Source organism: Vigna umbellata, chromosome 4 (assembly GCF_029865625.1).
Source record: "Vigna umbellata cultivar VRB3 chromosome 4, Vumbellata_1.0, whole genome shotgun sequence".
Classification (NCBI taxonomy): Eukaryota; Viridiplantae; Streptophyta; class Magnoliopsida; order Fabales; family Fabaceae; genus Vigna; species Vigna umbellata.
In genome coordinates, this window is record NC_142168.1 from 19,587,898 (window position 1) to 19,732,076 (window position 144,179).

Consider the following 144,179-nt stretch of genomic DNA (forward strand, 5'->3'; position numbering starts at 1 on the left):
TTGAAGCATCATCAAGTTGATCTGACTGGTGAAAAAAAATTGGGTGCACCAAGTCAAATGAAATAGGAAAAGCCGCATTAACCTTTATTAGTCTAAAGAAAACAGAAAATGGTTGGGTGTTCAAGGATGTTCATACACCTATTGTAGATGTTGATGAAACTCCTTCTACCTCACTCCACACACTAAGTTTGAAAGATTTGTTGTGGATCAATTTCAAAGGCTTTCAATAATAATTTCAAAAGTTGAAAAATTTGTGATCACGATTCACAAGAAAGTAGATAAAGACAATGCTCTCAGAACTCCCTCAGCAAGTAAGTTTGATGATGAAGACGACACAACAAAATAGGAGTCTACGGAGACATCTGACTTAGATTAGGAAGAAGAGTATATTTTAGTTTATTTTTCTGAAATTAATGTAATATTTGAATATATTTTAGTATATTTTTCTATGTTTGAACTCTGTTTGAAATTTTAGTATATACTTTTCGTGGTTAGATGTTCATTTATTTTCCTATGTTTAGTGTTATTATGCTTTTCTTTTGCTTTTGTTTTCATTTGTGAACATATGTTCTATAAAAATGGATTTCTATTTAAAATCCTTGAAGTTGTTTTACATCGAATTCTTACAAAATTCGACATTTTAAAAGAAAAAAAGAAGAATAAAGGAAGTAACTTTTTGGCTTTTGGATGACAAATATTATGTGGAATCTCCAAAAGCAAACGACATATTATTGATGGTTTAAAAGAAAAAAAGAATTAAAAAGGAGTAACTAATGCCTTATCCCATAAGACGTACATGTTGAACAGTGTCCAATTTCGACGTGAATCTGTTCGTTTGTAACAACAACATTAATAAAGTTTAACCAAATACACTTTTCCATGCACAGATAACGTCAAAGACTTTCCAAATTGGACGTGAATAAATTGTCAGGGAAGATTCCTATGTCCTTGGGCAGCCTTGTTAACTTGGAAGTCTTGGTTTTACGAACCAATAACCTAATGGGTGAATTACCTTCAACTTTGAAGAACTGCAACAATTTAACTAAGGTGGATGTGAGTGAAAATATGTTGTCTGGTCCAATACCATCATGGATTGGAGAAAGTATGCAACAATTGATAATCTTGAACATGCGAGGGAATCACTTCTGTGGACATTTTCCTATTCAACTCTGTTATCTTGTGTGGTACTAAGGTGAATGATGGTTTGCAAGTTACTAATATTTAGTTGGAAAATAAAGCTTATCTATTAGTTTAGCTTAGGAGTTTGCTAACAGCAAAATGACTTGGGCTACACTTATGTGTATCTGCTTTCTTAAGTCTTAGTATTAGGAATATATATTTTTTAAATCGTCGTCAATTTAGAATAATATTAAGGATACATATGATATTGTTCTAGAAAAAAAAAATTTGGACACTGAGTAAGGATGATTGTATTAATCTTTGGAATTATCATTGGGTTTCTGACGCTTGCATATCTAAATTGGATTGAATCTCTTATTTTGATAGAGTAATGTTATCCTCTATTGTTTGCTTGGCTTGGATAAGTACTCAATGAAATTTTCATATGTTCATTGTCAATTTATGTGACTTTTCTTCTTTGATGCACTAGTGTAGTAAGGGGAAACGACACGATTGTTATAGGTAGTGGTTCCGCAACCGAGACATATATAGGCGAGGCAAAAAGGGGTAGGCTTTTTGCCTCGGTTACGAACCGAGGCAAAAAAGAGTAGGATTTTGCCTCGATTCATACAAAACCAAAGCAATAGCGTGGCTTGGATAGGATTTTTGTTTTTCAGACTTTAGGCCTCAGTTCGTATAGAAAAGGGTTGAATGTCGGCAACGTTAAATATAGCGACGATGAAGAACAACCAATAACGGCGGTAACCGCGAACAACAAGCACGGTGAGGAGACGAAATGGCAATGTCGAGGCGGCGGAGAGGACTAAACGATGAAACAACGATGGCGGTGCAACGACGATGGAGACGCAAAGGAAACTTAACCACAACGAGACAATAGCGGTGCAGCTGCTATGCAAACGTGAAGGAGACGACACCACAGCAAGATGATGGTGGCGATGCAGCGGTGAAGCGGCGGAGCAGCGGCGGTGCAGAGGAGATGGAGACGACACCACGACGAGACAATAGCGGTGTCGACGTGAAGGAGACGACACCACAACGAGACGACGATGGCGATGTAGGTAGACCAACGACGATGCGGCGAGGAACTTCTTTGGAGGCGTAAAAGGGAAGAGGAATAATACTGCGCGATAAAATGCGATCGCGTTTAGTGTTTTGAATTTGAACTTACGCAGAGACTATTACCTCGGTTAAGTAAAAGAACCAAGGCATATACTCCTCAAAAAATATTGAAAAAAAAATTCAAAATGCCAAATTTGAAATTATTTCACACTATACGCATCGGTTCGCGATTAAACTGATGCAGAAAGGACCTATGGATCAATTCTACTAAGAACAGAGGCATTATGTCCTATTTCGAAAAGTCTGTCACATGTAAAGACTGATTTGGAGGGGGAGGCAGAGTTTTCTACCTCGATTGGTTAGAGAACCGAGGAAGTATACCCCTTTAGGCATAGGTTCCTAGGCAACCGAGACATATAGTTTCGCTAAAATTGCGAAAATGCCTTCGCGTTTTGATACGCTTCAGTTTTTATATAACTGAAGCGTATATGGCGCTTTAAAAGACACTTTTTTTACTAGTGATGATTAATGAGAATGAGGATGTGCAAAATTAGATTTTGGATGATATTGATGTCTTTTCTCAAAAAGCTGCTAAAACTTTTTATTCTTTTGGTTTTGGATGAACGTTGTTTCACCAGCTAAATCGTTAAATCTTTGGTTCTTTGGAAGTTGTTGTATGGTCATTTACCAATCGATATGGAGGTACAAAAAATGGGTGTTGTTTTGTGCTCTATGTATTCTTTGTGTGAGAAAAATGTTGAATATTTTTCTCATTTGTTCTTTCATTCTTCTATTGCTATGCAGTTATGATAATGGTTGAATGGTGTTTTTCATAATTTACAATTTTCCTCTTTAAATTTGGTTGTTTAGTTTATAAAATCTCCTTCCAGTTCTTTGCTTAAAATGATGAAAGTACCTATTATTATTACATTTATCTGGAAGATTTGAAAGATGAGAAACCATAATAAATTTTAGATTCAAATTCTTTATAGTTTTGATGTTTTTGAAATTAAGAAATCGGTGTACATAGGTTGAAATAAATCTAAGAAACATGAGTAATACTATGTCTAATTTTTAATTTTTTTAAATATATATATATATATATATATATATATATATATATATTTAACTTTCATTTTGTATATTAATTAATTTTAAACTTATAAAAAATCAAATTATTTTTCTTTCTCTTTTTTGTTAAAAGGACGTGTAACATCCCAAAAATACAGTAATAAACCATATAATCGAATAATTACATTTAATAATATTTCAGTTCAGTCTTACGCTAAGAAAACGTACGTGCATGGCCGAACGACCTTACAGAGAGTTACAATATATATATATAATCGAAACATAAGTACAAGTTTGACCGAACGGTTTACAAAAGCCAATTACCGAACGGTCACACATACGAAGGTGATAAAGAGGCGAACGACCACCTCACTACAAAACTACTCTACTGACCGAACGTCCTACTGTTCGGTCTTAACTTCGACTTCTACCAAGTTTTCCCCTTCCAGCGCTTCTTCAAGTAGCTCGTCTCCTCCTGCTCACATCCACACGGATGATCATTGCAACGACCAGGACAGACGTACAAAACAGACACGACAGGAAAAGCAGGGTAAGCTTATGTAATTTAATTCAAGTACAAACGTACATTTCTAATATTCAACACATCAATTACATTTCTACGTACGTTCCATTCAAGGCCTACTACTAGACTGACTGTACGGATGGTATGAAATCTGTGTAGCTACGACGTTCGTGCACCCGGGTGATGTAGTAACTGGAATACTCTCATCAGCTGCCACCCGAGGTTAGTCCTATCTGTCCAAAGTACCCTTAAGGACTAGGACCTCCTGCCGTTCCCACACATGACCTACCATCCTCTATGTGAGCACGAGTATTCACGGAACATCAGAATGAATCGACAACTTAGCATTACCACAGTCATACTTTACCACTTCCAATATTCACTCATGAGTCGTTCCTCCCCGGAACGCTCGTTCGAAATTCACAACATATCATCCATCTCATATACTCTTCATGTTTTATTATCCATCATTTAAATTTCATCTTTATCACCAATTCTAATAACATCAAGTACCGATCGTTCAATCCTCACTCAGAACGAGGATGAACACTAGGAACGAGACCGAGAAGTCTCTCATTCCAGAATAGAATAAGACCGAGAGGTTTACTGTTAGAATTAGGAATAAAACGAGTACAATTTTATAATATAGGACAAATGTTACTTACAACATGAATCAGTTAAATGAACTGACTATCGAGATCTCAAACCAACACTCAAAGAATATCAAGTACGGAGGCTTTAAGCTGGAGAAAATGAATGTAGACAAGTCAAGACGTCAAAGAACCATACTTAGAATAATTCATGTGCATAAACCCAATGCCAGTCAATGACCGAACACGGTGAAAGGGAATTCTACAGAAGTTGGACGGAACGTTATTTCATCATGATTGATTAATTATAAAAGAGTAAAAGCGCTTGGTATAAGACCGAGCACCACTCATTTCGAGAGCTTGGTGTGAGACCGAGCGCTACTAAAATTTATAATAGAAAGATTTATAATTGAGATATTGTCGGAATTGTGTTTAAGAATAACTACTATATACAAATACATATATTTACAAGGTTTAAGTTTATCACCGAATACTCAGATGCAACTACGCTTGGCCGAAAGCTCAAGCACAGTACTATTATACAAAGACGTTCGTCCTCAACTAGAATTCTTTCCAAATGAAAGAATTCAATTTCAAACAGATTTAATAGAAACACCGAACGGTCAAGGACCGTTCAATGACGAACGTACACTATCATAGGGGAATTCATATTCAGATCTCATTTATATTCAACTCGTTTCTCAATACATAATTTCATAACTTTATAAAATTCATATCATACTAAAAAATCATATTTCACATCAACAACCATATCAGTATTCATACTTTATACATACATTCAACCACTCAGCAACATACATTCATTATCAACGAACGTGCAAACAACATACAATTAAATTAGATAAGCTTCTCTTACCTCTAGTGTGAACGATCGTCCTAGGGCAGAAGCACAGTTCACCACTACCGGTTCTTCTACTCGCAAGGTTCGACAATTTTCAACTAACCCAAGAAAATTAAAACATTCTCAAAACTACTCATTTGAATAATGGCGATCATCACAGAAGAACAAAAATGGATTTGCATGCCTAGGAAAATGAACGATTGGGTGAAGAGAAAGGCTTACCAACTCCGCTTCTCAAACCGAACAGTTTAACTAGAAGCTCTTGACGCCAGAAGCACTTCTACGGTGTCTGAATGATGATCGGAAAAGAGAAAGGTTGAGTTTTCTTAGAGAGAAGATAGAGTTTCTAGTGAGAAGGAGGAGAAAATGAAAAGTTCAGAGTTTGGGAAGAAGGGTGCATGCAGAAGAGAGTGGGACAGAAGTTTCGGAAAACAATCATTTTCTTTCCACATCCAAACGAGCGTCCGCTCTTCTGCCGATACCTGCCTTCCACTATCTGATTTCAGAATCCAAGTTGTCTGACACCTGGCGCCCGTTCAAAGGAATTTTAGGTGCGTTTTTAATGATTCTGACAGAAAGGATTTGGGTGCGTTTTTCCGAGATCTGACAGGACGTATACAAATTACGTTCAAACATAACCTAAATAAATATCCAGAACTGTGATAAGTTTTCTGTTCCTTGTTAACAAAAAAGAGAAAGGCAGCTAAATATTATAAGAAAATCAATAAATAATAATTAATTTAAAAAATAAAAAATATTTAGTTTAAATATTAATTTAGAAAATACAAATTATTAACATCTATAATAATTTTTATTATGAATAAAAAATTATAATTAATTAATTTATGAATTAGAGTCTAAATTAATTCCTAACATTAATTATACAAAATTTAGTTATTAAAGAGTTAATTTTTAAATTAATTTGATTTTAAAATAAGAAAAATGCTTAATTTTTTTTAAAAGTTAGAAAAAGAATCCAGCTAATAAAAAGTATGAAGTATTGGCAAAATAAAACATATAAAGAAAAAAAAACAATTTTAAATTGAAAGCCACCGAAGGGTAGTTAAGGAAATAAAAATATATAACGTAGTGTTTGGGTTCTTATTGCAGGAGAATCAACGGGTCTCTCCATGAGCCATATAAATCCTATCATTTGGTTTTGTAATGAATAGATCACAACCTTGTCTTTTACTGTTATTATTTTATATGAGCAACAATGCCTAATTATTATCTGAAACTGATTTATGTACTTGTGCTGCTCTTGTTACCTGCTGCAGATCCATTCTCGGATTCAACGGTACTGCATAAATAAAGTGCATTGATAGGGAGAGACATGCACTCCTCAACTTCAAACTTGGCCATGTAGATGCCTATAACATGCTGTCTACATGGAGGGATGATGAGAAGAGTCGAGATTGTTGCAAATGGAAAGGCATTCAGTGTGACCATCAAACAGGTCATGTAACCATCCTTCGTCTCCGTGGTTCGGATACACAATATTTGAGAGGCGCAGTCAATATCACTTCACAGTTTCCCTTGCAAAATATTCAACATTTGGATCTCAGCTACAATGATTTTATAGAAAGTTACATCCCACAACTCATGGGCTCACTTACAAACTTAAGATATCTCAATCTCTCCTATGCTGATTGTGGTGGTATCATTCCTACCCAACTTGGAAGCCTTACACATTTATTGTCTCTCGATTTAAGTCACAATTATTATCTCCGTGGAGATATCCCTTATGAACTTGGAAGCCTTACATATTTAAGGTATCTCGATCTCAGTTATAATAATCTTGATTGGAAACTCCCTAGTCAACTTGGAAATATGTCACAGTTGAGACACCTTGGTCTCAGTGGTAATTCATTTTCTGGAGCACTCCCTTTGCAGGTTGGGAATCTTCCTTACTTGCAAACTCTTAGACTTGGTGGTGATTTTGATGTCAAACCTAAGGATGCAGTGTGGCTGTCTAATCTCTCTTCCCTAACAAATCTTGCCATCGATGGTTTACATAACCCTGACTGGTTACATATGATTTATTATCCAAAGCTAGGAAAGTTGAGACTAATTCATTGTTCTCTTTCAGATTCCCATATTCAATCTCTGTTTAATTCACGTTCCAACTGTTGAAACTGGTTGCATATGATTTTGGGGCTTATTAGGGCCAATACTACTTTGGCATCCTTGGAGAAATAACTACATGAGATTTGTGAACAGACTGATAAATTATATATATGAACGGCTATAGGGAATGGAACAAAGTAGTCCTCGTACGTCAAAGGCAAGAAGGTATGTGTTAGATGTTAAGACGTGTGTTTATGTTATTTGGGCTCAGCCTATTCTATATTAAGGGCATTAGCCCATATCCTACAATATAAATAAATTACCCTATGTGTATGCAAAACATACAAGAGATATTTTCTCCCAATCTTCTCTATTTCTCACATGGTATCTAGAGCATAGGAATAGTTCCAGCCAACTCCACGGTCTTCGGCACCCATCGCCGCCGCTGTCGCTGCCGCCATGTCGTCGCCGCCGCCGCCACCGTCGCCGGAGTTCCAGAATCGATCGACGACCACACCATCGGAATCGTCTCGGCCGGGCGACCACCGTGGCACAAAGATCACGGCGAACGGACCACCCACGCGCCTCCGCAACAGTCACCGCTGCTACCGCTTCCCGCCGCGCATGCCGACGCGTCGCCGGAGAGTTCCGTCGCCGATCAGAACTGTCGTGATCGCCTCCTCGCCCTCTTTCTGGATCTGTGGTCGTGTCAATCGGAGCACTTTGGATTTTTAGGGTTTCTCCCTCTCCATGGCGTCTTCTTCGTCTACAAACACCTCTATTGGTGGCTCATCTTCTGATCCCTCAATATACACCAATTATGTGAATGTACACTTGTCCATTGACAAGTTAGATGACACAAATTATGCAACATGGGCGTCCGACATCAAACTTTGGTTGAAGAGTCAGGGGTACTTAGATCACCTTACTCAAAATGTGACTACTGCTACCATAGATGACACTTCCCGCTGGATGAAGATTGATGCTCAGTTATGCATTGTTATAAAGTCCACCATTCGCTCCTCACTGAAACAAATGTTTCGATCATATGAAACATGTTCATAAGTATGGGCACAAGCGAAGTTGTTATACACAAATGACACTCAACGTCTTTATGGTGTTTGTCGGGACCTATTAACTGTTATCGGTCCACGCAATCCTGGTCCCATGGCAGAATATTCGGGTAAAATTCATGCCCTTCTTCATGATTTTAATAATATATTACCTCCTGCTTCCACTCCTGCTGAAGAATTGGAACAACAATCAAAGTTCTTCATGTTGTTGGCATTATACGGACTCTCTGATGATGTCTCACATGTCCGTGATCAGATTTTGGGTTCTCCTGTCATACCCAACTTACTTCTACTTGTTCTGCTTTTTTGCGTATACCGAGGAAACCCGTCACTGAGACATTTTCTCATACAGATGATTCCTCTGTTATGGCTGCCCAACGTGATGATCGAAGTCGGTCTCGCAAGCTAAGTAAAGGACGTCCAAAATGTGACCACTATGGCAAGTTAGGCCACAAAATTGATAGATGTTATGCGCTTCATGGTCGTCCTCCTCGACCAGTAGCAACGCCTAATTCTGATCCACCTCCCCCATCACCTTTTGCAGACCATCCTACTCCATCTAATACCGTAGAATAACCTGCAATCTTTAACGAATTTCTCAAATGGTATGAGGATCGTCAGCACTCTAGTTCCACTACATCTGCATCTGTTGCACGTACAGGTACAACTTTTGTTGGTCTGACTCACTCTCACTCCCTCGGACCTTGGGTCCTTGACTTAGGCGCCATCGATCATATCACTGGTAACAAGTCCTTGTTTTCTTGCTTGTCATGTCCGAATAATTTACCCTCGGTAACAATGGCTGATGGGTCTAGAGTTTCATCTCATGGTGTTGGTACTGTTAATATTTTTCCATCCATATACATTGATCATGTACTTTATGTCCCTAGGTCTCCCTTCAACTTATTGTTCATTAGTCGTCTAACTCGTACTCTTAATTGTGTTATTTCATTTACTAAAGATTTTGTTTGTTTGCAGGACCGGAGTTCGAAACACATGATTCGCACAGGATGTGAGTCTCATGGCCTTTATCATCTCCGCCCTTCTCCACATGTTGGCGTAATCATGGAGTCACCATCCCTTCTCCATGCTCAACTAGGTCATCCTAGTCTTGCCAAACTACAACAACTTGTCCTAAGGTTGTCAAAATTATCAAGTTTGTCGTGTGAGTCTTGTCAGTTAGGGTAGCATACCCGTAGTTCCTTTCCTCCTAGTGTCTCACAACGGGTGTCGTCCCCTTTTTCATTAGTTCATTCTAACATTTGGGGACCTAGTCGTGTTAAGTCTACTTTAGGTTTTCAGTATTTTGTTACCTTTATTGATGACTATTCCAGATGTACTTGGTTGTTTTTAATTATGGATCGTTCTGAGTTGTTTTCTATTTTTCAATCTTTTTTCAATGAAATAAAAACACAGTTTGGGGTTTCTATTCGAAATTTACGCAGTGATAATGGTCGTGAATACCTTTCTCAACAGTTTAAACATTTTATGGCTTCTCATGGCATTCTTCACCAAACCTCATGTGCTTATACCCCCCTCAACAAAATGGGGTGGTTGAGCGCAAGAATAGACACCTTATTGAAACAACTCGTACCCTTCTAATTCATCGTCAAGTACCCTCACATTTTTGGGGTGATGCAGTTCTCACGGCATGTTATCTTATCAACCGCATGCCATCTCCCGTCCTAGATCACAAAATCCCTCATTCTATCTTATTTCCTCAAGACCCTCTACATCCATTACCTCTTAGAGTTTTTGGGTCTACATGTTTTGTTCATGATTTTAGTCCTGGTCTTGATAAGTTATCTCCTAGGTCTCACAAATGTGTCTTCTTAGGATTTCCACGGTCACAAAAGGGCTATAAGTGTTTTTCCCCTTCCCTCAATCGTCATTTTATCTCTACTGATGTCACTTTTGATGAATCTTCTTTTTACTTTTCACATCTATCTTCTAGTTTTGTACCTCTACCTGCTACTTTTGATATTCCTATTATCTGTGATCCTCCTGGTGATGATCCACCCATTTTGTCTCCTCCTTCTTTAGACTCTCATTCACCACAGGATCGTCCTTCACCACCACCCCTTCAGGTTTATAGTCGCCGCAATTGTCTCCCTCATGACTCACTTCCAGTGCCGCCTCCTGTGTCTCCTCCGGCTCCAGCAAATGAGTCTGACTTGCCTATTGCCCTCCGTAAAGGTATACGCTCTACCCGTAACCCTTCCCCCCATTATACTGTTCTTAGTTACCACAGATTATCTTCATCTTTTTACACTTGTCTCTCATCCATTTCTTTTGTGTCAATTCCCAAGTCTGTGGGTGATGCCTTAACTCATCCTGGCTGGCGTCAAGCTATGCTGGATGAATTAAGGGCTTTACAGAAAAGTGGAACTTGGGAGCTTGTCCAATTACCATCTGGAAAGTCTGTTATTGGTTACAGGTGGGTGTATGCTATCAAGGTTGGCCCTGATGGCACAATTGATAGTCTGAAAGCTCGACTGGTTGCCAAAGACTACACACAGATTTTTGGTTTGGATTATGGTGATACTTTTTCTCCAGTTGCAAAAATGACCTCTGTTCGCCTATTCATTGCCATGGTCGCTCTTCGACAATGGCCTCTTTACCAACTTGATGTCAAAAATGTTTTCCTAAATGGTGATTTGCATGAAGAAATTTATATGGAGCAACCGCCTGGCTTTGTTGCTCAGGGGGAGTCATCTGGATTGGTATGTCGTCTTCGCAAATCCTTATATGGCCTAAACCAGTCTCCTCGGGCCTGGTTTGGTAAATTCAGTTGTGTTGTTCAACAATTTGGTATGTCTCGTAATGAAGCGGATCATTCAGTGTTCTATTGCCACTCAAGTGCTGGATGTATTTACTTAATAGTGTATGTCGATGATATTGTTCTCACAGGAAGTGACTATCTCGGCATCTCTCAGATGAAACAACACCTTTGTCACCATTTTCAAACCAAAGATCTTGGCAAACTCCGGTACTTTTTGGGTATTGAAGTAGCACAATCCAATGATGGTATTGTCATATCTCAGAGGAAGTATGTGTTAGATATCTTGGAGGAAACAGGGTTAATGAACTGTAAATCTGTTGAGACACCTATGGACCCTAACATCAAACTCCTACCAAATCAGGGGGAGCCTTTCTCAGATCCTGCACGGTACAGAAGATTAGTTGGTAAATTAAACTATCTTACTGTTAAGCGTCCTGACATTTCCTTCGCAGTTAGTGTGGTGAGTCAATTTCTAAACTCCCCATGTGAAGACCATTGGGATGCAGTTGTTCGCATACTGAAGTATATTAAAGGATCACCTGGAAAAGATTTGCTATATGGCCCTAACAACGATACAAAAATTGTTTGCTATTCAGATGCTGATTGGGCTGGTTCCCCTTTTGATAGGAGGTCTACTTCTGGATATTGTGTCTCTATTGGTGGCAACCTGATATCTTGGAAAAGTAAGAAGCAAAGTGTTGTGGCAAGGTCCAGCGCAAAAGCAGAATATAGAGCTATGGCATCTGCTACTTGCGAGCTTGTGTGGCTTAAACAGTTACTTAGTGAATTGAAATTTGGAGATGTCACTCACATAACACTTATATGTGATAATCAAGTTGCTCTTCATATTAGCTCTAACCCTGTCTTCCATGAGAGAACCAAGCACATTGAAGTTGATTGTCATTTTATTAGAGAAAAAATCATATCCGGAGATATTAAGACTGAGTTCGTTAACTCAAGCAACCAGTTGGCAGACATATTCACCAAGTCCTTACGAGGACCTAGAATTGACTATCTTTGTAACAAGCTTGGAACATATGATTTATATGCTCCAGCTTGAGGGGGAGTGTTAAATGTTAAGTTGTGTGTTTATGTTAATTGGGCTTAGCCCATTCTGTATTTAGGGTTTAACCCTTATCTTACATTATAAATAAACTACCCTATGTGTATGCTAAACACATAAGGGAGATTTCTCCTAATCTTCTCTACTATTTCACAACATTGATACCTTAAAGTATGTCTACATTGAATATAATGTCGGGTAAAAACATGTTTTAGCCACATCTAAATTTTTCATATGTACCTTTAAGGTAATGTTAAATTAACAGCTTTATATATGTACCTTTAAGGTAATGTTAAATTAACAGCTTTATATAGGTGTTCTATTTCCACTGCTTTTCCCACTATCTCAAATGGAAAATATGATAATAGAATTGCTGTCTGAAAAAAGACATGTACAAACAAGTTAAACAAACGACTTAAGATTTAAGAATTGCAACTTTATTGAAATTAATGGCAAATTAATTCATCATGACCTTCAGGCCTTCTACAGTGCTGTCTGTGGAAGGCCAACCAATGTCTGCAGTTGAAAAAGGCCAACCACCTTTAGAAATGTGGTGATACCAAGAACTTGGATTACTAGAGCTGTTTTCTGTAATCTTCGCACACACGTTCAATGTAATTAATTATTATGATTGTCGGAAATAATCCTCAGTCTAAGTTTAAAAATAAAAAAATAAAACACCATATAACAAAATATCCAAAAATCTATTGTCTAGAGATTTTGGGTTATTGGATTGGACTAAGTCATATATATATATATATATATATATATATATATATATATATATATATATATATATTACAACAACATTTAATCAGTGTACTATACACCTATGAGCATTTTATGAAATTATTTGCTCTCTTAAGCATTGAACCATATTCATCCTCGAGATTAGTGGCTAAGATTGCTTGAACAGACAAAACAAGATCCCAAAATTGTGAACCATTATATCCCTGACATTCATGAACTACCTTCATTAGAATTTGCAGATCAGTATTTAATCACAAATAAAAGTTTTAATATGCGAAATGGCCAAATTAACAAAACAACAGGTCATAGTCAAGCTCTAATAGGAAGTTTGAAAGTGCATATAAAGCAAGAGAAAGGTAGAACAAACGAACGAGATTCATAAACGTCAAAACAGTGAAAGGTTTAATATACAAAATCTTTGCATCCAACCATATTTTCTATCCACATTTGTAAAACTAATTTCGCAAAATTCCAATAGGAATTCGGTTCCCTAATTTCTAGAGTTTTCAAAATAGTGTAACGGGATGGAAAATGGAGTTCAAAGGAGAGGCGAAGTAATTAGGGAATCCAGAAGAAGAGAACTTACCGGTGAGGGACCAATGACGAAGGATACTGTCGCACAATCCCTAACGAATCGTGAAAAAGGAGTGCAAGTCGAGAACTGTGATCGAGAGGAGACGGTGGTGAATTGTGAACACGGGCAATATGGAAACTAGACAACTGGGTTAGAGAAGCTGTGAGGACTGTTGTTGTAAACATAACTGTATAACTGACTGTTGCTGTGTGCCATGCACACTCTATATACTTCACTGTTTTTTGATTCTTTCAATACAGTTAACATTCCTACTCTTTCTCTCTGTGTGCTATCTCTGCTGTTATACAAACTTCTTCTCTGCATACTGTCACGTTAACAGTGGTATCCAGAGCACGGTTCGAAACCTGGTGGATCAACTCAAGACGATCAAGAAGATGACTGGCGTAATACACAGTAACTTTCCTGTGTTCGATGGTAAAGGATTTGATGACTGGTGTGTCAAAATGGATGCCATTTTTGGCTATCAAGAGGTTGACGAGATTATCAAGAAAGGTTTCAAAGAACCAGTAAAGGGTGATCTCGAAGAAACAAAGCGATACAAAGAAAATAAGCGATTGGATTGCAAGGCCCGGATGCTCCTACATCAATGTGTATCGGCTGCCATTTTTCAGAAAATTTCGAAAGCGGCTACGGCAAAAGAAGTATGGGAGATCTTGCAGGAGGGCTACGGAAACTCAGGCAAGGTGAAGAAGATTCGGTTGCAATCCTTGCAGCGACAATACGAACTTTTGTGTATGGGCGAGCAAGAAACTGTAATAGACTACATCGGAAGGATTCAAGTCATTGTAAATGCGATGAGATCTTGCGACAAAATTGTGAAAGACAAGAAAATAGTCGAGAAAATTCTCAGAACGTTGACACCCCAGTTCGACCATATCGTTGTAGCGATAGAAGAATGCAAAGATCCTACGACGATGAAGGTAGAGGAATTACAAAATTCACTGGAGGCACATGAACAAAGACTAATCGAAAGAAGAAATGCAGAGAAAGAAGTGAATCAAGGTACGAACCAAGCTCTACAGGTTAGAAGCAACTACAAGACCAGAGGACGTGGAAATGGAAGAGGTAGAGGTCGTGCCCGGGGAGGTCGAACTGGAGGCAGAAACTCCAGTGTGTCTGACCAGAATGATGAAGATGAATGTAGTGAAAACAAGAACGGCAGCAAGAGAGGAAGAAAATACTCCAGAGGGAGAGGAAGAAGTAACATTGATAAAAGAAACATACAATGTTATACGTGCAATAAGTATGGACATTATTCATCTGAATGCTGGCATAATGAAGATGTCAAGAAAGGCAAAGGAAAAGAGGAGGCTAATCTGGTGCAAGATGCAGAGGAGTCTGATTCAGAGCAAGTGCTATTAATGAGTACAGTCACAGAAAACGAAAGAGAATACAAGAACAACAGATGTAACGAGTGCAAGAACAGTGTCTCTGCATGCGACAGGTGTTGTAAGGCCAAACACGTGTTGTTAGCTGACGAAACACATCATGCAGAAGATGAATCCTGTTGGTACTTAGACACAGGCTGTTCCAATCATATGACAGGGAAGAAAGAGTTGCTATTAGATCTGAATCCAAGTATTAAAAGCAGCGTGCGTTTTGCCGATGATAGCGTGATCATGGCTGAAGGAGCTGGAAGAATTATGATCAAACGCACAGATGGACGTCCTGCCTACATGAATAATGTACTGTATGTGCCAAACATGAAGAGTAATCTGCTGAGTCTGGGGCAGCTTCTTGAAAAAGGTTATACAATGACTATGTGCCAGAAACACATAAATGTATTTGACGAAAGACAACGAATTGTTCTTCGAGCCCCACTTGCTAAGAACAGAACATTTAAGGTAAATCTTAATACCCTTGCTGTTCAATGCTTGACTGCTGTTGATTCCAGGGAAGAAGCTTGGCTGTGGCATTATCGGTTCGGGCATCTGAATTTTAGAAGCCTGAAATTATTGAAGAGCAAAGATCTTGTAAAAGGAGTTCCTGAGATACAGATTCCTGACAAAGTTTGTGAAGGATGTGTTGTTGGGAAGCAGACCAGAAACAAATTCAAACAAACCATGTACAAGAGAGCAAAGCAACCACTTGCTGTGGTCTACTCGGATGTTTGTGGTCCATTTGATGTGGAGACAATAGGAGGTAATAAATACTTCTTGATTTTCGTAGATGAGTGGACTAGGAAGATGTGGGTGTACTTGATCAAAGAAAAGAAAACTGTATACCAATGCTTTGTAAAATTTTGTGCTATGGTGGAGAGGGAATCTGGCTTGCAGGTTAAAATTTTCAGAACAGACGGTGGAGGAGAATTCAACTCACTTGAAATGAATGAGTTTTGCACCAACAAAGGTATCGTGCATGAAGTGGTAGCTCCGTACACACCCCAACACAATGGTATTGCTGAGAGAAGAAATCGGATGTTGCTTGACATGACCAGGTGCATGCTTAAAGCAAAGAAGCTGCCACACTGCTTGTGGGGAGAAGCAGTCTCTACAGCAGTTTATCTTCTGAATAGGAGTCCAACCAGATCATTGACTGAATGCACCCCAGAAGAAGCTTGGTCTGGAGTTAAACCTACAGTTAAGAATCTGCGTGTTTTTGGATCTATATGTTACAAACATATACCAGATGAAAGAAGGAAGAAATTAGATAATAAAAGTGAGTTACTTGTTCTTGTCGGGTATCACTCAACTGGTGCCTATAGAATGTATGATCCAAGAAAGAATCAGATAATTGTGAGCAGAGATGTTATAGTGGACGAAGAAAACATCTTTGATTTCAATACGACAAAAACCGAGCCAGACTTTGTTCAAGGCATTTTAGAAGACAATCATGTTGAAGAAGAACAAGTTACTGGAGGCATTGAAAGCAATAACAGACGATCACAGAGAGTTAGATTTCCCTCAACAAGGCTGTCAGGGCATGAAGTGTTTGCAGACAGTGATGTATTGGACTCTGGAGACTTGACTCATCTTGCGTTTTTGGCAGATGCAGAGCCTATTACTTGGAGGCAAGCCATTGACATGAAGGATTGGAAGGAAGCTATGATTGAAGAATTGAGATCCATTGAAAGAAACAGAACCTGGGATATGGTTGAACTACCTCAGCATAAACGGGCAATTGAGGTAAAATGGATTTTCAAGACTAAGTACAAACCAAGTGGTGAGATAGCAAAGCTAAAGGCCAGACTTGTAGCGAAGGGTTTTCTACAGCAACAAGGAATAGATTATACAGATGTCTATTCCCCAGTTGCAAGACTTGAGACAGTAAGACTCGTGATAGCAGTTGCTAGCTGGAATAACTGGAAAATTCAGCAGTTAGATGTGAAATCTGCCTTTCTAAATGGCCCGTTGGAAGAGGAAGTCTACGTGATGCAGCCACCTGGTTTTGAGAAACAAGGTGAGGAACAAAAGGTGTATAAATTGAATAAGGCTTTGTACGGACTCAAGCAGGCACCACGAGCCTGGAACAATCACATCAATGCACTATTGATCAAGCTGGGATTTAAAAAGAGCTCTGTTGAATTTGGTGTGTATGTGAGAAGTGCTGGATTACAGAGCAAACTACTGGTGTGTTTGTACGTGGATGATCTCCTCGTAACTGGAGATTCTGAAGAAGAAATAGAGAGGTTCAAGAAGAAAATGGAGGAAGAATATGAAATGTCTGATCTAGGCAATCTGAGTTACTTCCTCGGACTGGAATTTATGGAAACAACAAATGGAGTTATTTTGCATCAAACAAGGTACATAAATGAAATTCTGAATCGTTTCAACATGACTAACTGTAACTGTGTTCCAACCCCAGTCATTGCAAATTTAAAACTTGGAGAGCAACCTGAAGAGGAATGTGTAGATGCTTCTCTTTATAAACAAATCGTGGGCTCCTTGAGATACATCTGTAATAGCAGGCCTGACATCAGTTATGGTGTTGGCTTACTAAGTAGATTCATGCATGAGCCTAGGACATCACACTTGACAGCAGCAAAACACGTTCTGAGATACTTAAAGGGAACAACAAATCTTGGTCTTCTGTTTCCCAAAGCATCCAGCAGCACAGAAGGCACATTAGAGGTATGGTGTGATTCAGATTGGAGTGGAGACACAGTGGATAGAAGAAGTACGTTTGGTTACTTCATTCAATATGGTGGAGCACCTATTTCTTGGTGTTCTAAAAAGCAAAGTGTAGTGGCACTTTCAACCTGTGAAGCAGAATATATTTCATCTGCAGAGACAGCGTGCCAGTGTATTTGGTTAGAAGCACTTCTTGAAGACTTGAAACTGAAGTGTAAAAGACCCATACAGCTGATGGTTGACAATAAATCTGCAATAAGTCTGTCAAAGAATCCCGTGTTTCATGGGAGAAGCAAACATATCGATACTAAGTTTCATTTTCTAAGGGATTTAGTGAGCCAAGGCAGAGTTGAGTTACTGCACTGTCCAACTGATATACAAAAGGCTGACATTTTCACTAAAGCACTCAGACAGTCCAGGTTTGAGAAGCTGAGAGATTTGCTAGGTGTAATTTCGTTTAACTAGTTATGTTTAGGGGGGTATGTTGTTGTAAACATAACTGTATAACTGACTGTTGCTGTGTGCCATGCACACTCTATATACTTCACTGTTTTTTGATTCTTTCAATACAGTTAACATTCCTACTCTTTCTCTCTGTGTGCTATCTCTGCTGTTATACAAACTTCTTCTCTGCATACTGTCACGTTAACAAGGACAGCGAATAACAAAACGGAAAATGGAGAAGAAAGAGGAAAGTAAGGTAATAAGAAGGATTCGAAGATTTATTAAAAAAAAAATTGAAAACTTAACTGCGATTTTGAGGAAAACTGCGGGGAAGTACCTGAGGTTTTCGAAACCCCTGAAATTTAACCCCTAGTATAATATATTATTTTTGTAGTGCCATAGCTATCTTTCTCAACATCGTACTAATTATTGAATCCTTAATAGATCATAAAAATTATAAAGTTTCTTTTAGTTTGTTGCTAATTTAATTCTAAGTTTGTAAACTTTATTTGTTTTCATGTACTCAAATAAAATATTTTATAACTTTCTTTTGTTTGACGCAATAATCACATTTTATTTAAAACAATGATAAAGTGCATAATTGAGAGAGTATATTAAGATAAATTAAATCCATTTCCAATATAAAAGTAGTAACATTATTATTCAATTTCACAAATATAAAATATTTGTTAAATTTTAATTATATTTTTTGTTTCGGTTAAGTTGGGACGAGGATGTCGCCTAAGTGATGTTTCGGTGTGTCGAACGTTCGTCTTGTTCCTTGCTTTGCGCGACCGATTAGTGTATGGGGTGACTTGCAAAATACACTCTGTCAAGTCAGAATCTTTCACTGTAGGTCTTTATTAAAAGTGAGTTTACCTCGATATTAATCCTTTGTCATAAGAATCTGACCAATTAATTTATCTCTTAATGTTAATTAATGCAAACCTTAACCACTCTTCAGTAGTCGTTGTAGCATTAATTGTGCCTTAACTCTGCCCAACTGTTGTTGGGACCGAGCGACCGTGAGACGCTTTCTTGGGCATTAACCGCTCGGTGCTTTCCATCTAGTTTGTCACCGTATTCGATCGGTCGACTATAAGCTCATAGTAACATAGGGCCCCCCAAGCCCTAGCAAAATCTTAGAGATTGCTTAGGGTTTCCAGTCTTCGCTGATCGGCTTAGGATTCTTCAGTTTTCCCAGGTCATGACAGTTCATCAAACGTCACGTCCCATCAAGATCTGTAAAATGGTGGGAAGAACGAAAGTCGAAGAGTCACGACAGTAAAAAAGGGCGGGAAAAGGTAGAAAACATAACGTCATGACATTTCAACAGTTAGATCTTTTCCCTTTGGACGTCCCAGATGTGTTTGATGAACCGCCTTTACCATCTATTAATAGTGGCAGGGTCATCCCATATTTTAACTTTCACCCTCGAGCTCTCTGCCTACCGAACGTTCTTCCTAATTTTTCCCTCTTAAACGCTCCCAACCCTTTGCTACCAGGTAAACATGTCTTCTCCAAGTGCCTCTGAGTCTGCCGGGAGAGAAGGTGAGGGTATGCTGACGACGCTGTTGTTTCTCCTTCCTCTGTTAACTCCTCCGGTTTCGACAATGGATAAATCCTCCCGTCGGAAACCCGCCTACTTGAAGACAGTGAATGCGATGAGGTGGGGATAAAGTTGGATTACACCGGCTCGTAGGATGGAAGGAACGAAGTCGGGCTCGACGTCGCTGGTTACGATTGAAGTCCTCACGGGGTGAAGCTTTATGCTACCTCTGTCATTACTAGCCACGCGTTAAAGGACCTAGTCAATAGGGTTAGCTTCGTGAAGGCGGTCGGCGATGTAGATTTCTTTAGGCTCGCGCTCTACCAGTTGAACGAGCGGGCGTGCCACAGTCGGGAAGGGTATGCCTCAGATTTTTTTCTATGCCTATTCCACTTTGTTCCGCGACCAAAAAGTCTTATTGCCCTTTTCAAACTTTCAAATGGGCGTTCTGAGGGAACTCAACGTGGCTCCCACCCAATTCCATTCGAACGATTGGACTTTTATGCAAGCCTTCTCGGTCGTCTGCGCTGCTTTCGCCCTTCGTCCCACCCCTTCATTTCTCTACTTTTTATGAGTCATGTCGCACCCCAACCAACCTCGGGTTTCCCTCATTTCGATCAAGGAGAGACAACTTTTTACGTTGTTCAACACTTCATACAAAGATTTCAAGGGAAACTTCATCAAGGTTGTTCCTTTGGTGGCTAGTCATGGCAATTTCTACTTTCTAGACAGTCAGCCAAAGTTTCCCTTCTATTGGACCGAACGTCCGAAGAAGGTGGTTTTATGGCCCAAGTCTGCAATGTCACCGAACGAGCTAAAGTTAATTAGCCAGCTAAATCAACTACCCCTCAAGGCCTCCTCTCGAGCAGTCATTTGTAACTTATCTAAACTTCTTTTTGTTGTGTAGATTATATGACCGTGATGGACCCAGCCAAGAGCAGTACCTTCACCCAAATGTTTGGCCATCGAGAGAGGATTTGAAGAAGTCTAGTGAGGGGTGTTCCACTCGTGCTCGCATTACTCCTTCCCTCTCTAAGCCTGCAACGCAAACTCAACCAGTAGAAGCCCAACCTGCGCAGGCTGAACCTGCCGACCTGTGGTCCATACCACAACTTGCACCCGACCGGTTGTTGCTGCTAAGAAGATCGCGGCCATCCATATCTCCTCTGATCTTACTCGGAAGAAGAAGAAGAATAATAAGAGGAAGGCTGCTTGGGAGCCTTCTGTGTCCTCCAAACACAACAAAAGGACACTTCTTGATGGTCCTCCCCTCTCCGAGCCGCTTGACCCCAGCCTGTGGGTGGCCGAGTGGATCAACTTTGACCTTTTCTATGAGGAAAAGGATTATGTGAATAGGATGACCAAATAAAAGGCTTCACACATGGCCTTCGAGCTTGTCGCTCGGTCAACAATGTGCATGGCCTACGTTGCTGAAAAGAAGATCGCTGCCTCCATCGAGCTTCAATACCTCCAAGAGAAGTTTGATGAGGCCACTATGTCCAACAAAGAGCTCACCCTTCGAATAGCCGAGGTGGAGAAAATGGTAGTGGATGACAAGGCTAAGGCGACTTTGCTTGCCAAGTCTCGCGCCTCCATGTGTCAGGTACAACGGTATAATGACGACCTGAAGTTGGACCTCCTACGTGCCATTGAAAAGAACAAAGAGCTGACCACCGAAAGGGACAACCTTTTGGCCGAGCTGGATTCTCTGTGTTACAAGCTGCACAAGATAGAAGAGGAGAACAAGTTCCTAGGCGAGGAGGTGATAAATGAGCATGTCCTTGGTTTCGAGAAGGAACTCGCCTAGTGTCACTTACTCTACTAGGTGCCCTTGGATGATTCCCGCCTCGATGCCATGAAGATCATAGTCAATGGGGAGCTTGTGCCCATGTTTTTCCCTAAGACCCCAACCTCGGTCGTTCAAGCTGTTGAGCAACCTCCAATCGTTGAAGTAATTGAAGAAATCGACTGGGCAGATGCTTAGATAGGATAGTTCAATTTTTTGCTTTTTGTATCAGGGCTCGGTTTTATGCCCTTAGCTTTCTGTAATGAACTACCTTTACTGAATACACAAGCTTTTGTCACTTCTCGCTTATTCTTATTTTTTTGCTTTTTCGGTAGCTTGAGGAAAAATGTCCCTCACCGAGCGTGTACTCGAGAATTTGACTTAGCATTTTCATGTGTTAGACTATACGAGTTCACTTAGAACGTTCCTCACCGAGCATTTAGACTCTAGGAGTTCACTTAGAAAGTTCTCTAGGTCTTGATATATTAAGGTAAGAATTACAAAAACGTTCCTCACTGAGCGTTTGACTCTAGGAGTTCACTTAGAACTTTCCCTAGGTCTTTATATATTAAGTTGAGAGTAATGAAAATTTTCATCACCTACCGTCTGACTCTAGGAATTCACTTAAAACGTTCCCTATGTCTTTATATATTAAGGTGAGAGTTATGAAAATGTTCCTCACTGAGCGTTTGACTCTAGGAGTTCACTTAGAATGCTCCCTAGGTCTTTATATATTAAGGTGAGAGTTACGAAAATGTTCCTCACCGAGCATTTGACTCTAGGAGTTCACTTAAGACGTTCCCTAGGTCTTGAAATTAAAACTTACACGAAACTTGGATGGAAATACCAATATTATTAATAGTTGAACTGCGAATTACATCATAAGCTTTCAACTGAAATAAAACTTGAGGTGCGATGCGTTCCAAGTGTTGGGAATGGCTTTTCCCATTGGGTGTTCCAGATGGTAAGCTTCGTTCTTTAGGTTTTCTACCACCATGAAAGGTCCTTCCACTAGTAAAAAATGTGGTTGTTAACTCGCTATATAGGCTTCGGTTACGTGAGAACTGAAGCGTATAACATTATACACATCAGTTAATCTAAGACCCGAGGCAGAATAGCGATATTGCACCGGTTAATCTAAGACCCGAGGCCTATATCACTGCTACACCTACTACGTGCCTTCAACTTTACCTGCTACGCCAGACTTAAGGCATCGGTTCATCAGGAACTGAAATCGTTGATGTTGTCCAACACTTTATACCTCGGGCTAGCCTTTTAACTAGTGCCAAAGCAAGAGCTTTTACTGCCGCTGCCACTCTGCACTTAACCTATTTGCGTCAAAAAGCTTCTCCTTCCTCCTGCTCTCCATTCTTGCTCTGTGTCGCAGATTCCTTCACCACTTCCACGGCTCGCCGCACTACCCTTGTGCTGCTAATGCTCACCTCCGTCACTACTGCCTCCGACACTCCTGCCTCCGTCGGAAATAGGGTTTCATCCACCGCTCCAGATCGCGAAGCCCTAAATCAGAGAATCCCAATTGGTCGTTATTCAACCTCGCGAGTTCGTCTCCTCCGCCTCGGTCACCATCGCGCGTTTCTCCCCCAATGGCGAGTGGGTCGCCTTCGCCTCGGCCACCATCGCGCGTTTCTCCCCCAACAGGGAGTGGGTCACCTCCGCCGATGCCTCCGGTACCGTCAGGATCTGGGGCACGCGAAACGACTTCGTTTTGAAGGAGTTCAGAGTCCTCTCCACGAAATGACCTTCAGTCTCGACGGCCTCCGAAGCTTCTCTTTTGTTGATGATGTCTTTTGTTGATGTTGTATACTGTGCAATGAAGGTGCGATGAAGCTTCTCTGTGTGTTGTGTATTGCTTTGTGGTGTATGTAGGAACTTCTGATATGTTATTATTCTTATTATGCTGTGAACCCCCAAATGAAGCTTGAGTTTTGACCCTCCACTCCTGAAACAGGCTTATTGGTTGGCTAACTGTGAACAGATGATGCCTAAGCCAAAGGAGGAGTAAGAAGTGAGGAAAGTGGTGATTAGGAAGGAAAGCTTGAAGGTAGCAGTGGTCAACAAGCAATGTCAAGGAGCTGAGGATGGCTGAGGATGGCTGTTTACCAGCTTTGGGAACATTAGCAAGATCATTCCATAGTGAATCAACATCCTAAAGGTTGAAAAAATTAAAAAAAAAATACGTTATTGCCTCGGTTACCTAAAAACTGAGGCATAATCCTATTCTTTTTTACTCAGTCCATAACCGAGGCATAAAACCTACCATTTTTTACCTCATCTGTATATGCCTCGGTTGTGGAACTTGTGCCTATAAGCAAAAGTAACTGGTTCCATTTCCTCTTACTACCCTAGTGTTCCAAATTTCTAGCCAGCTTCCATCCGTTTGGCTTCGCCAGGCGTCTCCTATTTTTCTCCACACTAGATCTTCCTCAGCAAACTGCCTTGATTTTATCTTGGTGTTGTAATGAAGAGCGACAAGCCTTTCTTGAGCTTCCGCCAGGACAACGACAATTTCTCTTCTTTCTGCTAACGTATCCAACTCTGCCCTTAAGTCGTCATTATTCACTTGCAAATCTTCTATTCACCTTCTGAGCATTGGTTCCCCCACTTCTATCGGCAACATGGCATTAGTTCCATAAGTGAGGTTGAAACGTGTTTCTCCGGAGGTATCATGCGGTGTGCAACGATATCCCCAAAGAACCACCTATAACTCATCGACCCAAGCTCCTTTGGCGCTTCTCAATCGTTTCTTCAACTCAAACACTATGAATTTGTTGGCAACCTCCACCTGCTCGTTCGCTAAGGGTGTTCCACTAAACTTGTGACATGCTTGATTCCAAATTTGGACTAGAAATCAACAAGTCGTTTGTCAATGAATTGTCGCCCGTTATCAATTACAATCGTGCGTGATAAACCAAAGCGACAAATGAGCATCCACACAAATCCTCTTATTTCAGGGACACTATCACCTTCATTTCATCTACCACTGAACCTCGCACCTACAAGGAAGCATCTAAAACACCTCAATGGACTCAAGCTATGCTGGATGAACTTCACGCCTTAGCTAACAACACCAATAAGTTGAAAGCCTATAGTGATTTTGACTGGGCCACCTGTCCCGAATCTAGAAAATATATCACTGGTTACTCCATCTACTTCGGCAATTCCATCATTTCTTGGAAATCCAAAAAGCAGCAGACCGTTTCCAAAAGCTCTTCTGAAGCTAAATACCAAGCTCTATCCACTATCACCTATGAACTACAATTGTTGACCTACGTTCTTCATGACCTTCATATTCTCACAATTCAACCCTGCTATAGTCTATTGTGAGAATCGCTCCGCTATCCAGATCGCCTTTAATAAAGTCTTCCATGAACGCACCAAACACATTGAAATAGACTGCAACATTATTAGGGACAAGCTCAACAGATGCCTCCTCAAGCTACTCCCCATTTCCACTACTGAATAAGCAGCCAAAATCTTGACTAAACCCCTTGCTTTTAGTGTTTTTAAGTATCTTCATTCCAAGCTGGGAATGACTAACATCTACTCCGAACTTGAGGGGGATGATAATGTTAGTTATTGGATTAATATTCACTTTTCAATTAATGTTAGTTATTGGATTAATACTCCCAATTTATCCTTTTTATTTTCCCCCTTTTATTTTGACTGTACAATTAATATTCACTTTTCAATAATATACTTCCTTTCTGGATTCTTCTTTCATACGCGTTAACTCTTTCTCTGTATTTTTGTTTCATTATGCCTAGGGTTGGATTGCAAGTTCTTCTCCTTAATGTATGACTTTCACTCTTCTTTCATCAATGATTTGTATTGCAAATATCTTGAATGTTTTTTGCCCTGCACATTCCATCTACTATCTTGATAAGATTAAAATTGTTCTTGATAGGGAGGCACAACCACGATAGACTTTGACAATATTAAGGAGTTTTCACATATTAGCACCTGAACTTCTCAAAGTTTGTAAACCTAGTGCATTTAAGTGGCAGAGAAAAAATGAATAACAAATATGTGAAAAAGGGGAAAATGAAAAGACGCAATGTATTTAAGTGGAGAGAAAAGAAAATACGAATAGTAATTATCATAAAAGAGGGAAACTGAACATGAGGTGGTGGGAAAATTTTCTAAAATTTACTAGGGTTGTTTTAAAAACAATATCTAATACTTACCAGGGGTTTCTAAAACCCCTATTATGTTAATGTCTTACTAGAGGTTCTATAACATCTGTTGAAAAACTTCCACTAAATTCAAATATTTTTGTAGTGTGTTATTATGTTGTTCATAATAGTATTGATATTATTATACTTAAAAAAATACTATGAAAGAATAAGTTGTAGGGCACTCTTGGTGCGGAAATGTTATGGAATGGATAATTTCATTATTGTATACATATAGATGAATGGATTAAAATAATAAGATATTTTAATGCTCTAATAATTATTAACACTTATATAGAGTAGAATGAATTACGTGGTGACTAGAAAGAAATTCTGGTTTAAAGGCTTTTCTTTGGTCTAAAGATACAAATGAGATTAACCTTGTGTGTGACAAGACATTAGTATAGTAAAGAGAAACGATAGCGGTTATTTTCGCTTATACGCAGCGGTTTCGCAACCGAGGCATATGTAGACAAGACAAAAAGAGGTAGGCTTTTTACCTCAGTTCTGAACCAAGACAAAAGGGTGTGTGTTTTGACTTTGTAAAACAGTAGTCACCATAAATACATGTATCTAGTAAATCCAATATTAATACATGTATGAAGAGAATTGAGGATAAAATGTTTGTATTATATGTTTCATTTCATAATAACTACTTGAATTGTCTACCTATATTTTGAAATTTGTTTCGTTTGCTATGCATATTTCTTTTATGAATTAGCTAACTTGTTAGTATGCTTGTGTCCTTTTGTTGTTTTTTCCTTTTGCAATAAATAACATTATTTTGTGTGAATACATTAAGAATTAGGAATTGGTTAACAGAAGATGGTGCAACTCTCTGATCTTTAAATCAACATTTGAATTCTAGTCTATATGTAAAGATATTAAACTTGCAAGTATAGTCATTAAGGGTGTACACATCTCTTAGAACACAATATAACACAAGATATTGTAGGTTTAATTCTACTTAGACATTTCTAATACCGTGAGCTATTTATTGTAGGTTTAATTCCACTCAGACATTTATAATATAATACAGTGTGCTACGGTTTCATTTTTTAGAGAAAGTGTTTCAGGGTTCTCCATTAAACTCCTCACACATTACATTATGCTCTTTCTTTTATTTATAGCGAACGGCCGGAATTAATAGATGCCAACCACTCACCTAAATATTTTAAAAAGAAATTATTCTTTAATAATAAATATATTAAAATTATAATAGAATTTTTTTAATAAAATTAAAATGTATCTAACACATTAAAATAAGTAATTATTTATTTATTTTAAAAGTCAACAAACTTTTAAAATAATTTTTAGGAATATATATCATGGATTAAATTGACTAATAATATAATTTGAATTTTACACATAATTTAGAATTTGGAGATTGATATGAAAATTTTAAATTTAAGAAAACAATAACTATATTTAAAAACTAAAATAATAATTTATTATATATTAAATGATAGAGTTAAAATATATTATTATTTTTGTGTAAATCAGTTTAAAAACAAATTAAATAAATAAAATAATTTTCTAAAGAGAAATGTTTTTATATGATATTATAAAAAAAATTATTCTATATATATTATCTGTTAAAATAATATTATTATAAAAAATAAAAATTAAATATGTGTTTCTAAATTTTATTTTATTACTGATCAAATAGTTATAAATCATGAAAAGATAAAATTAAAAATGAAAAAAATAATATAAAAAATATATACTCTAAATATAAGTTATTTTTGAATAATTTATTAAATGAAAAATTAATTATAAGTTATAAAAGAATAAAATAAAAAAAATAGAATAAAAAAACAGGTTTAAAAATAAAATAAATAAATAAAAAGATAAAATAAATTCTATGTACATATAATAACAAAATAAATATAAAAAAAATAAATAGATAAAAAATTAAAATAATTTCTATAGACATAACAACAAAATAAATATAAATAAAAAATTAAAAATATTAAATGAATAAAAGATTAACTTTTAAACACTTAGTAATACAATAAAATAAATAATAAAAGCAATTTATTAATATCTTCTTATAATACTCATAAAAAATTGTGTAAACCTGTTCCAAGAGACGTGTCCTCCACTTTATAAGTAGTCGTTCTACACATGTTTCATGTTCTTGGTAAAGCTAGACGTTCTCAAATTCTCTTGCAAATATTCAAGGTTGCAATCATGATACTAAGTCCTTTTCTTCATCTCTTGTTTTCATACCAAACGTTTTCATGTATATGCTCAGCTTTAACTTCCTCCAATAACTTTCTCAACACTTTTCATGCATGTTTCCAGTCAAGTCAACTATCATTTCCTATTGTACTGAAACTGTTTCCAAGCTTCCTTCACGTTTCCTTGTATCATTTTATCAATCAAAATAACTGTTCATGCGGGAAATAATGAGACATTTGAGTTATCAAGATTCTTATATAAAATATTTTAAAAAATCATCTTTTTTAAACATTAAATCTTAAGATTCTGAATTACAAGTAATTTCTTAAGTTTCTGTATGAGTTTGTTTAGTGCCAAATATTTCTTATGTTTTTTCATGAAAAATCCAAAAAGTGAATCTCAGAGTCATTGTTTGTTTTAATAACCAGTTCAAATACGTATAATATATCTAAGTGAATATAAATCCTATGATTGTGGGTTATTTGGGGGTCGGAAGTATTCAAAGATTCCAAGCAAATAGTCCAATTATTGGTGTGAAAACTCCTTTTCTATTTACTGGCATGGAGCCCAACACAAACTACCGGAAGCACTATACTCTGCCAAAACGCTTATATATATTCAATCGTTTTGGTTTACACACTTCACAATTAAGAGTAGACCGATCAAATTCAAGGTCCTTGTTTCACTCTTAGCTATTTAGTATCACCAAAAAAGTAATGACTACTTGTTTTCCTAAACTCTGTTGTGTACTTCTCCTCCTCTTGCTGCCTGCTGCAGAATCCATTCTCGGATTCAACAATACCGCAGAAATAAAGTGCATTGAGAGCGAGAGACAGGCACTCCTCAACTTCAAACATGACCTCGTAGATGCTCATGACATGCTGTCTACATGGAGGGGTGATGAGAAGAGTAAAGATTGTTGCAAATGGAAAGGCATTCAATGTGACCATCAAACAGGTCATGTAACCATCCTTCGTCTCCGTGGTTCGGATACACAATATTTGAGAGGTGCACTCAATATCACTTCACTGTTTCCCTTGCAAAATATTCAACATTTGGATCTCAGCAACAATGATTTTATAGAGAGTCACATCCCAGAACTCATGGGCTCACTTACCAACTTAAGATATCTCAATCTCTCCTATTCTTATTTTGGTGGTAATATTCCTACCCAACTTGGAAGCCTTACACATTTATTGTCTCTGGATTTAAGTGAGAATTATCTTCTCCGTGGAGATATCCCTTATCAACTTGGAAGCCTTACAAATTTAAGGTATCTTGATCTCAGTTATAATAATCATGATGGGAAAATCCCTTGTCAACTTGGAAATATGTCACAGTTGAGATACCTTGGTCTCACTGGTAATTCATTTTCTGGAGCACTCCCTTTCCAGGTTGGGAATCTTCCTTACTTGCAAACTGTTGGACTTGGTGGTGATTTTGATGTCAAACCTAAGGATGCAGACTGGCTGTCTAATCTCTCTTCTCTAACACATCTTGCCATCGATGGTTTACATAACCCTGACTGGTTGCATATGATTCATTATCCAAAGCTAGGAGAGTTGAGACTAGTTCATTGTTCTCTTTCAGATACCCATATTCAATCTCTGTTTTATTCACGTTCCAACTTTTCCAATTCTCTTACCATCCTTGACCTTTCTTCTAATATGCTCACATCCTCAACATTTCAATTATTGTCTAACTTTAGCCTTAATCTTCAAGAGCTTTATCTTTCTCATAATAACATTGTTTTCTCATCTCCAGTCCACTCAACCTTTCCTTCTCTTGTGATCCTTGACCTTTCCTATAATAAGATGTCATCATCGGTCTTTCAAGGTATCTTCAACTCCAGTTCGAAACTTCAAAATCTTTATTTGCGAAATTGTAGTCTTAGGGATGATAGTTTTCTGATGTCAGCTATTTCAATTACGAATTCTTCGTCTTCTCTTGCCTGGCTTGTGATAAAATAGCAGAGTATGAAATTGACCTAAACCTGTTATATTAACATCACAGTAACACATTCAGATCAAAAACAGCGGAAGAAAAAATGAAAGAATAATGTGCGTACCTCCTGCCATTGCAATTTTGTAAATCTAAACACAAGACAGTTTTGTTTTCTAAACCTTGACTCACTCAAACTCGATGGTGTGTTTTTCTGAATAGAGGAGTAGGCTTAGTGATCAAAACTGAGAGTAACCCATTCCCTTATATAAAGTCTGGCCATCACAGGTTTCAAAATAAATGGGCTTTACGTTTAAAAATTAATAACTGCTCTATAACCTCTATGCAGTTAAAAGCATAAAAATAATGGCTTAATGGACCACTTTATGTTCCTTAAAAATAGGAACTGAAAATGCTATAATATTTATTTTATATTTAAAATAATGCTAACAGCTTGATCTCTCCTCAAATCTGTTGAAATCATCATCCGTATTTTACTGGCTCTTCAACTCCACTACCAATCTTCGTACACTTGAACTTTATGATAACATGTTGGAAGGTCCCATTCCAGATGGATTTGGGAAAGTAATGAACTCTCTTGAAGTTCTTGACCTCTCTGATAACAAACTGCGAGGCGAGATTCCATCTTTCTTTGGGAACATGTGCACATTGCAGAGTTTATACCTCTCAAACAACAAGTTGAGTGGGGAAATTTCCCATTTCTTTCGGAATTCATCATGGTGCAACAGACACGTGTTTCAGAATTTGTATTTATCTTATAACAACATTACAGGCACGTTACCTATGAGCATTGCATTGCTATCTGAGTTGGAGGGCTTGCTTTTGGATGGAAATTGCTTGGAGGGTGATGTCACTGAATCCCATCTTTCAAACTTTTCCAAATTAAGGTACTTATATTTGTCAGACAACTCCCTATCTCTAAAAATAGTCCCTAACTGGGTTCCTCCTTTTCAAATAATAAGCTTGGGACTAAGATCTTGCAAGTTGGGTCCTAGATTTCCCAGTTGGCTCCATACTCAACGCTCCTTAGAATTTCTGGATATTTCTAATAATAGGCTTAATTGTTCAGTACCAAAATGGTTTTGGAACAACATGCATAATGTGGGATATTTGAATATGTCTCAGAATAATTTCACTGGTGCAATTCCTAATAATATATCATTGAAGCTTTTCAATAGACCGTCCATATTTCTGAATTCAAATAATTTTGAAGGAAAAATTCCGCAATTTTTACTTCAAGCTTCAGACCTAAGGCTTTCTGATAATAAATTTTCAGATTTGTTTTCATTCATATGTGACCAACGCACAGATGGAATGGCCACCTTGGATTTATCAAACAATCAATTGAAGGGACAACTCCCAGACTGTTGGAAATCTGTACATCAGTTATTCTTTCTTGATTTAAGCAACAATAAATTGACAGGGAAGATTCCTGTGTCCATGGGCAGCCTTGTTAAATTGGAAGTCTTGGTTTTACGAAACAATAACCTGAGAGGTGAATTAGCTTCCACTTTGAAGAATTGCAGCAATTTAATTATGTTGGATGTGGCCGAAAATATGTTTTCTGGCCCAATACCATCATGGATAGGGGAAAATATGCAACAATTGATAATATTGAGCATGCGAGGGAATCACTTCTCTGGACATTTTCCAATTCAACTCTGTTATTTGAAGCGCATTCAATTCTTAGATCTTTCGAGAAATATGTTATCAAAAGGAATTCCATCATGCTTAAAGAATTTGACTGCAATGACTGAAAAGAACATCAACACAAGTGACACTCTACATCGTATACATTCGATCAATCTCACTTATTATGAAATATATGGCGTTAATGGTGGAGAAAATTACACCCTTAACATAAGCTTGATGTGGAAAGGTGTGGAACAGGGGTTCAAAAATCCAGAGTTACAGCTTAAGAGCATTGATATTTCAAGTAATAATTTAAGTGGTGAAATACCGAAGGAGATTGGATATTTGGTTGGGCTAAATTCTCTGAATTTATCCAGAAATAATCTGAGAGGAGAAATTCCTTGTGAGATTGGTAGTTTAAGATCACTAGAGTCCTTCGATTTATCAAGAAATCATTTCAGTGGGAAAATTCCTTCTTCTCTTTCTGAAATTGACGGTCTGGGGAAACTAGACTTGTCACACAACTCTCTTTCAGGAAGAATTCCATTGGGAAGACACTTTGAAACCTTTGATGGGTCTAGTTTTGAAGGAAACATCGATCTTTGTGGTGAACAATTGAGAAAAAGTTGTCCTGGAGATGAAGATCAAACCATAGTAAATCTTTCAAGAGCTGAAGCAATGAATGATGATGAAGATAGCTGTTTCGCTGAGGCATTATACATGAGCATGGGGATCGGATACTTCACTGGATTTTGGAGCTTAGTAGGGCCAATGCTACTTTGGCGTTCTTGGAGAAATGCTTATATGAGATTCCTAAATAAATTGACAGACAGTATATATGATCAGTTGTATTGAATGTGACGAGAAAAAGGTATGCGTGTATCTTCTCCTTTTCAAATTCACGATGTCTTGGTTGAATGTAGTATGTTATAGGCAAAAAAATATGGGTTCTTGAGCCAGAACATTTAATACGTACTCTCTTTACTCCGTTATCCCCCATTTAACCTAATATTTAAGAATTAATACTTCATTTTAAATCATATATTTATATTATATTTATGTTTAATATTTTAAAATCTTTTAAGATACATTATTGATATTTATTAATGAAATATTTAATATATTAAGCATAATATTTTTTATTAAAAATATTTTTTATTCTTTGTTTTATTCTTTCCATGCATCAAATGATTCCACAAATAAAAATCAAATACTTTTCTTTCCAAAATTATTTGATAAAACCTTAATTAGTTAAAAAAAACAATAATAAAAATACCTATATTACCTAAAAATAAGCTTAAAAAATGTTAATAACAATTATCAAACTACTCTAGACTTGAATTTTTCATCTTTCCATGAAAGACAAAATTACTAAATAAGAAAAACTGTGGTTATAATAACACAAAAACAAATGACTTCCCAATCCTAACGAAACATCGAAAGAGAATTTCACTTGTAACACCAAAACTCAAGATGGAACAACATGATATTTTTTATCAAAGTAAAATATAAGTAGTATTTAGAAACAATTTAAATTTTATTACAAAGAAAAAACATAAATTCCCTATATAATAATATTTAATCAAATGTAATTATGGTGAGCCACAATGAATTATATAGGTGACCAATTCCCTGTTTAAATTAAATCACTTGGATAGTTTTTAATATGCTAATGAAAAACAAGCTTAGATATTAACTAAAGTTTAAAATTTAGTACTTAATTTATTTAATTATATAACAACCTAGAAAATATCTTAATAGCAATGGTGGATTTTATAAAAAGAGAACACTAAAATATTTTAATAATAAAAGGTTTAAATTATAAATAGATTTCTAATAACGGAAGTTTATTATATAAAAATTACCATTTACTTATAAAGATTTTCTAGAATTTTCTTTGTCTTTTCATCTTTTGAATTCGTCTCTAATATGTTTAACGAGATCTCTGTTGGATTCACAACAGAGAGGTTTACGGATGGAAACTCATCCAAGGAGCTAACATTAGCTATGACTAAGAGAATAGAAGGAGAAGAAATATTTCAAAGAGCTCTTTTGTGGAAGATAGTGTATTTGTCTTTCCTTTCTCTTAGCATTGTAAAAATATAAATAAGTCTTTTTTTATGCCTTGTATTTAGGACGATCTTACATTTTGTTTAGGCTTGTATTTTTTGTCATTTTTGTTGAATAGCCTATGATTTAATTGATTATGTAAATGGCCTAATCGATTAAAACAAACAATATCCTACAAAGAGTGCAATTCTATGATTTAATCGATTATGTAAGTACCATAATCGATTAAAACAGACAACTTTATGCAAACCTGTTGTTTTGGCTTTCAAAAGTGACTCTTGAGTGACTAGGGAAGCTAAGTGGTTCTTTGGCTACCTTGACCTCAAGTGATCTTAAAACATTGCTTCTGGACCTAGAAATCCTCTAAAGGTGCATACATTTGAAACTAACTAAAGATTATTGAATTCTTTACTCCAAAAGGTACATTAGTCACTCTTTAAGAACCATCTAGAGTTTTTTTGTTCTAGATTCATTTTCTTTTTCTTTCTTCTCTCTTAAGACTTGAGTTCACTACCCCCTTCTATAAATAGGAGTGGTTTTGCAACTCTTCTTTTTTAAGTTTACTAGGATAATTGTCTTCTTGATTACTCCTAACCTTTTTCTAGACTGTTAGCTCAACCTCTATAAGACTTGAAAATTTATATAACTCTAGGTATAATTAAAATATTTTTTATTGATAAATAAGTTTTGTTTATAGAAGTATCATATGGTTTAATTAGTAAGAAAGTATGGTGGGAAAATGTCTCGTGTATATTTTTTATGTGTAAAATAATTAATGATGTGAGTAAAAATATGAAAATGTAAAATAAGAATAACTTAAATATATATTACATGGATGGATATATATATATATATTACATGGATGGATTGGCACAGCATGAGCGACCTGGTGTGTAAGTAGGATATTTTAGTCTTTTCAGTTATTGATATATGGTGTAGATAATAATCACGAGATGCAAGAAGTAAAACCCAACCAAAACAAAGGGAGTGCTTTAAACACCATCCTTTTCGTGAATAGAGTGTGGTTAGCAGTTTCATTATTCCACAATTTTATACTGATTTTGAAATCATATTCCCAAAAGTCTAATTATTAAAACTTCTGGAATTTATGGAATTATATCTGCTCTTTATTGTCTGTAAGTCTTTTGTTAGGCCTTCAAAAGTTTCAGACTGTTTAATTCTTATATATATGAACAGACTTCCATAAGTTCCAGAATTGTAAAAGAGATATTCTAAAAATTTCACTTCATTTTCCCCAATTCTGGAATAATCAAACAGAAAATAAGAACTTTATGGATAAAATTTCAAAATATTATGTAGATAGTTATTCTTTCGTGTGAATAATTACTAAAAAAAGTTCATTAAATAAAACTGATTCAGCGATTATTTACACGAATTTAGAAATTATTTTAGAAATTCAAGATTATTAATTTTTAAATTATATTTTTTTGCATTAAAAGTTTCTAAATTAATTATTAAACTGTTTTTCAAAATTAAAGACCAAAATTCAATTATTTTAAATTTAAACTTTAATTTTAATTATTTTAGTGACTAATTCTTTAAATTTAGCGACTATTAATCCAATATCTGACAACAATTTTTCTTGTAAATTGATAACAATTTGATTAATGAGATTGATATTTTTGTGTGATCTACAAATCTAATAGAATAAAATCATTATCCATGGTATTCTTATATAACTGATATTTATAATAATAAGACAAGGAGTAGTGTTCATTGTAAAATAAAATAACGATATATTTATTTAATTGAGATATTATATATCACTTAAATAATTTGAAATTGAACTTAAAATATTATTTGCATCATATATTATAATTATAACTTTTTTAACATATAAAATATATTAGTACTTGCAAATAATAACAAAATATATATTGATTTATTATAAACATGATTGTGGTTGTCTTATACATTTTCTAATTTCTTTTTGTTGGTTAGAAAGTTAAGCAACTGACAAGAGAGTTTTAAAAGTAAAACAAGCAAACGGACTTCGATATTTTAGCCTTTGCAGAAATTTAAAATTGAAACCCTTTGATGGTAGTGAAGGAAAAACTGAAAAAAAAAAAGTAAAATATGATTTAAAATTGTGCAAAAAAAGATGTTTTTGGGATCATGAACACAAAAACAAAAAGTCATCACATAGATTACTGAGTTAGATAAGTTGGATGATGGGAGAAACTTTGATGATATGAGACTACAATGCATGAAGCTATTTAACGACTATTAATTCAATCTCTGAAAACATTTTTTCTTGTAAATTGATAACAATTTGATTAATAACTTAGGTTAATATTTTGGGTGATCTACAAACTTGATCTAATAGAATAAAATCATTATTAATGGTATTCTTATATAAATGGTATGTATAGTAATAAGACAAGCAGTAGTGTTTATTGTAAAACAAAACAATGATATATTTATTTGTATTGGATATAGTGTATATCAAACGGTTAACATCACAAGCCGTTCGGTCATCACCACAACAATGGTCAACCATGTCATCATCAATCGCATCAACTAAAGTCAACCGCGTTAAATAATGTTGGACCATAATTGGGCCAACACTTAAGGTACTATTGGGCCAGTAGTCCAACAGAAGATAAAATAATCAAAGGAGAATAAAAGAATTAAGATATCTGATTGAAGATATAAAGATGTTGATAAGCGGTTAAGATATTGATAAATCCGTTTATGAGTAACTAACCGGATTTCCAGGTAAGGTTGTTTTTATTTGATCTATGAAACACTTATAAATACACTCACAGGGCCAAAGGCCAGGTAGGTTCAACTGAGACTTCACTACGTTCTACTTACGTCCGATTAGGACTTAAATACAAAATTGTGATAAACAGTTTATAAAACCGCTCCTAACTTGAGCGTCGGAGTGCCTTTTGCAGGTACCTCCCCCATCAAGAGCACAACTGAACGACATCCAGAGTCCAAGCCAGCGGAGTACTCGATTCTAGCGTCGGAAAGCAACAAAGCCACGTCAGAAAAGGTTAGTCTCTCGGTCCTATAAATTCCTACCAAAACATTTTGGCGCCCACCGTGGGGCCGAGTGGCATCCCGCTAAAACCGCAAGTAACCAGACAAGAACGTAGTCTCAACGTCATCATGTCGACCAGGCCCCTACATATTGATCCCGATTGAAGAAACTCCCACCATCAGCGTCAGCAAGCTTCTACGACTTTACAGATAAATATTTTGATATAACCATCTTAAATTTATTTTATATTATATGATTTAATTTATACTTCTAAACCATTTGAAATATTGGTGATTATCCATCGCTAACAACATAAAAGTAGTTTCAGCACCTGCGTGCATTCCGCTTTGTTCAAAAATACATATAATTTGATAATTATACTTCCTTGCCGAATGATTTAATTTAAATATCTTAATTCAATATTATAATATTGTTCAAGATTTATTCAGGATCCAATGACGCATATACCACTTAACCAAAATTGGCATTAAGTGTTCAACCATTCAAATATTATGCCATTTGGCCTCACAATTATTCAGCCATTCGACCTCACAATTATTCAGCCATTCGGCCTCACAGGTATTCGGCCCTTCGGCCTCAACTACTCGGCCTTATAAGGCCTTAGATACTTTAGCCAACTATGGTATCAAGACTTTGACTATTCAACCATTCGGCTATTCGGCCTCACAGTGCAGATGACAGGATCATGCCCACAAATTACTTGGCAAATCGGGAACTTATCGTTCGGGCCACCTTACAAAACCCAAGGACGTTATCCGAAAAACTCTTAGTCCAAACCAAGCGGTGATAAAAGTTCTTAACGAACTGTCACTCTCGTAAACAAAACCCAGGGACGTTATCCGAAAAACTCCTGGTCCAAACTGAGCAATGATAAAAGTTCTCAACGAACTGTCACTCTCGTAAACAAAACCCAGAGATGTTATCCAAAAAACTCCTGGTCCAAACCGAGCGGTGAAAAAAGTTCTCAACGAACTGTCACTCTAGTAAACAAAACCCAGGGACATTATCCAAAAACCTCCTGGTCCAAATCGAGCGGTGATAAAAGTTCTTAACGAACTGTCGCTCTCATAAATAAAACCCAGGGAGTGCTCTGCAAGAACCTCCGGCGAGACCCACTCACTACCGCCACCATAGACAGGGTCGCCATAGCCTCCTGAGTTTATTCCTAGGGTCGGTGACGACTCGTTTGGGCTATATTTGAGTAGATCTGAGTTTTAAGTTCTGCTTGTTTTTCTCGATGTGACCTACTCGCCGTCGTTGCTACAGAGGAGTTGCTGGAGCCTCCTAAGTTTTTTCCTAGGCTTGGTGACGACCTGTTTTGCCTATATTTGAGTATATCTGAGTTTGAAGGTTTTGTTCCTTTTCTTGGGTACGGGATGTCTGAAGTAAAAAGTATTCCTTTGGGAGTACCTAATGACCTACCAAATATAGGAAGTACATGTTGGTTGGATGGTCAGAAATACTTACAATGGAGTCAATTTATTCGAAGGATTCTCAACGGTCGTTCAAAACTTGATCACATAGATGAAGGAGGACCAGGACCAGACGACACTCGTTTTTCAATTTGGGACAATGAAGATTCATTAATTATGACTTGGATGTGGCAATCCGTGATTCCTGAGATAAGGAAAAATTATATGTTTCATTCTTCTGCAAAAGAAATATGGAATGATTTACAGAGTACCTTTTCCTTAAAAAAGGATCTTATTGCTTAGTATGACATCAAGAACGGGATATTTAATACAAAACAAGGCTCCCTTTCCGTATCAGAATATCACGGAATCCTGAATGGTCTTTGGATGGAACTCGATCAGATCGAAACAATAAAAATGTGTAAAATAGATGTTGTCGCTCTTGCTGAATTCATTGAAAGGGAAAATCTTTAAATTTCTCCAGGACCTAAATCATGAGTACGACCCAATCCGGGTTCAAATTTTTGGAAGAGAAAAATTATCATCTCTGTTAGAAGTTTTTTTTATGGTAAGAGGAGAAGAAACTTGGAGAACTATCATGCTTAATGGAGGGATCTCCAACACAGGCTTTGCCATGACAACTGGAAAAGGAGTCCACAAAGGCACAAATGCTAGGGGAAAGACGTTTGAAAAAGGTACTCATGGGGACTATTGCTCATATTGTAAAAGATTTGGACATACCAAGGAAATATGCTTCAAACTCCATGGAAGAAAGAATGTTCTCGAGCGCATGGGAAACAACAAAGGGTCTACTCAAAGATGGGTAAATCATACTACCTTAGAACGGGAAGCCACCAATCCATCTAGTCCTTCACACACACCACCAGATCTTGATATGAAAGCTTATAAGGAGAAACTCGAATACTCTGAAGCAATGGTTGAATCAACGAGTAAGCCCTCTAGATCATGTACTTAGTCCATAAAAGGTAAGATTTGTCTTAATATTGTTGGTCATGTGTCTCAAGGGGCATTTGGATCCTTGATTTGGGTGCAACTGATCATATGACACCTTTTAGTGGGTCTTTCGACTCATATGAAAAAAGCAATAAAGAGCAACTTATTACAGTTGCGAATGGTCAGGGTAATACCTATATGCGGCTCTGGGAGTATAATTTTTGACTCATCTATTATATTAAAGGATGTTTTACATGTTCCTCAATTAGCTAATAGTCTTATCTCTATGCAAAAACTCACAAAGGATATAAATTGTTCAGTAACATTTTTCCAACTTATTGTGTTTTTGAGGACCTTACCACAGGGAAGACGATTTTAACTTGTAAGGAGAAAAGTGGGTTGTATTTTTTAGAGTTTGATGACCAAAGCAACACACAAATCATGAGTCAACAAGCTACATCTGAGACGTAGGCAAAATCCCAAATATGGTTACATCATCAAAGGCTTGAGCATCCTTCATTTAGTCTTATCAAGTCCTTGTCTCCCCATTTGTTTACCAAGGAGTCTATTGAGTCTTTTAATTGTGATTTTTGTCAATTGTCAAAACATCATCGTGCATCTTATCCTATTAGTAATAAAAAGAGTATTTCTCCATTTGATTCAATTCACTCTGATGTTTGGGGTCCTGTCATAGATTTTATTTCCGGAGCCAAATGGTTCGTTACCTTTATTAACAATTGTACTCGTGTCACGTGGACATACCTTATAATAAAAACCAAAGTTTTTCAAATTTTTGTTAATTTTTTTCATCTTGTCCAAAATCAATTTGGAAAAAATATCAAAAAGAATTAGGTCAGATAATGGTACTAAATATGTGAATCATGAATTTCTGAATTTTTTGTCTCATAATGGTATTGTTCATGAACTAACATGTGTTAACACCCCTCAACAAAATGGGGTTGCTGAAAGAAAGAATCGTCATCTTCTTGAAGTAACTAGAGCTCTTATTTATCAAATGTCTACTCCAAAAAATTACTAGGGAGAAGTTGTGTTAACTGCCACATATCTCATCAACAGGTTACCCACTCGTATCTTAAATGACATTAGTCCTATAGAGTCTATATTGCCTTTTGTTCCTTCTTCTTCCCTAACAACAAGTCTACCTAATCGAGTCTTTGGATGTGTTGTTTTTGTTCACTCTCATCATCCTCACCGTGGTAAATTAGATCCTAGAGTTAAAGTTGTCTTTATTGGATATCCTTCTAATAAAAAAAGGTACAAATGTTATCATCCTCAGAGTCGTCACATTTTTATCACCATGGATGTCACCTTTCATGAAACACAATCCTATTATGTCAGTCCACCACTTCAGGGGGAGAAAGCACTTGAAGTGGATGAACTCTCCTTATTGACATTACCATGTCTGTCTTTTTAGGATGTCCAAGACATGAGCAATGAAGCTACCATTGTCCACAGTGAGGAAGAAGACGAAGAAGACAGATTTTTTGGCAAAAAATATGAAAGAGGAAAACAACCCACTTCGACTCTCGAGCAAGAAAAATTGTCTAATTCGGAGGTGAGGATCCCTAAAGATATCAATGAGGAGGAGGTAAGTATTATTGAGGATTTAGCCATTGCATTAAGAAAGCAAAGAAGATCATGTGCTAAATATCCTATTTCTCAGTATGTTTGCACTAACAATCTCTTTGATAAGCACAAAAGTTTTATTGCTGCCATTGACGCCACAGAAATTCCTACCTCAATCCAAGAGGCCATGAAACTTGAACATTGGAATCAAGCCATGAAAGAAGAGATGAATGCATTAGAAAGAAATTCAACTTAGGAGATTGTTGATAAGCCAAGAGACAAGAGGGCAGTAGGGTGTAGATGGAAAATCACAGTGAAACATAAGGCAGATGGGACAATAGAAAGATATAAAACTAGATTGGTGGCAAAAGGATATACCCAAACATATGGGATTGTGTATGAGGAAACATTTGCCCCAGTGGCAAAGATGAATATAGTTCGAGTTATTCTCGCTTTGGTTGCCCATTTTGGATGGGACTTACACCAGCTGGATGTGAAGAATGTCTTTCTTCATGGAAATCTAGATAAGGAAGTTGATACGGCTGTCGCGGCCCATCAAATTTGATTGTAAAAATGAACGCAGTATAGTACTAGGATTTGACTCCTAGGTCGTCTCTCAAGGACCAATTGTGTGGTTCAGTCTCGGGTCAACATGTAGGGAGGTTTTGTGATTTTGTTTTTGGTTGCGGAAAATTAAAATGAACTGGAATTTAAATAACACCAAATTAAATACGGTGAAGTAAAATGCAGTACAGTAAAAACCCAATGGTAAAAGACATCAAAATAAAATAAACGCGGGAACATTAAACGTACAGAAAACGTAAACATTAAACACAAAAGTAAAAACATCAGTAAAAACAAAACTGTAAAAATTAAAACAGTAAAAACGAAATTAAAACAGTAAAACGAAATTAAAACAGTAAAAATGAAATTGCTACAATAAAAACGAAATTACAGCAACATAAAACAGTGAAAATAAATCTAGTAAAAACGAAAATACAGAAAAACATAAAATACAGAAAACAGTAAAAACAGTAAAACATTAAAACAAAAATATGAAATTACAGCAGTAAACAATAACAGTAAAAACAGTGAATACAGAAATTCAAAATCAGTAAAACAGTAAAAGCAAAATACAGAAAACAATAAATACAGTAAACAGTAAATTTAGAAAACAGTAAAAACAGAATCAAAATTACTGGAGTAAAATAAAGAGAATAAAATTACAATGAATGATCAACATGCAAAAATAAAGAGGAGCAGAAATTAAATTGCAGAAAACAACAACTGAAATTAAATTACACCAGTAAAAAGAGACAGTAAAATCTGGAAAGATAGAAACAGAATTTGAAACCAAACTTTGCTTTGAATTTAAATTGTGCATGAAATTATTACAACAAAGAAGAAGAAAACTAAATTGAAAATTAAACATTACAGCAAAGAAGATGAGTGCATCAACCGTAAACCTCCATTTTCTGTACTGTGATTCTTCCTTCTCTGTTCCAGCCGTCCAGCCCCTACTGTCCAGCATTCTCTGCTAGAGCTCTCACGGCACACTTCTTACTTATACTCCAAAACCAATTCATTTTCCATTTGGAAGCATGCCAACAAAATGAGTGAGAGGGACCCTCCATGAAGTGATGTCCATTTTCTCTCCCCCTCTAGACCGTCCACTTCCATTCTCCAAGTGCTTTTGACTTCTTCAAACACTTACTCTTGGACGTGTGAAGTTGCACCACTTTCAAAAGAAGACAAATAAAACATTTGCTCTCCATTTCCAAATAAACAAGTAGTAACTGACTATTGCTTTACTTTTCAGCAAAACTAATCAACTTCCTTCCTTTTCTTCATGTGAGTGTGCCGTGGGCTCCTTTCTTCCATCCAACCGTGTTTGTCTCTTTGTGGAGCTTCTTTGAATCAATTTCTTCCATCAATTGCTGACCAACTTGCTCCTTGGACGTGAGAAAAGAAGAAGTTGGGGGCCCCTCCATTTTCCACCTCAACTTCTCTTCTTCTTCAATTTGTTGCTGCACACTTCTTCCTCCTTCACGGAAATGGTGTTCAACCGTGGGCTCCCACTCAAGCTGCTGTACCGTAAGCTCTTCTCTTCCTTGCTGCTGCACCTTGCATGAGCCGTGAGATCCTCTCCACCTGCTGGACCAATTTGCTGCCTTCATCACCATGCATCTCTCCATCCAAGCCGTGACAAGCACTCTTGTACTTGAACTCCTCTTGCTTGCTGGACCGTAAGTTGTGCTGCTGCCCATGTGAAGTGTTGGTGCTGGACCAAGGTGTTGGCAATCCTTAAAGCTTGCTGGACCGTGATGCTCTTGATGTTGTCTTCCTACCAAACGTAAGCACACTGCTGTCCAGCACTCTTCTTGAAGCCGTGAGTCCTTCATCATGCATGTACATTCTAGATGTCATCCTTTCTACCATGGCAGCTGCTGTGTTGTTCTCTCATGGGCTGCACCTAGTGCCTTGTGAAGCACATCTAAAGGAAGAAAGAAAATTAATTCCCATAGTGCAGTAAGGAGAGAAACCGTGAGCCAAAGCCATGTCTCCTTGTGGTAGTCCCCATTTTTCTATTTTGGTGTCTTTATTCAATCAATTACTCACCTTAAGCACTTCATGGACGTACCAAGATAAAAGCAAAGGGGGCCCTCCATCATGACCACTTCCTTCTCCAAAGAAATAATATGCTTTCTAGCCACCATACTCCAAAGCAATTTGAATTGTGCTCTCCACATTGATGTGCAGCCGTGAATCATTGTCATTTATTCCACCTTGTGCTTCTTAAAAATTCAACAAATCAAGCATTTGTTCAACCCTTCTTACGTGAAGCATGCTGGACCACTTTCACAATTTGGTGCTCTTCCATGTCAACATAGCAGCCCCCACATCTACTCTTGCACGTTCCCATATCCATGATGCCAATTCCAATTTCAACATTCAATTGTAGCATGGATAAGGCTCTGGACAGCCACGGGAATCACCTCCAAACTGTGATATGAAGTGTTGAATCCTTGGTTAAGAGTGTTGGGAGGTCTTAGCACCATCCAATGATCAATTCCAGCCACCACAAGTACCAAGCAAACAATGCAAACAGATTAGAAGTCACTCAAAAGTAAGCACTGGACTGACATAGGGGAGTAAAAAAAATACTGGGAACAGAACAGAACGAATTTGAACAAAATAAAAACTATACGTGAAAATAGACATCCAGACGAAACTATGAAAAAAAATTGCATGGAAAACAGATAAGAATTGAACTCGAACGAAAACACACAAGTTGACACAACATTCACGTAGCACTGTACGAAAATTGAAATGGCTGAGATGCATATTGTCATTTCTCATTTAACCTTCAAATGTCCCAAATTATATTTCCAAAATTTTCCTTGCAATTACTAATGCAAATAATAATTAGCTCAGATAATTCAATATTAATTAAAATAAGAATTTCCGATCAAATTAAGCACAATTAGCAAAAACGGAAAAATACTGGACAATTAAGCAAAATTCCTCGATTAATTCTAGCACAATAAACTAAGTGAAGTGAAGAAAATATTGACTCATCAGAAGTGTACATGGAGATTCCCCAAGGTTTTGAAGTGAAAAATGAAAGAACAAGGTAGGCCTCCTGAAGAAAGCATTGTATGGTCTTAAGCAATCTCCTAGAGCATGGTTTGGAAGATTTACAGAAGCAATGGGATACAGACAAATCCAAGGAGATCATACTCTATTCATAAAACATTCTTCTACAGGTAAACTCACTCTATATATTTCTTGTATATGTGGATGATATGATTATTGCAGGAGATGATGAAACACAAAAATTAGCATTAAAAGATAAATTGGCAGCTCAATTTGAAATGAAAGACCTAGGAAAACTCAAATATTTTCTTGGAATAGAGGTTGCCTACTCCAAGAACGAAATTTTCATCTCCCAAAGGAAATATGTACTTGATCTCCTCAAAGAAACAGGAAAGTTGGGATGTAGAACTTCAACAGTTCCTATAGAACAAAATCACAGAATTAGAAGTGAAGAAAGTGTTCCTGTAGAAAAGCCCCAATATCAGAGATTGGTGGGAAAATTGATTTATCTATCACACACAAGACCAGACATTGCTTATGCTGTGAGTGTAGTGAGCCAATTTATGCATGATCCAAGAGAGAGAGACACATGTAAGCAGTTGACAAAATTCTCCAATACCTAAAGTCAAGTCCAGGAAAGAGGCTATTATTCAAAAGGGAAGACACATTGACTATGAAGATATATACTGATGCTGACTATGTAGGTTCTATTACTGACAAAAAATCTACTTCTGGGTATTGTGTATTTCTTGGAGATAGTCTGGTAACATGGAGAAGCAAAAAGCCAGATAGAGTATCCCGTTCTAGTGTAGAAGCTGAATTTCGAGCCCTTGCTCAAGGAATGTATGAAGGACTCTGGATAAAAATCATTTTGGAGGATCTTAAAGTTAAAGTGGAGAACTCGGTGCAACTACGCTGTGACAATAAGTCTGTTATGAGCGTAGCCCATAATCCAGTACATCATGACAGAACCAAGCACATTGAAATTGACAGACTTTTCATCAAAGATAATCTTGACAGAGGCTTTGTGATTACAACTCATGTTCCTACAGAACTTCAATTAGCAGATATTTTTACAAAAGGGGTTCCTCTAGGTAGATTTCAAGATTTTGTAGGCAAGTTGGGAATGATTGATATTCATTTACCAACTTAAAGGGGAGTGTTGTAATTTGAGATAATATCTTTAGAATATTCCTAATTAGAGGAAATAGATACATAATCTTTTATTTTAGTTTATTTTCCTAGTTTTCTTATTTCTCTTTTTAGGATAATTATATTATTACAAATAGAGGGTATGAGAATGTATTTTTCATTATTATAATAAAATAAGTCTTATTTTCATAATGATTTTTAACTTCTAAAATCTATAATTTTAACCTTTATAAATATAATATATTTTTTTAAAACCTATATTAACGTAGAACGAAATTTAAGCAATCACATAAAATTTGAAAATAAAACAAGTAGAAACACTTCAAACTCTAGTCTACAAGTAAAGATATTAAAGTTGCATTTATAGTCTTTAACACCGATGACACAAGATGTTGTATTGTAAGTTTAATTCTACTTAGACATTTCTAATACCGTCTGCTAATTATTGTAGGTTTAATTCCACTTAGACATTTATAATATAAAACAGTGTGGTAATTATTTTCCACATGGCCATCTACTACCGTTTCTTTTTTTAGAGACAGTGTTTCAGAGGCTGTCCAATAAACTCCTCACACACTGCATGATGGTCTTTTTCATTGCTAGTGGGTACCTTCAATAAAACATGTTTAATAAAGGGATGAGAAAATATGAATTATTGAGTATGTGAACGGTGGGAATGAATAGATGCCAACCACCACCACTTTACTCTCCCAAATTCCTTATATAACCAATCCTTCGTGCTTCTGCCTTTCAAACTACACACAACTAAGAATTAGCTTAGAGGATCTCTGTTTTACTCTTATTTCATACCACAACATATATATGATGACTCGTTTTCTTGAACGATTTTATGCACTTTTCCTGCTTTTGCTGCCTGCTGCAGGACCCGTCCTCGGATTCAACAATAGCTCTGAAATAAAGTGCATTGAGAGGGAGAGACAAGCACTCCTCAGCTTCAAACATGGCCTCGTAGATGTCCGTGGCATGCTGTCTACATGGAGGGATGATGAGAAGAGTCGAGATTGTTGCAAATGGAAAGGCATTCAATGTGACCATCAAACAGGTCATGTAACCATCCTTCGTCTCCGTGGTTCCTTTCCACAATATTTGAGAGATGCAGTCAATATCAGTTCACTGTTTGCCTTGCAAACTATTCAACATTTGGATCTCAGCAACAATTATTTTATAGAGAGTCACATCCCCCAACTCATCGGCTCACTTACCAACTTAAGATATCTCAATCTCTCTAATTCTTATTTTAGTGGCAGCATTCCTACCCAACTTGGAAGCCTTACACATTTAAGGTATCTTGATCTCAGTTCTAATAATCTTGATGGGAAACTCCCTCGTCAACTTGGAAATATATCACAGTTGAGATACCTTGGTCTCAGTGGTAATTCATTTTCTGGAGCATTCCCTTTCCAGGTTGGGAATCTTCCTTACTTGCAATATCTTAGACTTCCTGGTGATTTTGATGTCAAACCTAAGGATGCACACTGGCTGTCTAATCTCTCTTCCCTAACACATCTTGCCATCGATGGTTTACATAACCCTGACTGGTTGCATATTATTCATTATCCAAAGCTAAGAGAGTTGAGACTAGTTGAATGTTCTCTTTCAGATACCCATATTCAATCTCTGTTTTATTCACGTTCCAACTTTTCCACTTCCCTTACCATCCTTGACCTTTCTTCTAATATGCTCACATCCTCAACATTTCAATTATTATCTAACTTTAGCCTTAATCTTCAACAGCTTTATCTTTCTCATAATAACATTGTTTTCTCATCTCCAGTCCACTCAACCTTTCCTTCTCTTGTGATCCTTGATCTTTCCAATAATAACATGACATCATCGGTCTTTCAAGGTATTTTCAACTTCAGTTCAAAACTTCAAAATCTTTATTTGCAAAGTTGTAGTCTTAGGGATGATAGTTTTCTCATGTCAGCTATTCCAATTACGAATTCTTCGTCTTCTCTTGTCTCGCTTGATCTCTCCTCAAATCTGTTGAAATCATCATCCATATTTTACTGGCTCTTCAACTCCACCACCAATCTTCGTACACTTAAACTTTATGATAACATGTTGGAAGGTCCCATTCCAGATGGATTTGGGAAAGTAATGAACTCTATTGAAGTTCTTGACCTCTCTGATAACAAACTGCGAGGCGAGATTCCATCTTTCTTTGGGAACATGTGCACATTGCAGAGTTTATACCTCTCAAACAACAAGTTGAGTGGGGAAATTTCCCATTTCTTTCGGAATTCATCATGGTGCAACAGACACGTGTTTCAGAATTTGTATTTATCTTATAACAACATTACAGGCACGTTACCTATGAGCATTGCATTGCTATCTGAGTTGGAGGGCTTGTTTTTGGATGGAAATTGCTTGGAGGGTGATGTCACTGAATCCCATCTTTCAAACTTTTCCAAATTAAGGTTCTTATCTTTGTCAGACAACTCCCTATCTCTAAAAATAGTCCCTAACTGGGTTCCTCCTTTTCAAATAATAAGCTTGGGACTAAGATCTTGCAAGTTGGGTCCTAGATTTCCTAGTTGGCTCCATACTCAACGCTCTTTACTTTATCTGGATATTTCAGAGAATAGGCTTAATGGTTCAGTACCAAAATGGTTTTGGAACAACCTTCAAGATGTGGAATATTTGAATATGTCTCAGAATAATTTCACTGGTGCAATTCCTAATATGTCAATGAAGCTTTCCAGTACACCATTGATAATTCTGAATTCGAATCACTTTGAAGGCAAAATTCCATCGTTTTTACTACAAGCTTCAGAGTTGAGGCTTTCTGACAATAAATTTTCAGATCTATTTTCATTCAGATGTGACCAAAGCAGCTCTGAATTGACTTTTTTAGATTTATCAAATAACCAATTAAAGGGACAACTCTCAGACTGTTGGAAATCTATAGATCGATTGGTGTGGCTTGATTTAAGCAACAATAAATTGTCAGGGAAGATTCCTGTGTCCATGGGCAACCTCGTTAAATTGGAAGTCTTGGTCTTACGGAACAATAACCTAACGGGTGAATTACCTTCAACTTTGAAGAACTGCAACAATTTAATTACATTGGATGTGGGTGAAAATATGTTGCTTGGTCCAATACCATCATGGATCGGAGAAAGTATGCAGCAATTACAAATTTTGAGCATGCGAAAGAATCACTTTTCTGGAAATCTTCCTAGTCAACTCTGTTATTTGGAGGATATTCGATACTTGGATCTTTCGAGGAATATGTTATCAAAAGGAATTCCATCATGCTTAAACAATTTGACTGCAATAATTGCAAACATAAACGTCTGGAGTAAAAATTTTATAAGTTTGGTTGATATGAATGGTATAACTTATGCAAGTTTTCCTTCCGGCGACTATACCCTTAACATAAGCCTAATTTGGAAAGGTGTGGAACAGGGGTTCAAGAATCCAGAGTTAAAGCTTATGAGCATTGATCTTTCAAGTAATAAGTTGACAGGTGATATACCAAAAGAGGTTGGATATTTACTTGGGTTAGTTTCTTTGAATTTATCAAGAAATAATCTGAGTGGAGAAATTCCTTCAGAGATAGGAAATTTAAGTTCACTAGAGTCGCTTGACTTATCAAGAAATCATATCAGTGGGGGAATTCCTTTCTCACTTTCTCAAATTGATTTTCTTGGCAAGTTAGATTTGTCACACAACTCTCTCTCTGGAAGAATACCATCAGGAAGACACTTTGGAACTTTTGATGTCTCTAGTTTTGAAGGGAATGTTGGCCTTTGTGGTGAACAACTTAACAGAACTTGTCCTGAAGATGGAAATCAGACAACGATAAAGGCTCAAGAACATGGAACAGTCAATGATGATGAAGATAATGGTTTCTATGAAGCACTGTATATGAGCATGGGGATTGGATATTTCACTGGATTTTGGGGCTTATTAGGGCCAATGCTACTTTGGCCTTCTTGGAGAAATACTTACATGAGGTTCCTAAACAGATTGACAGATGGTATATATCAATAATATGCATGCCAACCAAGTGTTGTTGGTGGTCTGATTGCAAGAAAAAGGTATGTTAGTTATATATATAAAAAGGAAAATGATACTTGAACAACCATTTTTGACAACATTTAGACACGCGCACACGTGTCTAAATTTGAGTGGTCCAGTTGAAAAAATTAAATGAAAATGGACCACTCAAATTTAGACACGTGTGGGCGTGTCTAAATGTTGTCAAAAATGGTTGTTCAAGTGTCATTTTCCATATAAAAAATGGAACACGTATTTTGAATAGAAAGCTCTAATTAAATGTATTCCAAAGTAGTTTGTTTTATTTGAGCCTAACTTACCAAATTCAGTAATCATCACTCTTTACAATAACACTTAAGGCTTTAACTAGTGTGTAACTTAGAGAGACGAAAAAAGAAAAAAAATAGTTTTCATGATTGAACTGTGTTTAATTTTGTTCAATAATCCAATGATAAAATAGTTATTTGTATCACATCACGTAACATATTTATTAGATAACTTTTTTACGTTAAAAGAAGAATAACCATTTTTTTTAACTAAGCTTTTTTAAAATGACTAAATTTTATTTGGTTGCTAGAAAGCATTATTAAAATATTAATTTATTATCATATTAAATGATTTAATAAAAATAATATAATATTTTTGGGAAAAAAAAATTCATTTTAACTTATAAAAATTAAATTCTCATATTTTGATGAGAAAATTTTATTGTAGAATGAATATCATATAGTGATAGTTTTTTTTTTGTAACATATTTATTCTTATTTTACAACATATACCGTGAAGAACATACTAAACTTTTTAATCTTCTATAATAAATATATATATATATATATATATATATATATATTAATAAAAATACATGAGTTATATATGTGTTTTTTAATTATGAATAATTAATTTTATTTTAAAAAATAATTAAATTTAAATAAATAGTCATTTTAAAAGATAAAATTATAAAATAATTATTTAAATTTAAATTAATAATAGTTTAAAGAGAAAATATAATATGATGATTATTTCAATTTAATAAAACTGTTAATGAAAAGTGAAATTGAACAAAAGTTGTGAACATTTATATAACTATATAAATATATTTGTTTCTTTTACTCTCAGTATTTTATTTTTCTTTTTGCATTTATATGTTGTGCGATTGGTACAAACATAATTTTGAGCAGATATTAGGAAAACACAACAAAGACCATGGTTACGATACAACATATTTATCTTATTTTTCAATAATTTATACGTATTTTTTATAGTGTGACTATTATCGTTATTATTATTATAAAAGATGACGAGGCACATCATAAGAATGCTCATTTTCTTTTTTAACGAGAAAATTACGTTATTGAAACTTTTGTCATATAAAAACTAGTTATATTTATGGGAAATAGAGATGTTTACGTTGTTTCGTTAATTCAACAATGCTTTTGCTAGTTCCCACATCTAACAACTCTAAACCATACGATTGAAGACACCCATTTTTTTCTAGTTAACGGCCTTATCTGTCAGTTTTGCTATTTGTTTAAAAGTTGTTTCTGCCATTTAAATGGGATAGAAATGCAATCACATCCAATTTGGAAAGTTGTTTCTGACAATTTCACATCTGTGAACTTTGAACTCCACTTGTTTGACTATTCTTTTTGTTGTGATTGTTATAAGAATTAGAAATACTCCTAATTGAGATGTTGTTTACTTGAATTTAAAGAATATAATTTAAATTAAGGGAAAGTATTTTAAAAGGACTTTTTTTTTTCATACTGAGGTCTTTGACAAGAGGATGGTGTTATAAATTCAGAAGATATATACTACTTTCATTCCTAAGAGAATTATCCAAGAATTATAGAGTCATTAAAGTTACCATAATAAGTTGATAGATTCCTCAATAAATAACAATTGAAAACAAAATCTAAACCAATATTGACACTTTATATAAGAACTTCCAATAATGAACTAAATAAAGCATAAACTATCTATCTACTACACAAATTGAAAGAATATTTTGGAACAGCTTTTAAAAAGAACACTTTGGGGTAGATTTATTTTTTCATTCGTCTTATATGTTTCAGTTTTGAAGAGAATAAACTTTATAAAAATGTGATGACAATTTTGAAAATTTTATTAACTTATAAATTCAGTTATATTAAAATCAAAGTCATATATTATTAAAGAACTTAACCTAAAAGATATGCAAAATTTTCAAATTTTATTATTTTTTTAAATTATTTTATATGAGGGACGAGATTTTACCTCCATTCATGTAAGAACCAAAATCATGCATTCTTTTTAATATTAATTAAAGAAATAATTCATTCTTATTGAATTTTTTAATTTTAGTTTATATAGATGTGTTAGATATTAGAAATTAAACATATTTACACAAACAATATAATATGTATATTTACTCCTGACATTTTCGAACCATTAACTGTGTTCATTCTTAACAGTAGTATTTTCTTACAAAATTCTCTTACCTTTTAAAAACTTTTTTTCATAATAACACAACAATAATAATATAATAGTTTCTATTGAAATTATTATGAAAAAAATAATAATTTAAGTTCATATATAATTATATTGTTTTAAGAAAACAATTATAAACTCAGATCAAAATATTAAAAAATTAAAATGAAATAAATTAAATTTAGATTTATTAAACACGGATATATGCACTAGTATTTCAACAAATCAAGGAATTGAAGGATAAAACAAAATACTAGGGATATCGAGTCCTAAATTAAGGAAATTAAATGTATATGTACTTGATTACGGGATTAATTAAGTAGAGAACGATTATAAATACATGGAATAAAAACATAAAAAGCGAAATACTTCTTACAGTTAAGGTATCTTAAAAGATAAAATACTTACATTTGTGTGTTATGTAGTAAGATATTTATTAAATATCTTAGATATTATATTACATAAAATATCTTAAGATATTTATAAAGCCACTAACCACATTTTTAGGTAAGGTGGTTATTTTTATTTTGCCTATAAATACAGAAACAGGGAAAAGATCAGGTACGTTCCCTCTACGTTCTCTTTATGCTCTAGAGATCCTAGACAGTATCATAATCACTCTCTTGAGAGCTGAGGCTCCATAATTCACATCTGACTTGAGCGTCGGAGTATCTTTGCAGGTACCTCCCCCTCCTTTGGCGAGTATGAACAACAACAATCGGAGAAGAGCAAGCATCCAGCAAGCGTCCCAGACAGCCAGGAGCAATAAAGACACACCGGACAAATGTACACTGAAACATTTTGGCGCCCACTGTGGGGCCGAGTGCAATCCCAAAGAAGCCACAAGAGGAGCCTCGGCCTCGAATCTCTTTGTCGGATAAACCTACTCCATCAGAAGCCGCCGCATCACCGCCAGGAATCTCCTCCGCGAGCCACTGACGCCACCGCGAGCACCTCTGCGAAGTCGCGCCGGTGAGCACATCAGCGAAATCACACCCCTTCGCGGGTCAGACCCAGCGCAGAGACAACCCCCAAATCGGGTCCGTCCATCAGCCTCCGTCGCACCATCAGACACAGCTATCACAGGGGAACTGTTAATTCATCCCCATCGCCCCCCCAGGTACGATCATGCTGACCCTACGGCAGTGGTGGAGACCACCAAACTCCTGTCCGCGATCCTTCTCAACAAGCCGCTATGTTATGCGGTGAACAGGCCGCTGCAATCATAGTCCAGTATGCCCAGGGAGCCCAGTTTACCTAGACCACCACTACCGTCACTCACGCTCTGATCAAGGTCATGGTTCATCCACCAGACTTTAGTTCCTGCCTCCTTAGAATTTAAGGATACAGAGGTACACCAGAAATCCCCAATTTCCTAAATTTCCACAAACCCCAATCCCCAAAATCGGAGAACAGCAGGAACCCTAAGCCCAAAGCTCAATGGCGCCGCCGCTTTTTCAAATCACTGCGTTGTTGCCCTCGCCATCTTCATGCATTCAAAATTGCGAATCGAAACCCCCAGGATCAGAATCGAGACTGAAAACCGAAAACCCTAAACTCCCAAACTCAGAGACAAGTCCTTTCGGCGCCTCCATGTCCGCCGCATTGTCAGACCCATTCTCCACGTCTTCCGCAACACTCGCACCATCCACGCCTCGTTCGGTTATGCCTCCACATCATCCAACTAACTTGGCTTCAACCCTATTTTTAAGGATCAGATACTGAACCATCCGATCCGTCCGACACATAGACTCAACAATCCTCCAAGATCGCCCACTTGGTCAACCATTGGTGATAGACAGCAGACGGTCGTCCTCGACCGATCGCCCACTTTGTCGATCACTGACACGACAACACCTCGATCGATCGTCCACTCAGTCGACCACTGATGGTCGACAACATACGTTCGTCCTTAACCGATCGTACGCTCATTTAGAGGAACGACAGCGAGGCCATCAGTGACCATAAGCGCTGCAGCACTCGACCGAAATTCTCGCCGTTCGCCCTCACAAATATTTTGGTCATCCGACTTCACCGTTCGACCTCCTTGGTGATCAACCATTCGCCGCGCTCCAAGGTCGTCCGCCTTGGTCGACCGACAAGACCGAGTGTCGACCGTAACCGATCGACAAAACCTACCTCATTGTCGTTCGACAATGTCCAGGTCGACCACCAAAAATGAGCCACACTTCAAGGTCGTCCGCCTTGGTCGACCGACAAGACCGAGTGTCGACCGTAACCGATCGACAAAACCTACCTCATTGTCGTTCGACAATGTCCAGGTCGACCACCAAAAATGAGCCACACTTCAAGGTCGTCCACCTTGGTCGACAGCAAGACCGAGTGTCGACCGTGACCGATCGACAAAACCTACCTCATTGTCGTTCGACAATGTCCAGGTCGACCACCAAGAATGAGCCGCACATCAAGGTCGTCCACCTTGGTCGACAGCAAGACAGAGTGTCGACCGTGACCGATCGACAAAACCGTCCTCATCACCGTTCGACAATGTCCAGCTCGACAACCTATGTGTCGAGCGTTCAAACATCCTGACGTTCGGTCCCTAGCGCTTGGCCTCACATGCCACTAGGCCGCTCGACAACCTATATGTCGAGCGTTCAAACGGTCCTCGCGTTCGGCCTCACATGTCACTCGGCCATCCTTGGCCTAGAACGTTCGACCATCCTTGGCCTAGATCGTTCAGCCACCCGTCTCAATAACGTTCGGCCATCCTCGGCCTCGACCGTTCGGCAACCCGTCTCCCTTACGTTCGGCAACTCGGCCTCAACCATTCGGCCATCCTTGGCCTAGAACGTTCGGCCATCCTTGGCCTAGAGCGTCTCACACGGTCGAGCATTCTTTCTCGCGGTCGTTCGGCCTAAAGCGTTCGGCACTTCGCTCATCATTGACGTTCGGCCTCTAGTGCTCGACCATACATCGAAACGAGTGCTCCAGAATTCGAGTGCCACAGTCCATCCGACACCACTGATGTTTAGCCAGTCGAACTCAATAACATTCGACAAGTAGGTCTCCAACGTTCGGCCATCCGTGGCCTCAACCGTTCGACCACCTATCTCATCGACAAATCTGTCTCCAACGTTCGGCCATCCGTGGCCTCAACCGTTCGACCATCAGACTCATCGACGTTCGACAAGTCGGCCTCCAACGTTCGGCCATCCTTGGACTCAACCGTTCAATCATACGTCTCATCGACGTTCGGCAGCTTGGCCTTGACCATTCGGTCTCTAGCGCTCGGTCATGCATGATCTCAACGCTAATCGTTCGGCCATTCGGTCTCACCGCCGTTCGGCAATTTTCAGCATCAAGCGTCCAGCCAGCGTCCAGCCAGCGTCCTTAATAACGTTCGTCCGCTCGCCCCCAAATCGTTCGGTCATCCATGGCCTCGAACACTCCAGCATTCGGTCATTCGGATCCACAAGTGTTCGCCCATTCGACTAACCTGATGTTCGCCCATTGGTCCTCAATAGCGTCCAGCACTCAGTCTCCTTAATTTCTAACGTTCCAGAATTCGGTCTCACGGCCCTACTGAGGTTCGGCCATTCAGCTCAACTGACGTTCGACCTCAAGCAATTCCAGCATTTTTTTTTCACGGCCGTTCAGCCTAAAGCGTTCGGCCAATTGCGTCTCACACGTTCGCGTATTCGTTCTCGCGGCCATTCGGTCTAGAGCGTTCGGCACTTCGCTCGTCATTAACGTTCGGTCTCTAACGCTAAGCCTCACGTGCCATTCGGCCGCTCGACAACCTATGTGTCAAGCGTTCACACAGTCCTCCCGTTCGACCTCACATGTCGCTCGGTCTCTACTGCTCGACAATAAACCAACACGAGCGCTCCAACATTCGGCCATACTCATGATCGGCCTCTCGACGTTCGGCACCCGGCCTTAACCATACCACACTTTGGCTTCCCTGGCCATTAGCCATCCGGCCTCCCTGGCGATCAACCATCCAGCCTCCCGAACGCTCAATCGGTCTCATTTGTTCAAGCATCGCTCGTCCGCTTGCCTTAGTTCAGCATGTAGGTTTCAATGACGTTCGGCCGCCTGGCCTTCACCCTTTCGCCTGAGTCGTTCGGCGATTTGCGTCTCAAGCATCCCAGCGTTCGTTTTTCACGAACGCTCGACCTAAAGCGTTCAACACTCAGCCTCCCTGACGTTCGACCACTCGGCCTCTACGGCTCGACCATCTATCGAAACGACCGCTCTACCATGCGATCCTATTGACGTTCGACCGCCAGGTTTAAAACGCTCTATATTTTTACATATTGTATATCTTATGCAGGTCACAGTAGACAGCCAACAGAAAACCGAGCGTTCTACGGGATACACTCCCTCTGGTAGTTGTTTGTCCAAGAACACCCAGAACATCAACCTCTCGACAAACCATGTCCACGAGCGTTCTACGGGATACACTCCCATGGGTAACTGTTCGCCCAACAACACCCAGTACATTTGGGATACACTCCCATGGGTAACTGTTCGCCCAAGAACACCCGGTACATTCGGGATACACTCCCACGGGTAACTGTTCTCCCTTGAACACCCGGTATACCCTTACTCCACCCTCATCCTCGACAATTTCTATACGAGCGTTCAAGCAGTCGGCCGTTCGGCCTCAAAGATGTTCGACCTTAGCTTTCAAACCGCTCGACAATCTCTGTACGAGCGTTCAAGCAGTCGACCGTTCGGCCTCAAAGGTATTCGACCTTTGCACTCAAACCACTCGACAATCTCTGTTTACGAGCGTCCAAACAGTCGACCGTTCGGCCTCCTTTTGTTTTCAATCGCTTGACAATCTCTGTGTACAAGCGTTCAAGCAGTCGACCGTTCGGCCTCCTTTTGATTTCAACCGCTCGACAATCCCTGTGTACGAGCGTTCAAGTATTGTGTACAAGCGTTCAAGTATTCGGCCGTTCGATGCCATTAATGTTGTCCATTCGGCCTCAATGACGTTCGTCCGCTTGGCTTCAGTCATTCGGCCTCACATGCCACTCGACTTCTACCGTCCGTGGCCTAACGCATTCAGCTCCTATGACCTTCGGCTATACAGCCCCTGCCGCTCGGCCATCCAGGTCCTCACGTTCGGCCTCACTCATTCCCGCTTTTTTGCCGTTCGGCTTCACATCTTTTCAGTCCTTCAAACTCAACCGCGCGGTCATCCTTGGTTTGAAACGTTCAGACCACAGCAAATACAGCCTCCCCCCTCAAACTCATAAGTCCTATAGTTACCACGTCTGTAAAACGGAACCGTTAACTCGGACTTGGGGGGCATGTTATGTAGTAAGATATTTATTAAATATCTTAGATATTATATTACATAAAATATCTTAAGATATTTATAAAGCCACTAACCACATTTTTAGGTAAGGTGGTTATTTTTATTTTGCCTATAAATACAGAAACAGGGAAAAGATCAGGTACGTTCCCTCTACGCTCTCTTTATGTCTAGAGACTCTAAATAACATTTCAGAGCAGTATCATAATCACTCTCTTGAGAGCTGAGGCTCCATAACTCACATCTGGCTTGAGCGTCGGAGTATCTTTGCAGGTACCTCCCCCTCCTTTGGCAAGTATGAACAACAACAATTGGAGAAAAGCAAGTGTCCCAGACAGCTAGGAGCAACAAAGACACACCGGACAAAATCTACACCGAAACAATTTGTAAAATTTGTATCACTAAAAAATTAGTCATTAGGTATAATAGTTCTTAGTCCGATTGTTAGTTTATATTAAAAAATAATCATTTCAAAAATGTTTTAAGGAAGGAAAAGATTTTTCGGAAAAGGTTATTATTTTCCAAATTTGGGTAAGTTTATTTTCAAAATAGAGGTTTTTATTTTTTATTTTTTTATCTAAGTTAATTTATCTTTATATATTGTTACTATCATACTTTATATATTTTTTAAAGGAAAATATATTTTTTATTTTTTATTTTCTAACTGGTTTTAACGTTTTAGAAAATTGAGTCTTCAATCACATCAAATGGAAACTGTAACATCCCAAAATACAGTAATAACCATAATCAGAATTAATTACATTAATCATTAAAACAGTGCAGTCTTTACAACAAGATACGAGGTCCAAAACGTCGGACGACTTAAGATACAAAGTGTAATGTAACCGACAGTATCCAAATTCTAAGACTAAACAAAAATACCAACAGCTACCACATGTCGAGCACTCTAGGGCTCGACCTTAATCCCTACTTCAACCGGATCGACATCTTCCGAAATTTCTTCCGTCAGCGCCTCTTCCAGCAGCTCACTTCCATCTGCTCCCATCCACATGGATGATCATCGCAAGGACACGACGGACGTACAAAGACGATCGACAACGCAAAGAAGAGAACACAGGGTAAGCTTAGGTAATTTAATTCATACAACCAACATACTTTAACATATGTAATCAATCATACAATTCATACAGCAATATGTATATATAATTATCCAAGCATATAATAACTCATCCAAACTCTCATAATTTACGACTGTCGGGACTGTATGAATCCATGTAACCGCAGGCGTTCGTACACCCGGTTGATGTAGTAACTGGAACCATCCATCAGCTGCCAACCGAGGTTAACCCTATCAGTCCAAAGTACTCAATAGGACTAGAGTCTCCTGCCATTCCCACGCATGACCTACTCCCCTCTACATGAGGACGAGCACTCATGGAATATCAGGGTGAACAGCCATCAGCGATTTTACCATGGTCATACTATACAACATATCACATTTAGATCATAGAGACGTTCCTCCTTGGAACACTCGTTCGAATTTCACAACATTTATTCATCTCATAATACTCATCATTCCAAAATAAATTAATACCGACTACCAGATAGATGAACAACCTGTATTAACACGGTACTCGACACTGTCGGTCGACACAGATGAATGGTCTGCATTACAAGGATGCTCGACACTGTCGGTCGACACAGATAGATGATCTGTATTACCAAGGGTGCTCGACACTATTGGTCGACACCAATGAAGGATATGTATTACAAGGATGCTCGACGCTATTGATCGACACAGATGGATGATCCGTATTACAATGATGTTCGACACTATCGGTCGACCCAGATGGATGATCTGTTATACAAGGGTGTTCGACACTGTCAGTCGAATCAGATGGATGATCTGTTATACAAGGGGGTTCGACACTGTTGGTCGACACAGATGAATGATCTGTATTACAAGGGGTTCGACACTGTTGGTCGACACAGATGGACGATCTGTATTACACGGGGGTTCGACACTGTTGGTCGACACAGATGGATGATCTGTATTACACGGGGGTTCGACACTGTTGGTCGACACTGCTCATTATGAACTCTAAGTAAAAGACCTACATAGCTCATGCTCGACCAGAATCTTTCCCAAATGAAAGTATTCCAATTCAACGAAGTTTACTAGAACACCAAACGGTCGAGAACCGTTTAATGTCGGACACACGTTATCATAGGGAAGTTGATATTCAAGTCTCACTTACGTTCACTCGCTTCTAAGCATGTATATTTCATATTCACACGTATCACCCATATCATACATTTCAACCAACATATATCATATTCATTCAGTACAGCAACGTTCGACCATGCACACTCAACCGACATACATCTCATACATTCAGTTCATATCATGTTTACATACGACATACAAGTATAAATTAAATTACTAAGCTTCCCTTACCTGGATAGCAGTGTACTCCCGAAAAGTAAGGTTTCGTCCGACCTCTAACAGCGTCCTACCCTCAGGTTTCGCTCGACAACTTTCACTTAATCTAAAACACCAGAAATCAGAAACATCTCAGACCTATAACCCATGCATGCAACTGAATCTTAGTTTGCATGTGCTACAGAACAAACGTTCAGATCGACGTCCAGAGTCGAGTGACTTACCGGTTACAGAACTAGGATCTGTTCGGTTCGGATTGAAGCTCACGGTGCCAGGAACGTTCCTACGGTTCTGAAACGTGATCGGAGAAGAAGGTGATGAGTTACAGAAAAGAGAAGGTGAAGGTTTCTAGAGAGAAGTTGGAGGAAACGAAAGGTTGGGTTCTGAGGAAGAAGATGAATGGTGCAGGTGAGAGAGGAAATTTTCAAAAGTTCTAGTTGTGTCAACTCACGTTCGGTCGACGAACGTCTCCCAAGTTGACACCTGCACACCGAACTCTGAAATGGGAAGCTTCTCCCGCGACAGGTTGCGTGTGTGCATGCAGTGTTTGGTACGTTTTTTAATGTTTCAGAGAAATGATGGGCGCGGCTTTTCCGCGTACGACAGAGAGGGAGGGGATCAGATTAGGTAGTGGGTTTTACTGGCTGAGTAATGATGTGGCGTGCATTAATGGTGAGGATGTCAGAAATTATCTTTGCTAAAAATCAAGGGTCTTACATTCTCCCTAACTACAAAAATTTTCGTCCTCGAAAATTAACACTTACCCGTAAACAAGTGCGGGTACAAGTCCTTCATGGCGCTCTCCACTTCCCACGTTGAGTCACCGGTTTTAGCGTCCCACACTACCTTCACCAAGCGAACGTCCTTTCCTTTGTGTAGCCTGGTGCGACTGTTTTCCACACGTACTGGTTGTAACTCCAGTGTTCGGTCTGGGCGCAATTGGACGTTTTCCAACTCCAACACATAAGAAGGATTAGCTATATACTTCCGGAGTTGGGAAACGTGGAAGACAGGATGGAGGTTCGACAGTTGAGGCGGTAGTGCAAGTTCGTAAGCTACTGGTCCGATTTTCCTCAGAATTTGATAGGGTCCGACGAACTTCGGGGATAATTTCTTTGGTCGCATAGCTCTGCCGACTCCCGTGGTTGGATTCAGTCTAAGGAACACGTGATCGCCAGCTTGGAACTCTAACGGTCTTCTTCTCTTGTCGGCATAGGACTTCTGCCTGCTCCTCGACGTTTTCAACCTCTCCTGGATTAACTTCACTTTTTCTGTCGTCTGCTGGATAAGTTCGGGTCCAGTTAGCACGTTCTCTCCTTCCTTGAACCAACAAAGTGGCGTTCGACATTTTCTCCCATAAAGAGCTTCAAACGGTGCCATTCCAATGCTCGCCTGGAAACTGTTGTTGTACGTGAACTCCACTAGCGGCAGGACCTCATCCCAGGCGCCTAAGTGATCTAGGACACACGTCCTCAGTAAGTCTTCAAGTGTCTGGATGGTCCGTTCGGACTGGCCGTCCGTCTGAGGGTGATAAGCTGAACTCATCTGCAGTTTGCTTCCCAACTCGCCTTGTAACGATTGCCAAAACCGAGATGTGAATCTCGTGTCTCGGTCAGAAATTATGCTCGACGGCACTCCATGCAGACGAACAATTTCCTGAATGTAGAGCTTGGCCAGATTGGTCATCGACATCTTCAAATTTACTGCCAGGAAATGGGCGCTCTTCGTCAGTCGATCCACGATCACCCAAATTGAATCATGATTTCTGATCGTACGTGGTAGGTGAGTCACGAAGTCCATGGATATGCTATCCCACTTCCATTCGGGAATCTCCAGCTGCTGAAGTAAGCCGCCTGGTCGTTGGTGTTCAGTCTTTGCACGCTGGCAAGTTAAACATGATGCCACAAAACGAGCGACATCACTCTTCATTCCAGGCCACCAAAATTATTTCCGGAGGTCTTGATACATCTTAGTCATGCCAGGGTGCATGCTAAGACGGCTGTGATGACCTTCCTCCAGAATAATTCTCTTCAGCTCTCCATCATTTGGGATGCACGTCCGGCCGTTATAACGTAAGAAACCGTCTGTTCCAGTGTTAAACTCTTTGGCCTGATCCGTACCGAGGGTATCAAATATCTTCACTAACTCTTCATCCTCTCGTTGCTTCGTTCTGATCCGCTCAAACACGTCGCTGGATATTCTAAGGTTACAACACTTGATACTGTTCGACTCCAACTCAAATTGTAACCTTAGATCTCTAAAGCTTTCCACCAAACTCAGCTCGCGCACCATCATGGACGACACATGCACCACTTTTCTGCTTAGAGCGTCCGCTACCACGTTCGCCTTTCCTGGATGGTAGAGTAGTTCGAAATCATAATCCTTCAAGAACTCAAGCCACCTCCTCTGCCTCATATTCAACTCCTTCTGATCGAAGAGGTACTTGAGACTCTTGTGATGACTGAAAACTTGGAACGTGGATCCATACAAGAAATGCCTCCAAATCTTCAGTGCAAACACGACTGCTGCCAACTCTAAGTCGTGTGTGGGGTAATTCTTCTCGTGAATTTTTAGTTGTCGAGAGGCGTACGCCACCGCTCGCCTTTCTTGCATAAGCACACAGCCCAACCCTTGATGAGACGCGTCACAGTATACTTCAAAGGGCTTGGACGTGTCCGGAATGATTAGTACTGGAGCGCTCGTCAACTTATTCTTCAACTCCTGAAAACGCTCTTCACACAAATCAGTCCACGCGAATGGTTGGTCCTTCCTGGTAAGCTGTGTCAGTGGCGCTACTATCTTAGAAAATCCTTCAATGAAGCGTCGATAGTAGCCCGCGAGACCAACGAAACTCCTTACTTCCGTGACCGAACGCGGACTTTCCCATTCCATAACTGTTCGTACCTTTGCCGGGTCCACAGAGATTCCTTCAACTGACACAATGTGCCCCAAGAACTGCACGTTCTTCATCCAAAATTCACACTTTGATAACTTGGCGTACAGTTCCTTCTCCCTCAACACTCCAAGCACAATCCGCAAGTGTTCTTCATGCTCTTCATGGCTCTTGGAGTAAATCAGGATATCATCAATGAAGACCACTACGAACTTGTCCAGATATGGTCGGAATATCCTGTTCATGTAGGCCATGAAGATTGCTGGCGCGTTCGTCACACCAAACGGCATCACTACATACTCGTAGTGTCCGTAACGAGACCTGAAAGCAGTCTTCTGGATGTCGCTCTCCTTCACCCTGATCTGATGATATCCCGAACGCAAATCAATCTTAGAAAACACCGTCGCCCCAAGCAGTTGATCCAATAAATCATCTATCCTTGGCAGCGGGTACTTATTCTTGATGGTCAGCTTGTTCAATTGCCTGTAGTCTATACATAACCGAGAGCTGCCATCCTTCTTTTTCACCAAGAGCACAGGCGCTCCCCAAGGTGAAACGCTCGGCCTGATGAACCTCTTATCCATCAACTCTTCAATCTGCTTTTTGAGTTCAACCAGTTCTGCAGGCGCCATCCGATATGGTTGAACAGAGATAGGTGCTGCTGTCGTCACCAAGTCAATAGTGAATTCAATTTCACGAACCGGAGGCAGTCCAGGGATATCTTTCGGAAAAACATCAGGGAATTCGTCCACTACCTTGGACGATCGTTCCTCATTCGCATTCACAACTTCACTGTCTTCGTGCGTCATGATGAGGAAACAGCTGGCGCCTTCCATAATATCTTCTTTCAGCTGACCGAACGTCACTGAAAGAATTTCCTCTACTTCACCAGGAAAGATTAATTTCTTCGCTCCACTATGAGAATGCGATTGGTATTCAGCCAATCCATTCCCAAAATTACCTCTAAGTCTTTTAGAGGCAAACATATGAGGTTCACCTTGTATCTATGCCCTTCTACCTCAATAGGACATCTAACACACACAGTAGATGTCCTGATCTCACCAGCTGCTGGGGTCGACACCACCAGATCAAACTGCATCTCGCTCTCAGCTATTCCCAACTTATCAACGCACGCCTTCGAGATGAAGGAGTGTGTCGCCCCCGAATCAAACAACACACAACATTGCTTTCCATAAATCAAGCAGGTACTGGTGATGAGCGTACCTGAAGTCGCTGCTTCCGCTCCAGTAATGGCATACACACGCCCAACAGCTTGGGCTCGACCACCTCTCCCTTGCTGGTTCCTTCCAGCGTTCGGCGGCCTCATAACAGCGCGTCCGCCCATATTGCATTCCTGATCTGAGTGTCCGTTCCTCCCACACTTGTTGCAATATTTCCCTCCAGATAGTTGAGGACAAGCCCACCTATAATGTGGTCCTCCACACTGATAACACGTCAAACTCCTTTGTTGTCCAGATTGGCCGACGGTGACCAAGGCTTGTGACCCGCCAGGGGATTGAGTTGGACGAACGTATGGGGACCTTCTCACGTTCGTTGCACTTCTGGATAAAATCGGCCCCCTACTCACTTGCTGCTTTTTCTGTTGCTCGGCCTCAGCAACGTTCTTCTCCAGTACCTTTGCTCTCTCTACCATGGAGGGGAAGGATCTAATACACAGACTGGAAATCAATACTTTCAGGTCACTTCTCAGCCCGTTCTCAAACTTCCTGCATTGCCATTCTTCACTTGTTGCCATGGTATTAAAACGGACCAGGTGCTTGAATTTGTTGGTGTACTCCGAGACGGACATCCCACCTTGTACCAACTGTAGGAACTCTACCTCCTTAGCAAACCGCACACTGTCGGGGAAATACTCTTCATAAAATTTAGCCCTGAAAACTTCCCAAGAAATGGGACTTTGGGCTTCGGTCAACAACATCTTCATACTCGACCACCAATGGCTAGCTTCACCAGTCAATAAATATTCAGTGTACGCCAAACGGTTGTCATCTGGACATCTTTTGGCGTTGTAAATTCTTTCCATATCTCTCAACCACTGATCCGCTTCATCTGGGAGACCTTTTCCATTGAATTTGGCAGGGTGGTGTTGTAGGAAACTCTCCAAACTCCATTCAGCAGCAGGCTGAGTAGCGTTGGAAGATGACGCCCCTGCCGTGCCCCTGGTAGCGGCCAATATCTCCATCAACTGCCGCTGCGTCGCCTCAGAGTTGGATCGAGAGGCTTCCAGACTCTGCATAGCTGCCTGATTTTGCTGCATCAGTGTAGCGTTCTGCTCCATAAGGGTGGTATTTTGTTGTTGAAGCCTGTCGATCACTGTTTCCAACAACTTGGCACTGTCGGTCGTATCCGATCCATTGGGTGGTGGAGGAGGAGGAAGTCTAGGTGCCATTTGTTCTCTGGACACAGAGAAAAACGAGCGTTAATTATGTCCAAGAGTTAAAATATTAATAACTCATTAAACATGCAATAGCACACAGCAAAAACACAGTGCACTCATAACCCTACAGTGTCCTTTAAAAGAACAAAACTGCTCTGATACCAATAATGTAACATCCCAAAATACAGTAATAACCATAATCAGAATTAATTACATTAATCATTAAAACAGTGCAGTCTTTACAACAAGATACGAGGTCCAAAACGTCGGACGGCTTAAGATACAAAGTGTAATGTAACCGACGGTATCCAAATTCTAAGACTAAACAAAAATACCAACAGCTACCACATGTCGAGCACTCTAGGGCTCGACCTTAATCCCTACTTCAACCGGATCGACATCTTCCGAAATTTCTTCCGTCAGCGCCTCTTCCAGCAGCTCACTTCCATCTGCTCCCATCCACATGGATGATCATCGCAAGGACACGACGGACGTACAAAGACGATCGACAACGCAAAGAAGAGAACACAGGGTAAGCTTAGGTAATTTAATTCATACAACCAACATACTTTAACATATGTAATCAATCATACAATTCATACAGCAATATGTATATATAATTATCCAAGCATATAATAACTCATCCAAACTCTCATAATTTACGACTGTCGGGACTGTATGAATCCATGTAACCGCAGGCGTTCGTGCACCCGGTTGATGTAGTAACTGGAACCATCCATCAGCTGCCAACCGAGGTTAACCCTATCAGTCCAAAGTACTCAATAGGACTAGAGTCTCCTGCCATTCCCACGCATGACCTACTCCCCTCTACATGAGGACGAGCACTCATGGAATATCAGGATGAACAGCCATCAGCGATTTTACCATGGTCATACTATACAACATATCACATTTAGATCATAGAGACGTTCCTCCTTGGAACACTCATTCGAATTTCACAACATTTATTCATCTCATAATACTCATCATTCCAAAATAAATTAATACCGACTACCAGATAGATGAACAACCTGTATTAACACGGTACTCGACACTGTCGGTCGACACAGATGAATGGTCTGCATTACAAGGATGCTCGACACTGTCGGTCGACACAGATAGATGATCTGTATTACCAAGGGTGCTCGACACTATTGGTCGACACCAATGAAGGATATGTATTACAAGGATGCTCGACGCTATTGATCGACACAGATGGATGATCCGTATTACAATGATGTTCGACACTATCGGTCGACCCAGATGGATGATCTGTTATACAAGGGTGTTCGACACTGTCAGTCGAATCAGATGGATGATCTGTTATACAAGGGGGTTCGACACTGTTGGTCGACACAGATGAATGATCTGTATTACAAGGGGGTTCGACACTGTTGGTCGCCACAGATGGATGATCTGTATTACAAGGGGTTCGACACTGTTGGTCGACACAGATGGACGATCTGTATTACACGGGGGTTCGACACTGTTGGTCGACACAGATGGATGATCTGTATTACACGGGGGTTCGACACTGTTGGTCGACACTGCTCATTATGAACTCTAAGTAAAAGACCTACATAGCTCATGCTCGACCAGAATCTTTCCCAAATGAAAGTATTCCAATTCAACGAAGTTTACTAGAACACCAAACGGTCGAGAACCGTTTAATGTCGGACACACGTTATCATAGGGAAGTTGATATTCAAGTCTCACTTACGTTCACTCGCTTCTAAGCATGTATATTTCATATTCACACGTATCACCCATATCATACATTTCAACCAACATATATCATATTCATTCAGTACAGCAACGTTCGACCATGCACACTCAACCGACATACATCTCATACATTCAGTTCATATCATGTTTACATACGACATACAAGTATAAATTAAATTACTAAGCTTCCCTTACCTGGATAGCAGTGTACTCCCGAAAAGTAAGGTTTCGTCCGACCTCTAACAGCGTCCTACCCTCAGGTTTCGCTCGACAACTTTCACTTAATCTAAAACACCAGAAATCAGAAACATCTCAGACCTATAACCCATGCATGCAACTGAATCTTAGTTTGCATGTGCTACAGAACAAACGTTCAGATCGACGTCCAGAGTCGAGTGACTTATCGGTTACAGAACTAGGATCTGTTCGGTTCGGATTGAAGCTCACGGTGCCAGGAACGTTCCTACGGTTCTGAAACGTGATCGGAGAAGAAGGTGATGAGTTACAGAAAAGAGAAGGTGAAGGTTTCTAGAGAGAAGTTGGAGGAAACGAAAGGTTGGGTTCTGAGGAAGAAGATGAATGGTGCAGGTGAGAGAGTAAATTTTCAAAAGTTCTAGTTGTGTCAACTCACGTTCGGTCGACGAACGTCTCCCAAGTTGACACCTGCACACCGAACTCTGAAATGGGAAGCTTCTCCCGCGACAGGTTGCGTGTGTGCATGCAGTGTTTGGTACGTTTTTTAATGTTTCAGAGAAATGATGGGCGCGGCTTTTCCGCGTACGACAGAGAGGGAGGGGATCAGATTAGGTAGTGGGTTTTACTGGCTGAGTAATGATGTGGCGTGCATTAATGGTGAGGATGTCAGAAATTATCTTTGCTAAAAATCAAGGATCTTACAGAAACTAAAAGATTTGCACGAAATCGTTAGTCTTTCATAGACTTCTTTGTATAAAAGCAAATTAAGCTACGTTTCTCATGCTTTGGCAGTGTAGACTTTCTGAATCCTCTTTTTCCCACCTGTGCTCTCACCTTCAAGCCTTTTCACATGTGAATAACATGAGACATTGAATTAAATAATGAAACTGCTCATGTACTCATGATTCCTCTTCTTGGTCAAAATACACTGTTTCAATTCTCTTCCAAATATTCAACATTGCAACCATTATGATCACAAGTCTCTTCTTCATCTCCTGCTTTCATATATGCCAACACTTATCATGTGTTGTATGTTCAGCTTCAACTTTATGAAGACTTTTCCTGCATGCTTCGAAATTAGAAGTCAAGTCAAGTAAATTGTTTAAATTAATTATAAATTGTTTAATTTAGTATAAATGAAAAATTGATCCAATTTATAATAAATATAAAGAACTTAAATTCAGTATATAAATTAATGTAAATTATTTCAATTGACTATAAAGAAAATAATTGATCCAATTTGTGATGAATATGGTTAGCTATATTATCTTTATCTTATATTTATCTTTTATCTTTAGTTAGTTTGTTATTATTTTTTATTTATATTTTAGGCTTAGTCCATATTTCTTCTATTATACACAGCGAACTCTGTGTATATTGAACACAAGGGAGATTAATCTCATATATAGTTTTTCACTATAATCAACATGATATCTAAAGCCTAAGGTTCTATTGAGTAAAAAAAATTATTGTTGCCTCTGCCACTACACCCGTCGCCGACAGCGACGACGCCATTTACTGTTATCATTGGCGCCATCGTCTACCGTTGTCACTACCAGAGTTCTAGTTTCGACCGACGATCACATGGTTGTGATCGTCTCGGTCAAGCAACCATCATGCCATTAACGACGCCTTTATCGGAGCTCTTACGCGCTCTCAGTGCCTTTTGAAGTTATGGATTTGCTCTTTTTTTCCATCGTGCATGGTGGCATGTCTAGTAGTAATTTAGAGCATCGAGGTTGCTCATTTTCCTCATTCAGGTTCATCGTGTGTTGTTGCACGTTCTGTCTCCTCTCAAGTAGCTATGTAGAGCATCGAGGTTGCTCTTTTTCCTTTTTCAGGTGCCTTGATTGGAGAATCTTGAATTTTTATAGTTTCTCTCTCCTGTTCATCCATGGCTTCTTCTGTTGTTGTCTCTTTTTGACCTCTCTTTTGTCACAATTGCGTTTGACCCATTCATATATGCTTTCTTTTTCCATGGAAAATATGGTTTTTTTTAGTTTATTTATAGCCGTGGTGACTCTCCAACAATTACCTCTTTATCCACTAGTGGCATTCCTTAGCAGCGATTTGTAAGAAGAGATTTACATTGAGCAACCTCCCAGATTTGTTGCTCAAGGGGAGTCTTTTGGATTGGTATTACGTCTTCTATGTCGTCTTGAAATCATTAGCACTTTGGTGTCACTCGAGTGCAAAAACATATATTTTCACTAAGACTTGATTAATTATATTAGTAACAAGTTTGGTACATATGAATGTACTAGCTTGAGGAGAAGTGTTAAATATATTATCTTTATCTTTATCTTATATTTATCTTTTACTTTAGTTAGTTTGTTATTATTTTTTATTTGTATTTTGGGCTTAACCCATATTTTTTCTATTATAAACGGAGGACTCTATATGTATATTGAACATAAGGGAAATTAATCTCATAATTTTTCACTATATTTAATAAATATAAAGAAAACAAGATTGTAAATTATTTAAATTATGTATAAATTATTTAACAGAGTATAAAGAAAACAATTAATTTAATTTATGAAGAATATAAAGGAAACATGAGTATTTAATTCAGTATAAAGAAAAAATTAATCCAATTTATGATGAGTATAAAGGAAACATGACAATTGTTTTATGCACAAATCCCTTTTTGTTGAACATGTTGAAAAAAATAATCAATCAAAGTAATGAATGAAAGGTTCACACATTTACTTACTTTTTGTTGATCAGACACAAATGTACATCTTGAACAAAATCCACCACCTCCAAGATCATCAATTAACCATTCTAAAAATCAAGTCCTTGCTTCCTTATTCTCTACTTCAACAACAGCATATGCCAACAGACATATTTGGTCATTATCATCTCTTCCAAAAACAGTTAAAAGCTCACCTCCATATTTGCCTTTTAAGAAACATCCATCCAAATGTATAATAGGCCTACATGATACAAAGTTGTCCTTACATGCTTTGAAACACACATACAATCTCTTGAATATAGCCTTATCCTCATTAGGTTCTACATTAAGTTTGACTGTTGAGCCAGGGTTTGACCTTAGTAGCTCATGTGCATAATTATATAGTCTTTCATATTGTTGTTTGAAACAACCATCAATGTTGGTGGATGCCATTGCTTTTTCCCTACTTATTGTAGACCTAAACACACTAATGTTCCATTTTTTACAAAATTTATTGTGAAGGGTTTTGAGATTAATATCTGAATTTCCTTTCATGCTCTTCTTTAACCTTCTACTTAACAATTTTGAGGTAACTAAACCAATATTGAATTCTCTACTACATGTATGGTTGTCTATAATATTCCTTAACTGTCATGTAGTTTGGGTAGCCCTATATCCACAATAAGTGTACCATGGACATTTTCCTTTTGAGCCACAACATTTCACACATATTCTTCTCTTGTCATTCTTACAAATCTTCAAATTCCTACCATTATGTACTCCATAAGTTCTAATTGCATCAATGAAGTCTTTTTTTTTTCAGGGAAGTATGTCCCCACTTGCCATTTATATTCTTTCATACTTATGGGCTATGAGAAAATCCCATAATCTCCATATCGGGTTGTTTCATCATCTAACAAATCACTTAAATAAATACTGGCATAGGTATCAGATTCCCACTCATTGTCAGATAATTCCCTAGCCTGTACACGCTTACATGGAGTAATAGATCCACTTGATGAACCTACTTCAGCAAACACACTACCTTGGCATTGTTGTTCTTGGGGTTGTTCATCTCCATGCACACTAACATCCACAACATCATCTTCATTGACAAAATCCTCTTGGGACCCAATCCAACTACTAACATCAAACTCATCTTGACCATCCCCTTCACCAACAACAACATCATCCCCACCATCCCCTTCACCACTGTCGCAACCGGGATCGCGATGGGGAGAGACGACGAAACTCTGAAAAATAAAATAATTAAAGGTTTTTGAAAATCAGAGTTTGGAGTCGTCACCATAGTTTATTCTGGAAAACTACGATAAAACCATAAAATAAAGGCATGGTCTACGAAAATCAGATATTCTGAGTTCGGGAGTCGGTTACGTGTAGAGAAGGTATTAGCACACAACGCCTGCCTGAAGGCAGTACCTTTAATTAAATGTGAAAAAATAATGTGGTTTTAAAAATGATTATTTTACCCAAAAATAACAATGTAAGATGAAAAAAATAAAGGAAAAATATTTTTTTTTATTTTTAGGAAGCCCAACAAGGATTGACCTTGCTCCTACGTATTCTCATGTGAGAAATCAGGGGTACGTAATTCTTTTAAAATATGTTTAAAAATGATTTAGAAATTGTTTGGGAACGATTATGGAAACTTTTGGATTTTTGGGAGGTGAATCTGACAAGTATTAACCTTGCTCCCGTATCTCCACTTTTGACGAAGAATCAAGGATCACGTAGTTCTGGCTCAGGTTGCTTGAATGCGAATTTTATATTTTTAGCTTTTTGAATGTTTTATATTTTTTTTGGTATTTTGATATAATATTTAGATTTTGCGTAATGAGCACTAGGCTGATGCGTATGACCGCACGAGTACGCACACGACTTTTTTTGTTTATTTTTTTATTGTTTTGCGTAATGAGCACTAGGCTGATGCATACAATCGCAAAAGTACTCATACGCTTTTTTTGTTTAATTTATTGTTTTGCGTAGTGAGCACTAGGTTGATGTGTACGATCGCACGAGAACTCATACGGCTTTTTTTTGTTTATTTTTATTGTTTTGCGTAATGAGCACTAGGTTGTTGCGTACCATCGCACGAGTACTCATACGACTTTTTTTTTATTTTTATATTTTGGGTAATGAGTACTAGGCTAATGCGTACGATCGCACGAGTACTCATACCATTATTTATATTATTATATATTTTTAAAGTTTTATATATTTTTGTCATTTTTGTATTTGCTTTTTATTAAGAAAGAGAGATGAGTTGAAATATCTATGACATAAAAATGTGAAAAAGCATAAGATACACTACAAAAATATGCAATTTTAATAGGGATTATTTTTAACGTTAGCAGGGTTTTAACCCCCGAAAAATACAATTCCCAAGGTTGGAAAAACCCTTGGGAAAAGTTGTGTCGATAATGCCAAAATTAGTAAGGAGTTTTTCAAAAACCGTCGAGATTAGCAAGAGTTTTGTAAAAATCTTCGGGATTAGCAGGGGTGTTTCAAAAACCGCCAAGATTGGCATAGGTTTGGCAAAAACCACAGGATTGGCAAGAGTTTTGCAAAAATCATCGAGATTGACAGGGGTTTTTTAAAAACCACGAGATTCGTAGAAGTTTTCAAAAATTGCTGGGATTTGCAAGGATTCACTAGTACAGTCAAGGAAAACGACAGCGGTTATTTTCGCTCATAGGCAGCGGTTCTGGAACCGAGGCATATACAGGCGAGGCAAAAAGTCTATCCCTTTTACCTCGGTTGTGGACCGAGACAAAAAGGATAAGATTTTGCCTCGGTTCAAAAGTAACCGAGGCAGTAGAATTTTGCCCCTTTTTTTTTAAATGACTTTTCGCCTCGGTTCTCTTTTGAACCGAGGCAGTAGGTAGGAAAATTCAACAAAAAAAAAATCTAGCCAATTTCTTAACATTATTTGCACCTGAATACTTATTTCATTATAACATCAAATAATATATATATATATATATATATATATATATATATATATATATATATATATATATCAAATTTCTAAGAATTCATATAAGCAACTATAAAATGTATCACAGTCAGCAGAAAACTGTAATCACTTTACAGCATTTTGAATAGATGAAGTCCAATTTCTCTGTCCAGTGCATGGATCTACGTTGAAATCCCAATCCTTCTTCCCAAGTCTCTTACCTATCTCTTTCATTACTTCCACTGTGTATCAAAGCCAAACAAGAAATTAGTTTTAACTTTATAAACATAAATTCTCTATAAAACTTTCTACTAGAGAAAAATATGAAAAACAAAATTAAAGATGACATCTTTATATAGTTAAAAAATTAGGTTGGATACTAAAAAGAAAATCCAAACAATTTTTATAAATTAATTTTAATTTGTAATGAAGTCAATTTCATTTTTTTTTCTTTTCATTTTCTTTAAAAGTTTTTTCCAAAATATATTCCTATATAATGAATGAGTTGTGTACCTTCATCTTGAGGCAGAGTAGCTCCCCAAGCCGAAGAAGAGATCAAACAAAAGGCAAGAAACCAAAGAAAAAAAAGTAGATAAAAACTCATGTTGATGATGATGGCAGGAAAGCTCTAGTTTGAAAGCTCAAAGAAGAGCTTATGAAATGAAGCAGCTAGATATTCCCACAGAAACAGAAAACTTTAAGGATTATATATAGAGTTCACAGTGTTGAAAATAATATATTCCCACAGAAAGAGAAAAATTCGGCCCCAGCTTACTGCTAGGTTTATGACTGAAAGACTTTATTTGCCAACTTGTGTCTAAACAAGAGAACATAGAAAGTGTTGAATAGAAAAGTTGAAGGTTGCTTTGAAACTCTGGCTAAGTTGTTACTACTTGAGTTAAATATATGAATGTTGATGAAGTATGAAGGAGGCTTCACGTGCATACCTTGAAATGTGCGTCAAGTCAGAATTTTGTTTCAATTTATGATAATTTTTTCAGCAAGTTGCTAGTTATGATAATTTGATACCAGTTACGGTGTTTCTAGTTATAAAAGTCTTGTTTGTTGGTTAACAAAGTCAATGAAGTGAGAAATAAAACAAATGAACCTTGATGAAGCAGAACAATCCAATCAATAACTTGATGCAAAAAGGCAAAGCAGATAGCAATGTGAAGCACAAATGGCAAGAGCAATGTTATAAAGATCTCCATCAGCTAACCAGAACAAGAGCTAACCAGAACAAAGACTTTACTCAATACTATATTCAATGTTTCAAACAAGAGCTAACTAACTATCCAACAAAGTGAAAAAAATCTGCTTACCATCATCTTCCAAGCAAGATACCCGGTTGACCCTCCTTTATGCCCTTCTTTATCATCCGAAGCATAAGGGATTCCGCGCCTCAAAACCTCTTCCACAAACAAGACAACTCCTTCCTTCTCCCCCATTCATGTTCCCCAGCCCCACTCGCATTGACGCAAACCCCTCTTCCTTTCTCATCCCATTCATCCGCAACATAACTTCAATCCCCGCCAACCTTCCTCCTCTAAGGATATCCAACAGCGCCCCTGTCACCCCTCCAATCGCAAGGCTGACTTCGATTCCCTCTCCAACGCTTCCTTCCGCCACTCTGTTTTCGCCACCTCCGCCCCCTCCAGTCCCTCGCGCCGCCACCACGTCGTGACTTCCACCATCCCCAAGTTCGACGCTTCCACCGTCGACTCTGCCTTCGGCCGTTGGGTTAGTTTTCACTGTCAGACCCCCGCCGGTCCCCCTTCCCCTACTTTCAACCTCATGAATAGATCTGAATCAAGAAATCAGTAAAAAAAAAAAAGAAATGGAAAGGGAAAAGAAGGTTGAACCTGATGTTGGAGACCTGATGTTGGAACCTGTGGTAATCGCCCTTCATCTTGAGGTAGAAGACCTTAGAATCGCCGGAGGAAGTCGGGGGAATAAGGCGAGAGTTGAGGAGCTTGAGAATACCGTCGCAGATGTTGGAGAGCTCGGACTCGATCTTGGATCAGTAGTCGCGGATGACGGTGACGTGATCCTCGTTGTCGCGGCTCTTCCTTCTGCTCGATCGAGGAGATGATGCGCCACGAGGCGCGGTGCGCTCCGATCACGTTCTTGTAGGCTATAGAGAGGAGATTCCTCTCTTCGACGTTGAGTTCCTCGTTGTCTGCGACAGCGAAGTGGAGAGCAATGCGCCAAAGAAATGAAGGAGCGGCGGAGGGAGGAGGCGGCGTAGGGAGAAGAAACGCAGAAACGTTTGAAGTGGTTGGAGGCAGCAAAGGAGGAAGCAGCGTAGTTGTGGAGGCAGGAACGCAGGGGAAACACGCGAAGGAAAACAATGGCATATGTTTTTCCTGCCCTAGACCAGACCTGCTAACTCGTTCCCAAAAACCCGAGGCAATATCCAGACTACTGCCTCGGTTGTGCTGCCACCCGATGCCTAATCCTTTAAAAAAAATTATTAAAAAAGCATACATCTCGGTTAGGGGAAACCGAGGCAGTATTGGGAACATCACAGAGTTATATGCTTCGGTTCACTTAAAGACCGAGGCAGTTACTGCTTTAGACACCAGTTAGTGAAGAACCGAGGCGTATACCTTGGCTTTTATTACACAACTGTCACCGTCTTTTTATACGCTTCGGTTTTTACAAAACCGAAGCGTATAAGGCGTGTTAGAAACTTCTTTTTTTACTAGTGATTTCCACAAAACCGCCCGAACTATCCTATGTTAACCATTCTTGTTCATCTTTATCATCTTTGTTCACAACATCATCTCTATTCCCAAAAATATTATTGATATACGATTTCTTGGAAATAATATTTTATATTGATTTTCATAAAAGCAGACTAAATAGTTTATAATAATATAAAAAGTAAACACATGTTTTTAATAATAATAATTTGTGAACGCAAAACATATTATAATCTTTATTTTTTTAATAAATAAAAAATGAAAAGGGGAACAAATAATTTTTGCAACCTGAGTTGACTTGTTAGCCGTCATTGTTGTTTTTGAAGGAAAGAAAGGTATCAATACATGTACTATAAGCCATTGCGAATAATATAACATAATGAACTAAACTAAATTATGAATAGCATAAGCAAAAGTAGAAGATCAAGGAATCAAATTAATGATCGAGGTATCTTCTGATACAAACTACGAAGTATGTGAGATTATATATAACAAGGCCTATTCAAGGTAAAACTCTATTCATATTTTGTTCCAATGATCCCTCCCATCAGACATTCTTTGATAACAACACCTGCAAAGATGACATCATACATTCTTTGTATTGGAAAGAATCACGATGAAATAATCACGATAAGAGTTTGCATTACAAGTTTATATATGGAAATTCTTATAAGAAATTAAAGAGTTTGCTAGAAATTGCTATAATTTTTTCTATATTGAAATTTTAGTGGCTTAATCAGTACCTGGTTATTATCATTAATTTACTACAGAAAAAGGGAAACATAGAAACAAGCATACACTTACAAAAACTTATAAACTCGGCAGCACTAATTTGAATGCAACAAATTGAAGCTTCATATGATAAACGCTAAAACGAGCACTGCAAGCACGTATTCATCACTTGAAAGCATACTTTATGATTCCAGGAAAATGGATATTCATGAAATAGTCTTCCCAATAAATCATTTTGGGGTCAAAGTAAAACAATTCAGTCTCTACTCCACCTTCTCTTCCCATTGACAACAACTTTTCTCTCTTCAAATCATCAAATCTGTGTACAAAACATGCATTCTCGTTAGTTAATCAATATCACTATGTCAAAACAAGCTTTTTTTTGGCCTCTAATAATTAACTTACATCCCATTGAAGAACAAGTAAGGCTTGTAAAGCTCAACCAATCTCATGATTGTGTGGATCTTCCTATTGAGGTCCACACAAATTTCAGAAAATAATGGCACGAAGCTGCATTCACCAGCTCCAGTCCCTATCAAATGCACACAATATTTACAACATTTCTGTTTCATGATGTTTTTACTTTGGATGAATTATAGAAATTAAGGATTTCAAGTAATTAACCTTTAAGGTGATAACGAATGTACATATATTTGTAGAAGTTAAAATAATCACGATGAAACCATCACAAGCTAAGTTCTTACTCTGCAGCTGCTTCACATCCATTATTTGACCACCCACAAAACTAGTGAGTTCTTTTTACCACTAATAATTTGTCCGTACTCTTCAACCAATGTTTTAAGCTTTCAAGAAAAATAAAATCTCAGAAGGAAGCAATGACAACGTTGGCATTGTCTATAAGGAAGAAGTGTGAGTAATATAAAGGAACAAATACTGACGAAGCATGTTGGGGGCTATAGTTTGGTGCATTACACTTTGAAAGATATTCATCACCTCTTTTAATCTTTTGTTGAGTGATAACTTGAATTAGGAATTTACTATATGTTTGTCCTGGACATAAACAAAAATTGTTCCAATTTTAACTAATATGGTTTACTTAAATTATGTAGAACAATACTATATTTTTCAGTACTCCTTTTTGTTACTGAAACTAGCTCACAAGATTATCCAAATTTACCTTATTGGTGGGATCCTTCCTGCCTAGCCTCTTCAAGTGAACCGCAAGCTCACTGTCAACATACTTCATATGCGAAATATCAATATATTGGCATTAAGGCAAGGATTGAAATATTGTCAACTAAGCAACATTAACAAACTAGTCAGCTCTACTAACTCAATTCCAACTCAGTACAAAACTTTCATACAAACATATAATGAAAGACACCGCAAATTAAAAGTTCAAACTCAGTGCATCCCAGTAGCACATGCGTGCTAATTATGAACTCAATTTATTGAACCAGAACATAAAACTCGTTGCAACAGTACCATTCCAGTACATTAATTATGACAACAAAAAATACATAATCAATACTTGATTATAACTACAGCCATAAACAACACAAAATTGAGCAGGAAATAGAACTCTATCTCACAACAACCATCTTCAAAAGTAAAAAATAGCATAAAACTAGAAATACATACGACAAAGGGGAGGGAGTCCTCAGACGAAGAAGGAAGATCAAGGCGCGAGCTAATTTATTTCAGGCCCAAAGTTTAATCCTTAACATACACAACATTAATCTGACAGCACTAAACATACTTATTTACTTTCACATTGCATATAAAATGAAAACAGAGTCACTAGTCAACCAAACAGAGTGCACACCACACAATTATCAATAGCAATTTCAAATCAAAAAGAATGTCTATAAACTCAAAGCACAAACCTTCCCGTACACAATCAAATAAAATTAATATTCTGAAAACTGACATATGTATAATCTTTCAAACAATACTAAAATTCAGAAAGCAAGAACAAAAAAGAATTACAGAGATCAATAATAAGAACAATGTTTACTCCCAAAATGATGGAAGCAGCCTCCACATTCAAGACTGGAGCGGCTCCTTGGACAGAATGACGCAGCGGACTGGTTGGATGAATGGCAAATGGAGGTGCACACCAGGTGTTCGATGGAAGGTTTGGTGCGGATTTGGAGGTGTGTTTGCAGTGTTTCTAGCTCAGACAGCCTTCCAAAAGGGAAGGAAGCTAGAGATAAGTGTGCTAAGAAGGCACAAGTCAATGAACTTGAAGAAGAAGTGGCTGGAACCAATTCAACAACATTTCTTTAAACAATTCAAGTTGAGTTTACAATTGATGAGCTCTCTTTTTATAGGCAAAGATGAGCTTGGGAAGTGTGCTATGAAAGCTATATCAGCATACAAATGAAAAAACGTGCAGAATCCAAGTGCAGCAGCTGTTTCCAGTCCATGTGCTCCATATGTTCCTCATGGAAAAGGTGTTGAATTAATGAACCACACGTTTGCTTGTTTCCCACGTTTTGCACATGTAAAATGTGTTTTTAACTTGGCTAAATGATGATGGCAGCAGAAGCATAGGTTTCCAAGTCTTTATTATTTTCCTACAAAACAATGTAGATGTATTTAGTAAGACTTAGAAAGAAAAAACTTTTGTTATTCAATTTCCCTTTCTTAGTTTCAAGTTGATACTTCTTAGCATGGGAAGTCCCTAAAGGGGTTGCCATCCTTCTCTCCCTTTTTAAAAACGATTTGTCCTCAAATCGGAAAGAAAGAAAGAAGCACAACTTTGGTTTTTATTTTCCACCTGGGTCAAAAATATATCTACAAAAAATAGCAACAATTAGTATGAAGAGAAGAAGATAAAATGAAGGCCTTTTGACAAAAATTTTATTAGAAGAAGTCTTGGCCTTTAATAATTTTTTGTATGCACTTTGTTTTGAACATTCCCCATGAGAAAATGAAGAAACAAAGTGATGTTTTTGAGAAGAAGAGTCAAGGTATTTACCTTTTAAAGAAGTTAACAACATGCATACCTTTGTCTCCTTCTTATTTTCTTGAGAAGATTGCTTGTCCAACCTATTTTCATGTTGTCTTTCTTTTTCAATTTTTTCTTTGATTTTTTTCTCATCCTCTTTCACTTGTTCAGGTGTGAGAGGAATCAATGTGATTTTATTTCCTTTATGGAGGAAAGTTATTTTGTTGGTATAGCCATCATGAGTGGAATTATGATCAAATTGCCATGGCCTACCAAGTAAGACATGCCTAACATCCATTGGAACAACATCACATAAAACATTTTCTTCATAGTTGCCAATGGATATTGGTATGGTTACCTGTGTGTTCACAACTATTTCTTCATCCTCTGTTATCCACTGAAGCTTATAAGGCTTGGGATGAGAAATAGTAGGTAAGGCCAATTTGTTCACCACTCTAGAACTACAACAATTGCAAGAGGAACCACTATCCACAATTAACGAACAAGTGTTTTCAAAGATTTTACATCTTGTTCGAAATAGGTTTTCCCTTTATGATTGTTCTAGTTCATTGGTTTGACTTCCAAGAAGTCGTCTTACCAATAATAACTCACCTTCACAAGGTAAGGCTTCTTCCTCAGATATAGAAGTATCTGAGTTACTAGAAGAATCTTCATTTTGACTTTGATGGTCTAAGAGATAAGTGGACCGTTTGTGAGGAAACTCAGAAGAATAATGTCCTCTCTCTTCACACTTAAAGCATTTGGTCTCTCTATCCCTTGTTTCTTTTGAAGATTCTTTGTGAAAGGTATTTCTTTCTCGCTCTCTCTCTTTTTCTTTACCTCTCACTTTTTCTTTTTCTTTTTCTTTTTCTTGAGGTTTGTCATACCTCTTTGGACTACCCTCCTCCTTAGGATTTGTCCTATACTCGGAGGTGGTAGGATAGTTCCTTTTAGTGGAAGCTTTTCTTCTAATTTGTTCTTCCACCCTCACACATAGCTACACAAAATCATTGAGATCTAAATAAGGTAAAAGTTCTACCTTATCTCTGATCTCATAGTTAAGACCGCTTTGGAACCTAGCTATGGTGAATCTCTCTTCCTCTTTGATTCCAACTCTTAACATGAGTAATTCCAACTTTTGTCTATATTCTTCAACACTCATGTTTCTTTGTTGAAGTCTATGGAGCTTGTCCATGACCTCTCTGGCATAATAGGCTGAAATATGCCTCCGATGCAAGGCTGCCTTTAACTCATTCCAGTATTGGATGGTATAGTCGCCATGCATCTTTTGATCTCTAATGATGGAGGTCCACCAATAGAGGGTTGCTCCTTGAAAAGTCAAGGTGGATAAGGTTACTCTCCTCCTATCATCTATGTGGTAACATTCAAAAATCTGTTCAACCTTCATCTCCCACTCAAAATATTCTTCCACATTGTCTCTTCCATAGAAGGGGGGAAGGTCAAGTTTGGGTTCCACATGATTGTTCCTATGATGGTTGTGTCTCCTAGGAGGGTGTTGATAGTGATCAAAAGGATGAAAACTTTTGTGATCACTATGTTGGGAATGATCACCATTATCATGGTGTTGCCTATGAGAGTGTTCCTCATTATTTTGCCCTCTCTGATTGCGAGTGAGGTTTGCAACCATCTGTCTGAGTTCATTTAACTTAGCTTTAGTTCTATTAAGTTCCTCTCTCAATTCCATATTGTCCTCATCATGATGAAAGGTGCCTTGAATACTAGAGTTACTCATACTTGTGAAGTAGAGAAAAGATTTTCAAAAGAGTTTTGAAAGGCTTCACAAGCGTTGATTTAAAATACTTTTAAAAATTATTTTTGTATTTTTGGTGAAATGACTTCTAGATAGATTCTAAAGGTAAAGAAACTGCATAGCTCCCAAGAAGGAGAGGTGAGTCTCAATGGACAAGCTTAAGAACCTTGTCCTTCCTTAGCCAGAGGTTCTCCTATTTCTTACCCAAGTTTCAATGGAGAAGTCTTTCCAAAACAGTTAGAATGCAACAATGAGATGCGCCTAGAAACCAAAAGAAGGTTTATCTATATGAGCGCGCACCTAGATATCACGGAGACTTAAAACAAAATATCAACAAGCAAAAATTAAAGAAAGATGATAAGGAAATGAAAGAGTGAAACACGACCCTAAGTGAAAGTGCAATTGACACTTGGAGCCACTTGACACACTTTCACACTAAAAAGTGGAACTAAGCTATTACAATGTTTGATGGTGCACTTGGAATTGCTTGAAAAGCCTTTTCCCAAGTCACTTTAAGTGGCAAATGAACACAAAATGGAAAAAAGTTACAAAGGTTTCGTGATATAAAGCAAAGTACAATTAAAAAAAAAACAATGTTTGGAAATGAAGCAACAAATATGGTTGCTATTTCAGATTGGTTGAAATCCAAACTTGATGTGATTTGCTGCTGGAAAAGGGTGCTGGAACAACAATGTTATAGTGCTCTTGGAGTTCAAGCTTGAAGCCCTTTTAACACCTCATCCACTTCCTAAGATGCTACCCCCTTGGAGCAAGGAATCTGAGGTAGAAACACTGCACCAAAACGTCACAACACCAAAGCAAACACCAAACCAGTCAACAAACAAAACAGCGCTGCACCAATTTTAATTTTCACAGACCAGTTTTTTGGCACAAAATAGAAGCCAAACAAGTTGAATTCAAGTGAATTTAAGCTTGGAATCACAGAAGGGACACAAAAGGAACCTAGGAGAGGCATTAGAATAGATTACACAAGCAAGAAAAAGTAAAAACAAAGATCAAAATCAAGTGCAGTGAAACTGTTTGATAATTTTGGAAACTGTTTGATGAAAGTCCCCAATGAATCTCAGATTTTGTGATTTTCGAGTTTTGGGATCAAAACTGGATTGCTTGGTTTTCTCTTGCTTTTTATGGATGTAATACACTTTTTTAATCATATCATTGCATTTGGAAACTTGAAACCAGCTTTTGCCAATCCAGAAATGAAAATTTAAAGGGTGGACAAAATCAAACAGCACTTATTTGCATACTGCACCAGAAAAATGATGTGAAAATGGTGCTTTCAAAGTGAAAATTGTATGGCAGTGTTTGGAAAGGTTAATGGATGGTGCAAGCAAGTTTATATCATCAAATGGAAGGTGTTCAACTGTCAAACAACAAGGAAAAAGGACCACAACTGAAATTCATTGGTCCAGTTAAAAAAATTTAGCAAATCAATGGTTGGAAACTGATTTTACAGTGCTGGTGTAAAAATTGACCAAATGAACAGTAACTACAAGTTTCAAATGGTAAAATTCACATGCACAAATGTTTAAATTGCACTGAAACAATCAAATTCATTCATTCACAGCAACTGTATCCAATTATGCAGCACTTTTAATCAAAACTGGACCAGAAAATGTGGTTGGAAAATGGAAACAGCAGTGGCCAAAATGAATGGTACTGTGTTTACAGCTCAACTGAGACTTCCAATAAGTTTAGATGATGTGCAATCACTTAGGCAGCAAAGACAGTAATCACATCAGAAATTCACTGGTTCACTTCTCAAAATTTAACAAAAAGTGAGTATTTCAAATGTGAAGTTGCACCAAAGCTGGGAATTGACCAACTGAACAGTGCACATAAGTTTGAAATGGCCAATTATACTTGCACAAATGATCCAATAGTACAGAAGCACACTAATTCTCAAAATCACCTTGTAAGTTGGGAAATATGCAGTAAAAATGGCCAAACAGCACCAGGAATTAAAAATATAACAAAATCAATGTTGGATGGGTCAACAAACATGTAAGAAGGTCCTAGCAACTAGATTCTAGCTGGAAACTGTTAGCTAGGAGATGTTAAATGGCCTAAGACACAACAAAGAAGTCAAGCACGGTGCAGAAGCTTGGATAAAACAGTAACAGTGATTTGAAACCAGATTTCAAGCAACTCAACTACTCATTTTTCAATTCTGTGATTATTAGGAGTTGCTATCACTTCAAACACATGTAAAAATAGTAAACAAACTTGTACAAAGCTTGAAATTAAAGAAATCTGGACTGCATCAGCTGATATCAAATTAATCCAGAAATGACGTTTTATGCAGATTTTTCTACTAGAATCAATATTTGCAATGCTAATTGGCTCAAATGATCAAAGCTGGACATGTTGCCATTGCTTTATATGATCAACATAGAGCTAGCAACTGCTCAGGACACAGTTAAAACGAAAATGAAAGCTAGAACAGAATCAAATACTTGATAACAGAGTTGAAAAATTGTACAACAGGACATGACCATGACATTACTGGAAAATGAAAAATAAAGGTTGAATTGAACTCGCACAATGGAAATGCACCGATTAAAATGATGAAAAAACACTTAAGGAAAATTAGAAACACAAGAACAGAGGTTACAAACGCGAATTGAAGCACAACAGAAAAAAAAATTATGGAAAATAGTGATCACTACACTGCACAACACGGTCAAACATAAAAAAATGGAGATGAGAGTGGCTTAGCTCTTGGAGCGTGAATGGAACGGCTGGCTCTTGATGCCAAATGATGGAAGCAGCCTCCACATTCAAGACTGGAGCAGCTCCTTGGACAGAATGATGCAACGGACTGGTTGGATGAATGGCAAATTGAGGTGCACACCAGGTGTTCGATGGAAGGTTTGGTGCGGATTTGGAGGTATGTTTGCAGTGTTTCTAACTGAGACAGCCTTCCAAGAGGGAAGGAAGCTAGAGATAAGTGTGTTAAGAAGGCACAAGTCAATGAACTTGAAGAAGAAGTGGCTGGAACCAATTCAACAACATTTCTTTATACAATTCAAGTTGAGTTTACAATTGATGAGCTCTCTTTTTATAGGCAAAGATGAGCTTTGGAAGTTTGCTATGAAAGCTATATCAGCATACAAGTGCAGCAGCTGTTTCCAGTCCATGTGCTCCATATGTTCCTCATGGAAAAGGTGTTGAATTAATGAACCACACGTTTGCTTGTTTCCCACGTTTTGCACATGTAAAATGTGTTTTTAACTTGGCTAAATGATGATGGCAGCAGCAGCACAGGTTTCCAAGTCTTTATTATTTTCTTACAAAACAATGTAGAAGTATTTAGTAAAGTACACATTCTAAGACTTAGAAAGAAAAGAACTTTTGTTATTCAACTTCCCTTTCTTAGTTTCAAGTTGATACTTCTTAGCATGGGAAGTCCCTAAAGGGGTTGCCATCACAAAAGCTCCGAAGTGGAGCCATGCTGAACCAGAACGATGGAGCCACCGCGCCGGTTGTGTGTCCCTTGCAACATTCCATGATGCCTTTCCCTTCAGGTAATGGTTGGTCCGAATCGAAATTGCAATCACCTGCGAAACACCACAAAACCCAGTTTTCATCAGTGCCTTCAGCAACGATCTCCTTCAACATCATCGCGCCTCATCTTTGCGGCAACCACGAAAAAATCATGGTCATTCTCCACCTTTCGAGCAAGTCGTGAGCCTTAATCGCGAATAATCCCAAATTAGAAACAGAAAGCCCCAAATCTAAGTTCGAATCAAACCTTCATCGCAAGCTTCATTTTCACCACCGCACGCCATTGTGAAACAGAGATCCTGCATCATCATTCCTACATCGTCGTCGCGATCTTTCTCTCAACAAACGCGAAGCTCTCGAAGACCTGCAATATTTGAGGTCAAATAGAAAACAAGCGCGGTGCGAAAATCAGGAGGGAAATGAAACAAAAATTTCTTTAATAAATTTTTTTTTTAATTTTTCAAAACTGTCAGAACACTCGGTACCGTTATAGAGTCGCACAGCGGAATAAAATACTCGGAAAGCGTGTTAGGTCACAAATCAAGTTTTGATGGTCCATTTTAGAAAAACAATTTTCTTAGAAAAAAATTATCAAACAGTTGATGTGCATAAAACAGTAAAGAGAGTAGAGAGTAGAAAAATTGATACACTGGATTTTTATCCTGGTTCGATTCAAAAGAATCTATGTGCAGTTGTTAATCACTATAAAAAGTGATTAACGATTTCACTAAAATCAGTTTCACAAATTACAATACGAGTGAATAAAAAAAATAGAGAGATAAACCCTTCCTTCGACGAATGAACCGGAAGATGACCACCTTGCCAACTCAAAGAGAACCACTCCGACTATCGACACACGAAACGTGAGCTTCTCCTATTCACGAGACCAGGCAAAGCACTTGAACTAGCTTTTTAGAACTTCCTCAGACATACTGTATTCTCAAAAAGCTCAGAGTTATCTTCTTAGAGTTTTGGAAGAACCTTATATAGCCAACTATTCTGAATTCGCAGAGATAAATGATAACTGCCACAGATAATCGATTATTGTTAGTGATAATCGATTATTTGAGTCCGTTACAAGGTTTTTCAAAAGTGATAATCGATTATCCTGAGGAATAATCAATTATTCCAGAGACTTTGGCAGTTCTCATCAGAACCAGTGATAATTGATTATTTTGAGTAATAATCGATTATTCCAGACCAACAAGGTTTTCAGAAAAGCTCAAGATAATCGATTATAGCTTCTAATAATCGATTAAATGCGTAACAGTTCTGGAAATACAAGTTCTTCTAAGTATTACATGTTTAAAGCCTTTCCTAATACATTTATAATCTACAAAGTGCTTTTAAAACAATTAGAACAATTTATCTTCTTGCAGCATCATCAAAATCATTTATCTTCAAATTTACCAATGCTCCTCAATGGTAACAAAAACCGCCGAAACTTTATAGGGGTATTCATAATCGAAATAAATCCCTATTATAATGTTATTTTTTTAGTGATAAAATTGTGGTAGAAAACCAGATAAATTTATAAACTAAAAAAAATGATCAAAATGCATATAAAAATATAATGAGAAGAATATGTGTACCTTTTAAATGATGATGCAAAAATCTTACTTGTAATAAGTTGTGAGAAGAGGTAACTAGAAGATGAAGAACATGACCTTGTAGTAGAAATGTGGTATGGGATTTAATATGTATAGAGGGATTAGGAAATAGTAAAGGGTAAGATGAAGTAGAGTTTTGCGATGGAATGAAGAGATTTTTGAGAGAGAAGAGATGGATATTATGTAATTGTGTGTGTTTTTGGAGTCAAGAGAATGTGGGTATTTATAGAGTTAAGGATGGAGAAAGATAATTTTCTTAAAAATGAGTGGAAAAATAGAAAAAGTTAAGGTGAAAAATAAGTATGAGAAATAATATAAAAAGTTGGTGGAGAAATTAAGTGAAATAAAATATAGTAAATTAATGTGGAAATTAAGTGAAAGAAATAATATAAAAAATGGGTAGAGAAAGTAGGTGAAATAAAATATAGTGAATAGTAAAAGTTAATGTGGAAAATAAGTGAAAGAAATAATATAAAAAGTGGGTGGAGAAAGTAGATGACATAAAATATAGTAAATAGTAAAAGTTAATGCGAAAAATAAGTAAAAGAAATAATATAAAAAGTGGGTGGAGAAATTAGGTGAAATAAAATATAATAAAGAAAGATAAGTGGAAAATTTCGAAAAGTTAGAAGAAACTTAAATAAAAATAAATATATAAAAAATGTAATAGTAAATGAAAAATGTATGTGATGGAAGGTGATGTGGAGAATGGGTGTGATAAGAAAAATAAATTGTGAGGAAGTAAAAAAGTGTAGGATTATTTTGGGTCATTGGACTTAAGGTTAAAAATTTAATTTGGAGGTACAAATAGTAAAATGAACCGTATTATTTTTCTTTATTACTTTTTGTTTATTTATTTTTTGTGATAAATTTTATTTATGCGGACAAAATTGGGTGTTGATAACCACCAACAACATCATCCTGACCATCCCCTTCACCATGCCTATATAAAAGTAAGTAATTAATTTATTAATTTGATTTATGTTACTGGTTTGATTTTGAACCCAGTAAGTTATACATATTATAATATTTGCCAAAGAAATTAATTTTAATGTTTGAATACTAAATTAGAAATTAATGTGATTAAATAATTGATTAATTAAAGATAAAATGTTATTACATTTGTTAGCTCTAAAAATATAAATAATGTGAAGATGCAATATTAGAAAATATTTTAGTTATGACAAAAGCTTTGGACTTAGTCAAAGTTGTTTCAATTTTGATTATGGTGAAGAAAGTCCGTATAGTTGGTTGTCTATGTAGACCTACATAATTATCATACTATAATATTACAAATCATTTTCTTATATATAAGTAGTAAATGTTCAAATTTTACTTTATTACCTTTACTAAAAAAACATGTATAATATTTTGTTTCCCGGTTGACACTTTGATGTATCCGCCTCGACGTCTTCGTTGCCTCCTATTGGTGGTGATGATATTTACATGGTGAGAGTAGATTCATTAAAAGAACTTTTCAGAACTTATACCATTGAATCGACTCACTGAGGCTTTGGAGAAGTTTATATCTTCATCTATATCATCTATTGGTTTTTCTAAATTCTGTCTATTGTCAAATGATTATATCCTCAATATCTCGTGATTCATGGTCACATGCGCATCAGTTGGTTCATTTATATGTAGGAAGTCACCTATTGAGTAAGAGAATGAGTGTCATTGCAAATTAATATTTCTTTTGTTAAATAACAAAAAGTTGTTGTTTGTGACTGACATGCATTCGGTATTTCGGTTCTTTTTCCAATCCTTTTTTCTTAACTTAACGTGGTTAATTTGATTTTTAGGACTTCATTTAGTATGACTTTAATGCCTAAGGATGGTGCCACCATTTTATTTGTGCTAAACATATATACCTACCATGATATTTGCATTGCCATAATTGAGATACTTTTAAGTATAAACTTTTGAAATTAACTTTTGTTTTTTGGTTCAACAAATTGTGCAGCACTAGAGTTCACTGGTAATTCAACTGAGATTTCCATTTTATTCTTAGCCTTGGTCAGAACTTCCCCATTTTGTTTTCTTAGTATCTTGTTTTTCACTTGAAAATTTGACTTCTTTTGAGCCCTGCTACTTCTTATCTCTACTGGCAGTCTTTTGAGCCCTCCTTCTTTCATGACAAGCAAACAAACTTAGAACATGAGCATGACAAGATATTCATAGTACATGGAGTCTCTAGAAGCAAGTCATACTTTTGTAGTCTTAGCTGAACTAATAAATCTACTAGTGGTATGGTATTTATCATTGTAAATGGTTTTGACATAGTGCCAACTTAGATTTAGATTGATAAGTTCGTTTATTATGAGTATATATTAAAATTGTGGTTGTTGAATAGTGTTTCGGCTGGATCCGGGCGGACCCTACGGAAACAAACTTCAGAATCGGACGAGCGTCTCCGAGTGGTCGAGTCGGGCGGGCGGATGCTTTCTCTCCAGCGGACGGGCGGACGCTTTCTCTCCAGCGGACGGGCGGACGTTCGATGACGGACGAACGCGAACAGTAATGACCGGACGAACGCTTCCTGTGCTGCTCCTCACTCCAAACTGGGCGGACGCTTTCTGTTCCAAGCTGGACGGGCGTCCTCCATTCCTGGCGGATGATCCTTACTTTCAGCTCCAAGCTGGGCGGGCGTCCTCCCTCTCCTCGGCGCTGCTCCAACCTCCCAGTTGGGGAGGGGCCGGGTACCTGCTAAAGGCACTCCGACGCTCAAGTCAGTAATATGACAGAGCGATTGTGATGCGTGTATGCATCGTTATCAAGTTAAGTTTTCAGTTCATACCTGAGACCTTTATTTATAGTGAGTTTGTAATGGGCTTTTACCTTTTGGGGGCCTCGGAACGGCCCAATAATACCTTAATCTTCATTAAGGACTTTATTGTGTCATTAGCGCAACTAAGTGCGGATCGGTTGGGATTGGTGGTCGGTCAGGGAAGTTACCCGGGGTGGGCGTCAAGTCCTTGGGCGGACGTCAACTCCTTGGGCGGACGTCCAATCTATGGGCGGACGTCCCATCATTGGCCGAACGTCCAGCTCTTGGGCGGACGTTCAGTCAATGGGCGAACGTCCCATCTTGGACGAACGTCCCATCTCTTGGGCGGATGTCAACTCCTTGGGCGGACGTCAACTCCTTGGGCGGACGTCAACTCCTTGGGCGGACGTCAACTCCTTGGGCGGACGTCAACTCCTTGGGCGGACGTCAACTCCTTGGGCGGACGTTCCACGCTGGGCGGACGTTCCACTCTTGGGCGAACGTCCCGCTTCGGGCGGACGTCCAGCTCTTGGGCGGACGTTCCGCACTGGGCGGACGTTCCACTCTTGGGCGAACGTCCCGTTTCGGGCGGACGTCCAGCTCTTGGGCGGACGTTCCGCATTGGGCGGACGTTCCACTCTTGGGCGAACGTCCCATTTACTAGATGGCTGGGCGCTTGGTCTATGCCGGGAGGTCTTGTTAGTACAAATAGGTAACACGTTATAATAGATTTATTAATGTAATTGTTTAAGAGTTTGTTAAAGAAAAAGAGTTGTATTTATTTCCTTGAATTCTATTTATAAAAGATAATCAATTCTTACTATTTGAAAATTTGGTAATTGTATTTGACTTTTATCAACTTATAGAACTTTTAATTATTGAGTGCATATGTGAAATCACCGATTTTTTTTTTTGTAAAATCACAAATTACATATGGATTTTTCCGTATATATTATATTTTTCGTATATAATTACATATAAATTTTACATACAAAACCTTTTGTATGTAATTAAATATGTAAAAATCTGTATGTAAATTATATACAGATATATCTGTATATAACTTAGCTATGTCATTTTTATATACGAATTTTTGTTTGTATGTAATTCGTATGTAACATTCTTTTATATACAGATTTTGGACATTATATATAGATTTTGGTCGTATGTAATTGCGATTTTTCTTAATGGTACTGAATATGTAAATCATGAATTTCTTAATTTTTTATCTCATAAAGGTATTGTTCATGAACTAACCTGTGTTAACACTGTTCAACAAAATGGGGTTGCTGAAAGAAATAATCATCATCTTCTTGAAATAACTAGAGCTCTGCTTTTTCAAATGTCTATTCCAAAAAATTACTAGGGAGAAGCTATGTTAATTGCCCATCAACTGGTTACCCAGTAGTATCTTAAATGACATTAGTTCTATAGAGTTTCTATTGTCTTTTGTTCCTTCTTTTTCCATAATATTGAGTCTACCTAGTCGAGTCTTTGGATGTGTTGTTTTTGTTCACTCTCATCATCCTAACCGTGGTAAATTAGATGTTAGAGCTCTTAAATGTGTCTTTATTGGGTATCATTCTAATAAAAAATGGTACAAATGTTATCATTCTCAAAGTCCTCGTGTTTTTATCATCATGGATGTCACCTTTCATGAAACACAATCCTTTTATGTTAGTCTACCACTTTAGGGGGAGAAAGCACTTGAAGTGGATGAACTCTCCTTCTTGTCATTACCACGTTTGGCTTTGCAGGATGCCCAAGACCTGAGCAATGAAGCTACCATAGTCCACAGTGAGGAAGAAGACATATTTTTTGGCAACAAATATGAAAGAAGAAAACAACCCACTTCAACTCTCAAGCAAGAAAAATTGTCTGATCTGGAGGTCAAGATCCTTGAAGATATCAATGAGGAGGAGGTAAGTATTACTGAGGATGGGAAGAAAATCATATGCTAAATATCTTATTTCTAAGTATGTTTGCACTAACAATCTCTTTGATAAGCATAGAAGTTTTATTGATGCCATAGAAATTCCTACCTCAATCCAGGAGACCATGAAAATTGAACATTGGAATCAAGCCATGAAAGAAGAGATGAAATGCATTAGAAAAAAATTCAATTTGGGAGATTGTTGATAAGCCAAGAGACAAGAAGGTAGTAGGGTGTAGATGGATATTCACAGTGAAATATAAGGCAAATGGGACTATAGAAAGATATAAAGCTAGATTGGTGGCAAAAGGATATACCCAAACGTATGGGATTGACTATGAGGAGACATTTGCCCCAGTGACAAAGATGAATACAGTTCGAGTTATTCTCTCTTTGGCTGCCCATTTTGGATGGGAATTACACCAGCTAGATGTGAAGAATGTCTTTCTTCATGAAAATCTAGATGAGGAAGTGTACATGGAGATTCTCCCAGGTTTTGAAGTGAAAAATGAAAGAAACAAGGTATGCCTCCTGAAGAAAGCATTGTATGGTCTTAAGCAATCCCCTAGAGCATGGTTTGGAAGATTTACAAAAGCAATGGTTTCCTTGGGATACAAACAAAGCCAAGGAGATCATACTCTATTCATAAAGCACTCCTCTACATGTAAACTCACTCTATTACTTGTCTATGTGGATGATATGATTATTGTAGGAGATGATGAAACAAAAAAATTAGCATTAAAAGATAAATTGCCAGCTCAGTTTGAAATGAAAGACATAGGAAAACTCAAATATTTTCTTGGAATAGAGGTTGCCTATTCCAAGAACGAAATTTTCATCTCCCAAAGGAAATATGTACTTGATCTCCTCAAAGAAACAAGATAGTTAGGATGTAGAACCTCAATAATTCCTATAGAACAGAATCACAGAATTGGAAGTGAAGAAAGTGCTCCCAATATTAGAGATTGGTAGGAAAATTGATTTATCTATCACACACAAGACCATACATTGCTTATGATGTGAGTGTAGTGAGTCAATTTATGCATGATCCAAGAGAGAGAGACATGCAAGCAGTTGACAAAATTCTCTAATACTTGAAGTCAAGTCCAGAAAAGAGGTTGTTATTCAAAAGGGAAGACACATTGACTATGAAGATATATACTGATGCGGACTATGCAGGTTTTATTATTGACAGAAAATCTAGTTCTGGTATTGTGTATTTCTTGGAGATAGTCTGGTAACATGGAGAAGCAAAAAGCAAGATAGAGTATCTCGTTCTAGTACAGAAGCTAAACTTCAAGCCCTTGCTCAAGGAATGTGTGAAGGACTTTAGAAGAAAATCATTTTGGATGATCTTAGTCAAAGTGGAGAACCCGATGGAACTATACTGTGACAATAAGTCTGCTATGAGTATAGCCCATAATCCAGTACAACATGACAGAACCAAAAACATGAAATTAACAGACATTTCATCAAAGATAATCTTGACAGAGGATTTGTGATTACAAACTCATGTTCCTATAAAACATCAAATAACAAATATTTTTACAAAAGGCTATCTTCTGGGTAGATTTTAAGATCTTGTAGGCAAATTGAGAATTATTGATATTCATTCACCCACTTGATGGGGAGTATTGTAATTAGTGTAAATATCTTTAGAATCTTCTTAATTAGAGAAAATAAATATATATAATCTTTTATTTTATTTTGTTTTCCTAGTTTCCCTATTTCTCTTTTTAGGAGAATTAGAATATTACATATAGAGGATATTAAAATGTATTTTTCATGATTGAGAATAATAAATTAGTTTTATTTTCAACTATATGTTTCTTTTCACAATAATTACTTGAATTGTGTACCTATATTTTGAAATTTGTTTCGTTTGCTATATATGCATATTTCTTTTATGAATTAGTTAACTCGTTATTATGCTTGTGTCCTTTTTGTTGTTTTTTCCTTTTTTGCAATAAATAATATTATTTTGTGTGAATACATGAATAATTAGGAATTGGTTAACAGAAGATGGTGCAACTCTCTAATCTTTAAATCAACATTTGAATTCTAGTCTATATGTAAAGATATTAAACTTGTTAAGGGTGTACACATCTCTTAGAACACAACATAACACAAGATATTGTAGGTTTAATTCTACTTAGACATTTCTAATACCGTGAGCTATTTATTGTAGGTTTAATTCCACTCAGACATTTATAATATAATACAGTGTGCTACGGTTTCATTTTTTAGAGAAAGTGTTTCAGGGCTCTCCATTAAACTCCTCACACATTACATTATGCTCTTTCTTTTATTTATAGTGAACGGCCGGAATTAATAGATGCCAACCACTCACCTAAATATTTTAAAAAGAAATTATTCTTTAATAATAAATATATTAAAATTATAATAGAATTTTTTTAATAAAAAATAAAATGTATCTAACACATTAAAATAAGTAATTATTTATTTATTTTAAAAGTCAACAAACTTTTAAAATAATTCTTAGAAATATATATCATGGATTAAATTGACTAATAATGTAATTTGAATTTTACACATAATTTAGAATTTGGAGATTGATATGAAAATTTTAAATTTAAGAAAACAAAAACTATATTTAAAAACTAAAATAATAATTTATTAGATATTAAATGATAGAGTTAAAATATATTTTTATTTTTGTGTAAATCAGTTTAAAAACAAATTAAATAAATAAAATAATGTTCTAAAGAGAAATGTTTTTATATGATATTATAAACAATTTTTATTATATATATATTATTTGTTAAAATAATATTATTATAAAAAATAAAAATTAAATATGTGTTTCTAAATTTTATTTTATTACTGATCAAATAATTATAAATCATGAAAAGATAAAATTGAAAATGAAAAAAAGAATATAAAAAATTTATTCTCTAAATATAAGTTATTTTTGAATAATTTATTAAATGACAAATTAATTATAAGTTATAAAAGAATAAAATAAAAAAATAGAATAAAAAAACAGGTTTAAAAATAAAATAAATAAATAAAAAGATAAAATAAATTTTATGTACATATAATAACAAAATAAATATAAACAAAAAAAATTAAAAAATATAAAATAAATAAATAAAAAATTAAAATAATTTCTATAGACATAACAACAAAATAAATATAAATAAACAATTAAAAATATTAAATGAATAAAATATTAACTTTTAAACACTTAGTAATACAATAAAATAGATAATAAAAGAAATTTATTAACATCTTGTTATAAGACTAAAAAAAATTTGTAAACCTGTTCCAATAGACGTGTTCTCCACTTTATAAGGAGTCACATGTGTATGACATGATCTCTACATTATGTCATGATATCTAGATAGTCATTATTGCTGCAAAGGGAAAGACATTGAATGCAACAATGAACGCGCTCATCTACACATGTTTCATATTCTTGGTAAAGATACGTAGTCAAATCTCTTGCAAACATTCACCATTGCAATTAGTAAGTCCTTTTCTTCATCTCTTGTTTTCATACCAACCGTATTCATGTATATGCGCTCAGCTTTAACTTCCTCCAATAACTTTCTCAACACTTTTCATGCATATGTTTCCAGTCAAGTCAGCTATCATCTCCTATTGTACTGAAACTGTTTCAAAGCCTCCTTTCTTTGTATCATTTTATCAATCAAAATAACTGTGCATGCGGGAAATAATAAGAGACATTTTACCTTAGTTATCAAGATTCTTATATAAAATATTAAAAAAATAATCTTTTTTTAACATTAAATCTTAAGATTCTGGATTACAGTAATTTCTTAAGTTTTTGTACGAGTTTGTTTAGTGACAAATATTTCTTATGTTTTTTCATGAAAAATCCAAAAAGTGAATCTCAGAGTCATTGTTTGTTTAATAACCAGTTCAAATAGGTATAATATATCTAGCGTGAATATAAATCCTATGATTGTGGGTTATTTGGGGGTCGAAAGTATTCAAAGATTCCAAGCAACTAGTCCAATTATTGGTGTGAAAACTCCTTTTCTATTTACTGGCATGGAGCCCAACAAAAACTACTGGAAGAACTATACTCTACCAAAACGCTTATATATTCAATCGTTTTGGTTTACACACTTCACAATTAAGAGTAGACGGATCAAATTCAAGGTCCTTGTTTCACTCTTAGGTATTTAGTATCACCAAAAAAATAATGACTACTTGTTTTCCTAAACTCTGTTGTGTACTTCTCCTCCTCTTGCTGCCTGCTGCAGAATCCATTCTCGGATTCAACAATACCGCAGAAATAAAGTGCATTGACAGGGAGAGACAAGCACTCCTTAACTTCAAACATGACCTCGTAGATGCTCATGACATGCTGTCTACATGGAGAGACGACGACAACAGTCGAGATTGTTGCAAGTGGAAAGGCATTCAATGCGACCCTCAAACAGCTCATGTAACCGTCCTTCGTCTCCGTGGTGGTTCGGATACACAATATTTGAGTGGTGCAGTCAATATCACTTCACTGTTTCCCTTGCAAAATATTCAACGTTTGGATCTGAGCAAAAATGAATTTATAAAGAGTCACATCCCAGAACTCATGGGCTCACTTACCAACTTAAGATATCTCAATCTCTCCTATTCTGATTTTGGTGGTAATATTCCTACCCAACTTGGAAGCCTTAGACATTTATTGTCTCTGGATTTAAGTCACAATTATCTTCTCCGTGGAGATATCCCTTATCAACTTGGAAGCCTTACAAATTTAAGGTATCTTGATCTCAGTCATAATAAACTTGATGGGAAAATCCCTTGTCAACTTGGAAATATGTCACAGTTGAGATACCTTGGTCTCACTCGTAATTCATTTTCTGGAGCACTCCCTTTCCAGGTTGGGAGTCTTCCTTACTTGCAAACTCTTGGACTTGGTGGTGATTTTGATGTCAAACCTAAGGATGCACACTGGCTGTCTAATCTCTCTTCTCTAACACATCTTGCCATCGATGGTTTACATAACCCTGACTGGTTGCATATGATTCATTATCCAAAGCTAGGAGAGTTGAGACTAGTTAACTGTTCTCTTTCAGATACCCATATTCAATCTCTGTTTTATTCACGTTCCAACTTTTCCAATTCTCTTACCATCCTTGACCTTTCTTCTAATATGCTCACATCCTCAACATTTCAATTATTGTCTAACTTTCCTTCTCTTGTGATCCTTGATCTTTCCTATAATAAGATGACATCATCGGTCTTTCAGGGTATTTTCAACTTCAGTTCAAAACTTCAAAATCTTTATTTGCGAAACTGTAGTCTTAGGGATGATAGTTTTCTCATGTCAGCTATTTCAATTACGAATTCTTCGTCTTCTCTTGCCTCACTTGGTCTCTCCTCAAATCTATTGAAATCATCATCCATATTTTACTGGCTCTTCAACTCCACTACCAATCTTCGTAAACTTGAACTTAATGACAACATGTTGGAAGGTCCCATTCCAGATGGATTTGGGAAAGTAATGAACTCTCTTGAAGTTCTTGACCTCTCTAGTAACAAACTGCAAGGCGAGATTCCATCTTTCTTTGGGAACATGTGCACATTGCAGAGTTTATTCCTCTCAAACAACAAGTTGAGTGGGGAAATTTCCCATTTCTTTCGGAATTCATCATGGTGCAACAGACACGTGTTTCAGAATTTGCTTTTGGATGGAAATTGCTTGGAGGGTGATGTCACTGAATCCCATCTTTCAAAATTTTCCAAATTAAGGTACTTATATTTGTCAGATAACTCCTTATCTTTAAAAATAGTCCCTAACTGGGTTCCTCCTTTTCAAATAATAAGCTTGGAACTAAGATCTTGCAAGTTGGGTCCTAGCTTTCCTAGTTGGCTGCAGACTCAACGCTCTTTACTTTATCTGGATATTTCTGAGAATAGGCTTAATGGTTCAGTACCAAAATGGTTTTGGAACACCTTGCATAATGTGGGAAGTTTGTATATGTCTCAGAATAATCTCAGTGGAGCAATTCCTAATAATATATCATTGAAGCTTTTCAATAGACCGTCCATATTTCTGAATTCAAATAATTTTGAAGGAAAAATTCCGCAATTTTTACTACAAGCTTCAGACCTAAGGCTTTCTGATAATAAATTTTCAGATTTGTTTTCATTCATATGTGACCAACGCACAGATGGAATGGCCACCTTGGATTTATCAAACAATCAATTGAAGGGACAACTCCCAGACTGTTGGAAATCTGTACATCAGTTATTGTTTCTTGATTTAAGCAACAATAAATTGTCAGGGAAGATTCCTGTGTCCATGGGCAGCCTTGTTAAATTGGAAGTCTTGGTTTTACGAAACAATAACCTGAGAGGTGAATTAGCTTCCACTTTGAAGAATTGCAGCAATTTAATTATGTTGGATGTGGCCGAAAATATGTTTTCTGGCCCAATACCATCATGGATAGGGGAAAATATGCAACAATTGATAATATTGAACATGCGAGGGAATCACTTCTCTGGACATTTTCCAATTCAACTCTGTTATTTGAAGCGCATTCAATTCTTAGATCTTTCGAGAAATATGTTATCAAAAGGAATTCCATCTTGCTTAAAGAATTTGACTGCAATGACTGAAAAGAACATCAACACAAGTGATACTCTAAATCGTATATATTCGATGAATATCACTGATTTTGAAATGTATGGCGTTTATAGTGAGAAAAATTACACCCTTAGCATAAGCTTGATGTGGAAAGGCGTGGAACAGGGGTTCAAAAATCCAGAGTTACAGCTTAAGAGCATTGATATTTCAAGTAATAATTTAAGTGGTGAAATACCGAAGGAGATTGGATATTTGGTTGGGCTAAATTCTCTGAATTTATCCAGAAATAATCTGAGAGGAGAAATTCCTTGTGAGATTGGTAGTTTAAGATCACTAGAGTTCATCGATTTATCAAGAAATCATTTCAGTGGGAAAATTCCTTCTTCTCTTTCTGAAATTGACGGTCTGGGGAAACTAGACTTGTCACACAACTCTCTTTCAGGAAGAATTCCATTGGGAAGACACTTTGAAACCTTTGATGGGTCTAGTTTTGAAGGAAACATTGATCTTTGTGGTCAACAACTCAATAAAAGTTGTCCTGGAGATGGAGATAAAACAATAGTAAATCTTTCAAGAGCTGAAGCAATGAATGATGATGAAGATAGCTGTTTCGCTGAGGCATTATACATGAGCATGGGGATCGGATACTTCACTGGATTTTGGAGCTTAGTAGGGCCAATGCTACTTTGGCGTTCTTGGAGAAATGCTTATATGAGATTCCTAAATAAATTGACAGACAGTATATATGATCAGTTGTATTGAATGTGACGAGAAAAAGGTATGCGTGTATCTTCTCCTTTTCAAATTCACGATGTCTTGGTTGAATGTAGTATGTTATAGGCAAAAAAATATGGGTTCTTGAGCCAGAACATTTAATACGTACTCTCTTTACTCCGTTATCCCCCATTTAACCTAGTATTTAAGAATTAATACTTCAATTTAAATCATATATTTATATTATATTTATGTTTGATATTTTAAAATCTTTTAAGATACATTATTGATATTTATTAATGAAATATTTAATATATTAAGCATAATATTTTTTATTAAAAATATTTTTTATTCTTTCCATGCATCAAATGATTCCATGAATAAAAATCAAATACTTTTCTTTCCAAAATTATTTGATAAATCCTTAATTATTTAAAAAAAACAATAATAAAAATACCTATACTACCTAAAAATAAGCTTAAAAAAATGTTAATAACAATTATCAAACTACCCTAGACTTGAATTTTTCATGTTTCCATGAAAGACAAAATTACTAGTTAACTTATTATAATAACACAAAAACAAATGACTTTCCAATCTTAACGAAACATCGAAAGAGAATTTCACTTGTAACACCAAAACTCAAGATGGAACAACATGATATTTTTTATCAAAGTAAAATGTAAGTAGTATTTAGAAACAATTTAAATTTTATTACAACGAAAAAACATAAATTCCCTATATAATAATATTTAATCAAATGTAATTATGGTGAGCCACAATGAATTATATAGGTGATCAATTCCCTGTTTAAATTAAATCACTTGGATAGTTTTTAATATGCTAATGAAAAACAACATGCTTAGATATTAACTAAAGTTTAAAATTTAGTACTTAATTTATTTAACTATATAACAACCTAGAAAATATCTTAACAGAAATGGTGGATTTTATAAAAAGAGAACACTAAAATATTTTAATAATAAAAGGTTTAAATTATAAATAAATTTCTAATAACGAAAGTTTATTATATAAAAATCATTATTTACTTATAAAGATTTTCTAGAATTTTCTTTGTCTTTTCATTTTTTGAATTTTCTCTAATATGTTTAACGAGATCTATGTTGGATTCACAACAGAGAGGTTTACTGATGGAAACTCATCCAAGAAGCTAAAACATTAGCTATGACTAAGAGAATAGAAGGAGAAGAAAGATTCCAAAGAGCTCTTTTGTGGAAGATAGGGTATTTGTCTTTCCTTTCTCTTAGCATTGTAAAAATATAAATAAGTCTTTTTTTATGCCTTGTATTTAGGACGATCTTACATTTTGTTTAGGCTTGTATTTTTTGTCATTTTTGTTGAATAGCCTATGATTTAATTGATTATGTAAATGGCCTAATTGATTAAAACAAACTATCCTACAAAAAGAGTGCAATTCTATGATTTAATCGATTATGTAAGTACCATAATCGATTAAAACAGACAACTTTATGCAAAACTGTTGTTTTGGCTTTCAAAAGTGACTCTTGAGTGACTAGGGAAGCTAAGTGGTTCTTTGGCTACCTTGGGCCTCAAGTGATCTTAAAACATTGCTTCTGAACCTAGAAATCCTCTAAAGGTGCATACATTTGAAACTAACTAAGAAGATTATTGAATTTTTTACTTCAAAAGGTACATTAGTCACTCTTTAAAAAACATCTAAAGTTTTTTTGTTCCAGATTCATTTTCTTTTTCTTTCTTCTCTGTTAAGACTTGAGTTCACTACCCCTTCTATAAATAGGAGTGGTGAAGCATCGTAAAAAAAAGTTGATAAATAATATAGAAAAATTATGCCAATTTTGCAACTCTTCTTTTTTAAGTTTATTAGGATAGTTGTCTTCTTGATTACTCCTAACCTTTTTCTAGACTGTTAGCCCAACCTCTATAAGACTTGAAATTTTATATAACTCTAGATATAATTAAAATATTGTTTATTGATAAATAAGTTTTGTTTATAGAAGTATCATATGGTTTAATTAATAAGAACTTAGTATGGTGGGAAAATGTCTCGTGTATATTTTTTATGTGTAAAATAATTAATGATGTGAGTAAAAATATGAAAATGTAAAATAAGAATAACTTAAATATATATTAAATGGATGGATTGGCACAGCATGAGCGACCTCGTGTGTAAGTAGGATATTTTAGTCTTTTCAGTTATTGATATATGGTGTAGATAATAATCACGAACGAGATGCAAGAAGTAAAACCCAACCAAAACACAAAGGGAGTGCTTTAAACACCATCCTTTTCGTGAATAGAGTGTGGTTAGCAGTTTCATTATTCCACAATTTTATACTGATTTTGAAATCATATTCCCAAAAGTCTAATTATTAAAACTTCTGGAATTTATGGAATTATATCTGCTCTTTATTGTCTGTAAGTTTGACCTTCAAAAGTTTCAGACTGTTTAATTCTTATATATATGAACAAACTTCCATAAGTTTCGGAATTGTAAAAGAGAGATTCTAAAAGTTTCACTTCATTTTTCCCAATTCTGGAATAATCAAACACAAAATAAGAACTTTATGGAAAAAATTACAAAATATTAGGTAGACGTAGATAGTTATTCTTTTGTGTGAATAATCACTAAAAACGTTCATTAAATAAAACTGATCTATAAATACAAAATATTCAGTGATTATTTACACGAATTTAGAAATTATTTTAGAAATTCAAGATTATTAATTTTTAAATTATATTTTTTTGCATTAAAAGTTTCTAAATAAATTATTAAACTGTTTTTCAAAATTAAAGACCAAAATTCAATTATTTTAAATTTAAACTTTAATTTTAATTATTTTAGTGACTAATGCTTTAAATTTAGCGACTATTAATCCAATATCTGAAAACAATTTTTCTTGTAAATTGATAACAATTTGATTAATGAGATTGATATTTTGTGTGATCTACAAATCTAATAGAATAAAATCATTATCAATGGTATTCTTATATAACTGATATTTATAATAATAAGACAAGCAGTATGTAAAAACATGTTCATACAATTCATACCGAAGATTCAATAAATCTAAATATATATATCAAACAAGCACATTTAATCATATTCAGATTTATGAGAATAAAAGCGGAAGCAGAAAAACCAACCTCCAGCCATTGTTGTACGCTTGCCTAATTTCTGGTTTCTGAACCCTTGCTCTTAAAACACGATGGTGATGTATATATGAAGGAAAGAGTAGGCTCAGTGACCTGATATGAAATTTTCTGAAAGAGTCTGTATTACTCCAAAAACCATCACAGAGTATATAACGTTAAAAGAGATTGTGGTGGAGACTCATGGGCACTTTTTTTAAAAACGGTTTTTTATCTTAAAAATAAATGGACCACTTTCAGAATATATATTAACTGCTTTATAATATCAACTGAAAAGGAATAAAAATAAATGTGAAAGATATAATATTATATAATATAATATTAAAATGTAACCTCTCTTCTGTATAAAGGCTAACATTCTCCCACTTGGTCCATTTTATTCAACCATCAAACCTAATAAGAGACCAAATATATGAATCATGGTGATAGTTCCTCTAATAATGAGTATTATCTCCCATGTATTACGATACATTTAGTCTCACATCACAATCTCTTAACTTTAATGAATAAACCATATGTCTATTCTAGGTCACAACTAAATAAGTTTTCTCAAAATAATTAATTATGTGCACAAATAATTGAGAAAACATTAAACTGAATAAGAGTTTTATCAAAATGAAAGTACTTACAATGATTGTCACATCATGGAACCAAGTCCCATTCGCGTTACATGATCCTTAAAATTCTTTGGTGGCATGCCTTTTTTTAAAGGATCAGCAATCATCAACTCAGTGCTAACGTGCTCAATAACCACTTTCTTTTCTTTAACACGTTCTCTTATGGCTAGATATTTAATGTCGATGTGCTTACTTCGACTTCCACTTTTATTATTCTTAGCCATGAAAACAGCAGCAGAGTTATCACAGTACAACTTCAGTGGCCTAGCAATTGAGTCCACAACTCTAAGCCCAGATATAAAACTCTTCAACCATACACCATGTGAAGAAGCCTCAAAACAAGAAACGAATTCAGCTTCCATAGTAGAAGTAGCAGTCAAGGTCTGCTTTTTGCTACTCCAAGATACTGCTCCATGAGCTAACATAAAAATGTAACCAGACGTTGATTTTCGTGAATCAACGCAGCCAGCATAGTCTGAATCGGAGTAGCCAATCACTTCTAAATTAGCAGTTCGTCTATACATGAGCATGAAATCTTTTGTTCCTTGAAGATATCTCATTACTTTCTTTGCAGCTTTCCAGTGGTCAACACCTGGATTACTCTGATATCTTCCTAAAACTCCAACTGTAAATGCAATGTCAGGTCTAGTACAAACTTGAGCATACATAAGACTTCCGACAGCTGAAGCATATGGAATATTTTTCATCTGTTCCCGCTCAAGATCATTTTTCGGGCATTGACTTAAATCAAGTTTGTCACCCTTTACAATGGGAGCTACACTTGGTGAACAATTCTTCATATTAAACCTCTCTAAAACTTTGTTGATATAGGTCTCTTGAGACAAACCCAAAATGCCTCGAGATCTTTCCCTATGGATCTTAATGCCAATGACATAAGATGCCTCTCCCATATCCTTCATGTCAAAGTTCTTTGAGAGAAATTGTTTCACTTCATATAACAAACCCTTATCATTGGTTGCAAGCAAAATGTCATCCACATATAAAACAAGGAAACAAATCTTACTCCCACTGACCTTTTGGTATATACATTGATCCATGATGTTTTCTTCAATACCGAATGAAGTGATAACATCATGAAATTTTAGATACCATTGGCGGGAGGCTTGTTTTAATCCATAGATGGATTTATTAAGCTTACATACCAGGTGCTCACTGTCTTTAGAAGAGAATCCTTCAGGTTGTTTCATGTAAACCTCTTCTTCTAGATCACCATTAAGGAATGCTGTTTTCACATCCATTTGATGTAACTCAAAGTCAAAATGAGCTACTAATGCCATAATTACTCGGAAGGAATCTTTCTTAGATACAGGAGAAAATGTCTCTGTGTAATCAATTCTTTCTCTCTGAGTGAATCCTTTGGCAACAAGTCTTGCCTTATGTCTCTCAATGTTGCCTTTTGAGTCTTTTTTGGTTTTAAAGACCCATCTACATCCAATGGATTTTACACCATCAGGCAACTGAACGAGATCCCAGACTTTGTTGGATGCCATAGAATCCATCTCGTCTTTCATGGCATCATACCATAGGTTTGATTCTTTAGAACTCATGGCTTGTGAAAACGTTTCAGGATCATTTTTGGCTCCAATGTTGTAATCCGATTCTTGTAAATACACTTCATAATCACTAGAAACTGCTGGTCTTCTGATTCTAGTAGATCTTTTTAATGTTGTCTCAACATCTTGATGAGAAACTTGTTGTTCAACATTTACTTGTTGCTCCTCGTTAACAACTTGATCTATATTATCATTTTCAGCAATTTGTGGAACATCAATTATTGGTTGTTCAATACGCTTTTGAACTGAAGGAGTGTGAATTACTACCAATCTTTCATTTGATTGAGAGGTTTGAGCTTTATAGTGATCTTTTTCAAGATCAACGTCTTGATTTAAATCACTCCCACTAATCAAGTCATTTTCAAGAAACTTTGCATTTCTTGATTCCACAATCTTAGTGTTATGATTTGGACAATAGAATCTATACCCTTTGGACTTTTCAGCATATCCAATGAAATACCCACTAATAGTCCTTGGGTCTAGTTTCTTCTCTTGTGGATTATAAATTCTCACTTCAGACGGACATCCCCAAACGCGTACATGTCGTAAACTAGGTTTCCAACCTTTGAATAACTCAAAAGGTGTTTTTAAAACAGCCTTAGTTGGGACCCAATTTACTATATACACAACCGTCTTAAGTGCTTCAGTCCACAAGAATTGAGGAAGTTTTGAATTACTTCTCATACTTCTCACCATACCCATCAAGGTTCGATTTCTTCTTTCTGCTACACCATTCTGATCTGGAGAGCCAGGCATGGTATATTGGGCAACAATCCCATGTTCTTGAAGAAATCTAGCAAACGGACCAGGTGCTTGTCCATTCTCCGTGTATTTACCGTAGTACTCTCCACCTCTATCTGATCTCACAATCTTAATTTTCTTTCCACATTGTAACTCTACTTCAACTTTAAAAACTTTAAAGGCATCTAAGGCTTCATCCTTAGAACGAAGTAAGTACAGATACATGTATCGTGAGTAATCATCTATAAAGGTGATAAAGTATTTCGGACTACTTGCATCCATATCCGGACAACAAATATCTGTATGAATAATTTCTAGTAAGTTTGAACTCCTCTTAGCACCTCTTTTAGACTTGTTAGTTTGCTTTCCCTTTATGCAATCCACGCAAGTCTCAAAATCAGTAAAATCCAAAGTACTGAGTACTCCTTCACTTACTAATCGCTTAATTCTCTCAATGGAGATATGTCCCAATCTTCGGTGCCATAAAACAGAAGAATCCTCATTCATAACACATCTTTTTAACCCAGCGGAAACATGCATAGAACTATAGGCAGCGTTGTTTTGCAATTTAATAAAGTAAAGACCATCGCATAATTCCCCAAAGCCAATAACCTTGGATTTATTCAATAAAGTAAAACCAGAATCCGTAAAATTAAATGAAAAACCCAAAGGTGCAAGTTGTGAAATAGAAATCAAGTTCTTGCTAAAACTAGGAACATAAAAGGTCTTTTCTAAACATAAAACAAAACCACTGCTTAAAACTAAATTGCACGTCCCAATGGCTTCAACATGTGAACTCATCTTGCTTCCTGAATAGATGCGTTGTTCACTTCCCATCGGTTTCCTTAGGTTTTCCATACCCTGCAAGGTATTAGAAACATGGATTGTAGAACCAGAATCAATCCACCATGTGTTATGATTAAAACTAGTCAAATTAGATTCATAACAGACAAAAGCAAACAAGTTACCTTTCTTTTCCAGCCAATCCTTAAACTTTTGACATTCCTTCTTCATGTGTCCCTTCTTTTTACAAAAGAAACATCTGGACTCCTTCTTAATAACTGGCTGAGCAGGAATCTTTCCCTTCTTATTAACTTGGTTCTTCTTGTTCTTAAACGAAGTGGTCAAGTTCACCTTCTCCCCTTCTTCAATCAAAAGCCTTTCTTCTTCTTGAACACACATGGTCAATAATTCATTAATAGACCATTTGTCCTTATATGTGTTGTAAGAGATTTTAAAAGGAGCATAATGGTGAGGCAAAGTGCACAAAATATAGTGCACTAGGAAAGAATCAGACATGGTAACTTCCAAAGCTTTTAGTTGAGCCACAATGTCCCTTATGCGCATGACATGATCACGCACTCCTCTAATTCCAGTGAGCTTTAAGGATGAAAATTGCATTATAAGAGTGTTGGCAAGAGATTTATCAGATGTCGTAAACTACTCATCAATAGCCTTCAGTAAATCCTTGACATTCTCATACTGATCAACCGAACCCCGGATTCCAGCGGAAATGTTAGTTTTTATGAACGTTACGGAGAGACGATTTGACCTCTCCCATTTTTCATAAAGTTCAATGGCATCTGAAGTGCTAGTTTCAGTAATACCAGGTGGTTCAGGTTTTCTAATAGCATAGTCTATGTCCATCCAGCCTAAATGAAGAAGAACTCTCTCCTTCCAGATCTTATAATTATCTCCTTTCAATTCGGGAATACCACACTTGATATCAGAAAAATTCGCAGATTGAGAAACTACAAATCCAAAATCATGTTCATTATCATAATTTGAGACTAAAATAAATGTCATGTTTTACCAATGCAAAACATGTCTTTACTAATAAGTCTATTAACATTAAACTTGCCTGTGGGCTAAAGTCTTACTCAATTAGACTCATTTAACTTTATGATAAAACTATTAAATTATATTTCATTCCTAATTCCTGTGGGAAAATTAAGAATTATAATTAATATTTTATCCTAATTAATTATACAAATGTAACAAAAATCCTGTGGGTATATTTCATCACACTATATATAATTAACTACAATTAATGTTTTAATAAAGTGATTTTTATAATATAATTTAACTAATTAAAGATGCTTTGGCTACTCTCTAATTATTAAAAATTATATTTATCACTAAACATTAAATTATCTTTAGGTCTTATATTTAATCTAAATATAAGAATTATATTATAAATATAATTAATATTCAAAATTTATTATACTAATATAAAATATTAGTAAATATTCCACGCGCACCTTAATCCTAATAAAGTGTATAACATGCCTATAAAAGTGCCTAACATATATACAAATATATTAAGCATGTAACAGTAACATGAAAAGCAACGAAATTCACTTTCAATCTAAATGTTCAACGCGCATAATTAAATGCCTATCAAACGTGCATATATCAGTAACCGTAAAAGACATCCAATAAAACGTAATAATATATATTAAAATATATGTATGGAGATTATGAATTTGTTTAGATATGTATTTTATAGATCCTTATAGTATTGTAACATTTATGTTTCATTTGAAAAAAAAAGTATAGTAAGAAGACTATTACTTTTGGAATGTTATATATTTTGCTATGTTAATACATATGTTTTTTCGTTTAAATGTTAGTACTTGATATTTATGCTTAATGCATGTTGTGGCTTAAACATCCTATGGCTTGATTGTAGTTCTTGAGGTGTTGGAAAATGTTTGTTGAACCTAGAACTGAAATTAAGTACCTAATAAAACTTGTATCTAGGGATAGAACTTTATTCATTAGTAATCTTAGGACTTATGAACTTAATGCATGATTTCACTTGTTAATGATCCAAGGGATTGGACTGTGATGAATTGTCATTGGTTGAAAGTCTCTAGTGATAGGATTTGAGTATATTTGTGAGTTGATTTTAACACGAAATTAGAATTGAGAGTCATGGGAATGCATGAGAATGAAGTGAATGAAATCTAGTCTTGACAATTGTAAATACTCTATTTTAAAAACTATTGCACAAAAACTATTTGATTAAAAACAAGAGTTTTTTTGTTTGTTTTTGTGAACTTTGTTGTCTAATTGAGTTATTAATTATGAGAGTTGTCGAGTGTTGCACAAGTCTCTTGAAAAAAATGAGATTTGGACTTTTCACTTTATTACTTGTACGATTTGGAATACTTGTCAATATCTTAATAGTCTCTAGCCTCTAGAATGTGTAACGTTTCTTTCTTAGGGTTAGTTCCTTATTCCCAAAGTGATATCTTTTTAATCTGTGACATATCTATTTAATAATTCCTACAACGTGTACTCGCTGGACGAACTAGAGTCATTGGGCAAACTAAAGTTGTTGGCCAACTTGATTGTAGCTCACTAGGCTAATTGGCATAACTCATGGAAATTGGGCCGAATTAAATAGGTCTGAAAAATGTACTTGAATGAACTATAATTGAATCATAGTCTTGGAGATCTTCTTTAATCTTCTGACATTTCCATTTATCTACAAAATATTCCACAAATAAAAAACAAATACTTTCTCTTTCCAAAATGATTTAATAAAACCTTAATTATTTAAAATAATAATAGAAATACCAATAAGATATAAAAATAAGCTTAAAAAAATATGATGACAATTATCAAACTACTCAAAACTTGAACTTTTTCATGTCTTCATGGAAGATAAAATTACTAAATAAAAAAACTCATGATACGATCCTCTCTAGGAAAGAGTACGTTTGTTTCTGAATTTGAATCCTCAATAGGCACATCAAAAGTAAATCAGAGAAGAATGTGGAATTAAACAGGGATGAGAATGTCATAATCTATCATGTTGATATGTCAAGTGAAAATTCGCCATAAAGATGTTAATGTTTAATAAGAAGTTCTAATCCAAGAACCAAGATAATCCTTTCTTAAAGAATGCAAATGCATATAATATGACTCTAAAAGTGTTTACATCATTTTTTAGTACCTCTATATATAGACACACAATTTTAAGAAAACCTCGAAACCTTATAATAAATTCCAAAGTCCAAAACACATAAAAATAACAGAAAATGAAGATTACAGATACAACCTTTCGTCTAGCAAGACCCTCTGGCCCAACGAAAATAAACTGTCTCGCCCAGTGAATTTAAAATTTTGTAAAATTAAACTAAAATTATAATTTATTTAATTTTCTAAATTATTCTTAAATTGTGCTCATGATCTTCATGTTCTTTAAGTTCCCTCCTTCATGGTACATTATAAGATTCAAAGAGACATGTTTTTATCTTTGACCTTGTCATAGATACTTTGAATTACAAATGTTCTTCGTCAAGTTCTTCTCATATATCTTAAGGAGATAGTCCTTTATCAATTCAGGTTAACCTATTCGAATAACACAAAAGAAATAACTTCCCGATCCTAATCAAACATTAGAAGAGAATTTCACTTATAGCTCTAAAGCTCAAGACAAGACGACATGTTGTTTTTATCAAATATAAGTAAATTTAAGTAAATTATAAGTAGTATTTAGAAACACCTTAAATTTTATTACAAAGAAAAACCATAAATTCACTATATAATAATATTTAACAAAATGTGATTATGTTGAGCCACAATGGATTATACAACTTAGGTGAATAGTTCCTATTTAAATTAAGTCACTTAGATAGATTTGAATATTGTCAGACCTCGGAAATACGCACCCAAATCTCTCCTGTCAGAGTCTTTAAAATGCACCCAAAACCCTCTGCGCAGACGCCAGGTGTCAAGAAACGAGGATCCAAAAATCAGATAGTGGAATGCAGGTGTCAGCAGGAGAGCGGACGTTCGTTTTTAAACAAAACTGATTTTTTTCTGAAATCCGCGTCACTCACTGCATGCACTCTTCTTCTCCAAAAATCTGATCTTCCATTTCTCCTTCTTCTCTCTAGAACCTCTCCCTTCTCTCTACCAAAACTCACCTTTTCTCCTTTCCGATCACCGTTCAGGCACCGTAGGAGCACTCCCGGCGTCCCAAGCTTCAATTTGAACCGAACAGCTTCGAGTTCTGGAACTGGTAAGTTCCTTTTCCTTAGCCGTTCGTTCTTTTGTTACATGCAAACCAAGTTCTGGTTGCATGCAGGGGTGTAGTCTAAGTTATTTTTGATTTTGATGTTGTTCGGTTTAGTTGGAAGAGTTAAGTGATCATTGGGGGTAGAAGGATTGTAGTCGGACGAACCAAAAACCTACTCTTAGGACGTTCAATCACGTATCCAGGTAAGGGAAGCTTATTAATTTAATTTATATGACCATGTGTTGAAATGAACGTTCGTTGATTTGATTGGTTATGGAAGATGATTGTACTATGTTTTGATGCATGAAATGTATGAAATTTCTATGATTGGATGGTATGAGATATGAAAAAGTGATTATTAAGGTGTGAAACTATAGGTAAGAACTGAATTTGAATAATATTGATTATGATAAGAATTTCCCCTGAGAAAAATATACGTACGTTACTGAACGGACCTTGACCGTTCGGTTTTCTAGTGAATTTGGATTTGTAGTGGATTCTTTCATTTGGGAAGAATCCTAGTTGAGGACGAGCGTCTTCACTTCGGAATACTGTGCATGAGCGTTCGGCTAAGCATAGTTGAGGATTAACGTTCGATTATAAATCTAAGTATATATGTAATTGTATATTTTATTGTTCGTCAACACTACTTCAATATTATCGTACTATGTTTATCAAGTCTTCTATGTTAAGTTTACTGGTGCTCGGTCTTACACCAAGCACTCGTACTGAGTAGTGCTCGGTCTTACACCAGGCACTTGTTCCATCTCCTTAAGTTAATTTTAATACGAGCGTTAGCTTAAGCCTTCTAGGGTTCGCCCTCTATAGTATTCAGTCTTTGACTGACATTTTAATTTCTTGATACTAAATTCTATCAAACATAAGTGTTCGGTTTTCTTCATGTGAATCACTCTAAGTACCGGTCCTTGGATGCCTTGAAATATTCTTATTCATTGGTTTCACCCTAGAGTCCACGTTTTTGGTTAGTCTTTTAATGTTCTGAGTGAGTTCTCAAGAGTCAGTTCATCTAATTGACTAATTGTCGAAATTGACGTTCGTCCCATTTGTCCTTGGAATATATTATTGTGCTCGCTGTCTTTCTTAAAATCCGATGTCAACCCTTGGTCTTAATCTATTCTCAAATTTGAAGATCTCCCGGTCTCGCTCTATATGTTCGACCCAGCTTTTAAGTTCGGGTTGAACGTTCGTCATTTTAAAGTTTGTTGGAATCTTTGTACGAGATAGTCCACCGAGATATTTATTAATGAAAGATGAAGAAAATGTGATTGGGAAATGTTGTGAATTATGGACGAGCGTTCCGGGGAGGAACGACTCATGTTTGAATATTGGATTTTGGTAAAGTATGATTGTGGGCATGCTAAGCTGGCCGTTCATCCTGATGTTCAGTGAGTACTCGTCTTCACGTAGAGGAGGGTAGGTCATGTGTGGGAACGGTAGGAGGTCTTAGTCCTTAGGGGTACTTTGGACAGATAGGGCTAACCTCGGGTGGTAGCTGTTGAGTGTATCCCAGTTACTACATCACCCGGGTGCACGAACGCCTGTAGCTACACAGATTTCATACAGTCCGGACGGTCGGTCTAGTGATAGGCATTGTAATAATACTTATGTTGAAATGTTCTTGTGTTGGATTGTTTAATTTATACGTTGAAGCATGAATTAAATTACATAAGCTTACCCTGTGTTTTCTGTCGTGTCTTGTTTTGTACTTCCATATTGTCGTTGCAATGATCATCCGTGTGGATATGAGCAGAAGCGGACGCGCTGTTGGAGGATGCGTTGGAAGAAGAAAATTTGGAAGATGCGAACCTCGTGGAAGTTGAAGTAAAGGCCGAACAGTAGGACGTTTGGTTAGTAGTTAGTAGTTTAGCATGAGGTGACCGTTCGGTCACTTCCTTTCCTTTCGTGTATCTGACCGATCGGTACTTTGACTTTTGTAAGCCGTTCGGTCATGTTTCCCTTAATCTTGTACAATTTACTTTTGGAAACTCTATGTAAGGCCGTTCGGCCAAAATCGTACACTTGATTAGTATAAGACTGAACTGGTTTATTATTAAATGTAATTAATTCTATTATATGGTTTATTACTGTATTTTTGGGATGTTACAAATATGCTAATAAAAATTGACACGCTTACACATTAATTGAAGTTTAAAATTTATTACTTAATTTATTTAAGACTTAAATGCTTATTTCGTCCTCAAGTTAGGGGCTGAATTTTTGTTTTGTATTTGATTTTAAAATGAAGCTATTTTGTTCCTATATTACAAATTTTGTAAGAATTGGGTCACGTGACTTCACTTTTCTTCTTTCTCCTATGCTCTTTCTGACACTTTTTTCTCTCTCTTTTCTATTTCTTTCACTGTTAACTACCTCCACATTTTTCTCTCTCTTCCACCATTATCTTCTTGCGACCATTAATTACCATATCAGCTCTCTCCTGCTACTACTAGAAACCGCTAAATTTACGATATATAGTTACCGTGTTGAGAATTTGTGAAGCATAAACGCAATAACAACCTTGTCCAAGAGAGTCTTTGGGTTCAAGTTTGTTGTCTCACTCACCTGAAGAACCATCGCCAGGGCGGAACTTGACAGCTGAGAAAGACGAACATTGGGATTTGGCGAGAAAATGGGTTTTGGGCTCGCCTAAAACGGTGTCGATCGAGCACCGCACAACGTGCTTATTCACACCTAATCTCATTATCTCTGCCCAACGCCACACACTCAAACGCGTTTCTTTCTTTCATTCCCTTCTCACTTATTTCTTTTCCGCTTTCATTGTTCTGATATCAAAATTACCATTACATTAATCTGTTGTAGCTGCTCTCTCCTTTTTTACTTTTTATAAAAATAAATCTCAGCAATATGTTTTAAAATTAAAAAAAATTATTAATTATTATTATCATATTTTTATATTTACCGATCAATTTCTTCTCCTTTACGAATAATAATAAACTTTAAATTTATGTTTTTTACCATTCATTCTGTTGCACCCATTTATATTTATGTTTTATTTTTATTTATATAGATAGATACACAGTGGGACGACGAAGCTGCATAAAATTTTAAATACTTACATTATATTTGTTTTCTAAATATAAAAGTTTCCCAGAATAACAGAATATTTTTAAAATAAACCGTGGTAGAAAAAAATAGAAGAATATTTTCTAAATAGGAAATAGAAACATTTACCATTTTAAAGGCCACACTGTGCTGTGACGGAAAAGGGACGATTTTTTTTATTTGTAAAAGAATTTGATGACTAGATAAGATGATTGTCTTTTTTTTTTAAGTATTGTTTTACAGTTTGGGATTAAAACTTAAATGGATTTTGAAAACTAAGTTATAGGCTATGACGGAGATGATCGAAAAGTTATAAATGTATAAAGGATGAAAAAGAGATAGAGGGTGATTATGAGTAAGTATTTTTAATATTACAAAATTTGAGGAAGTTGAAGAAAATGTACAAGAGGTGGAGGTAAACCGGAATGGCTCTGGTGCATTAGATAGTAATATACTGAAGAAAAAAAGAGAGAAAAAAGATGGAGGAAGGAAGTGTTACCTAGGCCCAGAAAGAGAGAAAAAAAAGTGTCAGGAAGAGCAGAGGAGAAAAAAGAAAAGTGGAGCCACATAAGCGTGAAATTAACGTCGTTCCTAAGGGACCGAATTCTTACAAAATTCGTAATATGGGAACAAAATAGCTTTATTTTTAAAACCGGGTACAAAACAAAAATTCAGCCATTAACTTGGGGACAAAATAAGCATTTAAGCCTTTATTTAATATATGACAAACTAAAATTATCTTAAGATCAATGGTGATTTTTCTAAAAAGATAATACTAAAATATTTTAATAATAAAAGGTTTAAACTATAAATAGATTTCTAATAGCCGAAGTTCATTATATAAACATCACCATCTCATTATAAAGATTTTCTAAAATTTTCTTTTCCTTCTCATCTTCTGAGCCCATCTCTAGTTTGTTTGATTATTAGAGACCACTACTGGATTCACGATGGAGAGAAACTTCTGACCGATCATAATCTCAAACAAAGTAAGTTTATTTTTTGCACTATTTTGGAGTTAGTTTAGCATTTTGAGACTCACATGGTTCTAAGATCCATGCATGTGACTTAAAATAGTTAAAGGTGAATTTTTGTTTGTGTAGGTAGTTAAAGCATTATGTGAGAAATAAAGCTCTAAGGAGCAATTGAGTTAAAGGACGGTAAGGCAAGTGAAACTCGTTTTAAATTTAATTATTGTTAAGGGTTGATGAATTGTAATATGTATGATGATTATTTATGATGAATATAACGTATAAATATGTTTTAGAGTAATAATTGTACATGTTTGAAGTAATTGATTTATGAAGAATATACTTGGGAATTTTTTGTGTGACTCGATTTTGTAAATTTTGAATTTTAAGTGGGCATGTTGCACTTGATTGATTTGGTTAATGTGTGATGAGAGGCTGAGTGAGAAAACTGTGTTGAGTTTGATAATTGAGTTAGCTGGTTGAAGGATTACTTAAGTTTATTTATAAAATTAAGTGATGACTATGTAATCTGTTTAGTATTGTAGAATTTCTTTAAATATAGGTGAATATGATTATATTGGTATTAGAGGGTGTTTTGATCTTGTAAATTTTAGTTTTGATGTTTGTTGATGTGAGCTCCTCTATGAGACTTTTGATTTATTATATTGACATTTTTTTAGCTAAGATATGGTGATACTATGATTTTTCAAAGTTTATTAAGTGGAAAATAGCTCAAGAAGAGTCAATTTGCTCAATTAAAACTAAAAATGAAGTTTTTTGTTCTAATATACCGTGATAGTGTCGTCGGGCACCACTTAGACAATAGCCACTTACTTGGGGGTGTTGTGTGCCACTTCTGGACCGTCAGGCGCTTCCAAAGTAGTGTCTTCCTAGGGGTTGTAGCTTTGGGCGCCACTTACCTAGCGTCGGGCTCCCAAAATTGCGATTCTCGCTTCATGAACTGTTGAGTTGAGTTGAAATTTTGAAAGTTGGTTCTAGACATATGAATCTTTATTTTGACAGTAGGGATCTTGGATTAGATGCTTGTGGTTAGAAAAATTATTTTCGATGTTTTGATGTAATTATTGAAAATATAGTATTTGAATGTTATGCTAATGCAATAGAAAATAAATGACGAATTCTTAATCTGTGATTTGAAATAAACAATAGGTGATTTATCTTATGAGATGAGTTTGGATTGAATTAAAGTACATATGTGTGATATGGTGTGATGATTTATGATTTTATGAGAATGTGATGAATGAGCTAAGTGTGATATATGATTGTGCTTACTATCTTTGTAATGCTTACTATGAATTAAGATGTATATGAATAGAAGGATGTGGTAGTTATTCCTAGGGTAAGAATGCTATAATGAGTCGATATAGTGTGAGATGTATTGATGATAGGGACTGGACAAAGATCATTCTGACTCTACTAGTACTTGTATTTAAGTAGATGAAAAGAACTAGTTCTGAGAGTTGATGGAGGTTCTTGTCTAAAGTCTCGAGAATAGTCAAACTCGATAGACATAAAATTTACCTTGTATACTCTATGGATCGGAAAAAGCCTAAACATATTATAAATATAGCTCTTGAGAAGCAAGAGTGATTGAACAATAACAAGTGCAAGATCTTAAGGTGTCAACACTAGTCCTCTAAAGATCGTGTTTGTAGTTATCAGTATAGGTTTTTGTATTATAGGAGCCTTATTATTTGGTTTAAAGAAAAACAATGTTAAGACTTTAAATGTATTGAATTCTAAGAAGAATACACTAGTAGAAAATATATTTTTTATATATGTTAAAATCTATGAGAAAGTGACACTATGACAATTCTATAAATATAAGAAACTTTTCTATACATGAAAACAGGTATAAAAAGTGATGCACTAGCAATGGTAAAAATTATTGTTAAATATTATAATATGGATTACTTTACTTATTCAATTTCTTTTTGGCGCGGTACTTTCTCGTCTCCTCTGTGTAATTTTTTTCGTTCTCCCTCCTCCATTCTCATTCATTCTCCTTCCATTGTTCTCGTTCAGTTGTTGCTATTATGAAAATAGTGGGGGTGGTTGGGTAAAGTTGTTGTTCGGCGTTTGAAGTTCTGGATTGTGGTGGGTGAAACCCTTGCCTTGTTTGACTGAGAAAATTAGCTCCGAGCCAAACCCTAAACAGTTCCGTTCCGAACAGGAAACCCGAGAGAAACATTGAGATTCATTCAATCACCTTAACTTAAATGCATGTAGCTACGCATTGCGTCGAGGGAACTTCGATCTTCGTTATCAACGATGGATGCGTGGAACGAAGATTTTGTGGAGGAGGAGAATGGGAACTCCGTGGAATCGTTCCAAAAAAAATTTTCTTTCGTAGAGAGATCTCCTCCACAGCCAGATTGATCAGTTTCAGGAAATCGTCGTCACACAATGCAAACTCACCGGCGTCAATCCTCTCTCAAGAAATGGTGTGTTCTCAAACATTTTCACCTCTCTCTTTGGTTTGTTTAGCTTTGTTTATAATTTCATTGTTTATTTTTTGTTAATGGAAAAAGTGAAAGACCTATGGATTTATTGAATCCAAAGGCTGTAAATTACACGCAATCAATTTTTTCGATTAAAGATTCTATTAGCAAAAAGGAGTTGCGCGAGATCATTGCTTTATTTGGTGTCACAGTGACGCAGGTTTATATTACTTTACTTTCTGTTGAGTTTTTTCTATTCCACGATTCTTGTGCAATGATCTATGTATTTGAGATGTTGTATGGAGATATATTTTTTTAGTGCCTTTCTTGTTACTCATTTGTTTGTAGTTTGTTGTCCTTTCCAAGATGTCATTAGATCATTACCTATTATACATTTTGAAACCATAAACTCTGATTACAAGTTACGTGAGCTTAAATTTTTCCTAGAGAACATTTATAAACTTATCCTATTTGATTATTCCACTCTAGTTTAATTTCCTTGTATTATATGATATATGTTAAGTAATTTTTTATCGTACAATCTTGTGATTCACGATTTGAGTCCACATTTTATAACCATTGATAATTTGTGTTCTTAATCTTAGGCATACAAGCAACAGATATATCAGACTTGGCATTTGAAGCAAGATTTTGCATGGGGAGGAATAATTTAATTGATATGAGCTCTGTTTTGTGAGTTTAGCCATAAAATGGATTATATGAGAAGTATAAGGTGTGGTCTAATTTTATTTTATTTGTTTCTTTCCAATTGGAAAAAGACTATCCTTAGATGGCATGTATACTCTGTACAAGGGAAAGCCTTTTATGATAGATATCCATTGGTAGTTATGATAAAAGGGAAACACTAGTGCAAAATTGATCTTTAACGTCACCTCATAGACGTCCGTCCACCAAAACCCCAACGTAAATAATTGACCGGTGGCATAAATGTAAATAATTAAGTGTGGAGACATCCGTCCTAGACGGGGCCGGACGTCTATAATACAGTAGACGTCCGACCCCTCTAACGCACGTTCAAGGGGTTGACAGGTTCAACTACTCTGTCAGCCTCTTGAACGTCCGTCCTGGAGGGGGACGGACGTTTAATATATATAGACGTCCGTCCCCCTCCAGGACGGACGTTCAAGGGTCTGACTGGTTCAACTACTCTGCCAGCCTCTTGAACGTCCGTCCTGGAGGGGGACGGACGTCTATATATATTAAACGTCCGTCCCCCTCCAGGACGGACGTTCAAGAGACTGACAGAGTAGTTGAACCTGTCAGCCTCTTGAACGTCCGTCCTGGAGGGGGACGGACGTTTAATATATATAGACGTCCGTCCCCCTCAAGGACGGACGTTCAAGGGGCTGACAGGTTCAACTACTCTGTCAGCCTCTTGAACGTCCGTCCTGGAGGGGGACGGACATTTAATATATATAGACGTCTTTCCCCCTCCAGGACGGACGTTCAAGAGGCTGGCAGAGTAGTTGAACCAGTCAGCCCCTTGAACGTCCGTCCTGGAGGGGGACGAACGTTTATATATATTAAACGTCCGTCCCCCTCCAGGACGGACGTTCAAGAGGCTGACTGAGTAGTTGAACCTGTCAGCCCCTTGAACGTCCGTCTTGGAGGGGGACGGACGTTTAATATATATAGACGTCCGTCCCCCTCCAGGACGGACGTTCAAGGGGCTGACTGGTTCAACTACTCTGTCAGCCTCTTGAACGTCCGTCCTGGAGGGGGACGGACGTCTATATATATTAAACGTCTGTCCCCCTCCAGGACGGACGTTCAAGAGGCTGACAGAGTAGTTGAACCTGTCAGCCCCTTGAACGTCCGTCCTGGAGGGGGACGGACGTTTAATATATATAGACGTCCGTCCCCCTCCAGGACGGACGTTCAAGGGGCTGACTGGTTCAACTACTCTGTCAGCCTCTTGAACGTCCGTCCTGGAGGGGGACGGATGTCTATATATATTAAACGTCCGTCCCCCTTCAGGACGGACGTTCAAAAGACGTTTAAAATAAGGACTTACTAACCAAAACGCGAACCCGCGAGGAGTTATGCGAACCCGTGAGAGTTCCCTCTGCGCCTTGCATTTCCAGGTTGGTTTTTATCTGTTTTGGACCATTTAATCTTACTTTTATTCCGATTAAATTGTTCAGTGATGAAATATCTTTCATTTGAACCGATTAAAAGTCGTTTTTTGTGCATTTTTGTGCAGTTTGTAGCGTGTTCTTGGGCGGCGTTTTTGGCCTACGTTTTAGGTCGTTTACTCCTCCATCTCCCTCCATTTTCATTTCGAATATGCTCTTCAGACGTGTTGCAGTGCACAAACAAACGTCCAAACCCTGTAATCCTAAATAACCCGTAAATAACCCTAAATAACCCGTCTAATAAAGCCCTTTCTGCAGTAGTGTATAGACGTCCGAGAGGTTCACAGCGGACGTCTATATAGACGTCCGCCTGACACAGCGGACGTCTATATAAACGTCCGGCCTGACACACCGGACGTCTAGATAGACGTCCGGCCTGACACAACGAACGTCTACATAGACGTCACCCACATAGACGTCCGTTGGAGGTCGGACGTCAAAAGACCCACAGAACGGACGTCTATAGCCCGTTCTGCACTAGTGAAAGTCTCAACTATCTTTTATGTAAATATATTTAGGAACTTTGTTAGGTAAATATTACATTGAGGAACTATTTTGATGTGTTAATAATAGAAACAATATTAATTATTTTTTTTGTTATTGATTATTTAGATTGTATTATGGAATTGAATTTTATGGATAGTGCACATACAAATCAAATATTCAAAAACAAAAGGTCACTTTTATACATGTTAAAGCACAAGTATAAAAAGTCTTATTTTTATACCGAGTATAATAACGATAGGTATAAAAATGAGATTTTTTATACCTGTTATAGACTGAACCGGTGTAAAAAATTAAACTTTTAATATCAATTCTAGAACCGGTGTGAAAAATCGAAAACTTTTTATACCCTCGCTTCTATACCTACTTAAAAACAAGTATAAAAAACCTTTTTTTAAAGTATAAAAAACTTTTTTTGCACTAGTGATATTAGAGTTCTATATTTCTTTTATATTTTTGTAATATTTAAGTTTTATTTATAAATTGAGAACTATATTTAATATATATTATGAATTATATATTGTGTATTTTGCTTTAATATAATCATGTAAATTCTACTTGATAATAATTTTTGGACTACTATTTTTGGAGGTTCCAAATTAAATCTTGTTATAAAATTAATTAATAAAATTATTTAAAATAATTATCATTATTAACATTTTAGTATATTCTAAATAATATATTTTTCCAAATCACATCAAAGTTAGAATAACATTTGTTAATTTATGATTATTATTGTTTTTATTAAATAAAGCAACTTAGAATAAAACTTAGATAATTAATTTATTTTTGTTTGAAAATTCATATAATCTATTTGATGAAAAGTATTAATATAAATTAAAATTTATTATAATAATATTTATTAAAATATTTTATTTTAATATATTATAATTGAATAATAGGCTTAGGTTTAACATCAACTAGATTATATGAATTTTCAACACTTGAACTTATCCAAATAAATATGGATAAAATCTGCCTCCGTTTGTTCGTGCAACATTTGAGTGTTCAACACTTGAACTTATCCAAATAAAATTTAGGTTTAATACCTATTTTGGTCCTTCTTTTTGTAGGGTTTGTTCAAAGTAGTCCTCTTTTTTTTCAAAAGTTCACTAACATCCTACTTCTCGCAAAAACAATGCATGTTAGTCCTTTTTTATTACGGCGTTAAAAAGACTAACGGCACAGATGCCCAACTGGCAAAAACCTGATGAGTTGTACAGTTTTGGTTGACGTGTTAAATTGAATTGCTGATTCATCCTGAAAGCAAAGTGATTCATGGTTGTTTTTCCCAAATTTAAAAGCAAAGTTAGGGTTGTTGGTGATTCGTGCTACATTTGTTCTCAAATCTAAAAGCAAAGGTTAGGGTTCTTGGAGATTCGTGCTACTGTTGTTCCCAAATTTAAAAGCAAAGGGTTAAGGTTAGGGATGACTTCATCACAAAGTTGTTCTTCCTGTTCGAAGGCAACTTCCAAAGGATTTTCGCAATCCTCACATGGTGTTGTTTCGAGGGGAGTTGGGATAACCCCTATTTGCCACTGTGGTGATATTGCTGTAATGAAAGTTGCTAGAACTTCAAGGAATGCTGGGAGGAAATTTTGGGGATGTCGTCATTACAAGGTGTTTTGAATACCGTAGTGACTTTTATGTGTATTGGATTTTATGTGTTCATACATTTTTGTGTTCTTGGTGAATAATAGGGTGGATTTTCAACTGGGATATCATGTAATTTTTTCAAGTGGTGTTTTGAGGACAACACTGATGATAGAGATGGTACAATTGTGAGACAAAGCAATAGGATATGTGATCTAGAAAATAATGTCAAAGAGTTGCAGAGAAGGATAAAGTTCTTAGTTGGAGTTGTGTTTCTGTTATTGTGTTGAACATTATGACATTGTGGCTGTGTTTAGCTTGATCTTAGGTGTGCAATGTGTAATGTATGTTTTGTTCATGTAATGGCTTAGGTGTTTAGCTTCATGTTTTGTTGATGTAATATCAGTTGGTGTTGTAATATGAGTGAACAATCTGAGTTCGTGCAATAAAGTTCGTTTTAGTCCCCCCTACGTTTTAAAAATGTTAAAAGTGATCCCCCTTTCCTTTAAAAATTGTTCAAGGTGGTCCCTCTTTCCTTTAAAAATTGTTCAAGGTGGTCCTTAACGTATATGACTATAATACATATTAAGGATACCTGGCAAGAAACAGATATAATTACATAATATCACTACTTCCAAATATCACAACATAATATCATTACAACTATAATAACATATTTAATTAAAGTGCTTAATAGCACTACAAAATTAAAGTGCTTAATAACAGTACAACATACATAATTAAAGTGCTTAATAAGAATACAACATACACAATTAAAGTACTTAATAAGAGTACAAAATACATCCAAATACATCCAAATTTTCAGTTAAATCTATGGATCTTTTCTTCTAATATTTAACTTTTTCCTTCCTATTGGTGGAGTTCAATCTCGGATGGAATCTTGAGTTGGTTGTGGTAGGTGAGGAGATTGGGGAATTGATGGCTGCGAAGGTGCAAGGGGTGGTGAACTTTGTGCCTGTGTTGGTTCTATGATGGCTGGACGTAAAGGGCACACTTTTTTGTTGTGCCCCACTTCACAGCAGATGCTACATTTCTTTCGCTGCCCACCAACACTCATTTGGGTCCCATCCTTAGTTAGCTCCCATGGCTCCATTCTTCTTTTTTTCTTTGGTCTCCCAGGCATCTTCCTCTTAAGTGGTGGCAGTACATTAGGAGAACTTGTTTTTTCCCATAGGAGGTGGCCATTCACAGGATAGATGATGGACGCATATGCCTCTTCATATGTCTACATTTGAATAGTTCATTGATGCAACTGCATGACAACATGGGATGCCACTGATCATCCACTTCCTGCAGCTACATTCTTCATTGTCCAAGTCCACTGTGAACTTGTTCCCAATGACTGAAACATGCCTAACCTAAAAAATCCTTCTTGCAGACCAGCTGAATAAATGAACATAAATAAGGCACATCAACAATTGGATATGAACATAAATAAGGCACAAGAACAATATTACCTTGGGATCCAATATCTTGACAAATTACATTCCTTCATAAGTCTCTTTTTGATCTTTGGACAGACATCGAAATCCATAGATGCCACATTCGTTCTGTTCGTGGCCTATCTTTTCATCAAATACAGTCTAATATCTTCTAGCATGGTTATAATGGGTTTTGCTCTGGCATGAACAATAACACTATTGAAACCTTCACTGATGTTGTTATCTAGAGTATCACACATTGCTTGAGTTCTGAACCTACTTCTTGACCAATACCTATTGCACAAGAATGAAGAAAATGGGTTACCAAACATGAGTAATGCAGAATCTTTGTGCAAGTAAGGGAAACAATGTACCTTGGGGGAATGACTATGAGGTATTTATATGCTTCTTCATTCACTGCTTTGATATTCAACATCTCTCTCTCCCAAGCTTGGGGGTATGTGCTTGTGGCAGCCCTCCACATCAAACTCTTCAATATCTGACCAGAAAATCTTTTCCTAAAGTTAGCATAAAGGTGCCTGATGCAGAATCTTTGTTCTGCCTTAGGCAAAAGCTCTTGGATAGCTGGCACCAACCCCTGCCAACATCAATTTTTTAATCAAACACACATGATTAATAAAGTATGAATAATAAAATAATTTAAGTAGTGCATGTACCTTTTGCTGGTCAGACATCCACGTGTACGCCCCACAAACTTCATTGCCCCCAAGGTCTTCAACCAATAATTGCAAAAACCAGGACCAACTATCTTTATTTTCGACTTCAACTACTGCATATGCAAGGGGTAGCATTTGCTCATTTGGATCCCTCCCAACAGCAGTAAGCAACTCTCCCTTATAAAGACCTTTCAAAAAACACCCATCTAAACAGATGATGGGCCTACAACTAATAAAACTGTCCTTACATGCTTTAAGACAAACATAACATCTCTCGAATATGGACTGACCATTATCACTGTTCACTTTAACCTTAACCGTTAACCTTGGGTTACTTCTCAATACCTCATGTGCGTAGTCATAAATCCTTTGAAATTGTTCCTTAAAATCCCCTTCACGTTGACTTGATGCCATTAACTTCGCCCTTCTTGCTTTAGAAATTGATACATTGGTGTTCCATTTCCTTAATGCTTTAGTACATATGTCTTGGACCCTTATACTAGGATTCTCATGTAAAGACTTATCTATTTCATGACTCAACCACTTACTATTCATCATTTTAATGTTCAGTTGCCTGCTGCAAGAATGAACATCAACAATCTTCCTTAATTGCCAAATCTTGCGTGATGGCAAATACCCACAGTAAGCTATCCATGGACACTTTTTTTGCCCACCCATGCATCTCACCCTTACCCTACGGTTATCATTTTTTACAAACTTAAGAGCCCTCCCAGCATGAATAGCATAGCTTGTAATGGCTTCCTTAAACTCATCCTTATCAGTAAATATAGTACCAAGTTCCCATTTGTAATCTGACATTGACTTCTTTTTCCCATATGTAGGAAAGGGACCTCTACTTGGTCTGTCCTCAGTGTCATCCTCCTCACTTCCACTATTATCTGGAGTTAACAACACATCTGACTCCCATTCATCATCTGAAAACCCCCTACCATGTCCTTGTGCTTCGTTATCACTGTCTTCCATCTTGTATTCTGAATCACTATTGTCCAAACCAATACCCAAATCACCTACCTCCACTGCAGCCACTCCCTGCACCTCCACTACACCCTCTTGGTTAACCTCCACTTTAACCACTTGCTCCACCCCTAGTACACCATCCTGCTCCACCTCCATGCTACCCTCTGTGTCAACCTACACTCCATCATCTCTCTCCAAGTCACGACCACAGTCAAGAGGACCTTCCTCAACCTCCTGTTGCACTTCAACAGGACCTTCTACACCAACCTCAACCCCACTACCCTCACCACTCTCTGCAGGCCCTTGGCAAAGGTAAAGAATTTCATTCTCATTTTCTACAACCACTGCTTCGCTCACTTTATGTACAACATACAAGTTGACTTTCCCCAACAATTTTCCCACATTCATCATGTTCATAGCTCCTTTATCATCATATAACTTATATAAAACATGCTCAATATTGTAATATAACTCATCTACTTCAATGTAACCCAAACCTTTAAGTGAACCTACTACTCCAAAATAGCTCCATGTATCGGGGTCAATGTCCCAATAACATATCTCCCCACCTATATAATTAAAGGGCACTTCCTTTATCAAGGTCCCACCGTGGTGGACCACTACCTCAAACCTATCGTTAGACATCCCTACACTGTAAATGGAAAAGGGAGACCACTCATTAACTTAAATTAACACCATGGGACGAATTTCAACACCCAACGCTAGTACTTTTTCCATAAACCCCCCAACACGCGACAAATATAATCATATTTTAACCTATTCCACCCATTACAAAACAAATACAGAATCCACCCATTAAAGACAACAACATAAGTAAGAAAACTAATGCGATCAGTAACTATAACAACAACATAAGTAAGAACACTAACCTCACTAGCACTGACGAACGAACCACGAACTTGATTTCACCAATAATCAAAATCTGGACTCTTGGAAAGCTGATTGTTGAACCCTAAATCACCCCGAAATCGCGTGTTGATTTTACCCCAAATGTAATATCGCTTTAGTTAATCCTAAAATTATTTTTAACCCTATCTTTTAAATTATTTTAAATTATTTTATTTTAACACATATAATGAAGTCACAGTGCCACCACAACCAAAACTGTACAACTCATCAGTTTTTTGTCAGCTGGGCAGCTGTGCCGTTAGTCTTTTTAACGCCGTAACCAAAAAGGACTAGCATGCATCGTTTTTGCGAGAAGTAGGATGTTAGTAAACTTTTGAAAAAAAGGAAGACAATTTTGAACAGACCCTACAAAAAGAGGGATCAAAATAGGTATTAAACCTAAAATTTACTAGATTCTATAAATTATAAAAAATAAGAAACAATGAGGGCATTATAGACTTTGTCTCTCATCCATATATATTTTCTGCCACTTCATGTTGCAATTTATGGGTCTCATCTCAAGTTCTGAGCACACCAACTTGTTTCTGTTCATACAAACAATATGCTTAAATTCTGGAAAAATCAATAAAAACCACGGTAAATTTAGTCCATACTTTTATAAATAATAATAGCGAGGAAAAAAAATATTCCAACAGTGTTTTTATAAATTAAAAAAATTAAAATTTAATATTTTGTGAGTAAATTATAAAAGTTAGCATTACAAAAAATATTATATATATGTATTAATTACTTAATCTAATTATGGATGGCATTGACACGGACATATGGGTTAGTATAATTACCAAGCTCTTGACCCGTGATCTCGTGTTTTTTTTTTTAAAAGAACATTAATAAAAATTAAAATTGCTATATTATACAAATTTGTAAATAGTAAAATATAAGGTATAAAATGATAATGATTAGTGATGTTTAAAGATTTATAATTAAAAAATAATGTATATTTCTTAAAATAATATTCTTATGCGTCAGATAAGTTAAATATTGATTTTATATATTTTAAATATGGTAGATACATATTTTATTTTATTTTATGCGTCTGAAATGGATAGGACTTCCAAAAGGCAGTGTCATGAAATTATTAAGAAATACATATTTTATTTTATTTTTCGGATTTTTTCCCTTAGATGGCATGTTTTAATTAAGAACTAAACAAATTGACTTTTCCCTTATCTTAAAGTTTTGCAAAGAAATTTTATAAACGAACACAAACACTTAAAAGAGGAAATCAAATACTCAAGTACACTGTTTAAAATTATCAATAAACAATATTAATATCTATTTAAAATAAAATAAATTAATTATCACACATTTTGAAAAGGTTAAGAAAGTTTTCATTATAAATAGGTATTTATTGTCACTTCTTTCCCAATGTTTGCAGCGGAGAGCAGCTTAAAGAAGAACATGGATGGGTTGGCAATGGCAGCAGGAGCTACGTGGTGTGTAAGTAGGATATTTTAGTCTTTTCAGTTATTGATATATGCTGTAGATAATAATCACGAGATATGCAAGAAGTAAAACCCAACCAAAACACAAAGGGAGTGCTTTAAACGCCCTCTCTTTTTCGTGAATAGAGTGTGGTTAGTGGTTTCATTATTCCAGAATTTATTCAGATTTTGAAATCATACTCCTAAAAGTCTAATTATCATAGATATAAAAATTAAATTTATAGAATTTTGTATATTCCACAATAAAACTTCTGGAATTCTATCTACTCTTTATTTTTTGTAAGTCCACTTTCAAAAGTTTCAGACTTTTTAATTCTTATATATATGAACAGACTTCCATAAGTTTCAGAATTGTAAAAGAGATATTCTAAAAATTTCACTTCATTTTCCCCAATTCTGGAATAATCAAACAGAAAATAAGAACTTTATGGATAAAATTACAAAATATTATGTAGATAGTTATTCTTTCGTGTGAATAATTACTAAAAAAAGTTCATTAAATAAAACTGATTCAGTGATTATTTACACGAATTTAGAAATTATTTTAGAAATTCAAGATTATTAATTTTTAAATTATATTTTTTGCATTAAAAGTTTCTAAATTAATTATTAAACTGTTTTTCAAAATTAAAGACAAAAATTCAATTACTTTGAATTTAAAATTTAATTTTAATTATTTTAGTGACTAATTCTTTAAATTTAGCGACTATTAATCCAATCTCTGAAAACAATTTTTCTTGTAAATTGATAACAATTTGATTAATGAGATTGATATTTTGTGTGATCTACAAATCTAATAGAATAAAATCATTATCAATGGTATTCTTATATGATATTTATAATAATAAGACAAGCATAGTGTTTATTGTAAAATAAAATAACGATATATTTATTTAATTGAGATATTATATATCACTTTAATAATTTGAAATTGAACTTGACATATTATTTGCATCATATATTATAATTTTAATTTTTTTAACATATAAAAGTTAAGCAACGACAAGAGAGTTTTAAAAGTAAAACAAGCAAACAGACTTTGATATTTTAGGCTTTGCAGAAATTTAAAATTGAAACCCTTTGATGGTAGTAAAGGAAAAACTGAAAAAAAAAAAGTAAAATATGATTTAAAATTGTGCAAAAAAAGATGTTTTTGGGATCATGAACACAAACAAAAAGTCATCACATAGATTTACTGAGTTAGATAGTTGGATGATGGGAGAAACTTTGATGATATGAGAATGCATGAAGCTATTTAACTAGTTCGAATTAATTTATAATAGAGAAGATTCAATTTTAAAACAGAAAGTGTGGGTGAACTAGCCAATGTAGGGAGAAGTACTACTTTTAGGTATTTTCACTGTAGAATTAGATGGAGAAGCAGAAAGTACGGACTAAAAAGGATGGAAATATACAAGTTTTGGTGTGAGGAACCAAGGAAGCCGAAAAGTGTAAAATAATTTTTGGAATAAAAGTTTAACGGTAAAATTAGAACACATATTAGGCTTGAAATATTCATTTTCTATCTTTTAACAAATGTGGATATTAAAGTGCAACTTGATGATAATGAGGAGATGGAAATAAAAGAAGCAGTTAATCAATGTAGGAGTGAAAAGACCGGGGCAGATAGTTTTTACTTTCAAGGAAGATGTTTTTCAAGCAGTAAACTAGTTCCAAAGGGTTGAGAAAATACCAAGGAGTAAACTTGGAACTTCATCATTTTTCGGAATAGATGATCAGCAATCACATTCTCATTGTTTTTCTTGTCACAGATTTCCACATCAAACTCTTGTAGTAAAAGTACCCATCTAATCAAGCGTGGTTTAGAGTCGGATTTGGTCACCAAATACTTTATAGCTACATGATCCGTGTATATGGTCACCTTAGACCTAATAAGATAAGGTCTAAATTTCTCCAAGGCATATACTATAGCAAGGAATTCCTTTTCCGTAGTGGCATAATTCAACTGAGCTTCGTTCAAAACTTGCTAGCATAATAGATAGTGTAAAAAACCTTTTCTCTTTGCTAGCCAAGCACAACACCTATAGCATAGTCACTAGCATCACACATTAACTCAAAGTCTTGATTCCAATCTAGAGCTACAATCACTGGTGTAGAAACCAATTTCTTTTTCAAAATGTCGAAAGCCTTCAAACCTTCATTATCCATCACAAAAGGAACATCTTTGACAAGGAGATTGCTTAAAGGTTTGACAATCTTGGAGAAGTCTTTAATAAATCTTCCCGGCATGCCTAAAAAAGCTCCTAATTCCTTTCACATTTGTTGATGGTGGAAGTTTTTCAATGACTTCCACTTTAACTCTATCAACCTCGATTCCTCTAGAAGAAACTTTATGCTCCAGAACAATGCCTTCAGTTACCATGAAATGACATTTTTCCCAATTAAGAATAAGGTTTGTCTGAATGCATCTTTTAAGAACACTATCCAAGTTAGATAAACACAGTAAGAAAGAATCACCAAATACCAAAAAATCATCCATAAAGACTTCAATGCACTTTTCTATCATATCCTCAAAGATTACCTGCATACATATTTGAAATGTGGTTAGAGCATTACATAAGCCAAATGGCCTTCTTCTATAAGCAAAAATACTAAAAGGACAAGTGAAAGTTGTCTTATCCTAGTCTTTTAGATCCACCACAATTTGATTGTACCCTGAGTAACCATCCAGAAAGCAATAGAAAGCTTGTCAAGCCAATCTCTCCAACATTTGATCCATGAAAAGGAGGGAAAAGTGATCTTTCCTTATAGCCTTATTCAACTTTCTATAGTCAATACACATCCTTCACCCAGTAATCGTCCTAGTAGGTATGAGCTCATTCTTTTCATTGTCTATAACTGTCTTCTCACCTTTCTTTGGTACCACCTGTATTGGGCTTACCCATGCACTATCAGAAATATGGTATATAATACCAACCTCCAGAAGCTTCAGAACTTCTTTTCTAACCTCCTCTTTCATCACAGGATTCTGTCTTCTTTGTGGTTGAGCAACTGGTTTATACTCATCTTCCATGAATATTTTGTGCATGCAATAAGTTGGGCTTATACATTTGAGATCTGAAATTGACCATCTAATAGCTCCTTTGTTCGCTTTTAGTACTTCCACCAACTTTTCTTCTTCTTTGGAGGACAAAGAATTAATGATGATGACCGGTTTATTCCCACCTTCTTCTAAGAAAACATACTTATTAAATGTGGAGGTAATATCTTTAGTTCCAGTTTATTTTCCTTGACTTTTTCCTTGGTATAGATCTCTTCAATTTTCTCCTCATGAAGAGGGATTTCTTTTAATGCATCCAAGTCAGTCAAGCACTCATCAATATATTCCTCTTCTTCCTCATTCAAATCTTCACATGCATCAATGAGCGTTTTCTCCAAAGGTGAAGAACAACGTACCATCTTCTCCTGAATCATACATACTTCATCTAGTGCATCAAGATGAAAACATGTCTTATCATCTTTTGGATAAGACATGGCTTCAAACACGTCAAAATTCACTTCTTCATCTTGTACTCTTACCTTGATTTTGTCATTCTCCACATCAATTAAGATTCGAGTTGTCTTCATAAAGGGTTCCCAAGAATGAGAGGCACATCAATATCTTCTTCCATCTCCATGATGACAAAATCCACCGGAAATAAGAATTTGTCCACTTTCACAAGTACATCTTTGATAACAGTTGAAAAACTGTTATTTTCATGCTTAAAATTGACACATAAAGCAACCTTTACACTTAGAAACTAGCTTGAAATCATGCTTTTATCCATATTTTCAGAAATAAGAGAGCTGGACAGGTTTATGCTTGATTTCAGTGTTTTTGTGCAGGTTTTAAGGTGAATTTAGTGAAAGAAGTGAAGAAGGAGAGAGATGGAATCAAAAAAGTCAACCAGAAACCGGAAAAGTCAACCAATCAACCAAAAAGTCAACCAGTCAACCAGAATACGAAAAAAGTCAACCAGACGAGTTTTGGGCCAGTTTTATGCGATTTTATGATCTGTTTGGGCCTGGACCCGTTTTCTATTATTTTTATGTCCTATTTAAAGACCTAGATGTCTTAGGGTTTTGTATCTTTGGCTGGGAGGAAGTAGAAACACACTTTTCACCCCTTGGGGGTAGATTGGGAGATGGTGACGACTCTCCTCTTCTCTTCCTCGGGTTTTTCTATCTCTTTCATTCTTTCATTATTGTTCATCTAGTTTCACCATGAATATGGTGAACTAAACCTTGTATGTTTGTTGGGGAATCAATGTAATCTTTTGAAGCTCTCATATATGGAATTTGTGCTTGCATCTTAATCTAAGATTTATGCTTTCTTTCATCATTAGTTAGGGTTTTTCCTCTTTTGCTTAATGCTTGCTTTGTTTAACTCATTCAATGCATGATTATTGATTTTGTCTATACGGGAACGTACGGGGAAGTCTAGATCCGGGGAATTTCTCCCAATATTATATTGGTTGTCGTTAAGCTCCTGTACTTGATGAACTAATTATTAGGAATGCTAGGAATTGTATGAACTCGTAATTAGGGAGAAGCCTTCTTGAAAGGTACTTTAGAGAGTGGCATTAACAATGATGATTTGAATGTTGAATTCCTAAAATATATGAGAGTGGATAAGATGAAATTGAACCCCAACAACATATTCATATATATATATTTCATTGAAAGTGCTTGTCTTTTGCTTTTGCCATTGATCAAAACCTCATGCATACATGTTTATTTTCTGTTTTGCATATTAAACTCCATTTATTTCGTTCTTAAGTCTTAGCTAATCAACGAATCACATAACTAAACTAGGCCGTGAGTCCTTTGGGAGAACGATACTTGGTCTTACCGAGTTTATTACTTGAAACGATTCGGTCACACTTGCCGATTGTTAAACAAGTTTGTGGCGCCGTATTTCGGTGTTCATAAATTTGTCCATCAATCTTCAACCACCCCATAAGGGTATTTAAGAGATCTATCCGCTAATTGGAGAGTCATCCGAGTAGGCTTGAGTTCCAAACCTTCAATCTTTTTAAACATAGAGAGCAACATTAAATTGATGTTGGCTCCCAAATCAATCAAAGCCCTTCCAACAGCTAACTTCCCTATAGTACATGGAATAGTGAAGCTTCCTGGATCTTTAAACTTAGGAGATAAGAGTTTCTGTATGATAACACTACAATTTCCTTGCACTTTAATAGTTTCCTCTTCAATGAATTTCCTCTTTTTCGTGAGAAGTTCCTTAAAAAATTTTAGCATATGAAGGCATTTGTTGTAGTGCCTCAGAGAAAGGTATGTTGATCTCCAGTTTCTTAAATATTTCCATAAAACGCTCAAATTGCTTTTTTTTTCCTTCCGTGAATAATTCTTTGGGTAAGGAAGGGGGTTTGTCAAATATCTTTCTCTTTTTTCTGTCCTCTTCTTCTCTTGTTTTATCCCCCTCATTTTTCTCCTTTTCTTTTTCACTCAACTTATTTTTCTCTTTTCTCTCTATTTTTCTCTCATCTAACAACTTGTCACTTCTAGTAATAATGAATTTACACTCCTCCCTCGGGTTAACTTCAATATTAGTTCCAAAAGCCTCTAACTTCTTAACTAGTTGACCAACCTGAATCTCCAAACTTTTAATTACAGCTTCAGTGCTTTTATGATGAGAGATGGACACTTGCATAAACTATTGAAGTGTGTCATCTAGCTTTGCCATTCTGTTAGATAAGGAAAGTTGTTGTTGTCATTGTTGTTGTTGTGGTCTATTGAATTGCCCAACTTGCCCTTGACCCATACCTGAGGGAGGTTTCCATCCTTGGTTGTAATTTCCTGGACGAAACTGATTACCTTGACCCATAAACTTAACTTCCTCTTGGGTATCTTCTGGCATAGAACATTGACCATTAATATGATCTCCACCACACAACTCACAAAGTTTTTGTTGAACTTGTGAAATATTCTGCAACTCCTTTAGCAATTGAGAGATTTTCTTCATCAAAGTTTCCAGTTGTTGAGTCATAATCTTGTTTTGTGCCAACAGAGCATCTTGAGATTGTATTTGTAGAACTCCTTTCTATTGAAGTTGAGTTCTTTCACTATGCATCTCATTATCATTGGTAGCCATATTTTCAATCAACTCATAAGCTTCCTCTGGAGTCTTGCACCTGAAATTACCTCCAGCTGAGACATCCAACATCAATTTAGTCTATGAGCTTAGACCTCCAAGGAATAGAATGACTATTGTAGGATCATCAAAGCCATGTGTGGGTGTTGATGGAATCCTCCTTGACGTAGTCCTTCTTTTGTATTTTTATCTTTTATAGTTTAGCTCTTAAGGAGCATGGGTTACTATAAATACCCAGCTCCTCTATTGTATTGGGACTTTTGAGAATAATGAGAATTGAATTTTCTGAATCAGAAACTATTCTCTCTTGAAAGTCATAGGCTAGAGAGTCCAAAGACTTCCTCTAGCCACCTTCCAAGCACCCTTTCTATCTTTCATTTTCCATTTCCATGGTGCTCCATATTTCTCTCTCTTCCACGCTGCACCACAGATCATTCGCCACATATTCGGCTCCTTGATTCGCTCCACAGATCTGCATCATCAGAAAATACTCCACACTTTCCTTTGCTCTCGAGGCTTCAATTCGCTCAAGCCTTTTCTCACGTCTCCACCGTCAAAATCAGGTTATATTTCTCACTGATTCACCATTATAGTCTCAGACCTTCATTCCTTCTCATCAGTTCATCTTTTCCACCGATCATCTTCCTCAAACTTAGGGTTTTCTCCTCATTTTCCACTTTCCTTCAAATTCAAACGATCAAAACCATTGTTCTACCGTTTAAACTGTTTTCCACCGATTGATTTTCGATTTCTACCGTTTAATCGGTCCAAATCCAGTTTCTCCTCTTTTCTAGGGTTTCATTGTGTTCATTTTCCATATCCTTCGAGTCAACTATTTTAGAGCTTCGTTTTCATCATTCCGCTGCATCGTTCATCGTCGGAGAAGCTTCGAGGAGTCCACACCTCCTCTCGGTTAACCTCCTTCGAGGTTTCGTCCATCAGGTGTCTTCCTCAATAATCCTTTGAATCAGTCTCACGCTTGACCTAATGTTTCATCTATGCCCTGCCTGAAAGAAAAAAATTTCTTGTTTACTTTTGTTCACCTTTGATTGTGGGAAATATTTGTTCAGAAATTTTGCAATCACTGTTTCCCACTCAATAAAACTGTTCTCTGGAAAAGAGTTACACCACATCTTAGCATTGCCTCCCAAAGAGAAAGGAAACAAGCTAAGTCTAATGGCTTCATCTGGCACGCCATTGATCTTCACAGTATTGCATATCTCATTGAATGTGGTCAGATGCTCATTTGGATTTTCATGTGATAATCCATTGAATTGGTTGTTCTTCACCAATTGAATCAAAGCAGGCTTCATCTCCATATTTGTGGCATTAACCCTCGGCCTTGCAAAGGCCAATAACTGTTGCATAATCTGTTAGGGTACGTCTACCATTCTGGTCTTCAGCCATATTTTCTGTTTCCTTGCCAGATCTTTGAGGTGAAGGCTGTTGAAGACTCTCAAGAGAAGGGAAAAGTTCTCTGGACGTCATGTTCCTCCTTTTTCTTCTACTATTGTCTAAACCTATAAGAAGTGGTTAAAAAACTTTCGTGCTTTCAAAATCGAACGGTGAGGGGTGAGGGCTCAAACCAAACGGTGGAAGGAAGTGAAGAACTGGAACCGACCACTTGAAGAGTTAATATCCTAACTATTCCAAGTCTCGTAGATAATCAATTATCAGTTACAATATTCGATTATCACTAGCAATTATAATGTGTCTTTTCAGTTTCTGACCTTGTACGAACCTTTGGCTATAAATAATGTTTTCCACAGCGTTTAGAATAGTAACTTTTCATTTTGAGAGTATTAGAGCTTTGTGCCTAAGGGAAAGTCTCTGTGAGGGAAAAGGAGACTATGTCATTTAAGAATACAGTGTGTTTGAGGAAGTTCTCAAGTGATAGCTCTTGCTCTTGTCAAGTCTTGTGAATTGGAGAAGCTCGTGCTTTGTGCGTCAAAGGTCGGAATAATTCTCTTCAAGTTGGTAGTTGCTTCTGATTCGTTTGTCGAAGGAAGTCTCTTCCGGTTTGTTCGTTGAAGGAAGGTTTTGTTGTTCTAAATTTCTATTCATTTTCATTGTAATTGTGAAACTGTTTCTAGTGAAATAGTTAATCACTCTTTATAGTGATTAACAACTGGACATAAAATCTGTTGATTTGAACCAGGATAAAAATCATTTGTGTGATTTTTCTAGTTCTTATACTCTTTACATTTTCTGCACATCAACTGTTCGTTAAAACGTTTATAAGAAAATTAAAAGAACTATTTTTTAAATTAACCGCTACATGCTTCACGCTATTTTATTCCGCTATGCGACTCGACGATACCGATTGTTGGTACCAACAAGAAAAATAATATAAAATTAGTCAATTAAATTTTTACTATAAATTAATTACAGTAGATAACTTACATAAGTTAGAATTGTCTCTCTCTCATAATATGTGATAATTTTCTTCGTATATCGACACATAATACCCACAATCATTGTCATTCAGTTATTTTATACATTAAAAAACCAAAAGTAGAAAACATCATTATAATATAAACACAACAACAAAACAATTTCTAATCAAGCAAGTACCCATAGAAAGCAACTTAAACGAATATACATAGGGTGAATTTTATCCAAGAGAGGCTGAAGGAGAATTTGCCATTTTGCGTGGAGCAAATTGAATTGCAAAATTGAAACATTATCGTTAAAAGTGAGCGTTTATTGCAATATGCGTTTTGGATAGGCAAATAAATAGCAGCTACTCAGGAATTCTAGGAAGAGCAAGTAAACAAGCCATCCAAACATATTTTATTATCATGTAACAAGTAGCATGTTCAACCAACTTAGCACATGAATGTCCAAAATAGTTTCTAATCAAGTAAAGTACCCATATAAGGCAACTTAACTGAAGTAAAGAAATAGTGGACAAAATATACATTTATTTAATTTTTCAACAATAGGATGAATTTGTACTTCAGATGCACAATAAAGGCCTTCTTCCAATCATCACTTGTGGCATGTTTATGGTGGGAGGTGCTGCTTCATCTCTGCTTCTGAGTTTCTTCTCATTAGTTGTTGCTATAATCACTTTGGTTTTGTGGGTTGTAATTTTGACATTGGTTGTTTATATGTATGTTGTTCCTCGAAGAAGCTCATGATGTTTGCTGCTTCTCTAGAAAGAATTTTGACATTGGTTGTTGTAATATTGTGTCTTGTTTGATTCCTGTCATGGTTTTGTTGTTTGTTTTAGATTCTTGAGCTGAAATTGGGAATCTTGGGTTTGTTTGGCATGACAGAATGAACCGAGTCTAAAATTTGAAAAAAAAAAAAACACGTTACTGCTTCGGTTATCTAAGAACCGAGGCATATTCCTATCTCGTTTTATCTCGGTCTATAACTGAGGCATAAAGCTTAACCTTTTTACCTCGCTCACATATGCCTCGGTTGTAGAACCGATGCCTATAAACATAAACAACCGGTGCCTTTTTTCTTTATTGTACTAGTGACAATACCACTTAGACCACTTTGTTCATACATTGATTAGTATTTTTAGCATGTGTACTCTACATATTTTTACATAGTTGTATTTTAGCATATTTATTATTTTTGCATATATATCATTTGTATTTTTACTCTTTACATTTCTATAAACATATTGATTTTCCAAATATATAAATCACTATTTTAGAAAAACTTAAAAATATTTATTATTTTTATTACCTCAACTTTAAATCTCTTTTAATATTATATATATATATATATATATATATATATATATATTATATTATATTATATTATATTATGTTATGTTATGTGTATATACTAACATAAAACACACACAAGAAATACCAAGCCATGCCGGGTTCAAAACTAGTCATAAGGATAAAATTGAAAATATATGTATACGTGCATCTCTATATATATTATTGTACATATTTTATTTTAATAAATTCAAATTTAATATTATATTAATTTATAAATTCAATAAATTTATTTAAGTATTATGAATTATTGTTTTCTTTATTAGATATATGTAATATATACTTGGAATTAAGCAATAGTCGATGACCAATATAGAACAATATATAATTTGAATAACAACAATGTTCAACACGCAATTGATATGTAATTTTTGTTGTCATCTCTTGCTTCACACGAGCCCTTTTCATGTGTTGTATGCACAGCTTTAAATTTTGCATGACTTTCTCACTACTTTTCCTGCATGTTTCAATTTAGTCGTCAACTACAATTTAATTAATGAAACTGTTCCAGAGCGTGCTACACGTTTTCTTGCATTATATGACCGAAAATCCTCAACACATATTACACGATAATATTTTTAGTGCATATCACGACAGCACCACCACCATATACTCTCCCAAACTGCTTAAATAAACTCATGGTTCCATATTTTAACCTTCTTTACTTTACATCCTCAAAAATAGAATGTCTACTTGCTTTCTTAAACTATTTTATGCACTTCTGCTTTTGTTGCATACTGCAGCACCCATTCTGGGGTTCAACAATAACGCAGAAATAAATTGCATTGAGAGGGAGGGACGGGCACTCCTCAACTTCAAGCATGGCCTGGTGGAGCCCTTTGGCATGCTGTCTACATGGAGAGATGAAGACAGCAGTCGAGATTGTTGCAAATGGAAAGGCATTCAATGTGACAATCAAACAGGTCATGTAACCATCCTTCGTCTCAGTTTTTTGAGTGGTACACTGAATATCACTTCATTGTTTCCCTTGCAAAATATTCAACATTTGCAACTCAGTCAAAGTTGTTTTTTGGGGAGTGACATCCCACAAATCATTGCCTCACTAACCAACTTAAGATATCTCAATCTCACCGATTCTGATTTTGGTGGCAACATTCCTACCCAACTTGGAAGCCTTACACACTTACGGTATCTCGATCTCAGTTACAATTATCTTAACGGGGAACTCCCTTATCAACTTGGAAAGTTGTCACAGTTGAGGTACCTTGATCTTACAGGAAATTCTTTTTTTGGAGCACTCCCTTTCCAGGTTGGGAATCTTCCTTTCTTGCACACTCTTGGACTTGAAGGCAATTTTGATCTCAAACCTAAGGATGCAGAGTGGTTGTCTAATCTCTATTACCTAACAAATATTAAGTTCTATTATTTACCTAATCCTGACTGGTTGCAAACAATAAAATTTCCAAAGCTAAGTGAGTTAAGGCTAGTTGATTGTTCACTTTTAGATACCCATATCCAATCTCTTTATCATTCCAACTTTTTCACTTCTCTTACCATCCTTGATCTCTCTTTTATAAGATGCTGACATCCTCAACGCTTCAATCATTGTCAAACTTTAGCCTTAATCTTCAAAAGCTCTACCTTTCTTATAATAACATTGATAGTTTTCTAATATCAACTACTTCAATTACAAATTCTTTATCCTCTCTCTTCATCCTCGATCTTTCCTTCAATATGTTGAAATCATCATCCATATTTTATTGGCTCTTCAACTCCACTACCAATATCCGTACACTTGACCTTTATGGAAATGTGTTAGGAGGTCCCATTCCAGATGAATTTGGAAATGTGATGAACTCCCTTGAAGTTCTTGAGCTCTCTCATAACAAACTTCAAGGTGAGATTCCATCTTCCTATGGGAACATATGCACATTGCAGATTTTACACCTCCAAAATAACAAGTTAAGTGGGGAAATTTCTGGCTTCTTTCAAAATTCTTCACTGTGCAATAGACACGTGTTGCAGAGTTTGGATTTCTCTTATAACCAGATTACCGGTATTCTACCTGCAAGCATTGTATTGCTATCTGAGTTGGAGGGTTTGTACTTGGATGGAAATTATTTGGAGGGTGACGTCACAGAATCCCATCTTTTCAGTTTTTCGAAATTAAGGTACCTGTCTTTGTCAGGGAACTCTCTGTCTCTAAAGGTAGTCTCTTGTTGGTTTCCTCCTTTCCAAATAATAAACTTGGGACTAAGATCTTGCAAGTTGGGTCCAAGTTTTCCTAGTTGGCTCAATACACAAAGTTCACTAAAGGCACTCGATATTTCACAGAATGGGCTTAATTACATACCAGAATGGTTTCGGTACAAAGTGCGAAATATGTTAATGTTGAATATTTCTCACAACAATGTTACCGGTGCAATTCCTAGTTTATCATTGAAGTTTCTCAATAGGCGTCCATAATTCTGAATTCAAATCAATTTGAAGGAAAAATTCCGTTATTTCTACTTCAAGCTTCGGAGCTGAAGCTTTCAATAAAGTTTCAGATCTGTTTTCATTCATATGTGATCAAAACACCTCTGCAATGAAAATTTTGGATTTATCAAATAATCAATTGAAGGGACAGCTCCCAAACTGTTGGAAATCTGTAGATGGATTATTCTTTCTTTATTTAAGCAGAAATAAATTGTCAGGGAAGATTCCTGTGTCCATGGGTAGCCTTGTTAATTTAAAGGTATTGGTTTTACGAAACAATAACCTAATGGGTGAATTAGTTTCCACTTTGAAGAATTGCAGCTATTTAAAGATATTGGATGTGGCTGAAAATATGTTGTCTGGTCCCATACCATCATGGATAGGAGAAAGTATGCAGCAGTTGGTAGTCGTGAACATGCGATAGAATCACTTTTCTGGAAATTTTCCTGTTCAGTTTTGTTATTTGAAGCATATTCAAGAGTTGGATCTTTCAACGAATATGTTATCAAAAAAAATTCCATCTTGCTTAAAGAATTTGACTGCATTGTCTAAAAAGAGCATCAACAATAGTCATATTCTAGATCCATATTTGATCAATATCCCTTATATAGGTTATTATGGCAGTTTTGTTACGGGAGATTATTCCCTAGAGAAGAGCATGATGTGGAAAGGTGTGGAACAGGAATTCAACCATCCAGAGTTAAAACTTAAGAGCATTGATCTTTCAAGTAATAAGTTGACAGGTGATATACCAGAAGAGATTGGATATTTACTTGGATTAGTTTCCTTGAATTTATCAAGAAATAATTTGAGTGGAGAAATTCCTTCAGAGATAGGAAATTTAAGTTCACTAGAGTCTCCTTGACTTATCAAGAAATCATATTAATGGGGGAATTCTTTTCTCTCTTTCTCAAATTGATTTTCTTGGCAAGTTAGATTTGTAACACAACTCTCTTTCTGGAAGAATCCCATCAGGACGACATTTTGAAACCTTTGGTGTCTCAAGTTTTGAAGGGAATGTTGGCCTTTGTGGTGAACAACTTAACAAAACTTGCCCTATTGATGGAAATCAAACAACAGCAAAGCCTGCAGAATATGGAACAGTGAAAACTGATGAAGATTATGTTTTTCATGGGACACTGTACATGAGCATGGAGAAATTTTGGGGCTTATTAAGGTCAATTCTACTTTGGAATCCATGGAGAAATTTACACAAGGTTTCTGAACAGATTGTTAGACTGTGTATACCAACGATTTTAGTGAATGGGGCGAACTGTTGCAGGGGACTCGTGTGCAGGAGGAAGGCATGTTCTAGCTTCTATTTTTTATATTCATATGTTTTACCTTCAACCTGATTTATAAACAAGCATAGTTATGTCTTTTTCTTGTAATCTACCTGATTTATGGCTACTAGTGCAAGACATTCAGTTTTGGAGTTTATAATCTATGTAATGAATTGCAATTTCTTGTTTAGAGAGGGACTTACTAAGATTTGGTTGTTTTTTCTTTCTATAATATATTTGTAACTTATGTTTTTTGTTCTTCAAAGCAACGATAATATAAAAATTCCCTGTTTCTTACTCTCTAGTTTTTTTAGTGTATCTTTCTTCTTTGAGTTTATCTAACTAGCCTAGTATCAGAGAGTACATAGGATTCTAAATCGTTTTCCTTTTCATAGAACTTACAGTTTTTAAAATCACATGAACAACCTCGTGAGTCTTACCTTCATCTTAAATAGAATTCAGCATTGTTGTGTGTCCACCACAGTTCCATATGATGACATGGATGAATGATGCTGCTACAGAAAAATATTTCAATTTATTTACAAAAGTAAGCAAATTTGTAGGCTATATTACTAGACAAATTTTAAAAATTTTGCAGAAATTGGCAAGTCATGCATGGGTCTCACGACATTATATATGAAGAAATCATACCCGTACACACGATTTCAGTTGAATCTAATAGTCGGAACAAAAGTCATGGGGGGCATGGACGACTTTCAAACTGAAGTGTGGAGATGCTATTGAAAGTGGTATAAGGATAAAACGACATCCAATTTTTATAATTCTTAATGTAATCGATTACAATATGAATATAATCGTAATCGAGGTCATTAATACATAATTATAATTGATTATAATCTGAATGTAATTGATTACCATTTTTGGTCCTTTATAGACACTCTTGTAGTTAATTATCATAATGGAACGCATATTGATGTTCCATCTTGATTAGGCTATTGTAATCGACAAAAATTGTAATCCATTAAATAATTATGTTATTAAAGATAATCTTTTAATAAAAGAAGGAACAAGAGTAAATTAATAATAAAAAACAATAAAGACTAAAGAGAAGTAAAACAGTTATTCATGATAAGAACATGTTCCCGTGTGACCTTCATTTTGACAATAAAAACATTTTTTCGATTTATTGGAAATTGGTTGGTTCATTTCATTATGGATTCAAGTAGTAGTTGTTCTTCTTCATATCTTATGTTACATTTGAGGATTTGGTATGAAATTTGTACCAGTATAAGTAGACCAATAATCTTCATTTCATATATAGCATATGAAATTGGACTTGATAAGCCTTATTAATGATGTTGAGGCTGTAAACAAGATTGATAAATTTCATTAGCGGTATATGAGAATATGCACAAACAGTTATCACATGATGACAAGGGAGACATTGCATGAAATTGGTTGAGGGTAATATTGGTGAGGGGTTGATATCTCTTGCACGTTAAATTTTGGTTATTCTTAAAGATACCGATGGACATGACAAAATGTTAATTGTTGTTGATTTTTTTCGAAGAACGACAATAATGTCTCGTGTCCTTTCAAATGAAAAAAATGTTAATTGTTGTTGTTGATGACCTACTCTTAACATGGACTAAGCTCTAAACCCCATTCAACAAACCATGCTTGTGTCTTTTCAAATGTTGTTTGCATTAGAATATCATTTGTATGTGATTTATTGTCACAGATGAAGGTACAGTGGATTCCTGAACATGAAAGTCAAATTCATAGAAATTTTCATACTAAAGCATCTCATAGGCAGTCAAAGATGTTTAGAGATGCACAAAGTTCAAGAGAATGCCCTTACTGGGTTGCGTAACACATATGAAACTCCTTACTGGCACATTGGAATTCTCCAGATTATTGCAATAAATGTGCTACTGCCTAGGGGAATAGAGTTTAAAAAAAGGGTGGGACCATGCATACAGGTGGATCAATCACTGGTCATGAACATATGTAATTTGTATGGTAAACTTTCATTCCTTTTATATCCATTACATATAACTTATGTATTTTAAATTCTATGTACATGTATAACTCCATAATATGTTTCAAGCACAAGAGTTGAAACGAGTTATCCATGTTGATGAGGTTTTTCAACAAACTCATCTTCAGAAGGGATCTGACCAATTCGTTGATGAAAGGTCTCGAAAGACCCATGTAAGCAAATACTTTTAATATTAATTGCTTTAAAATTTAAATTTATTCTACTATATCCTTTACTAACATTGTGAATAATGTTGAACAGGAAGAATTTTCAAGCAGACTTTCATAGGTCATATCCAAGCATGAGTCATGTCCTAATGCAGCAGGATAGAATAATGATGACGATGACATGCTTAAGACACAATATTGGGTCAATGTCGTTGGTGGGAAGAGAAAAGGATGAGTCTAAAGGGCAGGACAACTTGCTGCAAATTATTCGGCGAGAATAAGTAGTCTCAAGCACCAACCATCTTCTTCTACCAGTGTTGACAACATCGTTGTCCAACTCACGTAAGGAATACAAAGATTTGAGCAAGAGTTTGAACAAGAACATTAAACTTATATTCTATAATTGAATATTGTTTATTGCAGGTCTGATTGTTTCATTGCGGATTAGATATCTTTATTGCAAGTCTAATTGTCTTATTGTGGGTTGAATATTGTTTTTGCAGGTTTGATTGTCCCAATGTGGGAGTAAACATAATATAGATTGCACTTGAATCTTCCACGACCTTACCAACGAACTTATCGAAAAATATATCCTTCATTAATTACCGATGGATATATTCTTCAATAATTACCTGTAGATATATCATTCGATTAAATATATTCTTTGGTAATTACTTGTTGATTTATCCATCGATAATTATTGATGACCAACCTTCATCAGTAATGGTTTATCGACAAAAAATGATTTTTTTCGACATAGTGTGTCTCTCAATAAATCTTGTTTTTTTAGGGAAACTTCATTCCCTCTTTCTTTTGGAACATGTGGAAATTGCGGACTTTACCGCTCTCATTTGACAAGTTCAGTGGGGAAATTTCTAATTTCTTTCAGAATTCATCATGGTGCAACAAACACGTGTTTCAAAGTTTACATTTGGCCTTTAAAAACATTACAGGAAGGTTACCTAAAAGCATTGGATTGCTATCTGAATTGAGTAAACTTACGTGGGTGGAAATTATTTAGAGGGTGATGTTACTTAATCGCATCTTTCTATTTTTTTCCAAACTAGTATTCTTACATTTATCACATAACTCATTGTCACTAAAAATTTGTCCTACTTGGGTTCCTCCTTTCCAATTATGGTTCTTGGGATTAAGATCTTGTAATATGGGCCCAACATTTCCTGGTTGGCTTCAGACTCAAAAACTTCCATAATATTTCTAGATATTTCTAATAGTAGGCTTAATGATTCCGTACCAGACTGGTTTTGGAACAACTTCCAAAATTGTCTTAGCCCTAAATACTTGTGTTTTTATGAAGTTATTTAAAATTTATGATAGGAAGTAATCATGTTTGTGTGATGTACGTTACATTAATTTGGTATCTATAAGGAAGCCAATAGCTTATATTTTAGTTTTTGGTTTTGGTAAGCTTCTTCTAAAATTGTTACCTATTCAACTAGATCTGCATATTATATATTTTGTCTTTTTTTTTTCTCTCTCAACTCATAAATTACCATCTGTGATTGAATGTAGGACATCATTTGTTTATTACATATAAATCAAACGTTAGTTGTCTGTTATGCTTTTTTTGGTTATGTACATTGAGCTTGATTGTGCCGATTTTTCTTTTTGACAGTTGCATTTAGATTGATTGACCTTACACAGAGTGGATACATTGAGCATCACGAGGTGAGTTACTACTCTAGCATTATGTAGTACATTTATTTGTTGTGTACATTTTATAACTATGATATTAAGGAATTAATATTATAATTCTTCATTGTGTAGATATTTGATGACAAATCTCCAATAAAACAATATATCATAAAGAATATTTAGAAGCACTGGGTTGCATTTTTTTTAATCATTTATAAATGATTAAATGTTTCAATATTACATTTTGAGTTTAGGAATTATTTTATGTGTAAGTATGTTAAGTACATTTGTTAGGGAAATATATTTAGGACTTTGTTAGGTAAATAATACATTTTGATGTGTTAATAGAAATATATTGATTATTTTACTCGTTATTGATTATTTAAACTGTATTATGGGATTCAATTTTATGCAGGTCTGGATATGGATAGTAGCACATACAAATCAATTATTTTAAAAAAAGTCATTTTTTACACCGGTTAAATCCATATCAGGTATAAAAAGTTTTGTTCTATCACACCGGTTATAGTATTAGCAGGTATAAAAGTGAGATTCTTTTATACCTATTCTAACACTAGCAAGTATAAAAAAAATTTCCTTTACTAGAGTATCAAGTGTAAATATTAGATTTTTATACCAATTATAAATAAAGCAGGTATAAAAGTAAAATATTTTACACCGGTCCAAGAGCAGGTATAAAGAATCGAAAACTTTCTATACTCCCTGCTTCTATACCTGTTTGAAAAATAGATATAAAAAGTCTTTTTTAGGAGGTATAAAAAACCTTTTTTGCACTAGTGGCGGTTGATAGGGTGCTGATGATGAACTTCTTACCAACACCCTTTACCTGTCGTGCGGTTCGGTTGAATCGAGCCATGAAGTCCCTCAAGTCTTCATCTTTTTCCTGTTTGATTTTAGTAAGCTCTATGTAGGTAAGGTGTTGTGTCTTACTGGAAGCGAACTGTCGTTCAAACATGCGTCTCAAAGTTGAAAAACTATCAATGGTCCTGGGATGAAGAGAGTGAAATTATTCCAAAGTTTATCCTTTAACCGACAAGGAAGAAACCCTACACCAAACCCTTATACTGGTTGAATAGATTGCCATGGCATCAGCAAATGACCTCAAGTGCTCTTTCGAGTCCCCCGATCCATCATACCTTTCCAAAACTGGGAGCGCCCTTTTCGGTATTTGCTCTTCCATGACTGTAGTTGTAAAGGGATAAAGTGCCCTGACCCGAGCAGCATGAACCGGACGAGTAGGACTCCTCCAGGAACTGTTTTCCCCCTGATTAGTGCCTTCCTTATTAGAGTCTGGGAATTCCACTATGGGTGTCCGAGTGGGTGCAGTCGACCTTTGACTGGGTGGGGCCCTCCGTCTCGCTTAACGGTCCCTACATGCTACATCTCGGTCGACCGTTAGAGTTTCAATTTCATCCTGCATGACTTCCATCCTCCTCTACATCTCCTGCATAAACGCCACTAGGTCTTGAGCCATCCTTATGATCTTGCTAGGGTGTCTTCGAAAATCTTTGGCCTCACGGTGGGCGCCAAAATGTTTATGCTAAAATGGGATGAGGATCTCCGCTGAATGTTCTCCTGTCACTACCGAGCGTCTTCTTGTCGATGCCGAGCGTCCTGCTGTCGATGTCGAGCGTCCAGCTTCTCCTAGCTCCAGTTATCTGAACACCGAATGAGGGACGACCTGCAAAAGAAGCTCAAGTCAGAAATTTTCTCCGTAGGCCTTTATAATTTAGTAGTTAGTAAAACATGAGTTTATCTCAATCCTAAACCCTTATTTATAGAATTTAAAGGAATCTGACCAATTAATTTACCTCTTAATGGTCATCAATGCAAACCTTAATCGTTTAACGATATTTGTTATCATATTTATTTGTATATTAAC

The 144,179-nt window shown here is 36.2% G+C and overlaps 6 protein-coding genes, 1 long non-coding RNA gene and 3 pseudogenes across 14 annotated transcripts; 7 read left to right on the forward strand and 3 right to left on the reverse strand.

Moving 5' to 3' along the window:
• Nucleotides 1–6,461: 6,461 nt before the first annotated feature.
• LOC148199468 (uncharacterized) lies at nucleotides 6,462–9,814 on the forward strand (annotated as a pseudogene). The gene is made up of 2 exons (XR_015786191.1): nucleotides 6,462–7,537; nucleotides 9,364–9,814. The product of XR_015786191.1 is annotated as an uncharacterized LOC148199468 (transcript).
• Nucleotides 9,815–28,482: 18,668 nt separating this feature from the next.
• Nucleotides 28,483–30,204, forward strand: LOC148199469 (uncharacterized). The gene has a single exon (XM_088111632.1). It carries the CDS (start codon nucleotides 28,518–28,520, stop codon nucleotides 29,769–29,771), a length of 1,254 nt encoding a protein of 417 aa, XP_087967758.1. The 5' UTR covers nucleotides 28,483–28,517; the 3' UTR covers nucleotides 29,772–30,204.
• On the forward strand, nucleotides 30,202–32,349 carry LOC148199470 (receptor-like protein EIX2). Its single transcript, XM_088111631.1, has one exon. It carries the CDS (start codon nucleotides 30,292–30,294, stop codon nucleotides 32,248–32,250), a length of 1,959 nt encoding a protein of 652 aa, XP_087967757.1. The 5' UTR covers nucleotides 30,202–30,291; the 3' UTR covers nucleotides 32,251–32,349.
• Nucleotides 32,350–37,872: 5,523 nt separating this feature from the next.
• On the forward strand, nucleotides 37,873–38,974 carry LOC148199471 (uncharacterized; annotated as a pseudogene).
• A 6,996-nt stretch (nucleotides 38,975–45,970) lies between these two features.
• Nucleotides 45,971–49,311, forward strand: LOC124819963 (receptor-like protein EIX2). The gene has a single exon (XM_047291583.2). It carries the CDS (start codon nucleotides 46,021–46,023, stop codon nucleotides 49,216–49,218), a length of 3,198 nt encoding a protein of 1,065 aa, XP_047147539.2. The 5' UTR covers nucleotides 45,971–46,020; the 3' UTR covers nucleotides 49,219–49,311.
• A 13,867-nt stretch (nucleotides 49,312–63,178) lies between these two features.
• LOC148199472 (uncharacterized) lies at nucleotides 63,179–64,579 on the reverse strand. The gene is made up of 2 exons (XM_088112681.1): nucleotides 63,505–64,579; nucleotides 63,179–63,390 (listed from the first exon to the last, which is right to left on the reverse strand). Exons 1-2 carry the CDS (start codon nucleotides 64,577–64,579, stop codon nucleotides 63,179–63,181), a joined length of 1,287 nt encoding a protein of 428 aa, XP_087968807.1.
• Nucleotides 64,580–75,242: 10,663 nt separating this feature from the next.
• LOC148199473 (uncharacterized) lies at nucleotides 75,243–84,428 on the reverse strand. Of its 7 annotated transcripts, none has more exons than XR_015786079.1 (5): nucleotides 84,150–84,424; nucleotides 77,668–83,955; nucleotides 76,828–76,890; nucleotides 76,095–76,221; nucleotides 75,244–76,008 (listed from the first exon to the last, which is right to left on the reverse strand). It is a non-coding gene; the product is annotated as an uncharacterized LOC148199473 (long non-coding RNA). The 7 variants fall into 7 exon arrangements; XR_015786081.1 differs by having other exon boundaries at nucleotides 76,828–76,879; nucleotides 77,640–83,955; XR_015786078.1 differs by having other exon boundaries at nucleotides 77,640–83,955.
• Nucleotides 84,429–94,355: 9,927 nt separating this feature from the next.
• On the forward strand, nucleotides 94,356–97,656 carry LOC148199474 (receptor-like protein EIX2). The gene has a single exon (XM_088113974.1). The coding sequence runs from the start codon at nucleotides 94,405–94,407 to the stop codon at nucleotides 97,555–97,557; it is 3,153 nt and encodes a 1,050-aa protein (XP_087970100.1). The 5' UTR covers nucleotides 94,356–94,404; the 3' UTR covers nucleotides 97,558–97,656.
• Nucleotides 97,657–104,420: 6,764 nt separating this feature from the next.
• Nucleotides 104,421–105,340, reverse strand: LOC148199475 (uncharacterized). Its single transcript, XM_088112217.1, has 2 exons — nucleotides 104,563–105,340; nucleotides 104,421–104,455 (listed from the first exon to the last, which is right to left on the reverse strand). The coding sequence occupies exons 1-2, from the start codon at nucleotides 104,993–104,995 to the stop codon at nucleotides 104,421–104,423; spliced, it is 468 nt and encodes a 155-aa protein (XP_087968343.1). The 5' UTR covers nucleotides 104,996–105,340.
• A 30,074-nt stretch (nucleotides 105,341–135,414) lies between these two features.
• LOC148199476 (receptor-like protein EIX2) lies at nucleotides 135,415–138,578 on the forward strand (annotated as a pseudogene).
• Nucleotides 138,579–144,179: the final 5,601 nt, after the last annotated feature.

Excerpts from the sequence above, each read along its gene's own strand:
- LOC148199469 (XM_088111632.1), top strand. The coding sequence starts at position 28,518 with ATGACTACTTGTTTTCCTAAACTCTGTTGTGTACTTCTCCTCCTCTTG.
- LOC148199470 (XM_088111631.1), top strand. The coding sequence starts at position 30,292 with ATGTTGGAAGGTCCCATTCCAGATGGATTTGGGAAAGTAATGAACTCT.
- LOC124819963 (XM_047291583.2), top strand. The coding sequence starts at position 46,021 with ATGATGACTCGTTTTCTTGAACGATTTTATGCACTTTTCCTGCTTTTG.
- LOC148199472 (XM_088112681.1), bottom strand. The coding sequence starts at position 64,579 with ATGGAGCAGAACGCTACACTGATGCAGCAAAATCAGGCAGCTATGCAG. Across the intron at positions 63,391-63,504 it reads AGCGGAAGCAGCGACTTCAG|CTGAGAGCGAGATGCAGTTT; the intron begins GTACGCTCATCA and ends AGTTGGGAATAG.
- LOC148199474 (XM_088113974.1), top strand. The coding sequence starts at position 94,405 with ATGACTACTTGTTTTCCTAAACTCTGTTGTGTACTTCTCCTCCTCTTG.
- LOC148199475 (XM_088112217.1), bottom strand. The coding sequence starts at position 104,995 with ATGCAATTTTCATCCTTAAAGCTCACTGGAATTAGAGGAGTGCGTGAT. Across the intron at positions 104,456-104,562 it reads GGATTGGCTGGAAAAGAAAG|GGTATGGAAAACCTAAGGAA; the intron begins GTAACTTGTTTG and ends AATACCTTGCAG.